The 144,179-nt window shown below is 34.4% G+C and overlaps 6 protein-coding genes across 6 annotated transcripts; 3 read left to right on the top strand and 3 right to left on the bottom strand.

Moving 5' to 3' along the window:
• The first annotated feature begins 39,052 nt into the window (after window positions 1-39,052).
• Window positions 39,053-52,804, top strand: LOC132545498 (uncharacterized). Its single transcript, XM_060209180.1, has 15 exons — window positions 39,053-39,296; window positions 40,142-40,242; window positions 40,832-40,977; window positions 42,542-42,659; window positions 43,190-43,290; window positions 43,962-44,068; window positions 44,498-44,628; window positions 48,168-48,335; window positions 48,614-48,738; window positions 49,098-49,237; window positions 49,522-49,589; window positions 49,860-49,983; window positions 51,266-51,550; window positions 51,916-52,095; window positions 52,494-52,804. The coding sequence occupies exons 1-15, from the start codon at window positions 39,053-39,055 to the stop codon at window positions 52,802-52,804; spliced, it is 2,349 nt and encodes a 782-aa protein (XP_060065163.1).
• Window positions 52,805-54,505: 1,701 nt separating this feature from the next.
• On the bottom strand, window positions 54,506-63,804 carry LOC132545497 (probable cytochrome P450 49a1). The gene is made up of 10 exons (XM_060209178.1): window positions 63,782-63,804; window positions 60,917-61,080; window positions 60,074-60,296; window positions 59,655-59,833; window positions 59,338-59,533; window positions 57,982-58,144; window positions 57,297-57,463; window positions 56,653-56,734; window positions 55,552-55,752; window positions 54,506-54,628 (listed from the first exon to the last, which is right to left on the bottom strand). Exons 1-10 carry the CDS (start codon window positions 63,802-63,804, stop codon window positions 54,506-54,508), a joined length of 1,521 nt encoding a protein of 506 aa, XP_060065161.1.
• Window positions 63,805-68,413: 4,609 nt separating this feature from the next.
• Window positions 68,414-72,003, top strand: LOC132545615 (heat shock 70 kDa protein 12B-like). Its single transcript, XM_060209311.1, has 4 exons — window positions 68,414-68,722; window positions 69,338-69,556; window positions 70,009-70,153; window positions 70,866-72,003. Exons 1-4 carry the CDS (start codon window positions 68,414-68,416, stop codon window positions 71,930-71,932), a joined length of 1,740 nt encoding a protein of 579 aa, XP_060065294.1. The 3' UTR covers window positions 71,933-72,003.
• Window positions 72,004-73,121: 1,118 nt separating this feature from the next.
• On the bottom strand, window positions 73,122-111,438 carry LOC132545646 (THO complex subunit 2-like). The gene is given in 36 exon segments (XM_060209342.1): window positions 73,122-73,651; window positions 74,101-74,192; window positions 75,233-75,336; window positions 77,071-77,134; window positions 81,926-81,982; window positions 84,848-84,886; window positions 92,080-92,129; window positions 93,436-93,965; window positions 94,201-94,360; window positions 94,729-94,867; window positions 95,110-95,182; window positions 96,287-96,402; window positions 96,764-96,832; window positions 97,457-97,585; window positions 97,869-97,997; window positions 98,262-98,419; window positions 99,007-99,148; window positions 99,926-100,052; window positions 100,439-100,533; window positions 101,243-101,305; window positions 101,526-101,690; window positions 102,221-102,400; window positions 102,751-102,868; window positions 103,343-103,439; window positions 103,901-103,981; window positions 104,962-105,055; window positions 105,252-105,336; window positions 106,033-106,134; window positions 106,498-106,658; window positions 106,921-107,122; window positions 107,854-108,026; window positions 108,290-108,433; window positions 109,366-109,449; window positions 109,744-109,908; window positions 110,248-110,381; window positions 111,414-111,438. Coding segments are annotated over 36 exon segments (4,374 nt in total). The 3' UTR covers window positions 73,122-73,623.
• Window positions 111,439-116,574: 5,136 nt separating this feature from the next.
• On the top strand, window positions 116,575-124,473 carry LOC132545559 (alkylated DNA repair protein alkB homolog 8-like). Its single transcript, XM_060209247.1, has 10 exons — window positions 116,575-116,684; window positions 118,253-118,496; window positions 118,682-118,807; window positions 119,361-119,564; window positions 120,110-120,180; window positions 120,698-120,954; window positions 121,469-121,541; window positions 121,822-121,977; window positions 122,407-122,556; window positions 123,497-124,473. Exons 1-10 carry the CDS (start codon window positions 116,577-116,579, stop codon window positions 124,205-124,207), a joined length of 2,100 nt encoding a protein of 699 aa, XP_060065230.1. The 5' UTR covers window positions 116,575-116,576; the 3' UTR covers window positions 124,208-124,473.
• Window positions 124,474-131,886: 7,413 nt separating this feature from the next.
• LOC132545617 (zinc finger and BTB domain-containing protein 24-like) lies at window positions 131,887-135,029 on the bottom strand. The gene has a single exon (XM_060209313.1). The coding sequence runs from the start codon at window positions 135,027-135,029 to the stop codon at window positions 132,111-132,113; it is 2,919 nt and encodes a 972-aa protein (XP_060065296.1). The 3' UTR covers window positions 131,887-132,110.
• Window positions 135,030-144,179: the final 9,150 nt, after the last annotated feature.

The raw sequence follows: 144,179 nt of genomic DNA, 5'->3' as shown, positions 1-144,179 counted from the left end.
GGACATATAATACTGGTGTTATAGTTGATATTAGTGCGGAGGCTTATATTATCGCAAAAGACGAACAGGTGATATAACGGATAATGTGTAACAAAGAAAGGTATTCATGAAAAAACGATAGAGGTTGCATGCGATGGGGATAGCGTAATACATTTGGTTTATCACAAGGTCTAGAGACCAAACGGCAAGGAGGAGGATTTCCATACGATAAACAATTTCAGGGGTAGATGTTTAATCTTAGTAAAGGTTATCAATGGCGTTATATCTAATTACGTTTTGAAAGTAGATGACATTCAACACATAAATAAACTTTACAGTGGAAATTTACTGACAATATGAAATAATTATTTCTATCTTATACCACGTGGGATATCATTCGTCCTTGATAAAAATCTCGTCCACACATTACACAGAAAAATGCATCATTTAAAACGTTACGCAAGTAACGAAGGATACCTAATTACAAACATTTGATGCGAAAGACAAGTAGAGGCAGTGTGTTATTATAGACGTAAATGTTCTCATAAATCGCCTATATTGCTTCTTTCTACCAAACCCTGTAATTAGAAACGTTCCAATAATCCCATCGAGATACCCGAGGTCTAGTGATGAGTGTCTATTTGTCATAACGTTGTCCGCTAGCGGTCTTCAGAACCGCACATTACTGACGTAATGATATTTTATATGGCATATTGAATGTTAGATCAATGTGATATATTAGATATCAAATCTAAAAGAACATTTCTACTTATATTTACACATGTAATATGGATTTTTGTACAGCGGTCGCGCACAGTATTAGGACATTGCTTATGAGTTGTTCTCTTCGATGACTCTTTTCCTTCATAATTCTCGTAAACTTGCTGAATACCGATTTTCCATCGCTGACGTGCTTAAATTTCGTGGAAGCATTTCGCATACGGATTCGCAAGGTTTGTTTTTTCGCTCAACACTTTTCAAGGTTGATAGCTAATACTAAGTCAGCGAGTACAGAGAATAATTACCCCGATTTATAACTTTGCATGGTTATTGATACTACTTGAGAGGAACAGTATGCAGTATTTGGCTTATTTTATTATGATGAAAATGTCCGACAGACGAATGTGAAAACTTAAAAATCAAGAGAAATCAACAGAGTACAAACAACTTTAAAATCTAATCTATTTTAATCAAAACACGAGAAAATACAAAAACAGACTATCGCATAACAGGTTTATTGTGTCACGCGCAATTTCCAACGTCTGGTATTCAATCAAGTATATGATATTTCGTAATGTTAATTGTCGCCTAGGAAGGGCAAAATATTTTTTTTCTCTCAAATCAATAACAAAGATATTAAAGATGACAAAGGAAATTATATTCAGATTCGAAAAGATTTTCACTATTCTCAAATATGTGTTGTATTCTTATAATAATAGAAACACGGTCGATGGAATTGATATTATTAACATAACAAACATCCGCTCTCGATTCCGACTCATAGCACGTTATATGCTTTCCACGAGAGAAATACACTCTTCATTCTAGTATATGCTACTCAAAGTGACACACTCCGCCATGTTCTTATCGTATTGAAATACGCTATTTCAAGTTTGCCCTGAATGAAGCACAACGTCACGAGCTACAATCGTAAAACCATCTTTCGCCTATTATCACCGAACAATTCATGCCTGCAGTGTACGTGACCTGGATGGACCATAACAGTGAAACATGTATACCGCCAAGTCTTTTAGCATTGAGTGCTTGTTGAAACCAATTTTCAATATAAAGTACATTAATGAATGTATTTGGCGACATCCAGATCCCTAGAGTGTATTACAGGCTTTCTAGAATGGAAACAAAGACGAGAATGTTCCACGTCATCCCAGTATTGTCCATTTATGTCTTTTAAGTATCAATAAGTTTAAAACATAACAACAAGAATGACCTTCATGTAAAGGTCTTGTAGATGTACATACTGATAGGGGCCAGCTGCATGTCTCTAAAACGTGGTCATTATGTAAGATTATACAAAAGACACATCCGTAAATAGTACCTTTCAATACAAATTTAGAATTAGCTACAGTAAAGCCAAATAAACTACATCAAACTGCGTCCTTTTAAGGCTCGTCGGTGACGTTAAGGACCTGAATTTTGAAACCTAGGAGGCGACTGAGGTAAAATCCACAATCGATCGAAAATCTGAATGGGAGGTGCACGAGCCCCATACAATAAATTTCATCATTTTCATACATCTAATAATTTCAAAAGAACGTAAATTACATATGTATTTTCTGAATTGTGCCACTTTTCGAATAAATTAAAACGTGGTATGATAACCTTGGTGAGTCAAAGTCTACCAGTAGTGTAAAATCACCTGCAATCTCACGTGAGTAGCACAAATTTAGAATCAGAAAGAGTCAAATAATTAATCAACTGCATCTCTGTCATCCTTCAAGGACTCGTCAGTGATAATAAGGACTTTGTAACCTAGGAGGGGACTGAGGAAAATCAATATGAATCAAAAGAATTGTCAAAACCTAGATAGGTTTCCACAGGCTTCAAACATCATTGTGACACATCTTCTAATCAACATCCCCCAGAAATAAAATAGAAAGTAAAAAAATTAAGAATGGTTATGAATACTCTTTCTTATAAAATGCTGATGAATCAAGCCATGAATAGAAAAGTCGTTTTCCCTACCTTCAAATATTAATACAGTAGGTGTATTTTACGCGCTCTATTTGATTCCTCAAAGCGTTTTAAGTAGACAACAACTCATGTTCACCGCCCATTAGAATCGTGCGTGCAAAGGATACGTTGTCATTAACGAGAGAGACGGCGAACAGATTCATTATTTAGGAAAGAATCTGCATTTTATACAGCTTATTAGGTTTTCAAATTAACCTTCTGAGGATACCATGGAATTAGATGGTGAATTGAAATGGCATAATGTTCTGATAAAATGTTACTATGAAGACGACAATAGCATGTAGAAAGTTAGTAATGACGGAGCAACGTGGAATTTGCGAAGAAAAGATGAGAGAAAGTGGAATAAAAGTGTCGCCAATTTCGTAATTGTTCCGTGCTAGATATCTCCAATTCAATGTTCTTACTAATAGAATTGTTAAAATGTTTATCGTTAATGCTTATTTATACGATGTGGACAATATCGCTGTTAAACTGATTTGAATATTTTAATCTGAAACACGCTATGGAGCATTTGAACCAATTACATAGAAATTATACAGCAGTTGAAACTCTCTTTCGAGCTTCACTGTTAAGAATTTGGCGACAGTTGTATTAAAACACTTGGCGCTTAATATAAGTTCACAGCTATCGTTATCATTATGTCCTCTGTTTGGTAGAATTATTAGCAAAGCGGAAAAAATCCCTCTAACATATTTATCGTAGAAACAAACAAACAAATAAAAAGCAAAAGATAATGACAGTAACAACAGAAAAAAGAAATTCAAAACAGTGAGTGAATGTACTTTTAGCTACCATCCAGATGTCTGTAGCTACGGAAAATGCGCCATCTTTGTTAAAATCCTGCTCTTCGTGTTCACGTGTCTTGTGTTTACAGTCTGGCAAAAGCCAAGGTCATCTTGATTATACTTGTTTGTCCGGGAGGCTCTCTCCGTTACTTTGTTTATTTTTCATTTCGTCAGTGACAGGATTGCGATGACATTCTACTGATTGTGCAATATTACCTCCACTCAGTTCATCACCGATTATGATCAGAGAGCAGCTTATAGACGGTTTTCAATTCAATCGTTATCTTTTTTTTTTTTTTTTTCTTTTTCTTTTTTATCATTTTTTGCTGTTTTACTTTTGAACTCATGTTTTCTCGTCAGTTCTTGACTGTTAAGATGTAAATTTTCTTCCCATTTCTTGCCTTGCTGTCGTTTAGAGCAACCAGAAAAAAGGCAAGAAACAAAAAAAAAAAACAAAAAAAAACTTAATCCGTAAGCCCAAAAGAAATAATGGTTGACGACTACAAGAGAGATAGCATAATTATATATATTTTCTTTATGGTACATGTTTAATATATCAGATAAAAAAACAGAATACTGATGGGGAGATAATAAAGACACAATCCTTAAAGAACATGCTGTTTACAACGAACACAAAGAGAACAAATACTAAAGGGGAGATAACATAGACCCAGATACATTCCTTAGTGGACATGCTGTATATTAAAGGGAGATAACATAGACCCAGATACATTCCTTAGTGGACATGCTGTATATTAAAGGGAGATAACATAGACCCAGATACATTCCTTAGTGGACATGCTGTATATAACAGATCATAAAGAGACAGAATATTCTAGGGAGATAACATAGACCCAGATACATTCCTTAGTGGACATGCTGTATATTAAAGGGAGATAACATAGACCCAGATACATTCCTTAGTGGACATGCTGTATATTAAAGGGAGATAACATAGACCCAGATACATTCCTTAGTGGACATGCTGTATATAACAGATCATAAAGAGACAGAATATTCTAGGGAGATAACATAGACCCAGATACATTCCTTAGTGGACATGCTGTATATTAAAGGGAGATAACATAGACCCAGATACATTCCTTAGTGGACATGCTGTATATAACAGATCATAAAGAGACAGAATATTAAAGGGAGATAACATAGGCCCAGATACATTCCTTAGTGGACATGCTGTATATAACAGATCATAAAGAGACAGAATACTAAAGGGAGATAACATACACAAAGATACATTCCTTTGTGGACATGCTGTAGATAACATATCATACAAAGAGACAGAATACTAAAGGGAGATAACATAGATCCAGATACATTCCTTAGTGGACATGCTGTATATAACAGATCATAAAGAGACAGAATACTAAAGGGGAGATAACATAGACCCAGATACATTCCTTAGTGGACATGCTGTATATAACAGATCATAAAGAGACAGAATACTAAAGGGAGATAACATAGGCCCAGATACATTCCTTAGTGGACATGCTGTATATAACAGATCATAAAGAGACAGAATATTAAAGGGAGATAACATAGGCCCAGATACATTCCTTAGTGGACATGCTGTATATAACAGATCATAAAGAGACAGAATATTAAAGGGAGATAACATAGGCCCAGATACATTCCTTAGTGGACATGCTGTATATAACAGATCATAAAGAGACAGAATACTAAAGGGGAGATAACATAGACCCAGATACATTGCTTAGTGGACATGCTGTATATAACAGATCATAAAGAGACAGAATATTAAAGGGAGATAACATAGACCCAGATACATTCCTTAGTGGACATGCTGTATATAATAGATCATAAAGAGACAGAATACTAAAGGGAGATAACATACACAAAGATACATTCCTTAGTGGACATGCTGTATATAACAGATCATAAAGAGACAGAATATTCTAGGGAGATAACATAGACCCAGATACATTCCTTAGTGGACATGCTGTATATAACAGATCATAAAGAGACAGAATACTAAAGGGAGATAACATACACAAAGATACATTCCTTAGTGGACATGCTGTAGATAACATATCATACAAAGAGAGAGAATACTAAAGGGAGATAACATAGATCCAGATGCATTCCTTAGTGGACATGCTGTATATAACAGATCATAAAGAGACAGAATACTAAAGGGGAGATAACATAGACCCAGATACATTCCTTAGTGGACATGCTGTATATAACAGATCATAAAGAGACAGAATACTAAAGGGAGATAACATAGGCCCAGATACATTCCTTAGTGGACATGCTGTATATAACAGATCATAAAGAGACAGAATATTCTAGGGAGATAACATAGACCCAGATACATTCCTTAGTGGACATGCTGTATATAACAGATCATAAAGAGACAGAATATTAAAGGGAGATAACATAGACCCAGATACATTCCTTAGTGGACATGCTGTATATAACAGATCATAAAAAGGGGAGATAACAATGACACTGATTACTATAGAGAAGATAACGTGGATACAAGCACTTTCCTTACTGGGCATGTTCTGTATACCAGAGCTAATAACATTTGTATCGGAATACTTTCTAGAAATAAAAGACATTTAAAGAGTTAGCGATGTTCAGTATTTAAATACACGGCGATCAATTGGATAGCAATTTGCGTAATACAACATGAAACAGACGGAGTGGTTATAAGCATAATTTGAATTTGGTGGGTTGACGACCGCTGTACGAGATATATTTCAAAGTTTACAATAATATACGACGGGAACATGCGGATGTAAGACTCGTTATATTCACTAGAGTGACAAGCAATCAATAGCTGAAGATTGACGTTCCGGAATATATAAAACGGAGACTGGCCTCCCTGACACGCCTGTCACCATACCGTTACCTAGACATAATTGAGTTACCGGCATAAAACGTGCTAATATGAATCAGCTAAGAGGTGCGACGAATATGTCCACAGGGGTCGAAGTTCACTATTACCAGTCTATTATCAGTAATATTCTTGTCTGGTCAAGTTAATAACTCAAACAAATGCAATTACTTCGACCGACTTCACATCATCTTTTCAACATACCGGAAAACCTAATGTCGATTGTATTATGTAAATGTCATTTACGACACGCAGTGATCGGAATACACTTTGATTTCGACACGTTCTTGCACCGAAATATATCACAATAGCAAATTATTTCGCTAAATATCTAAAAACCATTTCAATATCGACAGAATTAAGTGTGACCTATATATCTCCACCTTCCATCTTTTCCTTTAAGGTTCTAGACATTGAAAGTGTCTATTAGAGCAGTCACCAATACAAAAGCATCAACCCGCTGGATATACATTCCTTCGTTCATGGTCTAGTTTCCCCGCCAAAGACCCACGGGACCTCAGATTTGATTTCCGTTCGTGAAAACAAAGGAACGCGATAGAAGCTTTGAGGTAGAGAGCTGACGAATGATCGCTTGTCTGGCACGGTTTCACAACCCCAGCGTCAATGAAATATCGGAGCTCTTTAGATAGAGATCTTCTCGATAACTAAGTGGCACGCCTTATAGATTGTGGAGGGTTACTGTTGTTGATTAACAAGCGGGAGAAGAGATGGCTTTTAAAAAGGTCTTACAGACACCTTCTCGTTTCATTTACTGCAAGTTAGATTAATTCTTTCCCTTCTTATATCTTAAATATAACCTGTACCAATTGTGGCTGTATGGACTGGATCTCTACAATCGATGCAACATACAGCAGGCTTCACTCAGATCTACTTAGCTGCTTAAATGTTTGGTCTATATACCTGGATAGTGTTGCATTTACAATGAATCGCAATGCTCCTTAATACGTCCGATCATATATATAACAACTTGCAATGAATTAAACGAATACTTAACTAGTCAGAGATATTGAAGTATAGCAACATCTGTGTCTGTATTGTGAATCAAATCTAATTTCCCAGTGGATTTGAAAAAAAAACATCTTATGAAATATTGGATTCCTATGAATGCCAAATTAACACCTTTCATTTGTCACAGTAGTATATCCGGGGTTTTCTTGTTGTTATCGGAAATGAGAGAAGGTTAATTTAACCAGGAATCATAAAAAAACCAATAAGTATGTTGTGAAAATTTGGAATCGATTATTGGCCGCATAATAACATCAGTGCAACATTAAGCGGTAATGGTCAGATATATTTATTGTAAAATATATCTTAGCATTTGTCATTTTTTGTTTCTCATGGGTCTAAATTATTTTCAGTAAGATCAAATATAGCGTGAAATGAGGCACTCATCTTTCCACTACAACGATTTTATAATATAATAGTACCGTTTATTCGTATCTTTATTAATACAGATTTTGTTTCGATATGACTAGGAATAAGCTTGACCCAACTGGAGAAGTGTTGTGGTCCTTTCTGATTACCAATTACGTATTACAACAACGCTATCGCCTAGAAATGTCTGGCCGCGCGCTCGTGATGGATCACCTGCAATTAGTATTTAAAGGCTTATTGCTGTTACGTCAAAGGGTTTCGCGATCTCGAGAATGATGGGAGGTTTATTGCATCGAAAAGTTAAAATGGACTTTTTCATGTGCTTTCGTAATTTTGAACATTTCAGAAATCTTTGGTCTTTTAAATGTGCTTGAACTTTTTCAACAATTAACTACGTTACATAATAGCTACTTAACCATTTGAACGCTGTCGCTGCCACGGTTATTATTATTATTGCTGTTGTTGCTGCTGCTGCTGTTGTTGTTGTTAGACATCTGACAGAAACATTGGCCAGTCAAACTAGCGACGGTTCAGCCATCGCGACACATGATACAAAGACATAGTATCATCTATTGTAAACAATATGATATAGTTCAAAGAACCACCGCCCACAGTGTTGTATGGACTTTGGATAGAGGAAAAATTGCTTCAATATATTGCAATGTTTCGAGAGTTTCGAACCATGTGATACACTTTACGTCTAAATTACCTCATATTGTATGATCATGTATTCATGACATGTCTTGCGTAGTCTGGCCGGAAGTTATGCAAGGACATGATTAGTAATGAGTTATCTTCTTGGTTAGTATACCTTAACAAGGGTAATATGACTGGATTTAAATAAAACAATCTTTGAGACGTATTGTCCGGATATGGAATACAACTGCTCTAAGCAAATTTGATAAGATGCTGTGTTGCACAGCCCTGTTTTAAATGGAAATCTCCTTTATGGAGATGACTTATGCTTTACAAAACGTAAAGGGCTCGTGTAAAGCTTAAATCAATGGAATTTCCTCTTTGACATTTTTAAGAGACTGTTCTACATGTCTGTATGTAGGGTCATGCAAAATGTCACTAAATTATGTATGATATCAGAAGGTAATATCTAATGTTGTAATTCTGATATATATCCTAATATTGAAAGGTTAACCAAGATTGAATAAAAAACACCTATTAGAATTAGATACAGTAGAGCCAAACAGTAGAACCAAGCTATATTGTCTTCAAACGTAAGACATCACTGACGAGAAGCACGAAATAGATGTATGGTACAGTTTAAATCATTGTTTTGATCTACCGTTTCTAACTCTAAAGTGCTATTGACTGGTGTGTCTTTGTACAATCTCCGACTCACGTAACATGCTTCAACAATTCAAAACCTATCGGAGATTACGGTAGCTGCTAAAATCTCTATCCGTCGACATGCGCCATCATATTTATCCCCGTCTGTTGTGTTTTTATTATTCCAAATGATCTTAAAATACTGGAGCTTTTACGTTAAAAATGAAATTGTGATTAAATTTCTGACCCGACAAGACATAAAATAACATAATAAATGTCAGTAATTCATTTCATATGAAGCCATGGCAACACAGTTGAAACCATTCCAATCCCTACAACTCACTGTTATAAAACCTGTGTTCCTAACACATTTTGTATATCGAGTGTTATGTCACTGGCAAAGGTATGGTTATGACTTAATTGATAGTACAAAACACACGAAATTAAATTACGTGTTTTATAACGAAAATATTCCATATACGAAAATACAACGCATTATACAGCTAGGATCCGTTAGCGAGGCTATGGGCAAAAAGTATTAAAGGCGCCCGAGGAAAAGAAATAATAAATCTAGATGGGGGTGTACTAATCCAATCATTTCATCAATTACCTACCGAATTGGACCGATTGGATACACGAACAAATGGGCAAAAAATGGTCGTCCATGGATCATTTATCACCGGCGAAGAACCGTCCGGCGTGCCTCGAGTTATTTATCTTGTTCACAGCTTGGTTCCTATCGTGTCATTGATCTCACATCAGGTACGATGAAAAATATTAGAAAGTAGAATTGCTATTTACCTTTGACCTTTAAGACGGCAGCTTAATATAGTTGATGTGTGAGAAGGTTATGGTGAAATACACAATATTCACAGAAAGCAATGGGCAAATGCTTTCAAAATATGTGAGATAAAACCATATGACGGTCCATTCCATGTTCTGTAGGTTATTCGTCTACTTTTCATGGCCACCGACAATCTTTACCTGCTTTGATCCACAATCAATATCTTCCAACAATAATCTAAATCAGAAGAAAAACAAAGAATATGCATGCATGCCAATCGAGTTAAAACTCAAAGGCGATGAAACTTTGGGAAAATATGAACAAAGGAAAGGGAAAACTCGTACGTTGTTTCTTATATCGTTTTGTATCCGATTACAGTTTCTGAAATATATCATGAAATAATTGTTTTGTTCCAATGAAGATAGGATTCAGGTAAAGATTGTACAAAAGACAAGCAAGTGACCATCAAATTTTAATGCAAGTTTAGCATTAAACCCTTCAAGCGATAAACCATCCTGTTATTTAGGTCAAAAGAATCGGTTTTGGTACTTGTTCTTTTAGGTTATTATACAGATTGAAAATCACTTGGTTGGTACTCTAAAAAAGGCTGTGCTTAGAACGACATATTGACAATGTTCTTATGTTAATGGAATAACCTGTATTTTGTTATCACGATGTAGCGCGGATGAAATGCAAACATTCTGTAAATGTATAATTTAATCAGTAACTTAAAGCATTCGTATTATGCATTAAACACGACATCGACAAGTGACCGTTTTGTAGGGACATTAACGTCATATATACGAAGGCCAACAGGGGTATCAAATGCTAGATTCAACAGACAACTTTAAATTGAAAAACGTCTAAAAGCTGTAACAAAAGTCGTATATCCACGTATCTACATGTACCAAGGCCGTAAAATTCATCAACGGCAGCATTAAGGCATAAATTCACATTTGTTGATAGCTTTGGAACTCCCAAACTTCTCAAAAAATTCTCTTTTCATGACGTGGCAAGGACATTTCTATTCTTATTTTTTTCGTATTTTTAGAAGCTAGAAACTCTCGACTGCGTTCTTCAATTTCCTTAAAGAATTTTTGTCTGGTTTACCATTTACGTAATACTTTCAGATTTACCTTGGAAAAAACCATATGCCACACAGCTATTTCAGGTTTTAGGAACATTATATCTTTTTACGACATTTTGGAGCTAACAGAAATGGTAAGGGAATAATACTGCGACATAAAACGACGATTAAACGGAGCAGTAATTGATCATGTAGGAAAATCGTTTCTGGGGAATCGTGTCGATACAGGCTCTAGAGAGGAAATACGCTGACAGTTTAACTCAATTAGTCAGGTAGGTTTTCTAATCTATTGGTATCACAGGATTACGGCGCCAGATCAGAGAATATGTGTCACAGAGTGTTAGATTCAATTGATCGGTCTTTTAATTTTCGTCTCAAAGAAAGAAAGAAATCAACTTCAGGGCCATTTAGCTAAGCTGTAGAATTAAGCTATTTATAATCAATGATGAGTATGAACTGATTGGCTGGTTTTCAATTCTAATAAGATTTAGAAGGATTTTCGTCCCCAGAAGTCTTTTTCAGAAATGCATTACCAGCCTGTATCCGATTGTATATATTCTTTATTTATATATATTCCTCCTTTGTAATCAAATTTCCTGACTTAACTTGTTTTCGATGTTTTTCAAAGCTTTCTTAATATCATTTTTTATATCTTTACACGACTTCCTGTTGCTGTTGATTTGCTGTTAGTGTTGTTATTTTTGAAGGTTTATATATTTTACTATTTTCGCGTTTGAATTAAATCGCGAAAAAATAAGTTACAAATAAAATTGATAAAGTACACTGCCGGGTTTCCATAGCGTCAATGAAAAAAATGTATCAAAGACACACACGCTAATAGCACTTTGTAATACAAAATAAGAGTTAGATACAGCTGAGCTAAAAAGAAATGATTTAAACTGCATTATACGCTGCTTCTTCTTCCTGGAATCGTCAGTGACGCGAAGGGTCTCAATGATGAAGCCTACAAAGCGACTTTGAAAATACAAAGAGATCGCAAGAAGTGACGAATCTGGATGGAGAGTAAAACTAGCCAAATAATCTAATATAGATACATTTGGAAAAAGACATCATTTTTGCTTTATGCAACAGCGAAAAATTTAACTAAAAAGGATTCAGAGAAAATGTACAGTATTTAGTGGGGAGAGGGGGGGGAATGCTATCGTGATGTGAACCGTTGGCTTATAGGGAAAAAGCAATAAAAACCGACGTGTCAACAGAATCTTAATTCAAACTTGAATAAAATGAAACTAGGACAAACTTTGAACAAAGAAAAGATTTATATGGAAACTCCGTAAAAAGTACAAGATAAGACCAGGTGTTCAGAAAGTGGAAGCGTTTTCTGCTTCATCGGCGACACCCGCCTTGTAAATAGTGGCCAATTTCAAGTAAATAATGTTATGTTCCAAAAAAGAACAATACCAGGAAAATAGAACCATCAGGCAAACTAGCGACATTCTGAGGATCTAATGGAACTAAGAGAAAGATATTTCAGGCCCCTGTTATTGTTATCGATAGAATTTATGGAAAACCGATCTTACATGCAAATGTATTGACACATACGGAAACATAAAAAATATGCAATGTACAGTTTTTATTTCCCAGCTCTCTTCTTGAGAAATGCAACGTTTGATATTTCATCATATCCATATTCCGATGACTATTGCGACCATTTTTTTAAATATACTAGTTCACTGAATTGAATCCATGATCAAGATGACTCAAGCGAGAAAATAAAAACAGAAAAATTCATTATGAGTAGGATGATTCTTTGTTGGGAGGTTTGGTGTAGTGTGGTTTACTGTTGCCTTACTTGTTAGCAACATGCCAGGATCATCGAAAAACGTACCAGGTTCCGATGGTGGAGTACCTTCACGAGCAATGAGAGATTTAACAGTCTCATTAATTATATCCATGTAAAATCAGTATTATTCTTCTCCTGAGATCTTAAACAGTAAAACTTTAATACTTACACGAGATTCAACACATCGTATGAGGAAAAACGAGGTTTGTCAAGAGGGATTACTTTACACTGTATATATAATGTAGGTTTAATGTTTGGACAAGTCTATGAGATAAAATAAAAAGTCAGTAAGATATCTATTTAAAGGATTTGAATTATCATATATTTTGCGTAAATTTTATATAAGCTTTTTTTTATATACGTAATACGTATATGTCCCGCGTCTGTCGGTATTCCGTTTAGACAGGCATACGCACACATTAAAGTCTCATTGTTGGTATTATACATACAAAATTGCCCTGACAACAACAAAAAATATATCGCTATTTATCACCATCAAATATATAGATATTGTTCAATGCCGTACAAGAAAACATGTGAATATATACATTATAACCATCAAATCAAACAGCCACATTTATAATATAAAATACACAGTAAAGGACATGGAAATGAAATCTATTGACGCCTCATCCTGTCTACTCATTGATAAATTATATTTGATTGAAAACCATGGACAGCTTGTACTTCCTCCCACTAGGGAGGTCTAAATAACGTATATGTTGAATTCATCCACGATATTGATCTACCCCCCAATTAGATAATACCATGTCAATTGAAATAATTACAACTTTTCTTCATAGAAGTTTAGAAAAACACGCGAATTACGTCTTCCATACATTAAATAATTTATCTGTAAAAACCTAGTAACCAGCATGTGATTTAAATCATAGACATCACTTACCTTCTCCCACCTAATAGAATCAAAATCCAGATCTTCATCACTCGGAACAACTCCATAGCACGCAGATGATGGTATCCTTGGAAATATTTTTCAAACTTTGCAACTATCTGAAATCTGTCCTGTACAAGTTAATTGACACGCTCACTTCAAAGTTTATAATCCAGGTATTTTGTAGACTTACACCGAAAAAGAAAATAAATATTTTTGATTTTAAAATGCTCAATAAAACTAAGCTAACATAAAATTATTGTCAAATGGCACATTCAGTGTCTTTCGTAAACGTCCATGTACACCGATGCTGTGGAGTTGTAGATGTTAGATATATCGAACTCTTACTTATGCTTAAATGACTTCACCTGTTTTCTTTGAAGCGCTCTGTGTGACGGACGTGCTTCGGGATGCCAAGGTACTGCGAGAATCGACGCATCGCACTAGCTCACTATATACCGGGCTGGCACTGACATTTGGCCACGCGAACCCGATTGACGATGTAACGGTCTTTGCAATTGTTTTAGTGTAAAGCTATCGAAGCAGGGTCTCCAGATATGGAAATATTGTTCTTCTTTTAGTGCCCTACACTAATACATTAAGTCAGACCTAAATCACAGAACGACATATTCTGATTGATAGGAGGAGGACGAGTGGAGGGGGAGGCATGGATGATCAAATCAAATCAATATGCCACGCTACGTAGAATCCTGTTAAGCAAATCTAGAAACCATGGAGCTAAGACACTTTGTCAGAGAGCGGTATTTCGCCTGGTCAATCAAGGCAGAATTAATGGTTTTCTGCTAGATTTCAATGATCTAAAAAGCGATAGGAGCTTTTTATAACGGTCACATTCACGGCTCACGTGTAATGAGGATTCGACCGTGCACTGTTCCACTGGGCTGGTTCTGTCGTTGCCACCTAGTGTAGCCACTACTTGGGACATTTCATGACCAGCGCTTGTAAATCCTCCGCGAGTATGAGCTGTCGTTCTCGGGCTTCCTTTGTTTATAGAAGATAATTCATTTCTTTAGGGTGCGTCTGCCCTTTTATTAATATTACCATTGCTCGTACTGTGAATAAATCCGTCCACGGTAATGTACAGACGTTATGTACGTTTACAGCACGCATAGTTTCAAGCCATGATTGAAATCAAAAATGGTTTCCGAATAAAGATTGGAGTCTCCAATAGGACGTGACAGTTATAAAGTGAGTCAAATCGCTTTTAGATGACCGTGTATTTGCACGGGAAGGATGCCGGATTACACGGAGCTTGTGGGTTTTTTTTTTTTTTTTTGTTAAGTAACAACACAGGAATACAATCTGACCAGATAGATATGATAAATTGCGAAACTGTCGGAAAATAAGATTGAGTAGTTAGATAACAGGAATTTAATCATACAGATGTTTATTCACGAAATCTGTACACTATATACTTTAATTATAGCAGGTGAATCAAAGTGTGCATGTACTTTTATAATTGATGGAAACCTATGTTTTCGGTAGAACATTATCCAGACGTCGTCGGTTGTAAGTCATTTGATGCCATTTGAAGTTAGACGCAACTGAATACCTTGTTATCCCTTCTTAAATATCGACGGGGTGACAATTGGAACAGGTATCAACATACCGACGTCTCTATCACGCAATTATCTTTGCGGTATTGGATTTAAGCTGTGGTAAATTTTGATCATCAGCAATCACAGCAGCTGATGAAAACATTTAACATCACATTTAGACAACGTCACTTTTATATATTATAATGAGTGAGAACTGAAACAGAGGGAGGAAGGGAAGAAGGTTACACTCCAATTATGAAATGAATTTGGTTATTTCGCCGGTTTGAAGGTGAAGCGGAATGACGAATTGTTACAGGATATCTTGATGTTGTGACTGCATTTGTCAAATTCCGTAACATATTTTTTCTATCATAGTGGATATGTAAATGCGTTGTTTATTGTGTACTGAAAACACTGCTTCAGCGTTTCTATTGTTCTCTGAAACACTTAACCTATCCCTCCTTTCATTGTTTCACCCCTCCATGAATAGTTTGATTTGCAAGCAAATGAATAAAGGTATCTTTGTTGTAAAACAAATGCATAAAGGTCCATTGAGGTACCATCCCCATACCCTGGATTGTAGTACACAATTAATAGCTATAGGCAGCACCTCCCTGACGTTTGTGTGCTCGAATCAAATTGGGTTTTGTCATACTACTAATTATCATGTCAGAACAGGCCAACTCCCAAAATGTAATTGGGGAGTGCAAGGGTAGGATCATAGTGTAAGCGTTACTTCGATAAAATATGGGGATGTCGCTGTACAAAGCTGCTGTAGCCATGTTGAATCTGACAGATTACTAAGAGGCCTTGAAACGATGAATGCCCCCAATCAGAACACGGTAAATAATGTTAACAGTCTTTTTTTGAAAATCCGACGTGCAACAAAAATTGTTAATCGTGACATGAATTTAAACTCAACAGAAAAAAATTCTTTATAAAAATAATCCCATTTAATTTTTCTTAATTATCCTCTTATAATAATGATTTCTGTACGTGAGAGAAATAAGAAGCAGATAATATTTAATTGTGCGTCAGAAATCAGTGTCTAGAAATGACATCAATATCGGTGTGAAGTATGGGAAAACTACATAATTGATTACGACATGTTGGCTCTTAACGGTCTGTACCAGCTTAGCTTGTTAAGTGAAGGACAACCAGGACTTTGGTTAATATGGCTGTCGATCTTCATCATTACCTTGTGGTGGGCCTGCAGTAGAAATGTGCACGATCTTTAAGAAAGTGCAATCCCTGTGCATTCTGCAGTTGAGGAAATGCGGTTTACTTGGAAGCTTTTGTCCATATCACAATCTACCCCCGTTAAGCCGGTCGTACAGTTTATCAAAATGTAGGCAACATTTGTTCAGAGTTTCTTTGTTCTTTGTCCAGCGGGTCAGACTTGTATAAATCTGAAAATAAATGTATTATTCTAAAAATAGCTTTGTAAATCTAATGAATAATTGTGTTAATCTGAAAATAATTGTGTAAATATGAAAATCGCTTTTTGAATCTAATTATGTTTGTGTATAAACTAGCGTTTATTAGAAACTGCCATGTACTCAAATCAAGCAAAACATTCAGAATAAACAGAATAAACATACAGTAATATTATCTGATGATTGAAAGTATTCCTTCGGAGGGAAATACAAGATTGGTCATTCGATATAAGTAACTACATACTTACAGATAAACGAACATAATTTACACAAATTAAAAGAAAAAGGTATAACTGAATACAAAAATGTATAACTAGATACAGAAATGTATAACTAGGTACATAATGTATAACTAGATACAGAAATGTATAACTAGGTACATAATGTATAACTAGATACATAATGTATAACTAGATACAGAAATGTATAACTAGGTACATAATGTATAACTAGATACAGAAATGTATAACTAGGTACATAATGTATAACTAGATACAGAAATGTATAACTAGGTACATAATGTATAACTAGATACAGAAATGTATAACTAGGTACATAATGTATAACTAGATACATAATGTATAACTAGATACAGAAATGTATAACTAGGTACATAATGTATAACTAGATACAGAAATGTATAACTAGGTACATAATGTATAACTAGATACAGAAATGTATAACTAGATACAGAAATGTATAACTAGATACAGAAATGTATACCTAGATACATAATGTATAACTAGATACATAATGTATAACTAGATACAGAAATGTATAACCAGATACAGAAATGTATACCTAGATACAGAAATGTATAACTAGATACATAATGTATAACTAGATACAGAAATGTATACCTAGATACAGAAATGTATACCTAGATACAGAAATGTATACCTAGATACAGAAATGTATCACTAGATACAGAATGTATACCTAGATACAGAAATGTATAACTTGAAACAGACATGTATAACTAGGTACAGAAATGTATAACTAGATACAGAATGTATAACTAGATACAGAAATGTATACCTAGATACAGAAATGTATAACTAGATACATAATGTATAACTAGATACAGAATGTATAACTAGATACAGAATGTATAACTAGATACAGAATGTATAACTAGATACAGAATGTATAACTAGATACAGAAATGTATAACTAGATACAGAATGTATAACTAGATACAGAAATGTATAACTAGATACATAATGTATAACTAGATACATAATGTATAACTAGATACATAATGTATAACTAGATACAGAATGTATAACTAGATACAGAAATGTATAATACATAATGTATAACTAGATACATAATGTATAACTAGATACAGAATGTATAACTAGATACAGAAATGTATAACTAGATACATAATGTATAACTAGATACAGAATGTATAACTAGATACAGAAATGTATAACTAGATACATAATGTATAACTAGATGCATAATGTATAACTAGGTACAGAAATGTATAACTAAATACAGAAATGTATAACTAAATATATAAATGTATACCTAGATACAGAAATGTATAACTAGGTACAGAAATGTATAACTAGATATATAATGTATAACTAGATACAGAATGTATAACTAGATACAGAAATGTATAACTAGATACATAATGTATAACTAGATACAGAATGTATAACTAGATACAGAAATGTATAACTAGATACATAATGTATAACTAGATACAGAATGTATAACTAGATACAGAAATGTATAACTAGATACATAATGTATAACTAGATGCATAATGTATAACTAGGTACAGAAATGTATAACTAAATACAGAAATGTATAACTAGATATATAATGTATACCTAGATACAGAAATGTATAACTAGGTACAGAAATGTATAACTAGATATATAATGTATAACTAGATACAGAATGTATAACTAGATACAGAAATGTATAACTAGATACATAATGTATAACTAGATACAGAATGTATAACTAGATACAGAAATGTATAACTAGATACAGAATGTATAACTAGATACAGAATGTATAACTAGATACAGAATGTATAACTAGATACAGAAATGTATAACTAGATACAGAATGTATAACTAGATACAGAAATGTATAACTAGATACATAATGTATAACTAGATACATAATGTATAACTAGATACATAATGTATAACTAGATACAGAATGTATAACTAGATACAGAAATGTATAATACATAATGTATAACTAGATACATAATGTATAACTAGATACATAATGTATAACTAGATACAGAATGTATAACTAGATACAGAAATGTATAATACATAATGTATAACTAGATACATAATGTATAACTAGATACAGAATGTATAACTAGATACAGAAATGTATAACTAGATACATAATGTATAACTAGATACAGAATGTATAACTAGATACAGAAATGTATAACTAGATACATAATGTATAACTAGATGCATAATGTATAACTAGGTACAGAAATGTATAACTAAATACAGAAATGTATAACTAGATATATAATGTATACCTAGATACAGAAATGTATAACTAGGTACAGAAATGTATAACTAGATATATAATGTATAACTAGATACAGAATGTATAACTAGATACAGAAATGTATAACTAGATACATAATGTATAACTAGATACAGAATGTATAACTAGATACAGAAATGTATAACTAGATACATAATGTATAACTAGATACAGAATGTATAACTAGATACAGAAATGTATAACTAGATACATAATGTATAACTAGATGCATAATGTATAACTAGGTACAGAAATGTATAACTAAATACAGAAATGTATAACTAGATATATAATGTATACCTAGATACAGAAATGTATAACTAGGTACAGAAATGTATAACTAGATATATAATGTATAACTAGATACAGAATGTATAACTAGATACAGAAATGTATAACTAGATACATAATGTATAACTAGATACAGAATGTATAACTAGATAAAGAAATGTATAACTAGATACATAATGTATAACTAGATACATAATGTATAACTAGGTACAGAAATGTATAACTAGATATATAATGTATACCTAGATACAGAAATGTATAACTAGGTACAGAAATGTATAACTAGATACAGAAATGTATAACTAGATACAGAATGTATAACTAGATACAGAAATGTATAACTAGATACATAATGTATAACTAGATACAGAATGTATAACTAGATACAGAAATGTATACCTAGATACAGAAATGTATCACTAGATACAGAATGTATACCTAGATACAGAAATGTATAACTTGAAACAGACATGTATAACTAGGTACAGAAATGTATAACTAGATACAGAATGTATAACTAGATACAGAAATGTATACCTAGATACAGAAATGTATAACTAGATACATAATGTATACCTAGATACAGAAATGTATACCTAGATACAGAAATGTGTGCTAGATAAAGAATTGTATGCCTAGATACAGAAATGTATACCTAGATACATAATGTATAACTAGGTACAGAAATGTATAACTAAATACAGAAATGTATAACTAGATATATAATGTATACCTAGATACAGAAATGTATAACTAGGTACAGAAATGTATAACTAGATATATAATGTATAACTAGATACAGAATGTATAACTAGATACAGAAATGTATAACTAGATACATAATGTATAACTAGATACAGAATGTATAACTAGATACAGAAATGTATAACTAGATACATAATGTATAACTAGATACAGAATGTATAACTAGATACAGAAATGTATAACTAGATACATAATGTATAACTAGATGCATAATGTATAACTAGGTACAGAAATGTATAACTAAATACAGAAATGTATAACTAGATATATAATGTATACCTAGATACAGAAATGTATAACTAGGTACAGAAATGTATAACTAGATATATAATGTATAACTAGATACAGAATGTATAACTAGATACAGAAATGTATAACTAGATACATAATGTATAACTAGATACAGAATGTATAACTAGATACAGAAATGTATAACTAGATACATAATGTATAACTAGATACATAATGTATAACTAGGTACAGAAATGTATAACTAGATATATAATGTATACCTAGATACAGAAATGTATAACTAGGTACAGAAATGTATAACTAGATACAGAAATGTATAACTAGATACAGAATGTATAACTAGATACAGAAATGTATAACTAGATACATAATGTATAACTAGATACAGAATGTATAACTAGATACAGAAATGTATACCTAGATACAGAAATGTATCACTAGATACAGAATGTATACCTAGATACAGAAATGTATAACTTGAAACAGACATGTATAACTAGGTACAGAAATGTATAACTAGATACAGAATGTATAACTAGATACAGAAATGTATACCTAGATACAGAAATGTATAACTAGATACATAATGTATACCTAGATACAGAAATGTATACCTAGATACAGAAATGTGTGCTAGATAAAGAATTGTATGCCTAGATACAGAAATGTATACCTAGATACATAATGTATAACTAGATACAGAAATGTATAACTAGGTACAGAAATGTATAACTAGATACAGAAATGTGTGCTAGATAAAGAATTGTATGCCTAGATACAGAAATGTATACCTAGATACATAATGTATAACTAGATACAGAAATGTATAACTAGATACAGAAATGTATAACTAGATACAGAAATGTATACCTAGATACAGAAATGTGTGCTAGATAAAGAATTGTATGCCTAGATACATATAAATGTAGATTCAGGATTGTAGGACTAAGACACACATTAGTTTTTCATTAGAGATACATCAATGTATGACTGAATCTTTCTCTTGAGATTTTGTACTCATACATAGAAGGAAATAAAACAGATACTTGTTGTTTACGGGACTAGTTAAATAGTCAGCTTTACATAGTATGTTGTCAAACAGGACAGATGAAAGCCTAGCATTATCCGTCTCTTGATATTTCCCCGTTTCTAATGATGACAGCTGCAGATGATGCCGTGACACACCCTTGTAGGACTCTTGGAAAATGAGAACTATAGTGTAATCAAAGTTATTGACGTCAGTCAGAATTCAATACTGCTACATGGGTCCTTATGAAATTCTTATTCTTGCCCATTTTAATGTCATGTTGGCTGTCACGTCAGTGTCAAGCCATAAAACTTTACATCAGCTAAAAGTTCGGATGCCTTAAAAGTAACAGAGATTTTAAAATAATCTTTTGGAGACATTTGTTTGGTCCCAAAAGGAGCTCAATTCAAGAACGATAAAGCTAGAAAAACATAAACCTTTTCTTGTTTGACAAAAGGTTACTCAAGTTAGTGTTTTCCTTGAACTTTTCGTGAGCTGATCACAACAAATAAACATGTAAACAGACACACATACCACTACATCGTTGTTTTATACACTCCAGTCTTAACTCATGTATCTATGTCTAACATGACATACGTCCAATTAATAAAAGGCACGTGCGTTAAATAATTCCTGACGTCAAAACATGCATCGTTAAAGTTTTGGAGTCATAAATTTTGGTTTTAACACGAGACGAAGTCGACACTTGAATTTCAGTTTTAAAACGAGACGAAATCTAGAATTGAAGTTTGGTTTTAACATGAGGCGAAGTCGAGACTTGAATTTCAGTTTTAAAACTAGACGAAATCTAGAATTGAAGTTTGGTTTTAACATGAGACGAAGTCGAGACTTGAATTTCAGTTTTAAAACGAGACGAAATCTAGAATTGAAGTTTGGTTTTAACATGAGACGAAGTCGAGACTTGAATTTCAGTTTTAACACGAGACGAACTCTAGAATTGAATTTTGGTTTTAACATGAGACGAAGTTGAGTCACTGGATTTGTATTTTAACACAGGACAAAGCCGAGTGTTAAAACGACAAAACTCATGATATCATCTCCAGCATATTCATAAAAACAAGTGTACTATCCCTATTCTAAAATAATTTAAGTCTAAAAGTCTTCTTATTATCGTAATGTTAACGAATTTCCACAAAAACGGAGATCTGCACAGTTTTGTTCGAAGCTGTTCATCACACTGTCTTAGCCAATCAAAACGCTCATTTCAACCATTGATGACGTAGAAGCTCCACCTTCTTTCCAGTCAGTCGGATTCAGGATTTGGGTCAGGATGAAGGTTGATACATATAAAAAGGTAAAGTGTTTGTCAGCGGGAATAATCTGTCTAAAATGTAATTCATATAGATTTCTGGTGTAATTTGTACATCCCTGAAATTCGTCACGTGTATCTTTGTGTGATAAAGGTATTTGTCCAATAATTTACATCGATAAAACAAAGAGCATCCTAAATAGAGAGGCACCGACAAAACATCATGACGGGACACTCTGAAGTTGTCAGTAGTTTATTTCAATTTGGATTTATGTATCATTCTCTATACAATTATCCAGTTAAGGAAGCAAAACCATATTACAAAATTTTATTCAGTTATGATATTATAACTGAATCTGATCCATGAATTGTAAATGTCATCTACTGTAATGATTAGGCATAGTGTATCGTTCTTATCGTCATTACGGAAAAACTCACGTGAATCGAGCCATATCACGAAGATTATTATCATCGCACTCTCCATTTCACGTTTCGATGACTCTTATTAGAATGTCGTTGTAATTCATATATCAGATGCCAATGTCAATCATCAGCCTCGATCGGAAAGATGGCCGCCATCTTTGGACTAGCGTAAGAATTAATGAGTATATCGGGGATTTGTTCATGAAAATCATTCAATTAAAAGATGCGTTACACAACCGTTATTTTAGAATATACTCCAGTGCCAAAACATACGTCTATGTCTAATATACGGCGGTGTCAATCCAATTAAATAATGTCACGTTCCTGAATAAACAAGATAGTCAATAACAAAATTATATATAAAACATTGTCATTTTATCACCGCGGCAAAGTAGGGGGGAAACAACAGGAATTGTTTTCAGGTACATGGACCAACACAGTGGTTTTCTGTTGGGAATGGGAAGGGCAATTTTATGACAGTAATGTACTCCGTTTGCCTTTACTTGGACAGACTCCGAATTGATTGAAAATTACTTTACAGATCAGGCGCTTGAGTAACGTCTGTGTGTATACAGACGTCGGAGTGACGGCTATCGGCGGTTGACAGTGTCGCTCTATCTGTAATCGCCTTGGTATACCTACAGCATCTTCTCAGCTATTAAACGATGTAGCGTAATCGTCAGAGCGTGGGAAGGGCAAAGTCGACCACTTAATTGGTGTCGCTTCACCGTATCAAGTACTTACTTGATGGTCAGTTCTCCCTGACAACCTGATATTACGGTCGTCTGGTGTAGCACGTGTACGCTCTGTTGAACCGCCCGTAAATTGTGACATTCAAGGACAATATGACCAAAATAGTGAACACACAAATATTATACCAAGTTACAGAATGGTTCAGTGATTCGATGAACACATGTTTGCTACCTTTTACTGACTCGGATGTTTTCACCCTACTAAATGTGTAATACAAGATACCCATGTTGTCTTTATATAATTGTCATGTCGGTGATAGAGTAGAAGTTCTTATAACCAGTAGAACATCTGAATGTGGCTACACGGTCACCTTCATCAGAAAACTCAGAAGCGCATTAGTGCTGACCCAGTTCAGATCAAAACGTAGCCGAATCGACTACAGAAAATTGTTACCATGTAGTATAGTTTATTATGTACCATCTCGTCACACTATTTTCTATCATACTGTACATGGCACACTACGTACGTCATGCTGTCGAAACATCACACTCAAATCTTCTATTGACATTACCAACCTCTAAAAGAATTCCGAAATGTCTATGCTTCGATGTTTTATACATTGTTTCTCGTTCCATTAAACTTAATTCTACCTTAGGAAAGTAACATTATTTACAAAATTGTTCCAGGAACAATATTTTGATATACTGAGACCTTTGGATGACGGAATGTGTTGGAATAAGGTATATATATCTGGTAGTTTGGAAATGATTTGTACGTCAAAAGTTTCATGATCTTTACCTCAACACAGAAACATACTATCGTGGAATGGACATATCATTGACATACAAAAAACTCATAGAAATAGTCTTGTAGACCGCTGTGCTTCTGTTCCCTCTATTTGTCATAAGCTGGCCTATTATGAAGACAAACTATGACGCGGCTTGAATTGTATTTGTGTTGCTATTATCTTGGGTTTCTCTTTGAGAACATGGTATGACTTGGACTTGACAAGAATTAACTTATCTGGTGTTGTCCGTAAAGTGAACCAGTTTGAAAAACTTGATGTTGTTCTCATGGTGCTCAGTGTACTTCTATAGTTTTATTGGCTATAAGTTCGAATCAGAGTTTTGATAACATTGATATTTTCTCTTCTTTCGCATTCACAATCCACAGACAGACTGGAATTTCCCCTCACGATTCCTCTATGGCGAGTGCTGGACACGCTGTTGCCATGATACCGTGAATTATTCTGCTATTATCATGATTGAATTATCCACTATTGATGTGTTAGATACAAAAACGGTGAAATTCAATGGACTATAGATTTTACTTTAGCCGTTTGGTTTACTGTTGCTTTACGTCCTATTGATAGCCAGGATCATGGTCGTGCCAGGGTTGAGTGGTGGAGGAAAGCGGGAATTCCGGGAGAAAAACCACCTACCTCCGGCCAGTATTTGGCGACAGCCCCACGTAGGACATACACCCGTGACGTAGAGGTGGCGGACTACCGCGGCCCCTTCTATTTTAGCAGATTGGACGCCAAATTGTAGCAAATGCAAATCTGGAGGATGGCTTGTTTTCTTCAGGATACTATCTTTCGAATATCTGTCACAGATATGGTTTTAATAAAGCAGATATTTTCATGTTATAATCACCGGTTTAAGCGTGCAAAAATTGATTGTCCTATTTAATGGTACGTTTTGAACACCAATCATCAATGAGTTTGTAAAAGGGTAGCGAAATTGTCATCCTGTCTTAGATCTGCTGACTTCAAGCCCCGATATACTCGTATCAAATTATATTTCATGTCTCAACTATATTGTATCAATGTATACATAACTGTATCACAGCCCGAAACATTCAGTAAACTGGTTTTCTCAGTGTATCAAAGTAATAAAATTTAATCAAGATAATCACATTCAATTCGAAGACGAGATATAAAATTAGATAATATGATAAAAAGTATTGGGAAGCGAAACAGAAAATAAACAAAAGACACATTGCCATGATATCTGAAACACTGTAGTAAATGTGTACTGGTGACTTCCCCAGATGCCTTTATTTCTGACTGATGTAGACTCATTTGTCCAAATTAGAAAGCGAGACATGTGATGACATTAGTGACGAGTTAACACATTTGTTCTAGGCAGTGATGAAGGACGTCTGACGCCTGTGGCGGCACATTGTCAAACTAATGTCTCATTTCTCAGTCTGTAGACCTCTATCATATTTCATATTCTTTTATTTCGGTTTTAAGAGTTCTTCTTGATGCTACAAAAAATTCTTTCTGAAAAAGTACATATATTTATTCAAAGAAAAATTATTACCATAAGCTATAGAGTAAATGATAAAGGTTATCGGTACGATATGTTTATCGTTTGTAAACAGGTAAAACAGCTGTTAAATTGCATCCATTAGCAGTCCTTATGTAGTGCGTAACGACAGGCAAAATACCTTACTAGTCTAGATGACAAATTCTCTCACCTGCAATTTTTTATAACATCAAGGAATGCAGAGAGATAGACCAAGCTACTCTAGTGTAAAATAATAAGTCGTTAAAATAGTAACGACATTGTATGACCTTGTATGACATTGCTTTATTGCTATACATAATGCGAATCAAAACTCAAGGAAACGCAGGTAAAATATGATGTTAGGATGGATTTACAACCAGGCACGATTACAATATGAGGTACCGCCAGGTAGATCTAAACTACGATCCAACTTGGTTAGCGTTCTCAAAATAGGAACCGTGGCAACTTAAACGGACCACAATGCAAATCATATACAAGGATGTGTTTATTTACTGATGGTATTACGAAACATTAAAAGTATAGAGACGAATTTGAAGCCGGTTTTAAAATTGGAAAAGCTGGGGTGTTTATAATTAGAACATATATCTACATGGGCTGGATTTAGAATAGGCGGGTGGAAGGGGGGTTTACAGATTGGACGCGTAAAAAAGATAGATTACTTCTTATTGCCTCTCACTGGCCATCACTTCAACAAGTTCATGAAACAATGTCTTTGTGGACATGAAAATTAGATGGGCATGCAGATTTTAATAAAAAGAGGAGTTCCTAATAGTTACAGGTGACCTATGTAAGATTTAAAAACGACATTTAATGAAGCATTCAATATATAAAGTTAAAGCAAAATTGTATATCGTGGCTCGGGATGTAACTCCTTGATTTGTGTATCAGTCAGCTGGTTCCGAAAGGCCGATGGCGCCTCGTGTTACGAGTGTTAAGTTTGTTATCACATCCTCTGCTGAAATCCCGAGAGGCCGTAATACTGGACGTAAAACCTGTTAACTAAAAAGATAGATCACTTAAGTTAATTACTAATTCCTTTTTGTTCATGGATAACGTAGCAATTAAATAAATGTGAATGATGTGTTCCTCTGTTCACATATGATTAACGAAGACAAAGAAATTGTAGCCTAACAAAGGTAAATTGACTCCTGTGAATAATCAAGTGTGGAGGATCCTAAGCCAGTGATCATCAGTGGGAGTGGATGATCCTGGTCCAGTGATCATCAGTGGGAGTGGATGATCCTGGTCCAGTGATCATCAGTGGGAGTGGATGATCCTGGACCAGTGATCATCAGTGGAAGTGGATGATCCTGGTCCAGTGATCATCAGTGGGAGTGGATGATCCTGGTCCAGTGATCATCAGTGGAAGTGGATTATCCTGGTCCAGTGATCATCAGTGGGAGTGGATGATCCTGGACCAGTGATCATCAGTGGAAGTGGATTATCCTGGTCCAGTGATCATCAGTGGGAGTGGATGATCCTGGACCAGTGATCATCAGTGGGAGTGGATGATCCTGGACCAGTGATCATCAGTGGAAGTGGATGATCCTGGGCCAGTGATCATCAGTGGAAGTGGATGATCCTGGTAAAGTGATCATCAGTGGGAGTGGATGATCCTAGGCCAGTGATCATCAGTGGAAGTGGATTATCCTGGTCCAGTGATCATCAGTGGAAGTGGATGATCCTAAGCCAGTGATCATCAGTGGAAGTGGATGATCCTGGTCCAGTGATCATCAGTGGGAGTGGATGATCCTGGACCAGTGATCATCAGTGGAAATGGATGATCCTGGTCCAGTGATCATCAGTGGGAGTGTATTATCCTGGTCCAGTGATCATCAGTGGGAGTGGATGATCCTGGGCCAGTGATCATCAGTGGGAGTGGATGATCCTGGTCCAGTGATCATCAGTGGAAGTGGATGATCCTTGTCTAATGATCATCAGTGGGAGTGGATGATCCTAAGCCAGTGATAAAAGTGATAAGATAGAATTATAATCTAAATAATTTTGTCTTGACGGAGGTATATATATATATATATATATATATATATATATATGTGATGATATTATAGGGAATATTGAAAAACCAGATAACTGTATTCGATATGAAATGTCCCTGAAATCGCACCAGTGGGAGATACTTGTATCGTTAATGGATACGCTCGAAAATAATCTGAGCTTAAAGGAAGACTCTAGCAATCGTACTGGAGTGATGAATACATTCCTGATGTCGGTATACTGCAACACATTTTCAAAATAGCTGTACATCGAGTCATATTCGATTCCTAGGGAAAGCTATTACGTATGTAATCTCCTGTGAATGCCTCTTCGTTTTAAATTCCGTATTCTATTTGTCACGGCTGGAGATGTTTTTGAATCTCCTGTGGCTTTTCTGTTTTAAATCTAGCAACAGGTAGACGTATATTCTATTTATATATATAAATCACATGACTTTTCTTATTTTTTAAATCCGGCGTCAAACTCACCTATCTATAATACTTACACGCATTAAGTATCTTCAGTTAACATATTTCAACTCCTTGGTATTTTTTTTCTGAAAAAAATCGCAGAAAGACATTTACAGACAAAATTATTATCAGAGTTGTTAAAAAAACTGGAAAGTTCATTCCGTTCGCCGATCCTTGAAATATCGACAAATAACTACCACACTGTTAAGAAGGAGAAGTTGAGTGTGGCGAGAAACCTGTAAACCACAGACAATAAATAGGATAAATCCCGACTTGATAATACGACAAAACGATATATTTCTCTGTGTTTAAGCAAGCGGAGCTTGGTTAATGCATATTGTGGGTAAAATGTATAGAGACAGCTCTTTTAAGTCGACATTATCAAATGGGCACCGGCTATCATGTCTGCCCACTGTCATACACGCGACATTGAACATCTTATCAAACATCAGTTACATAATCTCTGGTCTACATGACACCAACACCACGGAATTTTATGATCGAGGGACCCGTAAAAATCTCTCGCATCCTAAAGCCATCAGGAATTGGACAGGTTTCTGGAGTAGATGTGGATGGTTTGACGGATGGATGGCAGGTCTAAAGGTCCTTCAACGTTGACAGTCATCAGATACGTCGTACAGGCACGTATTTGACTACAGACTGCATAATATGGTTGATAGTGCTATGATGGATGATGATCAGATGTAATACGCTAAGCCTGTATGTATCGAATTCTTGTTGTTTTAAAGATTTTTCTCGAGGAAACCCGTGTCAACCTGGTGATTTTCCACGATATGTTTGTTCCCTATATAAATGCTTCTTGACATAGTGAATCTACGATTTTTTCTGTTTCTTTTTTAGCAAATACAACATTACCAAATGTTATTTTTCCAGGTAAATACATAATTTTGATAATGTACGCCTAATTACTGTATTACCAATAGATTTTAAAACAGTTAGAAAGGAAATGTAAAATATGAAAGAAATATTTATAATACAAATACCTTAAAACTAGGAAAAATAGGTCGGCGTTTCCAACGATCAACATAATGTAAGGTATAATGCACTTTGAAATGAGTTTTAAATTCATTTAGTAACATCTCTATGCTGGTAGCGACCATTTTGTAAATATCCTTTCGGATCGATGTCGACAACCCTCATTCCAATGAAAACTACATCCGCAAGTGAAATATTCCGAATGATTATGCAAAAGTGCTAGACTCTGAAAAATAATAAGATTTATTTATTCACTTGTATATGAATGCTGTAATTCCACGCCGTTTTATTTTTGTTTATCCATTATTTGTAAAGCAAAAATCCAAATAATATCAACAGAATTATAATTCAAAGTCAAACTCGATTAAAGAAGGACACTTATCAATAGCGATTGCACAAAAGACACACAAGTGAAAAGCTCCTTTCGATACAAATAGAATTAGATACCGTAATGCCGAATAATTAATTAAACTGCATCATGAGGCTTTTTCGTCCCTCTAGGAATCGTCAGTAATTTTAGGAGCCAAAATTCTGAGAAAGAATTTATACGGAGACGTTTGGAAAAATATGATCATTTTTTGTGGAAGTACATCTACCGTCGTTGTAAAATCAGAACCAGGCTTATAACAACGAAACCACTAGGCATGCTAACGGACATCAAACACATCTTAAATAATACCTAATGGCGAATTAAACCATCGGATTTTTATTGAACCACGTAACTCTTTTCCGTGATAAGATCTGAAAACCTAGAAATGAATTTATCCTATTGGATACAAGATATTTTTGATTCCCTATATGTCTTCAACATAACTGTATAGAAGAATGACCAATGTATACAACATAGGGTTTACTTAATAAAAATGTTTCGACAACCAATTGGGTAAGAAAATAATAAATTAAGTCTGTTAACATACAATTGTCGTGTCTTAAAATGAAGAAAATTGCTATAAACATAACAGTCAAACGCAACGCTTGAAACAATGACAAAAACGGTTGGAGTGTGACTTTCGCCTCCAGACTGCCATAGCGTACGACGTAGTAGAGAAGAAATTACATTGTCTTTAAACTTCTTATACAGACTGATAAATAGATATGTAGGCAAATATGAAATGTCCTTTTGTACTGACTGTAACTGAACGATTGGTAAAGTATATTATAACTGAAGCTATTTACAACGGAAGATAGCGTCTACTTATATCGTTGATAACGACAAAGGACATGAATAATCTAAGAAAATTCAGGACAGAGGACGTGAATTATTTTTTGTTATAGACATCGTCCAAAAGCCTATCGACAAGAGAAAGGTAACAACCAAGCAATATACAGGATGATAAACCCGCATTTATATTGCTATCAGTCGCTATGACAACATCCATGTCGGGGTCCCTTGGTCGTCTGCTTAAACATTCAGCTGAATCAGCGCATTGATGACGTCCCTTTTGTAAAACCATGATTTGATGACGTGTCACGTCCTGTCGCCATCTCTAGGGCGTTAAGAATGATTATGATGAAGTACCTCCTGATGGCTGATTTGTCTGTGTAAAGACTAGGACTGTTGAGCTGTCTGACATCTGATAACAGAAAGGTCATTTTGTCCTAGCACCTGACACGCAAAAATGTGTCGTATGTTGAGTACTTGTACAATATCTAGATAAAAAAGATCAAAGCATATTGTGGTCAAAGCACATGTGTTCTGTCGGTATCAGATATATCCGAACGAAGAAGACATTGCTGGCCGCCACATAGAAACATTGATACCTTGATGAATAAATCAAAATGAAGTAATAGTTAATTATCCTAATTTACATATTCCTTAATCGTCAGCCACCAGACCTCGCACTCTTACACCACGTCAATCTAAACAACGATACCGTCTGAGTTACCTAACCTCCATATTGTTTCACCTCGTCAGTCTTAACCACGATACTGTATGAGTTATATAACCTCCATATTGTTTCACCTCGTCAGTCTTAACCACGATACTGTCTGAGTTATATAACCTCCATATTGTTTCACCTCGTCAATCTAAACCACGATTCCATTGGTGTAGTAAAATTACTTTTTAAATTTTGATTCGTTAACAGAACGTCGTCATCCCCGAAACATTTATTTCGATATAACTCATTTCAGGACCTAAGCGACATAGTATTGATTACATTTTGTTCAATTGGCTTCATCAATATTTTAAGACAAGAAAATGTGGTTTTAGTTTGTGTGTACAGTAAATAATTATTATCGTTTTACGTAATAAACCACACGATTTACTTTGAAAATAAGAACATGACTCAAAAAGGAAATATAAAGCAACGCTGTTTGATTGACGCTGGTGATCTCGTACCAATTCATTAACACTCCAGCTTTCTTAATGAAAACAAATCTTTTCACTTAATGAATCTAGTAAAAGTTTGAAACTCAAGGGAATGTTTTTTATTTTATTTCACAGAGCTTAAAATGAAATAAAATTGTTTGCGTCTATTGAGGAGGAAAAAGATTGTTCGATTTTACTCTTATGAAATTGCTTGTTCACGTAAGTAGGTTATTGGATATTTGTAACGTTCACTAATATCTCATTCATCATTTCTCCACATTCTTGATCGAAGAAACACTAGGGAGAGAATTAGCTACGTCAATGTTTCGTAAATTGTCAATTTGAGCTCCGAATTATAGCTGACATGAGGTCAAGGACAGGGTTGCAATTGAGTGACAGAACGTGTTAACAGTAGAAACGCCTACTTCTCTTTTGTAAGGTTAAGGCACGCAAACCATCGGCACCATTTAACAACCACGTTGTCAACAAGGATTGCATTCATAGAAATACGACACCGTACGAAGGTTACATCTAGTTAAAACATTCATACAATAACTTTTTTGTAAGATGCTGCATGGTGTTATAAATTCTAGGTTTTTGTATGCATTTGTAACTTGTGGTAAAAGTTACCGTCAATTTGATACGCGAACTTTATCCTAATGTAAATCGTGTGGTTTCCAGTTATATGTGATAATACTAAAAGGTTTAATCATAACTAGATACTGGCGTCGGTTTATCGACTCTTTTATAAAGTTTAAATGACAGCCTCTATATAACAAAGAAATAAAAAAGTAAATTTGAATCATAAATCTTTTCAGAATTCAAGATTTTATTTTGCTGGATTCTCATTGTAATAATTTACGTCAAATCAAAACAAATGCTTTCTCCATTGCAGATGGTTTTTCTGGAGTTGATGTTTTGGCTGCTAGCGTGTAGGAGAACTTGACGACCTTGATAGTCCCTGAAATCTGGCCTCGACGTGTCAGCAGCATGCGCACACAAATAAAACTTGTCAACGATAATGTGTTCGTATTCCTGATATTTACAGTTGGTCACGAAATAAAAAAGATTAACTTTGTTGTTTTTTGACATCAAACTGAAAATCCGCACAATAAATTACCTTACTCTGTCTCTAAAATCAATTAGGAAAATAACAAGAAGTGAACATAATCATAATTCAAACTCGAATCAATGAAACTAGTGCAAAATTAGAAAAAAAGAAAGTTTTACACGAAGACTCCTGTAAAAATAACAAGGAGAATAAGTCCATGTGTTCAGGAAATGTAAGCGTCTTCTGCTTCATCGACGACGCCTGCCATGTAAATCTTGGTCAATCAAAATTCGTAATGTCGTGTTCTCAAAATGAGAACAATGTATACCAACAGGCAATCTAACGAGTATTAAAAACGTCCAGTTTGTTATCACACAATGAAATGTGATATTTTCTAATGATATCACTGTATGTACCATAAAACATTCCTACAACTTTAACCAACATACATCTTTTGAAACCAGGTAATAAGAGGTTTTTGTCAATTGACAACATTTTGCATGTTAATTTTGATATTGGGAACAGGCCCTCGAATATCGAATCAATGTAAACACCGTAGGGTGAGGATACAGGAATGTTGCTATCCAGAATGACAATTACGATCGGGAAATCGAAATCTTATCACTTGTCAAGGCTGTTGGACAGTTAATAGAGATTAGTGGCTGATGTAGAAGAGACAATCGCGTCCTTGATTTTCAATCATTGTGAGTATATATATGACGGACGTGGTCAATAATTCTTTTTATTTTAAGACAGGACGTCGTCAATATATATGAAAGTGAAATTGAAGGGCTTTTACATTTTTTCCCCATTTTCAATAAGCTTTTCGCTAAGTTCAACCTCGTGCCAAAACAAACAAAAACAAGTTAACCAACAGAGGGACACGGTTAGTTCCTATAGGTATACCAAAAGTCTGTGGGAGGATCTTACTACCAAACGCGATGTTGTTAACAAGAAACTCGATCATTTTTATTATTTCGTCCTCCGTATATTTATTTTTGATTTGGACATATGTGTCACGAAAAACGCCTCATTATAGTTGACCACAAAATATGTTTATCAAACTACCCTGGTCCTGACTTCCGCTTTGTCGATTTCTGTGATTAGCAGAGTCAACGAGTTCGTAACATCACAATTGAAATATGAACACTGTGTTGTGTAAGGTAGTACAGACAATGATCAATAGTTATCCCGGTCTAAGACTTTACAATGCCTACTGCAATGTCGGATTATAAGAAACCATTTCACTACGTCCAGTAGCGTCATGAAAAACGACAACAGTATCTATTACATTCTATTAATTCCTTTCTGAGGTTTTGGTTTTATAGGAAATTTTAATTATTTATGTCTCTAGTCCAAGGATTATTTCGTTTATAACACTGGTGTGTAGGGTAGGAAAATCAACCAGTGACACCAGGTCTAAGTTCACGGGTTATAGTGTTGTCACAATAATGGTATAGAGTTATCTTGTATCATATATAAATTTCGCGAAAAGAATATATATATTTATATCATTATAACTTAAGAAACGCCAACAACTTAAAAATCTAATTTCAAACACCGTTTAGTAATCAGTAAAATGATTATGATACTATTCAACAAAATATCGTTGTGAAATGGATGTAATTGTAGCAAAGGACATTCGCTTTTAAATTTTCTTCCTACAAAACTTAAATATTCTAATCAGCTAGTCTTCCAGTGTCACAGATGTAAATTCATGTCATGAGTATATTAAAAACGAAAATGATTTCTTTGACAACAGTATCTGCCTTTGATTTTGATTTACAATGACTAGATATTACTCTCAGTTACAAAAGTATAGAATTAATTGGTTCTGACTACTTGATATCAATCATCATTATCATTTAGCTTCTCCCTTAATAATGTTGATTATATCAGGCATGCTGTATACTGTACATCTTATATCCTTAAATTTATTCACATATCATTGGTCTTTCTTACAGAACAGAGACATTTGTGTTGTGTTTAAATAAAAATACTCGTAAAAGCATGTATACACACCCTTATTTGTGTTCAAGACATTAACTAGACGTGAAGATGATTTAGAAACATGTAGGACTGATTTCTCCGATACACTAACAGCCAAGACGATATTGTACCGAAATAGAACGAGGGCAACAGTCAGATATAACTCCCCGCTGTATGAAAATTTTATTACCCTCATACCATTATTACAGGAAAGTTTCAGTGTAATGATTTATACTGATTGTTGTACAGATATTATGAGGTAACGACGATTTCACTTTACTCGAAATGCTACACAAAGAAGAGTCTCGCAAATATAGAATTACTTAATGCTGCACAGATGATTTTTCTGTAATGGTTTGTAAAATTAAAGGAAAAATGAAATGTTGATAAAAGGTGACTAATGCTATATCTAATGACGATTCAGTGTAACACTTTTGTATAATAAACATTTATGTGACATATACGTTTCATGTTTCGTCGATGTGTCTTGCATTTTCTGTTATAATGTGACATTTCCATCCTGCAGTTTTTCGATAATTTTTCCTTTGGATAACCATAAGCATGCTTTTACAGTACTTAAGAGTGTACAAACGACACACTAGTCAAAAGCGCATTCAATACAAACTTAACTCGATACTGTAGAGCTGTACAGTTTTTTCGTCCTTCTAGGACTTGTCAGTTGTAAAAAGGGCCTCGGAGGTTGTACAAAAGATATGGATAAATAAAAAACTATTTTTCTTCTGTATATCGCATTGCATTAGAATGAGACATCGGATGTTGACCGCTGTTATCCTATTTCAACTAGTCCGCTCACACAAAGTTACTTTGCAAAGATTCGTCAGAACTGAATCAAATTTTCTAATACTACTTATAAAAACGTCATTTTACTTTTTTTGAGTCTTCATTGGTTGCCTGACTCTACAATGCTGTAATACAGTGTCATAATCTAATATCTTATTTCAAACTTCAGATTATTCAGCTAACCTTGTATCGCAATAGCCATTGTCAGGCTTCTGGATTTCAGAATGTCACAAGGATCGTCACATTTTAAAGTAAGTAATCTGGCGGCGAAAAGTTTGTCCAATTTATGTGATGAATTTACTGAAGGTTTGATTGATCATCAACAATCAGCTGTGTCATTGTTATCAGTATTACAAAGTTATGTCTTTCATAACACAAATAAGTACAAGTGTACTTGATGCTTGCAAGCAAAATGATTTTATTTATTTACTTTTAAAAAATTAGCGACACAACAACAACAGAAGATATATTCACACGGAGACTCATGAAAAAGTACATGGAGAATAAGACTTAAACTCCAGATTTATCTTCTGTTTACGTAAGTCTATTATTTACATATTTTACAACATGTCTCGCAGGTTTATGCATAATTAAAAGTTCATTGACAAGTGCTCACATGATATTTTTATATGTAAATGACCGGCTCTCCATTGTGACCGGGAGATAAAATTTCAGAAAAAGAAATCTCGTGACTTTCTGTCGGACTGATCACATGTTCACATATACTACCATATTAAACTGCGTGATTTAAATCCATGGCTGCTACACTTTGAAGCTCGGCGATGTTTGCAATCTCCGTCCCAATGTAAGTTCATAAATTAAAGATATCTTCAATGTTGGTGTGTAATGGTAAAACAATACATTGCAATAGAGCGCATATTAATACAATTATTATTTGATAAAGATTGAGTTATTTTTTATTTATTTTGAACTAAAATTTGACCAGTTGAATTCAGTGTGATAATATTTATTTAGGACTGCAAAGTAGTTAGTTTTTAACGCATTTCTTTGTCTTGGAGTTAGCAAAATAACCAGTCTAATCACAAAGGAAAAGAGTGTGTATTGATATTTATTTTGGGCAGGATATGATATAAAATTTGCATGCCTTTTAACAGAATACTATTTCAAAAAATATTGAATACAGTGTTTTATTAAGCTGGAATTTTAATAAAATGTGTGACCAGTCGTTGTTTAATCTAACCTATACCAATATGAAATATTCCGCGTATGTAAAGTTGTTGAGATCAAAGTTCACTGGAATTTTTTTATTTGTTTATTAATTAATTAATTTTCATTGAAATTATTATTGTCGTTTATAAGTATTTTATGTTTATTTCTAAAGAATTTTTTAAGAGAAGTTTGAAAGAAAATATCAAGTGTATTTATTGATACTTAATGCGAATATCTGAACAGACGACAGGGTATAAAGTAAATCAGAGGTATCAAGTGATAGATAGATCGTAAATTAAATAAGCCCATTCCCTGAAGGCAATAAAAAGTATGTGATAGTCAAAAACATTTATGAAAAACATACTAATCTAACAATATAATAATAATCCAAACTCAAGTTCAATAAAGCTAGGGCAACGAAAGTAAGATTTACACGGAGGTCCCTCAAAAAGTACAAGGAGAAATAAACCAGGTGTTTCCGAAGTGTAATCGTCCTTTGCTTCATCGACAATACCCGCTTTGCAAATCTTGGTCCATCCAAGCAGGTAAATATCACGTTCTCAAATAAGAACAAGGCACAAAACAATGGAACCAGGAGGCAAACAACAGGCACCGAACACGCCCAGCCACATGAGATTCATTTCAGAGAAGTGTATTCTTGATTTATATAGATGTAAGGTAACACAAAGTATGTCAATGTATACTTTTATTGTATTATCTTCAAAATAGAAATACAATATTTTCCCGATATTCTAAAATGTTAAAAAATGGTATCACTTAATTATATGAACAACCTTATCATTATCAAAAAATCTAATTGAAATTAAACCGGAATATCTAGCTTTGGTTTCCACAGTTAACAGGGTTAAATATCGTTGTCAAAATTTGTTTTCTTTCGATGACGTGTGGGTGAAAAATTGCTCTTTCAGAAAAGTTGAGAACTCTGTCGGGAGTTCAGGAAAATATTTATCACTTCTTGCATGTCACATGCATGGCTATTTTCCGGAAACGCCTGCTTGAATCGCTTTTCATTAAGGTTTTTGCTATGTTATTTTCGATTCAAATGAAAACCTTTTTGTTTTAATTATCCAGAGACGTTTTGGATAGGAATTACGAACTAATCTCTGTTTTAATTCAGAATAACTTGGTAGGGTGGTGTCACTAAAATTCCTGCTCTCTGAAGCTATATTCTTATTCAAATTTATTTGGTATTAAGGCGTTGGCCAATCTCCAATCTAGTTTTATTTAATTTGAATTTGAATGACAATTATGTTGACATGTTGGTATTTTCTTGCTTTTCTTTCGTACTAATAGTCTGATATGTCTTGATTTCTCATTTCTATCATATTGACTTTATAAAGAATCTTTCAATAATTAAGTATAACATGTCAACATTTATTTTACATTGTGTAACTATCAATGTTTTTGACTTTATAGATGTTTTGATCTCATGTCTAATAATAATGTTTTGTGTGAGACATGTTTCATTTTCCTGGTTTTAGCTAGATTTTATCTCATTACTACTGATCTGCGATGATCATACTTCTTGCTGCTCTGTCTTGATTGAATACAATTTTTTTATACAAATGTTTTTCGCAAAAATAAGTCATATAAGCAATTCTTTCTTTAGGAGGATGCGGCGTCATACAAAAAAAGGTGGGGAAAAATAGACATGATACATCTGCATAATTTCGTCTGAATTAACTACGAAATTGGAGATAGGGACAGCAAACAGTAAATTGTTTTGTTTCCTGGTCAAAAAGTGTAGTTAAATAATGGAGGATGGGAAAGGGGGCGGGTCGCTAGCGCACTTCCAAAACTTGATTTTGATATTCTTTTTTGTTCTTCTTTCACTTGAATGACCATAGAGTCACTCAATGATAAGTAATCTATGTCTATGTAATGTAGTTAAATTAATCACTTGTCTCAACTGTATCTTATGCTGTATAATCTTCATCAGTTTTGAAAGGCGGAACTATAAATGTTATCAGAACGTGCACATGTATCGATATGTGAGTACTATATGGATTGGAGATCATGCAGGTTATAATAACGATTATAATGAAGAACCTTTGTTTTTTATCACAGGACAATATGATGACTCCATTCTTTACCATCTGTCTTGTGACAGCAGTCACCGGCTCGTTTTTTGAAAAGGAAGTAACCCCTAGTTGTGGACCAGACGTGAAGGTGTGCGAATTCTTCTGGACAATCGATTTTAAAGAAACCATGGTTTACTATGTAAATGAGAGTCACAGGGGTAAACCAGTGGTCATAATGAACGAAACACTTTACAGACGGGAAACATGCAACACCTTTGAACTGCTAACAGATGAAGGTATCAAATACTTTGTTCAGATAAAGTGTTTTTACTAAAAAAAAGTATGGTTATTTGGTTCCATTATCCTTAATAGGCATATTAACAAGATCAGACTCCGATTGTAATGCTTTCAACTCTGAATAAACACACATTGAAGGTTGCGGGGATGGTAATTAGTTTGATGCTCGTTCAGTTTGGGATGAGTCATTTACATACAGGGCACATATCACGAGACATTGAACAACACGTACAGGGACTGTCATTGTTAATACCATGCTCATGTGATTACATACTTCAGGTATATGTGTATCGTCTTCCACATAAATTCCCTAACACACTTTATCTAAAAAAAATCACTGAAGGTAGAGAACATGATGAGAATAACAACAAACAGGTTTTAAAGCATGAATCGTGTGACTAAATACATGAAAAGCATAGACGGGTAATTAATTTTTTTCATTTTACGGCTCATGGTTTCTCGTGTCACTTTATTGTTTTGTTTTCTCTTTTTGAGAATTAATTATTAATGTTAAAATCGCTAATTAAGGGCTTTGGTCTTAATGCAATGAACAATATATGAATCTGAACAGTCAATATTGAATGTGAACTAGTAAACACCAAATTGTTTTCTATGTCACTGCAAGGTCATGTAATCTAATATACATATTTCAAGAGATCAGTCATTCATAGTGACCCTTTGAGAATAACATTATAATCACTGATGGGGAAAAACGTATGAATGTGAAAGATATCAATTTGGATAACCTAGAAAAACAAAGAAAAAACAACATCAATGATTCTGGATAGACCTCATCGACGATACTCACCATGTAAATTATGTAAATTATATATATATATTACAGAACTACAAAATGTCACCACAGCAGACGGACGGTACAAATTAGTGTACACCATCAACCAACAGGTGCCCGGACCTTCCGTGGTGGTATACCAAGGTCAAGAGGTACATAGATGCATTGTGGGGATAGTTAATGTACAGAGAGTATATCTATGGGGACACTGTAGTTAATATATGCGTGATAAATTTATGAGATACTGCAGTGAATGTAAATATCTATCGTAAATCTGTATTAAGTATTAAAACGTAACGTACAATCATTATGGGGACACTGTAGTTAGTGTAATACGTATTTTTGGTGGGAATATTGTAGTAAGTGAAATAAGTAATAAATCCATCAGGATACTGTATTTAGTGTAAATCGTGATATATCTATTTGATGATAAAGTTAGGTTATCGTGTTTTCGTTATAGGGATACTGTATAGTTAATATTGAACGTTCTTCATTGTCGTGATATTTTCTTATCAGTATCAGTATCATTACGTTGTTCAGTTTTTACAAATTCATATGAAATATTGATAGTGTATTTCTTATCTCTTTTTCTCATACATTGATTGGTCTAAATATGTGTAAAATAAGTAACAGGCTTGATAAAGACAAAGAATAGATCTTTTTTCAGAATTTGTATCCGTCCTATTTCTTTTCGCCGAGTTGTAACTTAAAGTTTCTTTGTGATCTAATTGCTTACCATAGGTCGTAATACACGTGAAGAATAAACTTATGTCAGATGGGGTGACCATTCACTGGCATGGTTTCAACCAGCTCGGTACTCCATGGATGGACGGGGTAGGTTCTATCTCGCAGTGTCCTATAGATCCAGAGGCCACGTTCGTGTACAGGTAGGTTTAAGAACAATTGTTTTAACACGGGAAATTCCCAACAAATATGAAGTATGCTTCTTCTCAATAATCAAATGGCTTTGGAATCTGATGTTGCGCTTGCAACATGCTCAGATGAAGGGCGACCAAGTTCTCCAAGTGAATGATCTATTCCAAAGTCACAGGTTTCAAACTTGTTATTAACTATTTTTTTCTTTACAACAATCAATTGATCATTGGTCTTGGTAACTTGTGTAGTAGTTTGCTCGAGGAATAGGGAATAGTTTAAAACAAAAACAAAACAAAAACGACTTGTTCTCAATACTCAAAGAGGCCGAGATCACTGTTATTGATTCATTAATATGTTGGGGTGAAAGTTGGATCAAATGATTGACAATGACACACTTTAAAGGTCAACGACTTCTTCTCAATCAACAAAAATCCAAGTGTGTTAAAAATTCGTGTAGCATGTTGAGAGGGAGGAAATTTTTCATGTTGTATGCTTTCACTCTTCCACTTTTTTATCAACGATCTTATCACAACATGAAAAGAAAACTTTGCCAAATTCTTCACTTTCATTTCTACTATTTATTGGTAGTGATTAATAGACCATGCCCACGTATATAACCACCAGAAATAGAAAGCATTGACACGACGGCTCTTCTACATCAGTAGATTATTTAGAACTTTAACTACGATTAACAGGCACGGGATTTCACTATTCTGTAATGTCCATTTGTAGATAATAATTATTTTTGCTTTCTTAACTTAATGTGTTTATATTTCGCACTTGATTCAATATTCAGCGGCATGTTCCATACATAACAATTTCCGTGAACGAGTTGACAAAAATTCAGGTTGATGAAGACTATGGGGACATTTTATGGTCGCCATCAAGAATGCATTCTCCTGTGGGACATGACTTTAAATGTGTTCGACGATCGTTCAGAACCCTGTTTATTCCGGTATCACACACAAGGTTTCATTACTTACCTGGATTGACAAGTATTTACATGACGGAAGCCGTCGATGAAGAAACTGACCATTTCAGAACACCTGGTCGAATTCTTCTGATCCTTTTCAATGGTGTAAATCTTTCCTTTGTTTATTTGTTTACATTTTGTTCTAGTTTCATCGATTTTCAGTTTGAATTAACAATTTTACTTGTGTCGGTATTTTGTTTCTATGCTTGACGATTTTTTCAATATCATCCAATAATACATTAAACATTTATCAAATCTATTAAATTATTGAACAAATGAACCTCCTCATGTTTTGACAGTTATTCCGGTCGATCTGATTGACATGCCTCTCCTACTACTGTAACACTGAAGTCCTCCAGCATCAGTAACAAGTCCAAGATTGACGATCGACATGTAGTTTGCAGCTTGGTTCATTAATCGACATATAGTGTATATGTTACCATATTATGATGATCCTGAACAAATCCCCTAAAAAACAATAGAACTTTCCATATTTTGGTTTTTGATTATATTTTAAACTTTATTCAAATATTTCAAGGTATTCAGAGGATTGGTCGATACCATCAATATGTACGCTATTTGCAACTTTTGGATATTGTCAGATTTGTTGCGAATGAAGTTGGAACGAGATTTTACCACGCTCACCAAGGTACGCTGAGGACAGATGGAATAGCTGGTCCTTTTATAGTCCTCCCTCGGGCAAGCGGTAACACGGATAACGTAAGTACAATGGGCTTTGTACCTATAAATCCTTAATGGCATGTACCAATGATTGGACATTGAAAGGAAGGATCCACAGTAAGAGACCTATCAACTGGACATGGGAGGGACAGTGCATATTATAGTTAGAGGAAAACAGGGTGACATACTGGACATGGTAGGGACAGCGTATGGTATAGTTGACAGTACATCGTATCGTTAGAGATAAAGAGGATGATAGACTGGACGTGGGAGGTACCATTAGAGATAAAGAGGGTGACAGACTGGACATGGGAGGGAAAGTGCATGGTATCGGCAAGGTTAGAGATAAAGTGTCAGACTGTACATGGGAGGAACAGTGCATGGTAACTTTAGAGAAATAGAGGGTAACAGACTGGAACATTAAATTGGATCGTTTGACCAATAGAGGGTATAACCAGGGCATTGAGCAAAAAATAAATGTTTACTGTTCAGTGGAAACAAACATGTTTAATTAAATCATCAACAGAACAGATAAGGAACTACGAGCTTATAATCAATTTTCATTACAGGCCGCTGGAACTGTAGACAAAGATTACGTGATGTTCCTTCAAGACTGGTTCTTACGGTCGGGACCGGAAATCTGGAATTACCTCGACACTTATCTGAACCCGTGCGTAAACAGATTTTTTTTATATCAAGTACCAGTTCAATGTTCCTGAATTAATTCAATAATTTTGTGTTATAATATATACGTCGTAGATTCTGCACAATCTGATCAATGTTAATGGGTACAGTTACATGAACAAAAATACAAATGTGCATCATGTTGTGACAATGTCAGAGAAAATGTAAGAACAAACAAAATATATTCAGATTTTTTTCTATCTTTTTTTTTAATTGATGCACGTTGCTAAATTATTGAGAGAAACTGTTTGTAAATGTAAGAAAATAACGTCCAAATTGTCTTGATTTTCACAACGGGACGTAAACAACGGCCAATGTTTTCATAAAAAGATTGGTAGATAATTCATAAATGCGTTCATACTAACATAATAATTTTCACGCATTAAAAATAGTCTTGATATTTCAGCGAGCTGTGATATCTATGCTAGATAGCATTTGATTATTTCTAGTTGACATTAAGCGTTTTTTTAGACATCCAGATCCACATTATATTTCTGTGTGTCCCCCAAATCGGAGTGAAGATACTTCCTACTCAACTGAAAAAAAATAATTTGGTATAGGTCTATCTTTATTCAGATGAACATCGACTTAATATGAGGATGTTTGCATGTAGTAAATACTTCCTGATTTATATTTTTTTTTGTTTCGCATTTTGAGGTTCTTTCATGGACCTGACAAGGAAGGATGTACTACGCCTCGAACTTCCCAAGATGGGGAAATAACAGCAGACATTCCTTTCGAATCTGCTCTTATAAACGGAAAGGGTAAGTGGCATTGTGTTGAGACAATTTTATATGAAAGTACAATAGTTAATGTGATGTTATCGTTTCTTATCAAACCATTCATTTATATCCGGGTACATGTACACGGTATTACTGTCACCGCCGTCGTTTTTTTAGTATCTAGCGAAATATCCTAAGGACGTTTATTTAGAATATTCAACCCGGGCAATTCATTTTTTGGTGTAACAAAGTGTTATTTATGAGGTGTACAGAGTAAAGTAAATGTCACAAAGTCATATAATTTTATCATATTTTCCATTTGAATATCGACTCACCTGTGATAAATATGACAATGAAAGGTGAACAGGTCACGCCTTTCGATATGGACAATGCATCAACCCGAACTCTTTATGTATACCAAGAATTGGGAACAATAACACTTTAACAATTAAAAATATACATTGTATGTAGGAAGATACAACCACACCCAACCTAATGATGGTCTACTTTACGAAGTCTTCACCGTGACGACCAGTGAGGTGTACCGGTTTCGCATCATTAACGCCGCCATGGTGTATGCATTTCAGGTATCAATTGACCAGGTGAGGAGATAATGTCATAACAAGTTACAAGTTCAAGAAACAAGTTGATCTATTCCAAATGCAATACAGCATATAGGATACAAATATACATAATAAATTGTGTCAAATTCTTAAGTATGGCGGAGGACAATTCTATTCGAAGATATAATTATGTGCAGACGTTTCATTCATTACAGCATAACAGAAATACTGTAGCAAACATTCGAAAACAAACAACATAGCAATAAACATGACGTTATGAAATTTGGTAACACAAATGCAACACCACTACAGAAACTAAATTATCCAAAAATACACGAAGGGTTGATTTAAAGTATTTTTCAGTATGCAATTAACGAACATTAAAAGTCTATTACATTTAATCCCACGACAGTAATTTTTCAGAAATTATTCCAACATGATAACAATTATTGACCGAGGAGAGTTTTTCTTTTAGTTGTAGTATGCAAAAGATATTTAGCAAGTTTGTTTAAAACCTTAACACTTTTACAGGAAAATAATTATATTATTACTTTTTAATGTATCTACTTCTTAAATCAGAATATGTAGGACAAAGTAGTACAAAATGTAGTTCATCCTCGATATCATTTTGATCACAAACTGTACTTCTGGGAATGTTATTATAACGACCTGTTTCAATGTTCAGATTGTGTCCTTGCATGCGAAATTGACTCAGTAATTGTTTTAATCTAACATCAATGGACTTACTTAGGACAAAATAAATACCAAATGTATCCACAAGATGTTTGTACAGATAACATTTGGAAGATATATCAAAAGCACAGCGTAAATACGTCATGCACACGTTGTATGTACAAGAAACTATTTTATTCAATAATTTTATCTGATATTTATTTTACATGTGCCGCTTCGTGACAGGATCGCTCCTGGAATTGCAAAAAATACAAACAAGTGATTAATGACTTTAGAGATGAACCTCAGGAATGTAGTTTATGTATCATACAACTGATCTGGCCTTGTATATGGACTCTTCTGTGAAAGTAGAAATTACATATAGGAAAAATGATAAATTTTAATCACACATTTCAATCTGTTATGCCAATTTGTTTGCAGTTGGTTTTCTTTTAGTGATCATTATCTTCATTAGCATAATCAAATAATGTTATTATTTAATTCTGGGGTTGCGGCACCTTCTTACCTTTTTAAATCGTTCTTTCAATCATTTGGGTTTTCCTCTTATGCTTCAGAATTTAAGCCTATAGCATCACTTGAAGGACTTAACAGCGGTATGATGCAGTTTAAATCATTGTTCAATGCTACTCTATCTAACCACCACTCAAAATCTTTTGTCATTCACATTCATTGTACATAGTTAATTTGGAAGACATCACAAAAACAGTTATAGGTACCCATGCAGGGAGAGAGGTTTTATCATTTAAATATAGAGAGAGGGTATACTTTTAGCTCACCTGACCTTACTCTTCCAGTAGGAATGATTGGATTTTGTCCAAATTTGGTCTGAATCATGTTAAGGTGGTGATGAATCAATGTCGTATAAACAATGGGATAAAGCCCTTGGAGTGGGAGGGGCAGGGCTCAATACGGGAAACAGAGCAAAGTCTTTAACAAATCCCACTCTACCTGTAAGAATGATTGGATTCTGCCCAAATTTAGTCAGAAGCATCTTTGGGTGAATGGAAATCGATTTTGCAGAAATGGAGAGACTCAACAGGTGAAATGTGTTTAAAAATAGTTTAGATCTTCACTCCATAACCATGTATAACATTGCTTGGAATAAAGAGATAATTGCAACTGGCTCTGGGGCCTGACCTCACCCCCAGGGATTTAGTTTCCTTGTTATATTTTTGAAAAAGTTTAGATACCCACTCTTTAACCATATAAAGCAATGAGGGGCATCAAGAGATAAACACAATTATGATGTAAGAACTGGCTCTTTGGGTGGCCCAACCCTATTCACTTAATTTCTGGGTAATTTCTTTAAAACAGTTGAAATCTCACCTCATAACCATATATATGGAATTGCTAGGCATCAAGAGATAAACACATTTGTTATAAGAATTACCATTAGTTTCGGCACAACTTAATGACATTATTTCTGGGTCATATAATTGATATAGTTGAGATAACAACCCGATAATCACATACACTCTTTCTCGGAATCAAAAGAGACAGTAATGAAATAAGAATTTACCCATTGGTCTTGCCCCATCAAAGAGGTTAAGTGACTGAGCTTTAATTTGGAAATATTTAACACATCCAACCAAAGGCATGAATAACATTGTTAGGCTATAAGATCCAGGTGAGCAATACAAGCCAAACGGACCTCTTGTTTTTGTACACAGTATATAAACCTTATGATTTCTGCTACAAAATAAATGAATATTATAAAACAGAGTGACTTTTTATTTTCTTTCTGTTTTGTATCTCGAGCCAAATACTGATGAATTATGTCGAACCAAGACGTTTATATTTGTTTTCAGTAAACTGCCTGTAGTTATACCCTATAAGACTGAAAGGATTCAAGTTTTCCAGGATGATGGATCCTGACCAGTTCCATTTCTGAATAGTTATCTATCAGAGAGGAACTAACTGGTCTTTGGCCTTTTACGTAAAGTTTAAAGGAATGCACTTGCATGGCAAAGTATGGGTATTACTGAGTTCGACTTCCTAGAAAAATGGAGAACATTTCCAAGAAAAAGAAAGCACAGTATAGGATTATTATATGTTCACTCCCACCCCTTCTCCCAACCTCCCAATATTTCAGAGAATTACCCTCAAGATATTGTGATGGTCATCATAAAATGTTTTCCCTGACTATTTTCCCTAGATAATATTCTGATAGCCATTATAAATGAATCACCCTCCCCAATATATCAGATAGTTGTTCCCTATTTACAATATCTACTATACTATACTTTATACCTTCTTTCATCACTGCTATCAAGTAATGTATCTATAATCCTATATATAATCAACTTTCTCCTAGAATCACAGGATAATATTTTTCTGGTTCTGTATATCGATTCCATGAAGAACTGTCAAACAGCAAGATTTATTGATATTCTAGATCTTATAACTATTCCAACTCCAATCCCCTGTCCCTGAAACATACATGTATGTTATTGCAAGCTTTAAGTTTCAAACTAATATCATATTGCTGTAGAATTAGAAATTACCTACAGGTAAACAAACTGTCATTGGCTGCATTATTGGTTATAGACAGACAATTAAATTGTTTATATAAGCCCTGCCCCGCCTGGGTACTGCCTACAGGTATTATGTAACACCTGACCAGGTGTAATCAGTTAATTGTACCTCTGTACAGGTAACTCTGGTGTATATGGCAAACTGACTGACTTACAACCAAAGTATAAACAGCAAATGGAGGGGTAAAGTATCTAGGTACTTTTAAAATAAGGATTACAGATATAATATGACACTGGTTCAGAATATACCTATTTACTTATATGATATATGAAAAAAACGAAATTTATTAAACTATGTACAATTTATTATGGTTTATGGTAAAAGCATATCAACCCTTCTGATCACTAAAGCATCCGATGACAGTTATATCAGCTGATGGCAATGAGGTAATAGAGTTCGAAGTTGACTCCGTTGTGGTACATAGTGGTGAACGATTTGACATAATACTCCATGCAGACCAACCACCTGGTTCGTACTGGATACGCGTCGAAACCATGGACACTCCTGAAACAGGAGAGGTAGGTGGCGAGGTCATTTCTATAATAATCTCTGAACAGCAACTGGCTATGTGGGTGACAAATAGAAAAGAATGGTCAGAAATGAAATAATTACACATTTATTATTTTCTATCTGGAATCAGATTATAATATACTTTATCATACTCGCACGTGCAAATTAGTTCTGAAACAACCTATATTACAGATATTATTACTTCAAACAATGTTGCAGTTTTTTTATATTAATAAAGAATGATTCACTTATTATGCTCGTGATCCTTTTATCCCAAACGTCACAGTCATCGTCCCCCAGCTTTGGTCTGGCTGTATTGCGATATCATGATACCGAAGTTGTGTTACCAGCCTCACAGAAAACTGTCTGTGAGAGAAGCAAACCATGTCGTGTCGTCAATTGTCCCTTCCTGTGAGTATCCTATCACATCCTGACTCGAGATTACATGCAATATTACATATGTAAAAGTATGTTTGTTTAGATGTTTGAAGTACCAATTGTATAAATAAAAATCAAACTACAGAACTGATGTTTACTCACCGAAACACCAGTATTCATTTTGATCGTGAATTGCGCGTGAGTTAATATATGAATGCAAAGTTATTGTTTTGTCTCGTCTTTTTAACAGTAAGCCCGTGCTGAAATACTTTCTTAAAAACTCAAAAGGTATTCTCAGTCATGAATTTTCTTAGTACAAATGTTTTGTTTCCTTTTACCTCAGATATTTGTAAAAAGCAACCCTCCAAAGCCCTATTGTGTAACTATTGTAGGTATAATTCGGAGTATAATACCGAATGCACGTCGGTTGCGGATCTCAAGGCCACCACAGAAGAACAAACACTCCATCCAGTACCTGCTGTTAATTCCGCTGAAACGTTTCAGGAATTTTTTCTTAACTTCGTATATGCAAGTAAGTAATGAAGCCATGAAGCCATGGATTATATGTCAAACCAAATATCACATTAACACCTTAATATTCATATTTGACGATTCTTTCTTCATACTCTGTCACTCTCATCAGAGTTTGATGACTACGTTGAAAGCTTCTTTTTTGCAAGTTAAAGTAAAACCGCAGATTTTATAGCATTATATAAATAGAACTGACACAGAAGAACTTTTATATCTGTCTTTATATATATTAGTTATACACGTGATAAGTATGAGTTTCATTAAAAATAAATGCCTTGATTGTAGGGAGTAGGTCACCTATATCTGCAGCTGTTAACAACAAGGGTTTTATGAGACCTTCCGTGCCACCACAGGTGTGTCTATTCTTTGTGAAAGTTTTACTCCTAAGATTATTTTCCATTAACTTTTCAATGGTTCTCTTGTGAAAATTTATTATTTGTTCATATTTTGTCCTCGTTTCATGAATGTTTAGTTTGCATGAAGATTTCAAAGCGTCAACCAACAAAGACTTGTTTATCTGCAAACATTAAGACTCATTTTCTTAAAGAAATACTTTATTAAATGACTTCAGGACAAACAGGAAAAACATTTTACTCTGACAGTCTTTTACTTTATCTTAACAGACTTATCCCAATGATGATGAGATGTTCACAAAATGTGTGGAGCGTTGTGACGAGTATTGCACGTGCACTCACGTGATTAAACTGAATGTGGATAACACCGTACAACTAGTACTCCTCAACATAAGTAAGTGTGACGTCAATGTTGCCAAAGTCATACTCAGATGAGATTTCAAATCTTTTAATTTCTGATTTAAATTATGAGTTGACGGTCTTAGAAAAGCACACTGTTAAGTTGAACTTATTCTCAGTAAATGTAGTTGTCTTCCCTGTTGGTCTTGAAGCATCAAAAATTGTTCATGATAAAAAAAACCTCACTCATTTCGGGTTTTCAATATCTTCAAGTATAGGTAGAAACATTGCAGGAGGACATTTTACCCTTTTCTTATCGTATCGATAACGAATCTTTAACGTATAGAGCATACTGTACCTACCACTGTCGAAATTAATGTCATGATTTGTTATAACAATAAATTGACTTTGCTGAAACTATTTTTATCTAATGTATACGTAGAACGACTTTTATGCAGCCAATATAAAGAATATGTTAATAATTAATGTTATGGTAAACTTGAGTTGACCACATCTTGATAACGACGCACATTGAAGTGATCAGTCGAAGAAGTCATCTGTATAATCTTATTACAAGATCCATATCAACTAGTCTAACGTTCGATGCGGCTGGTGTCGATTCCTCAATTATTTTTCTACTTCTCCCAGAGGTGTGATTGAGACCTTGATGTATAAGTGTCTAACCAGACACTCTATTTCAGGAAGTATGATCCTGTTGTATGTGATTATCTTGCTAAAACGTTGCGGCATTTGTTAACAAAAGCCGAGGTACGGTAACGTTATAATGCATGTCCTCTCCGACCGAAGACAATTTTCTGTGTTACCATGCTAATTAATCACTTTTACGTTGCTAACACCTTCAAGCAGTGATATGACTGTTGTAGCTTTGACATCAAAATATGTTATACATTGACTTAGGCGAAAGGAAAATAAGTGATCTCATTGAGAAATATTCTTTTTCTTTCTGCGATATCAAGCTAGACGTGTTTGAAGTTCGTAAGGTTGGCTGTAGGTTCCATCGCTGTTTTCATTTGAGGACGTGACATTACTTACTTGGAATGACCAAGGTTTACAGAGTGGGTTTCGTCGATGACGTCTCCGTGTTAAACTTTATGTTGTTCATATTTTGACCTAGTTTTATTGAATTTAAGCTTGGATGATTTTGGTAATCTTTAATTGTTCACAAGCATGTTGATCTTTGCTTTAAGTGTGTTATGGATGTCATATTCAATGTAAATTGTTTTGAAAGAACATGATAAAAGACAAAAAGAAATTCTTATAAATAATTATTAACTGACGTGTTCATATAAATAGAACTTTATCTATTTTTTTCACAGACGACAATTCTGTCGGCCTAGCACATCCCGTCCATGTTCATGGTCATCATCCACACGTTATAAAGATGGCATATCCGGAATACGATAGACGTAACGGCAGGATATCAGGGCCCAACAAAGACATTCGGTGTGACACGCCCATCTGTGACAACGCTACCTGGAGTGACTCTTCCTGGCGGCTTGGAAAAATCCCAGGTGTGAACCTGAACAATCCTCCCCGGAAGGACACAATCATCGTACCTAGACAGGGATACGTTGTCCTGCGTATGACTGCTGACAATCCAGGTAGGTTTATGAAATCATAAGACGACTGCTATAACGGTAGGAGACTTAAACATAATTTTACGTATGATTCAAAGGTATGTTAAGGATCACAAACATATGTAAGATATGATGGACCGTGGTGGCAAAGTGGTTAAAAGCGTCTGACCGTCTGTACCACTAGCCCTCCATCTCTAGGTCACAGGTTTGACAGGTTTTGATCGGGGTTTTTCTCTGGAAACTTCGACTGTCTATCAATCACTCAATCCTTGCACGTCCTTAAATGACTGTTGATAGGACGTAAAACAACAATTAAACTCCACAAGTTCAAGTAATGAAACGTTTCTGTCAAGAAAACGTTGTTTCAGGTTTTTTGTGTTTTCCTACAGGATACTGGTTCTTGCATTGTCATATTGAGGTTCATCAGATAGCTGGAATGAGTCTGATGGTACAAGAGGGTGAAGTTAGCGACATGCCAGCACTGCCCAAAGGATTTCCCACCTGTGGAAATTTTGGACTGGACAGGGAGACCAAGACATTCAGTAATGGTAGTCTGTGGGCGCTTTTAGGTATACCTCAGTATTTCTGGTGGCCAAGTTTTTGTATCAAAATTGACATCTCCCTATGTTTTAATGCGTTTAACCTAATCACAGATTGACAACACGTATTTTTTAAAAAATGAAACAGACGTCATTTGTTTGTTCTAAACCGAATTTAAGTTAGGTATATACTGACGAAGCCCTGAGAGGTGTCGAGTAATAGTAAGAAGTTACTGGTTTGGTGTATTATAAACTAACTGTGTGTCAATATGTCAAGAAAATACCAAGTATTCCCAACATAGTGATATGTGTTTATGGTGACTGATATGTGCCATTCGAATTGGTACAGATCAGGCTATCACAGAAGCGTCTTCAAATAGAAGGGACGATTTCGTTTCCATTTCACTGACTATCGCTATTTTGATCAGGTGGTGTACCCGCGGTATCAGAGACAGACAATGAGGGAAGTACTTGTGTTACCTTGAACGAGCCTAACCAAGCCAGTTGGGTAGTCCAAAATACCGGTTATGTACTCCCGTTATGCTTCCTAGTGATCTCCAACGTCGTCACACTTGCTGTCACGTTTATAGTGAAACAAAGACGAAGGAACATTAACTTTCTTCTTGATGTACCATGTCACAAACGACCAACGGAGACCAATGGTAAACCGGAACCGGAAGTGTTCTACTCTAAAAGTGTGGATCTAAGCGGTTCAAAAGAAAAACTATTGCTTACATAACACTTCAAATCACAACAATATGCGAATGAAATATAAGCTTGTATTGCTGTTGAAGTAATGTCATCCTAGTATCCGATCATGCTAAACGTATGCGATTTCCTTTTTATACGTAAAACAGTAAAGTATCGTGTTAGGATTTCTTTGGCTAGACTGCATTGTAAAATGACCACATCATTAGTGGAAATTGGTTGACACCAATATCATTACATCTCGTTTTGTTTTAACATATTGATACAAAACTATTGCAATTTACATGTAGATGTTTATAAAAATATGTTTTGTTTCGATTTTTTCGAGTTTTAGAAAGTATTTAATTTTGTTTTTGTTTTTGTTTTTTTGTTTGTTTTTGTTTTTGTTTTTAAAATGATCTTGTTTTTTAAGGCAAGAAAAAACAAGAAACAAAATAGAAAAGAAGAACTATCATCTAACATGTCTTTCATATTGATCGGTATGTTAATAGCTGCGATTTAAACGATTTCAGATTTCTCTTTTGTGGTGCTTTAGCGGTTTCTGATTGTGGAATCGTGTTGCTTTATGACAATGAAGTAGCAATGTACCAAATTTAATCCAAAGTTATGTTTTATATCACAGCCATGAACCAATACTGTATAAATCAGACTTGTAAATATCTGACGTATCATTTTATGCATGCTTGAACGTGCTATTGCATCCTTTGTGAACCTTTCTGAAGAATAAGCTACTCATGAAACAAGACAGAATTGAATTACACTTTTAAGCTTCATATGCCTTATTTGAACTGATATCATTAGTATTGAGAGCGCTCGATATAATAATACATATTAAAATAAAGCAGGGTCTGTTTTGTAAAAATAATGATACAATCAGGTGTAATTAAATCCATTATTTTAATGTATTTGTTGGCAATTATGACCCACATCCCTGGACCCACATGTTTGAGCGTTTTTATCTCGATTCACGAGGTTGTTGGATGGATAGAGAGCTTGTATTGATGACATCATCATTGTTTACTCGGTTGGAATGAGAAAGCAATGGTGGTATCGTATGTTGTGATGGAGTGGCATCGGAGCAAAACGTTATATCATGTAATTGTGATACGTTATTCTTTAGCATCGTAGTTATAGGTATAGTGTACCGATGGTAAGGGAACCACTCCATCCGCTATAGATTAATCAAGTTGTCAATATTGTGAATAACATTTCAGGGGAGACAACTCTGACAATATTTGATCTTGAAACATTCTCCGTGTATCTTCCACATTATTATAACATATAATCTTCCTCGTAGAGGGAAGAAACAACTCTATTTGCTTTTTGTTTCTTAGTATTTTGTATTTTGTATGTATAATCTACAGATATGCTTAGTCAGCTGGATAAAATCATGATTATATACACTTTGTGACCTTTTTATTTAACAATGACATGACTTTGAACAGAAGCCCATACTGCTAGTGACACAATCAGAGCATATTGTTAATTATCTGACGATTAAAAGCAAACGATAGAAGACAAGAAAATTCTGGATATGGGTACATACATATGATTGATGAAATATACAAATTCCCTTTAAACGGGTCAAGCCGAAACTCTTTCTTGGTAAGTGTGATTCCGTCTAGGTAGTGATAACATATCGATACACTACATACATTTGCCACTGTTGAGATTAACGAAGCAATATATTCGATGTGTGTTTATTCTTTACTTCACCACACATTGTGTCTCCTCATCCTGTCGATCGGGGCAGGAGATGCAGTGAGAAAGGTTTCTCTGGGATCGCAAACATCTGATATATATATGGTACCTCAGTGACGTCCTTCGGTAGGATGATTTTGTAGTTTCTCACAATCTACAAAACAGAATCAGTAATTTCATTTCTTTTCTGCTTAAATTTGTCGGATTATGTGGTGGTATATAGAGACTTTAGATTTTCAAACAGAAATTCTGTATCCGGTCATTTTTCGGGGTGAATTTATATAGATTAGTCAACTCGGATTGACAAGTAACGACACAATAAATACAGGATAACGAAGCTGCAATTTGTCAAAAGAAGAACAACGTATGAAAGAGTTGTTTTGACTGTAATTCTTTTCACGAATAGTTCAAAATAGAATAGATTGTAGAATAATTTGTTATATATAAATAGTGTCAAAAGTAAATGTATTACTTCTTAGCTCTTTTACTTGTGTACTATCAATGATGTCATGAAAAAGCACATCTTCACAAGTTACAGACGCCAAATGATATTAGAAAACAGATATAAGTGTCCTGGCCCCAGCTTCACGAAATTCCCTTAGATTAAGGTAATCTCAACTTTCATAGAAAAAGCTTTACGTACGCTGATTTTCTATGAAATTTAGGATTTCACTTTTTTTAAGGAAGAAACCTTGAAACCGGTTCCAGATCTTTATCATCTATTAAGATTTATGACGTCTTTAAAAGATGGAATTTTCTGTTAAGAAAAACATAATCCTCTTAATTTGCTGATTTCTTGTTTACTAAAGAAAAGTCACAAAGAAATTCCTATATTTTGTAAGGAGATGAATTTGGTAAATGTTCGTTTTTGCAGAATTATATAGAAATAAATTATATCGAGTTGAAAAGTTTTATAACCTGAAATGATACAACATCAAACACGGGTAAAATGTTCATCTGTAACGTTTGTTGCTCATGCGTTGTTGGACCTGGAGTGCGAGTCTTAAATTTTTCGTCTCGCTTGTTATAATCATGACATTGTATATATTGTATTGTGATTGGAAAAAAAGATGATACCTTTGATACGCATATGTAAACTTCAATTTCTGCGAAGCGTTTACCAATACAGTCCCGAGGACCAAATCCGAACGGCAGTTGTGCAAAAGCGTGTATATGCGTTGGTCCCGAACGCAGCCAGCGCTCAGGTAAAAACATTTCCGGGTCGTTAAAGTATTCCTTGTCCCTCCCTATTACACTGTTACCTCCGGCGATAACGCACTAAAATAAAGGTACGTGTTACATTAGCACTCTTACACACTCTATACAATGTGGAAAAATACAGGCAAGCTTCGCCATTGATGATTGAAAAAATGTTTTTGTTCCGTAATGTATGATCTATGTATACGAAAACATAATTTCAGCAAATCATTTTGCTGTTTTACTCGAATCTTGTTAGAATTCACATATACATATAACCGGATGGTTAAGTCCCTAGTTACATAAAATATAAATCAATTTCAATCACCGTGTTGATGAGTATGTTTTTGTTGATAATTGACCCGTATATAACACCAATTATAAAAAAGGAAACATTAACAGAGTAAAATGCGAATATCTATCAAGTCGGAGCATATATGATGTATCATCCGCGTAACCCAAACAGATGACATATGTCTATTCATTATCTAAACCTTACCCGTTAAAAAAAACAACAGTCAACATTATCATAGTTCAAACTCAAATCAAATAAAACTAGGACAATATATGAGCAAACGAAAGATTTACACAAAGACTCCTGAAAAAGTACAAGGAGAATAGGACCAGGTTTCCGGAAGAGTAAGCGTTTTCTGCTCCATCGACGACAGTAAGTAATGATTTGTTAATAAATAAAAGAAATAAATTCTAGTGCATGATTAACAAGATTGTACAAACTACAAAATTAATAGTACTTTAATATAGTACAGCCAAATAATGCATCATACGAATGTTTCGTCCTTGTAGGACTAGTCAGTGATGCTAACAGCCTAGAAGGTTACTGAGAAATTTTCAAAGTGACAAAAAAAATCATCAAAAGACAGATGGGAATATGTACTGGCCCCATTATGCCATAGATTTCCTTATTCTTATAAGTCGGACACAGTACCAATAATTAAAAGAATTAAAACGTGGCATGCTTACTCCCTTGGGAATATGGTATCCTAGTAATTGGATATCTTTTTGTAGTACCCTTGAACTTCCGATTGATACAGGAAACACTAGCCTGTAACATGAAGAAAGATAGACTCTTCAAAGGTTATATATAGTTAGGTGAGGCGCCTACATGTAATAAGAAACGTCATGATATATAAAAGAATCAAAATTTGCTTTATCGCGGCGTGTTTAATCACTCCAAATAAACTAATGATTTTAGAGTGGTTGAAAGAGTTGATATTGATAAAAGTCATGATACCATAAAAATTATGATAAATTAGAACAATGATATGTATACAAATCTTTCACACATCATTACCAATGCAAGTAATTTCAGAGACTATGTGAACTCTCTAAATCCGTTATGAAGACAGCTGATTGGTATCATATTTCAAATAAACAAGACAGATAAGTGAACCGACTGAACAAATTATAGACGATATAAACTGTATTCTGTCGTCCAGAGATAACAAAGTCAACAGTAAGGAAAAATATATTACTGTTTGGGTCCCAGTAAATAGAAAAAGTGTTTTTATATTTATTGATTACTAAAATACCAACGATTAGCAGTTAACTTCAGTTCAGATGTTCAGATGACAACAATGCATGTTCAGGGGCGACCATTTACTTACCTGAATGACTCCTTAAGACAGGCCTTAAGGTATGGAAGGTGTAACAATGCATCCTCACTGATAGGGCCAGACGGAGGGATGTGATCTCGGATCTCCTCGAACAGCTTTTCTTGTTTGTCTGGATTCCGTGCCAGTTGATAAAAGAGAAAAGTAATCGCCATGGCCGTCTACAAGTAGAAATGAATTTCATACGTAGTGTCATATCACAGTCTGAAATTATTTGTGAAATTTTGTTCCATATATAGCCTGTAAAATCCAAAAAAAATCTATTGCATTTATATTGAGCAGTAATACAATAATTGCATTTATTATAATGTTGAAATCAAGTTATCCAAAGGTAACATTCAGGTAGGACGTTGATTTGTTTGAATATATTTGGCCAAGGGACACAAATAATTTAATCACAATTAGGAAATATTGAACTGTCCCTGAACGATCTGGTCATGCACATGTACTTCAAGTGATATTGTAAAGAAGTTATGATTGGAAATTCGCAATGATTTAAATAGGATTTAGGATAAGATTTTTTCAGCATCATTTGCATTCTTTCGGTTTTACTAAAATTTTAAGCACTGCACATGAAACCAAAATTGAAACGTAAACAGATCATTCAGTAATTACACAAATTATGCTATAAACTCGTTCAAGCTGTTTAAGCTGTTAATCAGGATATATTTCTACCTACCGAATCCAATCCAGCTATAAAAAGGTCCACCAGGTTGTTGGAGATCATTTCTGAAGTCATACCTGGAGTGTTTATCATATCCAACATTAGGTTAGCCTTTTCATCACCAGTCGTTCTGTTGTTCAGTTCATGTTTCGCCCTTTGCAAATGTCCATCGGCCATTCTGAATATTTTCATTTTTAGATATAAAACATGTAAATATTTTCGTCTTAGGGTATAGGGATACAAAACATGCTGAATGTTTTCGTCATTGGGTATAGGGATACAAAACATGCTAAATATTTTCGTCTTTGGGTATAGGGATATAAAACATGCTAAATATTTTCGTCTATGGGTATAGGGATACAAAACATGCTAAATATTTTCGTCTATGGGTATAGGGATATAAAACATGCTAAATATTTTCGTCTATGGGTATAGGGATATAACACATGCTTAATATTTTCGTCTATGGGTATAGGGATACAAAACATGCTAAATATTTTCGTCTTTGGGTATAGGGATACAAAACATGCTAAATATTTTCGTCTATGGGTATAGGGATATAAAACATGCTTAATATTTTCGTCTATGGGTATAGGGATATAAAACATGCTTAATATTTTCGTCTATGGGTATAGGGATACAAAACATGCTGAATGTTTTCGTCTTTGGGTATAGGGATACAAAACATGCTGAATGTTTCGTCTATGGGTATAGGGATACAAAACATGCTGAATGTTTTCGTCTATGGGTATAGGGATACAAAACATGCTGAATGTTTTCGTCTATGGGTATAGGGATACAAAACATGCTGAATGTTTCGTCTATGGGTATAGGGATACAAAACATGCTGAATGTTTTCGTCTATGGGTATAGGGATACAAAACATGCTGAATGTTTCGTCTTTGGGTATAGGGATACAAAACATGCTGAATGTTTTCGTCTTTAGATATATAAGTATGCTGAATATTTTTATTTTTAATTATAAAGAGAAAAACGTGCTGATTTTTTTCATCTTAAAACATAAATATAAAACATGCTGGACATTTTCGTATTAGATATTCAGATATGAAATCGAACAACAAATCTACGAAACATCTCAAATGCATTCATTTTCTTGATTTTGTAAATGAGCAAGTCATAAGTCCTGCTATAACGCAAATAATTCTTTGTAATCTTTGAGCTTTGATAAAGCTCTGAACCCCCGAGAGAGATTATACTTAAGTAAATGCTGATGAATTCGCATCACATGTATGGAAGCCAAAGAGGACAAATGCCAAACGAAAATAAATCTCCTATATCTAGCAAGAGTTTTTATTTGCACTTGATCACCGTTCCTCTGCCTTGTTGAATTCATCAACAGTGCTGACCCACCTTCTCAAGAAAGCGATGTGTTCCACAAATTGTCTGTAGGAGGATGTTTCATACAACAAGAACCAAGGCAGTGAGTACATCGATTCTCCAATGGCGCCAAAAACACCTCGCACATGTTTCAATATGGTGGTCGCGTCGTTTCCACTTGTCTTATTCAGGCAGCCGAGTCGCAGACCAAAACATAATGTACCTGCCCCTGTTAATAATGACACCAGTGATTTCACAAGAAGAATGGTGCAGATGGAACGAAGAATGTTGGTATCAAGAACTCGGAAGGGTGTTTCTCTATACAATGTTTATAATTTTAATCACAATACCTTCTGTGGTAAAGTCTAGGCAAGGCAACGGTAGATCCTCCATTATATGGTTGTTTCTGAATTTCTCCACAAAGTCATCAGCAACCTCACTCAATTGGGGTATAAACTTTGAGAGGTTCTTCGGCTTTTTTAATGTCATTTGAGGTGGTCGTCTCATTTCAAACCATTCTTTCCCTTGTCTGTAAAGGATCATTTATACGCTCATAATATCTTTTTGATACGAAAATATATGCCTTTCGCACCACTGCTTGTATTGAACTAAGTGCACCTTTATTGGTCAAGAACATTAGTTAAGGTAACATAATGTTTGTAAAAACATGTTCCTAGTCTTTTTTTATTTCCAACAAAGAACAATGATACAAATAAATATAAATATTATCATAGGAATAATGACTTAGATTGTGCGAGGTTTTACTTACAAAATAGATATTGACGGACATGCTTGACCCTTGTAGAAATGTTCCAGAATCATTATAGACGGTCGCTGTGGATAGCGTCCTTCCGTACGGAAGGCTTTCTCAATAACTGAAGGCTCAAACAGGAACACCATCCACCGTTTGCCCATGCGTGCTTTACAGATAGGACCATAACGCCGTTTGTAGTCCATCATCAGTTGATCGAGGCGAGTGATTTTAAACTCGGCTTCAGATAAAGCATGTCATATTATCTTCCTATGTTACCGATCACAAACAAATAATACAATCAAATGATTTGCCTTGAATGATATTTTATTACCAAAATGTGTATATAGAGGACACCAACTTGTTCAAGAATTATCAAAAATATATCTAGATAAATTACATTATTGAATATTTTCTACATTGGTAAATTTTCATCCCGTATGCTTCAAATGATCGCTAAACCTTATACCCCAATTTAAATGACGTCAGTATTGAAAACCGTTAGAACTTCCATGCTCGCCTTGCACTTGTGTAACTCCTCGAACCTTTATATAACACAGTGTGCGCATGCTAGGTTAGAACAAACTTGGTATTACAGCGATCCTAAAGTGATTTCACACAGAAAGGTGTATCACGATGAAGTATCCAGTTAAATTGAACTTCTCCAATATTGGGAACTGTTAAAGAATACGAGAAGAGGGAAATTTCCAAATTAGGTATATGCTGATCCGGAGGATAGGGAAAATATGTCTTCCGATAAAACATGTTGGCTCTGTTTTCATACTCTCTTGCATTCTTTCCGTACCCTGAATATCTTGACCCATCACTTATTCTAAGAGCCAGATACACTGAAACACTTACTGAATGGTTTCAGCTGCAGCCGGAGACCAATGAATGGCCACTGATAGATTCCGGATGGTCCAGGGATGTCTTGGAAACTTCTGGCAATGTTGGCATCAGTGGGGTCAGCACTGGTCATATTACTCCGTTGCCAGTTGCCAACTACGCATGTATTCACCATACGTCTTCAACAAGTAAGTTTTATAGGCTTAATCTTCATAGCACATTTAATAGTACTTTCTTAATTGTGGTGGGAAATTATTCATTTTATAAAAACACTATCACAGAATATGACCAGAAGAATGTTTTACATGGAAACTCCCAGGAAAATTCAAGGAGAATCATTCCGGGTGTTCCAGAAGGAACGCGTCTAACGCTTTATCGGCGAAACCCGCCAGGAAATTTTGTCTGTCTTAGTAAATATTGTACGCTTCCCAAATGAGAACAAGGTAAACAATATGGTAACCACCAGGACCATATTATAAATGAGATGTGAATGACGAACGCATTTCCCCCCCAAAATACGCCTTAAAAAGCAACAGAATAAGAAACTCACCATCGTCGTCGATTACTATACTAGCTAAATAAGCAACCATAAGAAGCGTCTATGAAAATCATACAAAGGATGCATGAGTGAAGAGCACCTTTTGATACAAAGAGTTAGATACAGTAGAGCCAAACAATTAAACTGTATCATACAGCTGTTTCGTTCTACAAGGACTGGTCAGGGATGCTAAGGGCCCGAATCTTAAGCCAAGGAGGCGACTGAGAAAATCCAAAGTGATCGAAATAAATTTCTAAAACTAGATGGGGAGGTGCCCATTAGCCCATCAACTCAGTAAATGTACATCTGATAATTTTAGAAGAATGCGAATGGATATATTCTGTATAAACCACATTATCGCAAACCAAAAAAATAAAACCATGAAAAAGATATTGATACTGAATTCGATTAAGATTCATATACTTATGAAACATAAAGGAAGTTCCATTTGGTATTTTTAAATGTCTTTCTAACTACTTGTCACGTAAACACTTGTAATTAAAATTACAATGCATACATGTAATGAAGTATGAAATAACACTGAAAAAAGTCTAATGTTTTTTTTAAGTCAAATTAGTATCTATTTATAGAGCAATGCTAATCAAATATGAAACCAAAATATATCAGGTACCTTATGAAGAATATGCATTGAAGAAACCTCTATTGAAATAATGTTCAAAATTGAAATATTATTTCAATAGTGAAAAACATTATTGCAATAGTGGTCGCAGATTCAATTGAAATACGACTACAACAATAGTTGCACCAATACAACGATATCGCATGCAGCGTTCACAATTGAAATAATATTTCAATACAGCTGACATTATTACAATAGTAGCCATGATTGAATTGAATCTGCGACCACAATTGAAGTAATTTTTTTTCACCATTGCAATAATTTTTCATAGTGAACATTATTCCAATAGGGGCATCTACAATGCATATGTGTTTACCTACATAGAAGGAGCTGAGCCCTTATTACTAAAAGATAACAAAGCGAAAAGACGAAAACTCGCAAAAACAAAAAAGACGAAAAGACGCCACAGCAAAGTAACAAAGACGTCGTTTTATCTTCACGCTTTCAGGCCTTTTTTCCAAGGTTTGGTGTCTTGTCGTTTCACTTTGGTCACTCATTCGGAACATTTTTTATTCACTTCAAAATATTTTGATTAGATGATATAGCAGAAAATGGGCAAGAGGCTCTATCTATGCAAGGCCTTCCCTTAGGGATACATACATTTCAAACAATAATAAAATTTTAATTCAGTCATTAAGATATTAGCACGTGGAATATTAAGCGGTACTTTTTCCAGTAAATATTCATAGATAGGAAAGACGGGTGCTAAAAATGCACACTAATATATGTTTATTCAGGTAAATAGATACACATTTATAATCAGTATGATTTTTTCAATATCAACATTTAACAACTATATAATAACAACACTTGGATTACTTTACAGCAGACCAATAGAAGATATTGTTAATATAAGTTGATTATATTATAAGACTGACTAAGTCCTCATGTCACCACTACCACCCCAGATTATAACCCTGCAGCTCTAAAATGTCCATAACACTAAAGACGCAAAGTCATACACCAGATGGTACTGGTTCGATAAAGGTATCTGCCAAAACTAGAGGCTAAAAATATTTTATTGTGTTTTATAGATATAAAATATAAATGATATAATGCAATGAATATCTAAAACATTATCAAATTGAATATTGAAAATTGAATAAAAGAATATATATATCACGAAAAAAGCAGAAGTATTATAAATATCTATTTAAACAAGATTTCCATGATGAGTCTTAAAATAACTAAACAAGCTGTGTGATGTAGTTTCACTTGTCTCCATTTTAATTTCAATTGTAAATTTGTATTGAAAGATCCTATTAAGTTGTGTACAATCTTTTGATATTGAATCCGGGATCATAATCATGTATTTTTATAATATGTAAAGAATCAGGTACTTCGAACATATCTTAGGAAGCATGTACTTCTAAAATATCTTAAGTAGCATGACACAGCACAAAATGTTTTATCATGGCGTGCTTACATAATCCATGGTTATGCATGTGAAATATTTAACTGTGTTCATGTAGTAAGAAAATAATTAAAATTCACAGATTTTAAAGTGATTTAAATACGTTTCTGATTAACATTTAATTTGTTATAAAATATTAAATAGTGAAAAAATTAGTTGAAATAAGTTAAAGACACTGTGAAACATCCAACATCATGATCTCAAATCTTTCATCCATCTCCATATTGCAAATTGAAACAAACCTTAAAATAATCTATGCACTAAATAATAATTCACTAATAATCTTACCTTCGTAATAAACGTTTCAACATCTCGGTGAGGTTGTAGTTATGATGAAAATATATTTCAAACCTCCAAAGCTCACAAAACGAGAGGACCAACTGATAAAATATGGTAAATGAAGATAAGCGACAGTGGCTACACTCAAATAAAGGAAGAACTCAGATAACGCTAAAGTGGTCAACAGTCAACCCCTGACACCCAGAGTACACAGAGATAACGGCTGGTGCCTTATATTTTCATCTGTTTATCCTATATTGTCACTGAATACAACAATTTAAGACCGGCCTTATCATCCCATCCAGTCTACTTACGATCTTTGGAGTGCTTATTTAAATAAACGTTGACAGCTATATTTAGGTATGCACAGCTTGCAATCATATCAAAATATCGGTTACATGATAAAATATGCGAATGTCTAGCTGAGAATATATACAGGAATTTAGTATTTTCAAACTAGTGTGAGGTAGAGATGACTTCCGATATTACTTGATATTAATTATTTAACAAAAACTTTTAGTCGTCTGGCAGATGAAATTCCTGGCAAATTATCAGCCAATGGTGTTTCGAAAATTTCGGTTAAAATTAGAAAGAAACCAAAATAATACAAAGATACAGGATTTATTCCGCAGCTGCAGCAATATCTAAAAGAGTTCTTTAATGCTAAATTAATTGTACATCACATTTCAATCTTTATCACTAACATTTATATTTGGCGATACAGCACTTCAAACTTTATGATCATGCTTACGATAATATCCCATAACATTCAGCTACAAAACTTATACAACCTGACATCCGCACTAGATGCTAAACATCTCGCACATTAACTCAACATAAATAAAGTGGAACCAAATATCAATATCTGAACGAAGGGAAAACTTGATCAAGAGCACTTACTTAAAAATAAATATCTCTACCATGTATCAAAAAAATGTAAAATGATTAGGCGTTGTTATTGACATTAATAATAATAGATCGAAGGTTTTTACCGGTAACATGTACGATATATTAAGCTTCTAATTTTCTTCGTCATGAAGATAGCGAGTGGAGTTACTTCGGCCTTCCTTTTTATTAAGTTTATACCTTACTATAGGTTCACACAAAAATCTCTGTTGTTAGTAATTTTAATAGGGATATGTTAGTTTGAACTTTTAAAGAACAGATATTCAAGTTTCAAGTCTTCCCCAATTGTTTTCCACCCAACTTGGAAAATACAAACGAATCGCCAAAGTGGGTGGAAATCGGGACATATTTAGCCTACCGCAAGTCGTTTCTATAAGAATACGTGAAATCAATCATAAATAAAACATCAGAAAACTTTTTCGAGCGCAATTACAGATTGTGCGTTTAGGTTTTTATTCCCTCATTAAAATAACAACAAGACTGGTTTGCCTGTCGTAGTTTTCTTTCTACTCTCCAAGATATATATATATATATATATATATATATATATATATAGAGAGAGAGAGAGAGAGAGAGAGAGAGAGAGAGAGAGAGAGAGAGAGAGAGAGAGAGAGAGAGAGAGAGATTATATATTTCATAAAGATCCTATTCAAAAGATTACACCACCATATTTGCTTTTTATCAAGACCAGGCATGACCAGTTTCAGACATATTATCCTTCCTCCTAGAATACTATGCAAAAATTCATTGGAGCTATATAAACTCATATAAAGGAGGCACCTTGCATCTTAACCTGATGAGTTTTCCAGTCAAGCTCAAGTGAAGTATGAGAACAACTGGCTCAAATATACATGATGTAGTACCACTGATAGCCTTCTAGAAATTATAACTAATACGCATTGCTTTGGTATCCACAATACACCAAAGCTCATCCAAAAGAGCACCAAATGTTCATGAAATCTCATGCTTCAACAAATCTTCAGGCCTCTCGTTGGATTATAATGATATGCCAACCAAATTTAAAAATAGAGGAACAGAGGAAATTTACAAGGGGACATCTCTCCAACTTTCATACGAAGTGGTTGTATCATTGTTGGTCAGTTGCTATTGTTTTGGAGCCCGTAATACAGATATATTAGAGAGCTGCAAATCAGCAGTGTGGTGAAACTTTATGAAGTGGAGAGTTTACATAAACCCTAAACTACGAAATGACACTCAAAACCACTTGGGTAGAATGAGTACAAAAATTAAGAAACGTGTATTTTATCGATGATATGTACCCGATCAATTTGTTACATACATGACGGCGACCGAACTTGTATCATAGGTTCGTAGCACACTTTAATTCAACTATAAATTCTAGCATATTTACTTTCTGCTATAATAGATTTTTTATCAAAAACTTGCTAAACACCTACGGCTGTATCCGGTGAGACAAGAAATGGAACTATTGACGAACGATAAACCATATTTATGAACACATACTTCCAACATGTCACTATTTAGTAATATCTGGCTCACAAAATACAAATTGTTTCTAAAAATATCGCCCTCAATTCAAATTCACTTGACGCAGGACGTGACCACGTGATCGAATTCGCGGAATCAGGTATCCCGGAGTACAGAACTAGGTAGGTATGACTTCATTTACTTAGAATAAGAAACGAGTTATTTATCAAGCACTTTTCACATGTCTAGATAAAAACAATTACATTACGCACTGGTCATAATGATACTCACTTTCGTTTTGATACAAGTGAAGAAACGTTAGCCATAATGTGTGTAGCATGTACAGTTTTATACCAGGGAATACCCAGTAATGCTCGACAAGACTGGAAGTTAAAAAAAATAACATGCAATACATATGTCTTATTGAAATCGTATGATGTTTATTTGTAAAATGCCTCAATTTAGAGAAATAGCTGACAGTATGTAATGCTTTCTTGAAGGATTGTTCCTACTATCGTTTTACATTACTTTATAATTGCGCCATTAGATTGACTTCCTGGTTGTACAAATTGAGAATCAAACATACAAACAATCAATCTTACAAGGGGGGTCTTTGTCCGCAAAAATGTATTTAATTTTCATTAATGAATTATTAAATGAAATTGAAGTATGTGGTAAAGGAGCTGTAATTCTTGACTTAAAAGTAAATATACCTACTCAGGCGGATGACATGTGCCTTGTAAGTACGATTTTTCATAGTTTACAAGAAATGGTCAACAGATGTGAAAACTACAGTAAGAAATGGCGTTTTACATTTTCCTCTACCAAAAGTAAAATTGTATTATTTTCTGATAAACGTACTTTACACAATATACAAAACATTTACCTTTACAAATGTGTTTTACCGGTAGTTGAAGAAATTAAACATGTTGGCATTTTATTAAATTGTAAAAGAAATTCATTTGAAAGAACTAATAGAGCATGTTGTAACTTAAAAACTGGTATTATGTCTCTCCTGTAATATCTGACAGTATGTAATGTTTTACTGAAGGATTGTTCCTACTTTCGTTTTACATTACTTTATAATTGCGCCGTTAGATTGACTTCCTGGTTGTACAAATTGAGAATCAAACATAAAAACCATTGTACTAAAACAGAAATGAGTTTAAATCGTTTTTGATATTTTGTCTTGAAATATATATACGGGATATGAATTTTTTTTTAAATCTCTATATCCTCCCATCATATCAGCATAAACTAACCTGCTAACATATATTTATGACCTCCCGACCATGATCAGATAGTGTTAGAGTTGTCATCGTTTACATTAATATTATGAATTATGATAGGCTTAAACTTGCTGAAAAAAAAGGATTTGATAAACTCTATAAATCACCCTGATGTTTATACTAACCTCGGTCTACTTCCCAACATTTTACATTCATACAGGCAACGACTGACAACTTCATATGTTGATATATTTCTAATATTGAATACAGACTATACGGTCAAATTCTAAAACCTTCAACAAACGAAATTACACCATTACATATTATAATCTAATATTATGTTCTTCTGTTTTAAACTTGGAGTTCATATCATTCGGCTGATCTAAATTTGGAAACATGGAGTCCATTTGTTTCTAAATTTAGAAAGGTATATAGTTTATATATCGACATACGCCAGATCTCTTATCCAATCAGAAGAATATAAAATCTTGACGTAAGTATTTGGCCTGCCTTCATTCAGTAATAAGGAATCTTTTTATTTCGTATGTGGTTGGGAAACAAACTTCAACTTTTCTGTAAAATTCATAACAACATGGCCTCTTCTTACCTAAAGGATATTCTCCCACCTCTTGTATCTAGTTCAACTGCATATAATTTAAGAAACTCTGAGAACTATTCAATTCCAATTTTTTTCATTTAAAGTCTTCACTGAACTTATTTATCCCTTCCACTATAAAGTTATGAATTGCACTTGACCTTAATAACAAAACAGCACCTTCCTTCCTGATTTTTAAAGATTCCCTTAAAAACTCTAAAAGAGTTTTTTTTTAAGTATCGAGTTATTACTTAGCCGGTGACCACTCCGTCATGACTGCGTCACTGTAAATGATGATCGTTTTGATATTAATCCCTAATTAACTTTCCAAATAATTCATGTAAAACAGGAACACAAAACATGATATGCGTATCATTTAAAGAAATTTGATATTTCGTTCGTTAAGTATCGGTTAGAATCATAAGGTACTGTGATAATTATGTATTGTTTGTTAAAGAGAGAATGGCCGCTGGTACCAGTCATCTGCTGTCTGCTGCCATCGACTTTGGAACAACATTCTCTGGATATGCATTCTCCACCAAGAACGACTTCTTGTCCAATCCCCAAAACGTGTCATCATTCACGTGGTCGGCTGGTTCTGGATGCCTCCAATCCCTAAAGACATCAACGTGTGTACTATTTGACCCTAAAGGCAATTTCCATTCCTTTGGTTTCGAAGCGGAGGACAAATACTGCGATTTAGCATATGACAATCTCCACAAAGACTGGTATTATTTCAGGAGGTTCAAGATGGTTCTGTACCACCAAAAGGTAAGTTTCATAAAATCTTCAGGTCAGTTCTCATTTTGATGTTGTGTTTTTTTTCAAAATCTACCTTTTACAAAAATACCCGCCGGATAAGCAGCTTATATATAGTGCTTTTATCATCCAAGGATTCCTCAGAACAAATTGGGACATAAGCCAGACATTCCTACAGAATATGGGTATTAAAAAGTTTTTGCTCTATTTTTCCATAGGGGTCCACTTCTCCTGCCCCTGGGGGCTAAGATATAACATTTATACAAAAATTATTCCTATTCATCTAAGAATGCATCAGACCAAATATGGAGAAAGATTTTAATTTTTAAAAAGTTTGCTCTATTTCTTCTTTAACCCCTACCGCTCAGGCCTCAGGTTGGTGATTTTTCAGACCCACCATTCACACAAAATTGAGTCTTATTTCCCAAAGGATGCTTCTGAGTTAATTTTGTCAATGTCCGCTCCTCGGTCGTTCATGGGTTCAAACAAATTATAAAATTATTGATGGTTGGTGATTTTGAGACGTTTACAAGAAAAACGTGATTGACTGTTTTAGATTTCTCTACAAACGTACTTTTATTGAATCTTCTGCGAGCATAACGAAGTATCTGAATAATTCTCTTTCAGGAACTAAACAGAAAGTTCCATATAAAGTCCCTTGATGGCAAGACGATGCCTGCAATGAAGGTATTTTCATCGGCTATTTGCTACCTAAAAAAACATCTCTTAAACACAAGTCAGATGCGTGGGGCAGACGTGCAGATGTCCGACATTGCATGGGTGTTGACTGTACCGGCGATATGGAGCGATCCCGCAAAGCAGTTTATGAGAGAGGCAGCAGTGGAGGTAAGTGTTTTGTCAAGGAATTGGAGATGCATACTGTTATCGGTTTTTTGGTGTCAGATAACTGGAAAATGAGTCAACTGAAAGGTTGTAAACATTGAAGAAACTAGATATCCATGCTGTGCTTAATTATATCTAAGTACTTAAAAATTACCATTGTAAAACATTCTACAAATTATTTGTAGTCACTCGATATTAAAAAATCGAACTCTCATGTGACAATGCTTATCATAGGATTCGTACAAACTTGTATATTAAGAATGGCGATGAGTGATATAAATGATTTTACGATGGCACTGTCAAATATTATGTTTCATCTCGGGTCATATTGGCCGTTTTGAAATTATTCCAACAAAACTTCATTTTTAATTCAAATATAAGTTTATTCGTGAACTCGTCTATCGTGTAAATCAATCGTCGGGCTTCGGAAACTGTATATTAATTTTCATTCAAAGGCAGGCATACCAAACAACCAGTTACAGTTATCCCTGGAGCCTGAAGCAGCCTCTTTATACTGTAAACATCTCCAAGTGCTATTGTCGGGTGACAATTTGACAGTGTTCAGGAATGGATCCAAATATATGGTTTTGGATGCTGGAGGTAGTGTATTTACAGTCATTTTTCTTGACTGGTATTTAGCTTGCCTATGTTGCGATAAAAAATGGTTGTTATTTACATAGCAACTCAAAGTTATAACAGATGTTTCCTCCCTTCATTGCCTCTATCCCATATTTATCGAATTATTTAACAAAATGTTATCTAATAGCGTAGCACATGGCGTCGTTGTTTGTCATGTAAACATTAAATTAATTATTTTCAACGTTGTAAATCACAAAAGATCAACAGTGTTGTTAATGAACCGTGTTTTATTTTAAAAACAATGTTACTTTCTGTTCATTACGTATAACAAAACGCTTAAAACTAATCTTCAATTTGCGTCATTATACACTAACTATGAGGAGGCTGTCAGTAACATTTTCCTAATTTTCACGTGGGATAAATATCTCACACGTATATAATATTGATGATATTGTCTGAAAAAGTTACATTTGACAAATTTTAAAGCCAAAATGTGGGGGATAAATTCAAATGGAAGCATGTGTTGTGCAACTTTGAAATCCTGACTTTACGTCATTGTGCAAATTATGACCTAACAATCGATTTCTGACTGACACAGCCAATGAAAAACAATCTAGGGTGTATTAAACCAGTGAAATACACTCAAAAATATTACATCGGCGCATTCATCTGTTAACAGGCCGGAATAATCATTTATTATGTGGATTGCTTTCATAAACAATCTCTATTACAGGAGGCACTATCGACATTACTGTCCATGAAGTGAAGCCAGGAGGAACACTTCGGGAATTATACAAAGCCAATGGTGGAGACTGGGGAGGAACGAAAGTGGACGAGGAATTTGAACGTCTGCTTAGTGATATTTTAGGACAAAAAACGTTCGATGCCTTCCAAAAGGAATGTGTACCAGATCTGCTAGAAATGCATCGAAGTTTTGAAGTAAAAAAGAGATCCATTAAGGCCACAGGTGACGACAAAGTTACTTTCTCTGTTCCTGTAAACCTGCTGGAGACATTTAAACGATTCAATCCAGGAGTTGTAATAAGCAACGTGATTGCTAATAATTCCAAATATTCGGGCGACGTGACATGGTCAGGAGACAAACTCCGTATATCTGCCAACCTAGCACGACGTCTCTTTAAATCCTCTCTCGACAGTATTTGTGGTCAGGTACAGATGCTCCTTGGGCTTCCCGAGCTGTCCGGCGTGACAGCCATCTTAATGTTAGGAGGGTATTCGGAGTGTCCCCTACTACAAAATGCCATCAAAATTACATGTCCAAATTTGCGATTGATTGTTCCAAGAGATGCTGGTCTAGTTGTCCTTAATGGTGCTGTGATCAACGGTCATACTCCATCTACCATATCAGAACGTGTTTGCAAGTTTACTTATGGGGCTAGATGCAGAAGAAAGTTCATAGAGGGGTTTCACAAAGAGGAGTACAAGACCACTAGCATTAGAGGAGTAAGATGCAATAACGTATTTGAAGTGCATGCCAGAATGGGAGATTCCATTCATATAGGGCAAGCATGCAAGCCATCTAAACATGTAGTCGTTAGTGAAAATCAAAAACGTATGCAAATAGGAATCTATGCCTCGAATAAAAGCGAGCCGCTTTACGTCACCGATCCGGGGTGCCAAAAACTTGGAGACATCGTCATTGACATGCCTGACACAACTAACGGAATTAAAAGAGGAAACAACGTCAGCATGACATTTGGTGGTACAGAAATAGAGGTGAATGCGGTAGATATTGATACCGGCAAGAAACATCGAGCATTCTTCAACTTCTTGGGATAAGTGACCAAAATGCACAGCCTACAATACAACTGAGCATTGCAAGGCTAACAAGGACAGTTGGTGCCTTCTTTCGAAAAGGGACATCACAAAGTTGTATCTCAACTTCAATATGCAAATAGTTTTTAATCGTATGTGTTCGTGTGAAATAAACTAAGCCTACGACTAAAATAGCTGCATTCATGCAAGTGTGTGTGTGTGTGTGTGTGTGTGTGTGGTGTGAAGATTTGATAAGAAAGCGTTTATGTTATTCTTTTGTTTTCAATAGCCATTATATATATATATATATATATATATAAAGGGTTATCATTTTACAATTATTTTGGATTTTTTTGGGTTACCATTGTAAAAGGGTTTTCATTTTAGAATTATGTTGATTGTTGTGGTTACCACAGTAAAAGGGTTATCATTTTACAATTATTATGGATTTTTGTGGTTATATTCATCCATTATTTGCATTACAAGATATATATGCAGAGAATAATTTGCACAGTAAAGAATTTAGCAGTTGCTTAAGATTTTATTCCAATGTGTTTATACCAAGCTAGTACTAATATAGGTATTATTGTAATATTTTCTTACAAATATGATTTAGCATACATGAATGTTGTCCATCAATGTAAACTTGAAATTCTCGATACTGAATTATCTGATATTTTTGTGTAATAGAAGCTGATCTTTCACTTAACATAGCAGTAATTCTAACTACATGTGCTGAATAGATTCATAGAGGTGACCATAGTTCTGGTTCTGGGGAGGTGCCATTATCCATAGCAACAAGAGGCCATAGGGCTTGTATCAGTCATCCAGTTTAGTTTGCTGAAACTGCTTCATAAAAACTAAAGGAAAAGTATTTGAAAGGCTTGTATCTATTTACCCTATAAGGCCCCTACTCTCTGCCCCAAGGAGGTCAAGATGCAGCTTATACAAAACAAACACTCTTTCCCCAAGGATGCTTCAGACCAAACATGGTCAAAAACCAACCATACATACCAGGTAAGTACCCACCATTTGAACAAAATTGACTCCTCCTACTGGAGGAGTTGGATTTTAAAGAATTTGCTCTGTTTCCCTAATTGGGCCCAGCCCCTTGAATGACGTCAATGTATCAAACCTGTTCTGGCTTTTTCAAAGGATTTCTTCCTTTATCAACAAATATTGAATGAATATTTAAATACAGAAAACTAAAACCTTTTTTCATGTTTAACATATTTACTTTGTTTCAGTTTCATGATAATAAAATATTTAGACGTTTGGTTTTGTTCCATGATTCCACTTGCACTGATCTTGTCATCAGACATACAGTTTGACAGTCGCTCACAGTAAAACATTTAAGGAACTGTTAGTCCATCCTGTGTACTTCACTCACACCACTTATACTATCACTAACAAAATCAACAAGTTTCCAACTTGAATGAAAGACTTAACAAATGACGAACTGATATCACTGTCCTTTCACACCCCTCATACAGCAGATGCAGCATGTTTCCCATCCAGGAAAATATTCTTGTTTTCTTTCGGACCAAAACGCTTTCACCCCCCATTCATGTGTTTAGCACTGTCAGAAATCGAGCAATCTTCATGATTTCTATATATACAATGACCATTAAACAGTCAAAAATAATAATTTATCAGTATATCTTGGCAATTTTCTACAAAGTATCAATGAATGTTGATTTTAAGAACACTTGTCATCATTTTTTGCTCTTCTTTGAACTGGACCTGAAATTTCAGTTAAAGAAAATGTAGTTCATAAAGAAACTTCACAATTATTTACTGGTTGAATGTTAAGATCCTAACTAAGATTAATAACAAACCATTTAATCCTAATTCTGATGTAATGTGTCTGTAGACATCTTCCTTTTCTCATGATTGTAGTATTTAGAGGGTATAGTGTCTTAAACAGTAGAACATGTATCATTTAATTTTCTTGTATTCACTAAACAAGATTGAAAATTTCATGTCATACAGCACAAGAAATTATACCAATCTTTCAATGTTTAAAGTGTACAGCAAACTACCAAATGACCTTGGTAACATTAGAACTAAGACTTATGCAACGACCAAATACAATACAAAACAGGTGTTTTGTAGATGGAATTATAATTCTAGTAAAAATAGTTCAGAGACTATACTGACTGTTAAATGCATTTTTGTGAGCATAAGGATACGATTTGTCTTTACTCTTTTCCTTGTCACTACGGTCACTTTTCTTGGACTTTTCCTTGTCTTTTTTTGTTCTCTGTGGCGATGCCTCCTCCTCCTGTAAACACAAACCATTAACATTACCTTATTGGCTGTATACGTTGTCACACATTAATAATGTTATCTCTTGAACTGTAAACTAACTGTATCAATGCTCCAATAATAAATCAATTTCTATTTTTCATATTTGTGTATCAAATGAATTTAATTTGAATATGCTACACCCATCAATTTGTTTTGTTATGAAGGATCAGCTTTTCTGAGGATTAAACTGTTCTACAACTGAACAAATACATTTTAATATTTCTGAGAAGAACCTACCTTCTACAACTAAACAAGGATTAGGTGTAGTAAGTTTTTCCTATGGTATTTTTTAAACAAACTGAAAAATATTCAAAAATCTGTCCTTCATCTAAGTAAATGAAATTTTCACTTAAAAGATGTATGTAATCATGTTTCTGCAAACAATTTATAAATTATTTCATTTTCAAATTTCACTAAAATATGACATTTTCTCTCCCTAAAAAGATCCCTCTTCCTGAGGAATGAGAAGAAAACTCACTGATAATTCAAAATACAAGTTTCAATATGACTATAAACTGAATCTGATGTGAACAGACTTCTAAATATTTTACTTTTTGACCTAAAAAGACACATAAAGAAAATCTTTGAACAATGAATTTGGTAGGTCAATATCACTACATTCCAAGTTTGACTAAACGGTCAATTTTAGTGTTATTAAGAAGGACCTACTTGTTACATTGCCAAATCCAATTATAATGGTCTTAAAAAGGACCTATAACTGTTACACTGCTGGAACAATCAATTTTAATGTTTCCAAGGAGGACCTACCTGTTACACTGTTGAACCAATCAATTTTAATGTTTCCAAGGAGGACCTACCTGTTACACTGTTAAACCAATCAATTTTAATGTTTCCAAGGAGGACCTACCTGTTACACTGTTGAACCAATCAATTTTAATGTTTCCAAGGAGGACCTACCTGTTACACTGTTGAACCAATCAATTTTAATGTTTCCAAGGAGGACCTACCTGCAACTGATTCAAACCAATTGTTATTTTCCTGAGAAGTACTGACCTGAAATACTGCCGAACTCATCAATTTGTCATGTTTCTGAGATTTTTCTGTAGATTTGCTGACATGTCTTTCTGCATCTCCATTCACTTTTGAACTTGATTTACCTGAAACAACCAACAATACAACCGATGACCAACTGAAATCTTTCAGTGATAACAGGACTGAATCTTCACAATCGCTAGATAAACAAATCATCAGTCAAATCAAATCTGTTAGGTATTTAAAACACATCACTTCTTCCTAATATCTGTATATCTGGTAAGATAACTTGTAACAATATCTCTGGTGTGACAAAATTTTGCTGTACATTCTGGTGTCAAGACATAATGTCAGACTTGAAACTTGGACAACACACAGCTAGTTCTGAATCCACAATCACTGCATACATTATCATATTGCAAGTATTGCATGTTTGTAGGTCATCAAAAAGGAAGTATGAATATGTATACACAGCCTCTGAAAAATAAAGATATTGGTGTACCAAAATAGTCAATTTTAATTCATTCAAGATAAACACAGAATTTGAACAGTGAATATTTTTTTCCTTTTGACAGTGCTACAATGATGCATATTAACTGCTGATCTCTTATTTACATATAAGGAGCACTAATGATTTCATTTATAATGTCAATTAATATCAATAATTAAATGTCTGCCTGGAGTATAAGATAAAATGCTACATCACTTTGAATATTACTGATGTTTTTCAACATTGGCTGGGTGACACACAAAATGTACAGCACATTTCCCACTTTTGTAAGCCTATAACTTCCTAATTTACAGTAATATTCCATACCCTCATTTTAAGCATTTATTCTTCATCAGCAATATAAAGTTGAATTTTTATCATGCATTTTCATACAGAAACAGCTCATATTTTTCATGCAGAACTGAAAACATTTACTTCTGAAATAATGTGTTCATTATTAGCTAAGAATGAGAATCTTTTGACCATCTGACTGCAGAACTTGGTTGAATTTTTTTGTTTTGATTACATGTGTAGATGATGAAGATACATATAATGAATCACCTGTGTTCATCATTAGATTACAATGGTATAAAAGCACGGACAAATTTTTTTTTTCATTTTCTATATGATATTTATAATTCAACCTTTTGCTATTTTTTCATTGAACTGGTTGATAAGAGTATTTATCATATATGGTCAAAAGATGTATCTACATAAACAATATATCATGGATGATATGAATACCCTCGGGCCCAAAAGTTTTAACAAAATGCTAGGTGTAAAGGGACATGTAGAGTGATTAAACCTCTTTCACGTGCCAGTCTTTGTCTGGAAGGTTTAAATTATTACCTCATATCATCAAAGACAATATTGAAACTTTCAGTAACACTGACTTACAAAATTATGTTGATATCTTCTACTTTCAGTATTCGCTATTTATAGTAATGGTGACCTATTTCTTCTCCATACAAGGTTGAAATGAGAACTTGTACAAGTGTTGATCATGATAATCAGAAAAGAAAAGTTGCCTGTAGAGTAATGATGTTAAAAATACTGTTTCTGTATATAGTAACAGTGACCTATTTTTTTTACTGAAGAAGCTTGAAATGTCAACTTGTACAAGAGGTGATAATTGTTAATATGCGTGTGAAGTACTGTGACAATTGGATAAGAAATTCAGCCTGTAGAGTGGTGACACCATTTCAGACATGTACTTATGTATGTATGCACAGATATAGCCCTACGACTTTCCTTGTGAGGCTATATTCACGAGGTGCCTCTATTGCTGGGAAAATGTTTTTATCTTTATTCATCAGTGTTTGGGATATAGTTATTGTCTATTTTACAATATTCACAACACAGTACTTACTACTGGACGGCTCAAGACTTTTCTTCCTCTTTGTCTCCACCTCACCTCGATCATCTAGACTTTCCTGTAAGTAATCAGAGAAATCATATTATTATCATAAGTTTTACATCAGTTACATATATACACATCACATGTACTGTTTTCCTGACAGTAATTCTCAAAAAGATTCACATTGGTGTGTAAATGCAGTTCTTGGGGATACCAACCCAATGCTTTATCATGATCCCCAAATGTATACTAGCATACTTGCTTCAAAAGCTAATACTTATAAATAAATTATTGGTAAATATAACAAATAATTAATATCTCCAAAATGAGATTACATTATCAATACCAGAACAACTTTTACACATGTCATGTCAGTGCATATTCAGTAAATACACATGTATTTTTTTTATTACATTCTTGAAGGAGAAATGTGTTAGCTGGTCTCTGTCTGAATATAGTGTATGTTACTCTTTGTACATCTTATTTGGTTGGTTATTTCAAAACAAGATAAAGTTACAGTACATTGATTTTGTGTACACATATTTCATTGTACACTTAGTCAATGGGTGTTTATCTTTTAAAATTAAATCTTAAGCAATGATAAAGATATATTTTCTATTATTTTTTTTATGAAATTTATGGTTATCAAGTGTAAACATATGGCTTGTTAAACTCTTCAACGATTTCGTAATACATCTTACCAATCGTTTCTATTTTTCACATAAATGTGATAAACAACATAAACTAGAGGCGTTATCATAGTGGTAATGTTGTTCCCCTTCCATTCCTTTAACTGTAAGTGAATGCTTAAGCAAAGTAATATACATGGAATACATTGACCTGATATGTGAGTTAACCTTTTACCCTGAACTCTCACCTTAGTATTTAGTATAGTTACAAACTATGCTCCATGGAATAAACCTGGCTGACCTTGACCTGTAACCTTGACAGGATTCCTGTGTAACTGTCAAGTAATGACACTATATGCAAGTATCGTATAGACAACTTGATCAAGTTGTGCAACTTTTGACCTTGACATAACCCATTCCATAATGGAATTTCTGTATTTGAGTCTGTAGTTCCATGTAATACATCTTCATTTTAAATCTATCAAAACTAGATATCTCAGTCCTGACTAGTTAAAATCACTGTTTTATTTTTTGATATTTAGATGTCAGTTTTTTCAGATATTAATTGACCTAAGCTGACAACCAACATAAGTTAATTATTCGCCAAGTGAAAACAATGCAACTAGGTGTCTAATGTTGATTTTATATCCCAATCCAGCTCATGAAAGAAAAGTGTGATTGTAAAAGGTCCTTGAAATTTTACCAGTTCAAGTGTTAAAACTTGAGGAAAAGTTGATCAGAATCAGATAATAAAAGAGATGTTGACCTGCATCATCTAACACAAAGCTAGCATCCATCGTTCCATTGCATCACTACATAAATAATTTAGTTCAGAAAAGGGGGCGAGGAGCCAACACCTTGCTTCTTTGTGGTGGTGTATCAAGTCTGTTGTCTTGGTTTAATACCTTTCAGTATGCAGAGTGATTGCATGTGACTTGAGCATATGAACAAGGAGGTGCAACCACAACACAACCAGACTTACTCTGTTGACAGTGCTTTATTCATACCTAAACAATATATGTGTGCCTATCAGTTTCCCGTGAGGAATTTATCTGAGCAATTACAATAATTTTGACATTTCCTAAGGTAATAATGTCAATACCATTGTTATTGCATTTGCAGGAAGTAATTAAAGAATACAGTTACAAATTTATATTACAAAATTATCCCATGAATCCTGCCATCGTATGATGCCAAATGTTGTCTCTTTTTTCCAAGAATAAAGGTGGCCATGTTATAGTTTCAATGTACAAGTGTCAAACTGCTCATTTTTCAGACACTATCCTGTCAGAGGAGCTGAAATGTACTTGCTGTATTGCCCTTCAAATTCTTGCTAAAAAACAATTAGAGCTTTGATGGCTCAAAGTTATAACTGATTAGCTCTTTAACTGAACACCTATCTAGATACTCAGGCACAAGCTTCTACAAGGTGTCCACACTTCAAATCCCCCTGGATGTTGATGGGGACGATACAACATCCATGTTGATAACATTGTTTCAACTGAACATTCTTAATATGGCATTTATAGACTAAATGAATGACACAGGTCAATTAAGGAGCTATTTTGAAAGGTGAACTGATGCCATTAAACTGGATTTTGTTACAAAATCCATGGCATTTACAGTCTGAACAATGCCATTGATGTGTTGTATTCAATTTTATAGGTAAAAGCACCGTAAACATGAAAACATGTTATTTCAGATAACAGAATATATATTTGGAGTACTTTGTTTTCCTCTAATTTTATGTTTAAAACTGATTAACATATTCACCTATGCCTTACTATAGATCAGGCCCCACTTGTATAAAACATCTCAACTTGAGATTTCCTCAAGTCGAGATTTTCCTCAGCTGATATCTCCTCAAAAACGGCTTGTATAAAATTTTCTCAAGGAACAGGAGGAAGTCATTGGCTAGGATGTCCTGAAATTCCTTGAGGAATTTTCATACAAGATATTTTCAAGGAGATATCAGCTGAGGAAAATCTCGACTTGAGGAAATCAAAAGTTGAGATGTTTTATACAAGTGGGGCCAGAGCAGTTAAATATATATGTAATGGTGCAAGTGATGTTTAACAGTGTACTATTTGGCTATAGAGCTTCACATTGTCATTACTTTTATAACAAGAGATCCTAGAGGGATCTTGGTGCCCACCATCCTTAAATCTTTATTTGGATCTTTTCTCATCATTCCTTTGATTTTGCTCTTGATTATTTGAAAATGTGCTCATGAATTTCAACTGCCAAATCCAAGATGGTCACGTCTGCTATTTTTTGCTCCATGATCAGTCCCAAAATCAAAAAGGTACAACTAGGGACATACGAGAACCTACATATGCTATTTGTGAAAGCTCCATCCAGTTTTCTCGAGAAGTGGAACTACACTTTCTTAGTTAAAAATGATTACATCTTGTACTTCAAGAAATGGCTTTAATAACCTTCCTTGTCAAAATCCAAAATGGCCATTTATCAGCAGCCATTTTGTTTTTGTGATCTGGTTGAGTCCCAAAATCAAAAAGATACCACTAAGGACAACTCACCTAAATATGAAATTTGAGAAATATCTATCCAACACTTCTCAAGAAATAGCAACAACCTTTCTTCTTGTTTATCCAATCGGTGCCAAAATGAAACATGCCTAACAACGAACTCAGAGAAACCTAGTTGTGAAATCTGAGAAAGTTCCATCCACATTTCTCCAGAAATAGTGATCATAATCTCAGGTTGACCGACGACCATCTTGTTTTTTTTATCAGTCCAAAAATGCAAAGTTAGGGAACAAGGGAAACCCTCATATGTAGTTATAAAGTTTGAGAATTATCCGTCCAATGCTTCTTCAAAAGTGATAAGTTATGACGGTCAAAATCCAAGATGGCAGCCTGTTTGGCATCCTATTTTTCTGAATAGTCCCAAAATGGAACATACATAACTAGAGACTAAGGCGAACCTACAGCTAAGTTTTAAGAATGATCCATCCAACATTTCTCAAGCACCAGTATTAACAAAACTGCCCAGTATGACTGTCAGAAACCAAAATGCCTGTCTATTGGCCTTCTTTATCTTTAAATTTTTTGCAATCACTTACAATATGGGATATGAATAACCAGGGACTAAGGTGAACCATTCAATTCCTTTCCAGTAATAGCGATAACAAATTATGACTGTCAAAAATCAAGATGGCCACCTGTCTGCCATCTTGTTTTTTAAGATAGGTCCCAAAAATGGACTATACACAACTTGAAACTAAGGCAAACCTATGTATGAAATCTAAGAATGGTCCATTTCGTGCTTCTCCAGATAACAAGAATGGTTCGAGGACAAATGGACATCGGACAAAGGCAATTAATTTAGCTCATCATCAAGATGATGGTGGACTTTAAACCAGACACCAGGCATGAGAAGCATCCTTAAATAGGTGCGCAGTGTTAAGTGTGGGAAATATAAATTTATTTACCTTGACTTTATAACATACTTCTTTCCCCTTTGGAAAAAAATTGTTAAACATGTTAAAAGAAGTGAAATCTTTCAGACCAAATTCTCGACTTTTTTATGCAGAAATGAACCCAAAGAGACCAGAATTATTCATCAATCAGTCATTATATCATCAAGGTCAAAAAAAAGCTCTAAGGCAACTTCTTTGGAATTTTTCAGGGAATATATAACACCTGGAAAGTATTTGGTAATCAGTATCTCTTTATATCAACTAGAATGGGTGAAATTTGCGTTTTTAAAAGGGATAATATCATTAAACTTTCTTTTACCATAATAAAGACAAGTCATACAAGTCTAGATAAAAGGTATCTTCCTAACAAAGTCTTACTAACCAAAACCATTCAGTGAATATCGGATTTTTGAGATAGGTTATAAATCTACAGTGACTAAAAATTGTTGATAATGTCATCTACATTTGGAGACAATCTTCTCTCGTACCCATTATGAAGCACATACTGTACAAGGTTTGAGGTTGATGGGTCAAGGGGAGCTTATTTTTTTTCTTTTTTATTAAACTTCTGTTGAAGCAGAATCTGAAGACTGAACAACAATATGACAAAGTAATACCTGTGATCATTTCAGGCAACAGAAAAGATATCCATTCAACCAACCTTACTTTAATTATTGGTAGGCTCATCTGGTACTTGGCCATTCTTACTAAAATATTCATCTTTTCGTTTTTTTTATTGTTTATTTATTTTTTTTTTGTGATATGTGTCATTCATGTAACAGTGAGGTTCACTTACCCTTTTTCGTTCCCTCCTATCTCTGTCTCGCTCCTTCTCCCTCTCATATGATGGACTCTGTCAATGCAAACTAGCTTTAGACAAACATTTATTCTCTATTAAATCCAGTCCTCCATGCAAGTGTCTTCAAAGACGTTTTTTGTGTGTTCCTTATACAGTATTTTTGGGAACAAACTTGAGCATGAAATAATACGGTTGTTGAAATATATATACAAATTACTCGAATGTTGGTCACATAACACATTCTTAATGAAAATGAAAATCAGGGTTTAACATCAAGAACTATCAGACATGAAATGATGAAATGGTATTAAACAACGAAAATATATCTAAAGTGGAACAGAGTTCCACTTCCTGATATATGATATTGAAATAAAATTGGAAGGGACTTTCAAATACCATACAGATTTAAAATTTGACTTCGATAACTGTTATCACTTATAGATGTTCAAATGTTGTCTCAAAAATATAGTTACAGACTTTCTCATAATTGTATGTGAATTAAATTTGTGAGCATCTCACTGAAGTTGACTGCATCAACAGTATTTACATTTGACATCAAATGTTTTTTTATTAAAGTTCTCTCCTTTCATACATAAGTTATGTCATGTCTGTATAAAAACCATGAACACCTCTGCTCCCAAGCATAATTGACAGCTTCCTATAAACATTACTGGTATGTCACTTTGACCTATTAACCTTGGAAGTATAAAAGTCTGTACAATTCCTTTCAAATGAATTGGTTGATTTTCAATCAACACAGATAATGACCTTGACTTTGAAAACTTGAAATCTGTTTTTAAAATTTTCATATGTCCAGAGTTACACCTTAAAACTGCAGATCAGTGGATATATATGAATGTTCATTGTTTATTTTAAAGTTTGTCTGATTCATCAAAACACATCAAATGAACTGGTGGTGAAACAACATATTTCGCCTACAAAGGTTAAAAATACAAGACATATTCCTCGCAGCATCATCTTTGAAAACCACTTTCCGCACTCTTTATTATCATATCTACACTCTTTAGAATATGTCCCGACAAAATCAATTTGTTTGCGTTTGATTAACTAGAAACTGTTATGGAATACTAAACACATAAAATAAAAAATAAAACTGTTAGTTTACTCAATGTAACTTCAATGCAACTTAATCTTTGAAGAAAAAAAACCTGGGGATTGGTTAGTTTTCATGTTTGAAACCAATCAAACGACTACATAACTATGGAAAGATGACCATTCAAATGACCATATCACAAACTGATGACTGATCAAATGGCCGTAACTATGAACCAATGACCAATTCAGAGACTATAATGTCAACCCATTACCAATCAAACAGACTAAAACTATGGATTGACGGCCATCAAAAGGCAATAAATATGAATTTATAACCAGTCAAGAGGCAATTACTATGAACCTATGATTTTGTTAAGACATATTCAAAAGGTACAGATAAGCTTTATCTCAGAGAGCAAATTCTTGTTAAAAAAATATAATGTTTGGTGTGTGCATGATTATCACCCAGTTTGTGCACTATCATTTTCAAGGAAAATCAAGTTAACCTGATAGATAATGTGCTTACTTGAGGCAAATTGGTTATAATGTTTCTTGAGCAAGGAAAACTTGTATATAAACTACTGCATACATAAAATTATGTAGTATCAATCCCCGAGATGGAAGCATACAAAAAATTGAGAAAAAGTTTCAGATAATCTAGAATTAGTGCTGGTATTTCCATTAGATATGTAGGATTCAAACAGGATCCCAAAAATTACACTGAATGTATGAGGACAAACGTAGTTCAGCAAGACCATCTGCTTAGCATATGTTATATATTTTGAAGCTTACAGGAAAACCTGAAGTAATTAAGTACCAAATACAGCCCCATATGTATGAAGTTAGTGACCATGATCAAGGTATTGAAATATGGGCAGGATGGGACAGATTTCCCCTCAAGATTTAAGTAATCAGCGTTATTTCCTTTGATGAATTTTCTCCATGTCATAAAATGCTTTACCAGATCCAAAACAAAAAAACTTGACATTAACAGTAGAAGATTTAAGTAAAAGATAGCTGCTGGCCTCTTGTTGACTTCCTAATATTGATTCTTAATGTCATAACATAATTGTCGGTATGGAAAGAGATTTGACCACTGAGCCAAGTTCATATGATCCAAGCTTTTGGTTTTAAGAGGATAAAGAATTTGACACTGACTTTTGACCTGATATTCATAGGTTATTCCATAATATTGTGAGAAAATATTGGATTGACACCAAAAAAACCTACTTTTTATTAGACAAAACACTGTAATGTATCAGAAAAGTTAGCATTCTCTATTCAGAGAAATCTCTGTGTATGAAAGTTTTGACAGAGAGGCAATCTGTTTCCTATGATCGTCATCTTGACGAAGGGCCTAAGATTTAAATTTTTTTGTAATTCTGCGACATTGTAGTCTTATATGAAAGGAACAATTCATAGTATCAGTACATTATTTCCAATACTAAGCAACAGATAGAAACTTCAAAACTTATGGATACTTCGTAAGTGGAACGCAGACAAGGTTTGATAACACCAGAAGACTTCTAACATAAAAAGGCCAAGACTACCAAAGAATGTCAAGTTTGGACATGTAAATTTGCACTTAATTGACATGAAGGTTAGTGCCCCATTTATAATATATATATCTAACAAACCGGAAAACAACTGAAGAACCAGGTCTAATATAAATTTTCTGTAGTATTTCCTTTTGAAGGGGTGATAATATTATATTGCATTTGTTTGTGTGAATATAGTAATGGTATATGTCATAAACCCTTGAAGTTGCAAAATGTGCCCCCCGAGCAAGTGTACACATGCACAGCTGCTGTGTAAATCCTGGCCCTGTGGACAGTGTGGTTAGTGCTGCGTAAAGATACCTACCCGCTTGTGTCTTTCTCGTGATTCGCTCCGAACACTTTCCTGTAGCAACGATAAAAGTTCACATGGACATTAAACATAAAACGCCTTGCTACATAGTCTCCACCACAGTAGGCTGAGGTTGAACCTTTGTATACAATACAATCACACACCACACACGGCATGACTGTCTTATACATTAACACAAACTATAACAAAGTAACAACTCCATCAACAGTAAACACATAAATAACATTAAGTTAGAGTTCACTCCAGGAGAACTGTATATTAGCATTCAAGCAAATTGTTTATAATAATTCTTGCTTGTAGTTAGATATTCAATGGCACTTTGTTCTGAGAATAATCTCACTGTAAAACTTGTAAAAATCCAGGAATGATCTCCATATCTTATATTTATCATAAACAAGTACTTATAAAACAGTGTGCATGATATAAAAACAATTCATCAGATACCTGGTCTTGTTGAGCCATGTTGTACATTTTGAAAAATATTATTACGGGGTAAGATAAAATCAACAAATTAAAAAAAGTAAACAACACTATTATTTAAATTTTGCTAATGATTAAAATACTTTAACAGAACAGTATAATAATGAAAAAAATATGGAATTCATTTGTTCTTTTATCACCTGAGTTTTATGATGGTAAATAAAGAGTAAAATACTAATGCTGATATAAAGTCTTGCTGCCATATCACGATAAAATAAGATATTTATAGGACAGCGCTTATAACATGACAAATCAAACACTTATAAACGTCAACAAAAGCACCTTGAGTGACTTAAAAAAAATATATTGTTCAGTATCACAAGTCTTTGAAATATGTGCAACAAAAAAAGTATTAAATAAACAATAATTCACATGTCCAACTCAGCAAAAATTAAAGGCCAAGTTTTTATGAATATAATTTAAATCACTTTAAAAAATCACTCTAATCACTTCCATAATCATTTGACGCCTTTCATTTATCAAACACAATATCCTGCTTATTTCAAAAGGGCCAAGATTAAACAATTATCGTACAACAACATACACACCATTTATGTGATACTTGTACAAGGCTGTTCTGATGTCTTTTACGTAGCACCATACATAAGTTACTCCAATTCTCAAAGGCACTCTCTCCACAATATTGTCTATATTACTATGGCAACCATTCTAGTATGAGTATGCATTGATAAACAAGGTCTCTGTATCTTCAATATAGAATTTGGAATTCAGCTAAAAGAAATTTGAACCAGGATATATCTGAGACATGAATGGCCTCACTACATGGTAAAATGGGTGGATTCTGATAAAATATGTTAATCCCAGTTTTTTTTAGCATCTTTCACAAAACAAGATTGAACTACAATATAATTCACTTGCCATCATCCCCATCTTAAAAAAATTGAGATGATCATTTTTATACACAAAGATCAAAAGTTTGACTGACGACATGGATTATGGACAGGATGTGTAAACCTAACGAAATGAATAAGGAATAATTTGCTTCTGTCCCGATGTAATGCTGTATTTGATGTGTAGAATGAAACAGGTCTCCACATTTTGAAAGTCAAACAACATCATCACAGATTGTTCCTTGTTCAGTATGGTTTCAGCTGGGTCCTTATCATTATCACATCTTTTTCTTCATACACTTGTTCTGTCGTCGTCAACTTGTTTCCTCGTTTTGATTACAGTCATTACACATTATAACATGAACAGTTTATGTATCACACTCAATAAACAACAAAACAAGAATCTGGACACATACATCCAAATTCAATACTATATGTAAGCTGCCAGGGATTAAAAAGTACTTAAACATTTAAGATAACATATTATGTGACTGTGTTACCAAAACGTTCATGTACAATAAACAATGCTTGCAAAGAGTTGCAAAATAATCAGTATATTTTAGAATGGAGTTTCATGCCCTGAATTTCAAAGACATGTCCTCACAATTTACATTTGAATTTTCGTAGGATACTTATCTCATGTAATTACCACTGATAATAAAGATAACATCAGGCTTATTTAATGTTCATAAGACAAATCTGCACATCATAAAAGAAATCAACCAGCTATTTGAACTATTATCTAATTCCTATTGTTTTTCCAATTTAAATTTAGATTTATCTATCAACTATTGGTTCTAATGTCTGTTTGGTTATATACTGACCTTTATCAGATTTTGAAAAATTAACATGAATTAAAAGATCAACACTTGTTAAATAGAGTCAGAAAGTTATCCATTGTATTTGATAATCATCATTCTAGATACATTTGCTTATATGTCAGGTAAGCCTATGGTATTGAGACTTAACAAAGACGCTTTAAACTACCAATTAAAATTGTAAAAATATTCACATCAATACTTCTGAAGAATACTGCTTGTGTAAAAGAATGTCTGAGCTGCTTTCATTCGTGTGGAAAATCTGATAAATCAACATTTGTACATGTACATTTTAGGTAAATTGAGGTGAAACTGCACATATTACTACAGGTCTTCATAGCAATCAGATCAGCTGGTCCATCCTCATTTCATAAACAAACAACCCTGATCCAATTGATAAAACCAACACATGAAAGCAGCTCTGGACTATTTTAAAAGTACAATATATCAAAAGATGAATCAAAGTGGCCCTGGACTATTTCTGGTAAATGGGCAATGTATAGAAAGTATCATGGTCCAGAAATGAAGGAAAAATAATTATTTATATTAACACAATTACAGAATGGAGACTTGCATATAACTTTACACTTTTTTCTATGATTTTTTTGGGGTTGGGGGACTTTGAGGTCAAGGCGCCACTAAAAATATACAGGTGAAGAAGTTAACTTTCGTATAGCATATACAACAAAAACAATTAGAGTTAGTAGAGAGTCAAAGAAATATGTTATCCCTCCTATATAACTACTGAAACAGTCAGTGAGAAAATATGAAAGACAATATACAAATGTAACTTCTTACATAATTACAACCAATTTCTTATCTAGCACACTAGAGATACTTAACTAAACTAATTAGCATAACACACATGACACTATCTTGAAATCTTAAATCAGTTTTATTACTCCTAGTAAAACAATAACAAATATTGAACAACAGAAGGCACATAGGAACAAAACTACTTTGACTTTCTTAAAATCAGGATTTTCAATTCAAAACTATTTACATTTCACGTGAAGCTATAAAATGGTGCAAGTACTTAATATGAACATTAAACTGACTAGCCATCATGATTTATAGAAAACAAATTTTAAAGTATGGTTAATATTAAATGTGTTAAATGCATTCATTATTTGGCCCCTATATATCATCAACTCCTAACAACTTTTATCTTGAACATCTTCAGAGCAACTTGTACTGTGTATGAACTAACACACCTGTCTTTTCAACACAAAACACAGTAGGAAGTCTGAAGATTAGTATTAAGATAAGACAGTTTTAAAAAAATACGCAACCCCATAGGACTATCAAAACAAAGGCAGAAACTGAATTCACTTGACAAGAAATTTATACACACATAATCCTGTCCATCTCAACTTAACATCCTCCATTTGGGAAATATTCACATCACTGAATACTTTTAAAATGTATCACCACTTCTATACTAACACATTATCCATCAAGATCTTTGAACCACTGAATAAAAAGGACAATTCCCGTCCCATTTGACGCTTCCATGGCAGTGCATACAATATCCAATGGTGTGACTTCCAATACCACACAATGTTTTCAACTGATAATTGAGATTTTCAACTGTCATACTTGTGAAAGCACTGAATATATGCACATTCCCACTACTCAGAAAGAACTAATTTGGCACGGATCTATCCTTATATACTTGTAAATTGTCAAAGTGTAGAATTTCATGTACATCCATACGCGTACGAATAATAAGATTACTTTCAAATGGCACAATCATAACACGCCAATCTTACTGCAGGATTATTCTGATGCTACATATACTCCTGGTATATCAAAAATGTTATTGCACAATCCACGGAATATTCACGGTCAAAGAACACCATCAAAACCGATCCCTTCCAGGAAATTTGGCCAGGCACTTCATCGAACCAGCTCCAAAACTGGTTTATGGTGTAGGTAAAACTTGATAAATATGTTTTCACTATCAATTACATAACTTTATTAAATGATTTTTTTCTGGACAGGTACCATCATCTTACATTAATTTTTCTAACCTCCTCCAGGACTATGAGATACTTTACTGAAACAACTTCCAAATCCATGAATTATAAACAACTATGGTTTACTTTTGAAAATTACATGATCAAACATTTAACTATTTAGCAACTCTCTTTTTTCATTTCTTCAGTTGTGATATTTACAAGCACGGAATTTCCTCTTTTAATCCAAAGCTCTCCTTATGATTGAATGAACATGATGTTGTTCTTCCAAAAGCCATGATGAGTTCAACATTGACATTGGCCTTCACTGAGTGATGTACTATCCTCCATTAAGGTATAGAAAATAATACTTGTCTCGCTCCAGTACATCTTGTGTGATAATTTTCTTCTTAGGTGAAGATACAACAACAATATATTTTCAATTCCATAACTTTTGACTTGGTGTGTTGAGGCAAAACCATTCCTAGACAATGGATTTAGACAATTAAACAGTTTTTTTTCAAAATTAGATTTCTTTCTTTTCCCATTATTTCAGCAATGGAACATCAACAAATGGCAAAGAAGGATACATTTCGAAATTGGCTGTTTAAACTGTATAAGTGGTGGCTGGACCATTGTTGAAGCAGCAACTTTGGTAGATGGACTAAATCTGACTATTTGTCTGAATTTTGAAACTGCCTTTTCCTGAGTTGGACCTTCTCTGGTGTGCTTTTTTCACAAGGTTGTAGATGCAGTGACTTGTTGGACCATTCCTGGATACTTTTTGTTTACATCACTGAAGTAGAAGCTTCTGAAGCTGGGCCCTCTCTGGACACTTTGTTTTAAATGTTGAGGCAGTGATTCTGGAAGCTGGGCCCTCTATGGACACTTTGTTTTAAATGCTGAAGCAGCGATTCTGGAAGCTGGGCCCTCTCTGGACACTTTGTTTTAAATGCTGAAGTAGCGATTCTGGAAGCTGGGCCCTCTCTGGACACTTTGTTTTAAATGCTGAAGTAGCAATTCCGGAAGCTGGGCCCTCTCTGGACACTTTGTTTTAAATGCTGAAGCAGCGATTCTGGAAGCTGGGCCCTCTCTGGACACTTTGTTTTAAATGCTGAAGTAGCAATTCCGGAAGCTGGGCCCTCTCTGGACACTTTGTTTTAAATGCTGAAGCAGCGATTCTGGAAGCTGGGCCCTCTCTGGACACTTTGTTTTAAATGCTGAAGTAGCAATTCCGGAAGCTGGGCCCTCTCTGGACACTTTGTTTTAAATGCTGAAGCAGCGATTCTGGAAGCTGGGCCCTCTCTGGACACTTTGTCTTAAATGCTGAAGTAGCGATTCTGGAAGCTGGGCCCTCTCTGGACACTTTGTTTTAAATGCTGAAGTAGCGATTATGGAAGCTGGGCCCTCTCTGGACACTTTGTTTTAAATGCTGAAGTAGCGATTATGGAAGCTGGGCCCTCTCTGGACACTTTGTTTTAAATGCTGAAGTAGCTATTCCGGAAGCTGGGCCCTCTCTGGACACTTTGTTTTAAATGCAGAAGCAGCAATTCTGGAAGCTGGGCCCTCTTTTGACACTTTGTTTTAAATGCAGAAGCAGCGATTCTAGAAGTTGGGCCCTCTCTGGACATATTTTGTATACATTTTTGGTAAGACCTTCTCTGGATAAATTTCATTTACTTTGTTGAAGCAGGGACTTTGAAAGCCGAGACCTTCCCTGGATATTTACGGTTGGAGCAGTGGCTTTGAAAATTGGACCTCTTGTGGATGTGATGTGTTGAAGCAGCGACTTGGATATTTGTTTCAATTATCAACCTCAGAAGTTGGGTCTTTTCTGGATATTTGTTTAAATTGTTGAAGCAGTGACTTTGGAAGTTGAAACTCCTCTGGGTATGTCGTGTTTGAATAGTGGAAGTAGCAACTTTGGTAGTTAGATGCCTGGAATTGCTGTAACTAGACTTCTGGATATGTGTTTCAAATGTCGAAGCAGTGACCTGGTAGCTAGATTTCTGGGTATGTGTTTCAATTGTTGAAGCAGTGACTTAGCAATTGAACATTTTCTGGATATTTGCTCCTACCGTTTTAGCAGGAAGTTGTGAAGTTGGACCCTCTCTTGATATATTGTATTTACATTGTCGAAGCAGTAACTTCGGAAGCTGAATCTCCACTGGACAGATGATTATTGAATATCAATCAGCATCAAGATATTGCAACTGGATCATCTGCAACTTCTGAATTTGGTAGACAACTCAACTCTGGACATTTGATATTAGATGTTGGTAGCAATGACATAGCTGTAGACTGGTTAACTGAAGCTGCTGAAGTAGTAATTTGGCAGAATATTCCTGGATACTTGTTGTTTGAAGATATTGAATAGGTTAAATCCTAGGATATCAATTGCAGTTGATGCAGAATCTTAGTGGCAGTAACATCGTGGTTATTGGCAGGAATTATAAATTGGCATTTACTCAAGATTGAATTTAGTAAAGCAGCGCATCTCTTGGTAAACATCTCGGAGAAACTGGTTGAAGTAGGAAATCCAACCACTGAAGATTAGAATTTCTTCATCCAAATATTACTGCACACAACTGCCTATAACCAAACAACTTTCAAACCAAATTGAAACATATTTCTTAGACAAAGTTTGTGACAAAACTATCATCATGGTTCCTTGCATCCATTCTGCCTTTCCATTTAGGGATGACATTTTGCTTTTAAATATTATCATGATGAAGTATCACACTAATGGAAGGAATCATGCTGACTCAGGGTACACAACTTCCCCACTTCATCTCAACATTGCAAACTTTATGAATTCCAAGCTGGATAAAACTAAAACCCTTAAACTTATATGACTTCTAAACCATATCTCTTTACATCCGAACATTCTTCGAATCCCTTGCCTCTTTCTGAAAATGGATCTTTGCATAGACAACTTGAAAACCAAGATTCTCTGAAAACCAACATGGATTAGACATTAAATCATTCCTTCCATCTCTGGGCCCAGAGTAGGTACAGGTTGCCTAGGTGATGCCAGCAAGGTGCCTGCGACCTCTGTATTTGACCTCACATTGACACAGTGTCGACCGACATCAGGAGCAGACCTCCATCATACTAACCTTGGAACTTGAAGGTGTGGCAGAGGTGTCCAGGCGACGTCGTTTTCCATCTGTGGACACAAAAACTTCCAGTTAGGGCTCTTTTTTGTGGGTGGTTGGAACAAAATTAAAATGTATTTTATGTGTGATTGGTGCCACTACAAATTGAATCGTATAGGTGATGGGTTAAACAGGAGCCCCAAAAAATGTAAACAGAATATCAGATTTTGTAGGACAAAATAATTCAGTTATTTTTACTTTTACACAAATCACAAAATCAAAACATCAATTTATGCTTCCAAATGCATGTTTATTTTGATTCCAAAAGTTCAAGGGTGATAACTCATCTTGGTTTCAAATCTCTCATGGGATGTGAAAACTAACGCAACTTTGAAAAAATGGTGATGGATAGATTATAACTGCAGTATACACGAGGTGGCCACATGACTTAGCCAAAATGGCCTCGAATCCTTAATGGAGCCATTCATTTGTTTGCATTTTTGTTGGTTTTAGTCAAGTTGATGACTTGCGGCATGTTCGTAATAAAAATCACATCAATATATTGTAGTGGACTAGCCATAAGCATGTTTCGTCTTTGCCTGGATTTAACATGACCAGAATATAATGACAAAATGTTAAATAAATGAAGTGAAAAACAAGATATAATTAGTACTTCTATCCCCTTCATGTGAAATCTGAGAAAGATACATCCAGTACTTCTCAAAATGGACCATGGATGCAGGATGATTTTACAGCCAACCATCTGATGATGGTAGACTGAATATGTTATGAACAAGAGAATTGTTTCATTTCAACATCAATTGCAAGAATTCAATTTAAAACAATGAACTGGTCACAGTCACAATCAAAATTGCTGCAGTGCAACTTACTACGGAAACAACTTACCATTGAAATCAAAAACATATGTCTAGTTATGAGTTTCGACTACACTAAAAAAGACAATTAATTATGATATTGGATATAAAATAAACACGTTTTTGCAAAGAAGTGTTTTCATGCAATTTGTATTATGACTGGATATATTAAATCTTTAAATAAAAGTTGATCTTAAACTGATGACATGGGGTTTTTATCCTGTAAATTCCAATGTCTTTACTTTAAAAATGCACACTTTGAGTGGCATTTGGAATGGTTTTTGACTTTGTTCCTTGTTTTCTTATATTACCTAAATTTAGAAGTTGCAACCTTAGGAAACCAGGAGTGTCTGCAAACAAATGGAACTATAGTTCTGTAGTCTAGTCTGTAAACTTTGTGAGATACTGCTAGTGATTTTTGTTACAGAGTCTAATCATTCCAAAGTTTACAAAATCTTAAGGTCAATGAATTGCTACAGAAAACAGAATAAACTTAACTAACCTCGTTCATCTGCATATTGAGGCGACTTGTCTGGGCTACGACGAATGTTGGCGGATCCATGGCTACCACTGGAACCTACACTGGAAGCTCTCTCAGGATGTTCCTCTCCTCGTCTCTCTCGATGGCCTTCCCGCTCCTTGGGTGACTCCCGATACTCCCTCACCATGTCCCTGCCTGTATCTCTCACCTCTCTGCTGTCCCTCGTTTCAGTGTCATACATTCTTTTCAGTTTCACCTTCTCATGTTTGTCTTCACGTTTCACTGTTTTTTCTGCTTTTATTTCGATTTTCCTTTCTCTGGGTTCCTCTTTAATACGGACTTTCTCCTCTTTAATCCTATTTGACTCTTTTGAGGAGTGGCCTCGATCTTCTTTGGCTACCCACTCTGTGTCCTCATCCTTGACATGTTTAACTTCTTTGCTACTATGACCTCTCTCTTTCGTTGACCTTTCCTCCACATGAGACTTATCTTTATCTTTAGATGACTTCTCCTCTTTGTCTTTATAGCTGTTTTCTTTCTCTTTTTTAGAGCTACAACAAATTAAGGCTACAATGTAATGTAAATGTGAAAATTTCATCTACAGAGATGAACATACAAAAACAAACTTTTGATGGTTGTTGTTATAGGTGTTTGAAAAATATGTGCGTCATCAGAAAAATCACTAAAATGCAGAAATGTTTGTGAATGTGTGCTAGTGAGTGTTGTAACTATAAAAGAACTGAACAATCACTGTATGAATTCTGGGATTTTTTATATAACAGTTACCTTGATGTTACTTCTCTCCTCTCTTCAACATTTCCAGGGTACTTCTCAGAAGATATTTTGGATTTAGAATCTGATTTTTCTTTCTTCTCCACAGGTTCACGTGATTTCTTCTCTTTGACTTCCTTACTTTCCTTTGGTTCCTTTGACTTTGAACTTAAAACTACAAGCATAGAGTAACATTTAAAATTAGCCGAAGTTAAAGTCGATACCATCTGGTTTATCACACTAATGCACCAGATGAGAGTCTTAGTTCTCAAATTCCTCAGTACCAAAACTGCTGTCATTTTGATAACAGAATAAAACAAACAGCAACCATTTCTTCAAGTTTGATTAAATCTGATGTTTCCAAATCAGTGACAAATATACAGATAATCACAAGTCCTTTTTTCAGATTAGTATAGATGTTCATCTTAACAGATTTAGCTTTTTCTATTACAGTATATTAAAAATAAAATCTGGAAAAAAAAATAAGTGACATACGTTTCTTGATATATATAACAATTAAATAATGTAACAATCAGCATTTACCTTCACCATTTTCTGTCCTCTTTGATTGAGATTTCACCTCCCCATTGGTCTTTTTGGACCCATTCTCTGCGACACCATTGGTGGGCTGAGCACTGGCTGGCTGGGATGTAGCACTAGGGGTCTTTACAGTGCTTTTCACCTGTAAAAAACATAAGCATACATATACATACACTAGTAATGCGCCAAAATTATCATTTCTAAACAGTTAAACCAATTAGCTTAACTCAAATGTAGACCATAATTTAACACAATTCTCCACATACCTGCCCCAAACTTGGAGGATATTTGAATATGCATTCATCTACTGATATATTAAAGATATCTGACAACTTTCCCACAGGAATATAAAATCAACCTTTACTTGAAGCCATCTGTTTTTACCTCTTTGTCTTTCAAGTGGAATTCTGCTTCTTGAACCCAGGAAGATTTTTTGCTTTTAAGCTGTCCTGAATATCTGTGTAAAAATAAAACATAATATCATACAAGAACTATGCACAATTACCAGTCTCACCTGCCCACTTTGTTAGTAAGGTCATTTTAAAGCAAAATACACTAAAGTTTGTCTTCCCCTCCTAGATATTAAATCTCCATTTTAATTGATAATATGTAAACATTATAGCTATGTTTTGGTCATGTTTAAGTATTGAGTAATGGTATGAAATAAAGGTTGGTAAATTCAACTCTTAAAATTCATTACAAAAGGCCTTTTTACCAAAGAGACATCACTCTTTCCGAGAAAAGAGAGAAAAATCCATCTGATATTTAACAGTACATGTATTCGTGTCAATATGACTATCAACTTAATCTGATGTGAATAGAACAAGTCATAAAGACTTTGTAGTCACTTCTCAAAATCTTAAGACTTTGTCACAAAAAAACTGATTGAAGAATATCTTTTAATCTATTATATATTGATACTACAAAACAATATTCAATGTTTTATCGGAATAGAACTTGCACTTTTTTAGAAACTGAGATGAAAGCAAAAATTTTGAAGTCCACTATCTTTGCATCCCTAATTTTCTGAGCTGCTGGACAGTGAAATTATTTTGTAAATGATGGATGTGTTAAAGTGTCCACTATATGATCTATCTGTATACCAAGTTTGATTCAAGTTAGACTTTTACATTTTCAGCTATGGATCTAGACTTTGACTTTACGGTGAAATGTTGATATTGCCACTGGAAGAAAAGTCAAACCTAGACTTCTCGTCACACGGGAGACAATAAAAATAAGATCTGTAAAAGTTTTAGTTCATAAAACAGAGTGAGCACAAATCCTTTCTTTGCAAAGTGGTCCAGGTTGACCTTTGACCAGGTGGGGATATAAAATACAAACAATAAAAATAATTTAAGGCCTACTCCTTGTCATCTTTCTTCAATAAAAAAATGTTCACTAATTGTTTTCCTCCACAAAATTATCTATTTTCATTCACAAACATATTCTCTTTCAGAAAATATCAAAATTAATTTGGCAATCAAATTTCTTTCACTGCTGATCATACCACTACCTATGGTAAAATAATAGATTGGCTTTCAGATGTAAAATCAGTACATACCCCATAGCAAGGGCATATATGTCTGGTCGTTTTTCTTTCTCTTCTTGTCTCAGTCTGTCCACACGTCGTTCCAGTGCCTGGCCAAACTGTGTGATGCGTGGATAGTGCTGCAGGATCTAAAAACACAATATCAATATAATATTATGATTCAAAATAAATCATTACTGTAGAATTCATCTTGCAATTTGAGAAGAGTGTGTGATCTTCATAACATACATTCTGTTTTCAATGAAAGAAGGAACTAAGACAAATTTTTTTTTTTAAAGTAGTGTCTTGAAAAGTTAAATATCGTCCAAACATTGAATTATCATCATCAAAATATGGAAAAAGGATTCCTCTCCTCACTTAATTTTTCTTTGTTTGTTTTTATTTTTTCCCTAATGAGAGGAAATACCTTATTTCATAAATGAAAATTTTACAATAGAATTTTGTTATTAAATTTTTGATTATACATTTAATCATTTTCATATAACCAACCTTTGTGAGCACAATGAGAGCATTGCGAATCTGTATGAACTTTCCAGACTCGAGACAAGACACCATTGCCTGAAAACATCAAAATATCAAGTTAAACAATTTTTTTCCCCCTTCACTCTGTGATATTTTCTGATGAACAAGAGGTTTTAAGCCACTACTGTCATCAGAATCGTCACACAAATATCCAAATGCAATACACTATTTAAACATGCATGACTTACTAGTTTTTCTAGGTCCTCCGAATATATGTAAGCTGATGGTATTCCATTCAAACTAAATCAATCTGTTAATTTATCTCATGGAATGCTCATACCAATTAAATCGAGAAATACTTAATCTCTATGTACATCCTGAATGGCATGTGACTTTTCTTTGATCTAGCTATATAGCAAATATGGTTTAGAAAGTAAAATATATTTGAGTTGAATGTAAATTTAAATACTGAAGTGTCAACACCATTTTACTCTCCAATCTGTTCCATCACTCAGAAGAGTAAAATATGGAAGTGATTGAGTCTAAACCAAATTAAATTGTGGTTAATTGGGCTACAGAAAAGTTCCAATATCCCTCCCCTACAAGTATTTCATTTTCTACTGTGACAAGAATCAACCTGCTCTTAATTGCTTTTCTTTTTGTTTCAACAGAATTCAAGAATTTTTCAAAAAGACAAAAACAACTCATTTCAATATTCACCTTTGTAATCCTGAACTGCCACTTGTGACATACATGACGATAATTCTCGTAGTCTAGCTGATCAGCTTTGTTGTTACTATCTGTACCTTTACGGAACACTGTTACAAACCCTGGGTAACTGGCACACTCCTGTAATAAACGATGTTGTTTCCATATATTTTTTAATGATCAAGAAAGACCATAATCTTTCTTTTAATATAACAATGAATCAGCAAATTTCAAGAAAATTGTTACTGCAATGACAGCCAACCACTAACTGTTACAAAATCACTATTTTCACTTTTCTAGAATGTTTGATCAAATTTTCAAGTCATCTCACAACAATGAAATGTGAACAGCCACTAATACTATAAGCTTACCAAATTTTTACAAATATATAAATCACATTATATTGCAAACTTGATATCCATACCTTTTCATAGATACCCTTGTTGCTATGCCATCTCATAATGGTATCAAGTGCTGCACACAGAAATCGACCATAACGATGAGCTTCGTTCTCAGTACAACATGTCACAGTGTAGGTAATATCACAGAATATCTACAACAGATATTACATACATAACAATTCACTTTAAAAACTACATAGGTGCATGATTCATTGCGCATGTCTTTCTTGGGCCAATATGTGTTTGTGCTCTTACTAAAATTAGAAGCAACTATCTAACGTTTAAGACCTCTGTTAAGTTCCCATGATGCTGGAATTTAAGATTTAATAAAAAACATAAATTACTATTAAACTGTCTACTGTGATACTTGGGCGAGATACTTGAAAAGATATCATCAGAACAATTGTTTTCCTTACCCTGTCGTAACAGATGAGAGTAGAAAAGTTGGGAGTCTTCAAGTCGTGAAGTATGTGTATAAACTTTGAACAGTACAAGGCATCAATGGCTGTAAAACAGCACCTGGGGAATATACACAGCTGAAGAAACTGCGTGATCGTCTCATTCTTTGTTGATCCTATGTATCAAAACAGAATGTATCCTTAGTTTTGTGAATATAAATCTCTTAATCAAATTCTGAACCTTAACTAGAACATTCTATGACTATTAACATAATTTGACAAAAACTGGATTGAATAAGTCAAGAGGTCTTCCTGTGGGAGAAGATGGGGAAGCCAATGAGGTCACACAGGTGACTGGATACCTTAACATATCTAAACGGGGAAAACCTGGTAACTTATGTGATAGGAGAATGTGCATCTCTCAATTAAACCGTAAAATTACTAATTATCAGTCATGAAAACAAATTTGCTCTTCTTCCCTTAATTCTCCTCATAAAATTTGTCAAGGTATGTACTGCTTGTGGTAATAGTTGCTACCTGGTTGAAACCATGAAGTACCATATAAAAAGGACTGATAAGTAGTAAATGCATATTCTCTTCTCAAATGTATACTCTCATAGATACAGGAAACCAAACATATTTCTATAATGAACCTAGATGTCAGACAATGTTATAATTTTCGCTACCATTTTGCAAGTCTCTTAGTCAAATTTTGCTTCTTGACAAAAGACAGCCCTGTATGATTTATGATAATGACACATACTGGAGATGAACCACTGTTCCTTTTGATTCTTGAGTCTATTGAGGACACGTGCCACATGTTCGCCCTGTTTCTTCTCTTCATCTTTCAGTTTGTCTATCAGTGTGTTACATCTTTCTTTTTCTTTCTTCTTCTTACTCTGAGGCTAGGATATAAATGATATTAACATTCATTAACACACAATGCACCTAATAACTACATATAAATCCCTACCTTCAAATCAATCATAAATGCTTCAGGAATTCTAGGGGGGGGAAGTAACAACAGTAGAAACTTACATGTAAAGTTGTGATCATAATCATCAAGATAGCATACTACAATGCATTTACAGATCCAGGTAATTTCATAAATATTAAATTTAAAGATAGCTACAGTGAAGACATCACATTGAAATCTGCACGTAAATGATTATACCAACTGAAACTTTATAATAATTTTAACATACATTAAAAGTGTAATGATAGGTCATCTATAATTTAAGTGATAATCACTCACAACTGTTAAATGTATGTAAAGAGATAAAGCATTACGTAATGGAAATCATTATCTCATTTCATCTTCTTAAATAATAACTAAACACTACTTGAACTAGCCATCTTTAACCCAGATGTTGAAATGTTTGGATTAAAAAACTTGATTGCTAGGCAACCTGATTAGAGGTGGCTAGGTAACCAGATTAGAGATCACTAGGTAATCAGATTAGAGGTGACTAGGTAACCTGATTAGAGATCACTAGGTAACCAGATTAGAGATCACTAGGTAACAAGATTAGAGGTGACTAGGTAACCTGATTAGAGTTGGCTAAGTAACCAGATTAGAGATCACTAGGTAACCTGATTAGAGGTGGCTAGGTAACCTGATTAGTGGTGACTAGGTAACCAGATTAAAAGTAACATGTAGTTTGACATTTGTCTGTTCTTACCATGTCTTTATTTTCCTCAATAGCATTGATTTGTGCATTCAGCTGCTGGTTCTGTTTGTCATACACATTGGAGGGTACTGCAAGGTCATACATTTGCAGGGACCAAAAAGTCACGAAGAAAGGGGCACTGTGAAAGAAATGAAAAAAAATTAGAAATTCAAGTAAGGGTAGAGAAGAAACTTCTGGTGAATAAACAATATGTGGGTGGGTGTGTAAAAAGTTTAGATTTCAGATTCTGAATATGAATTTACTTTACTTCAGTGTTGAATATGAAGTCCTTTAAAGACTCTAATTATACAGAAAAATTGAAGCTCAACATTATTCAACTAGAATAAGTTGCCGACCACATAGTAACAAGACTATCTCCTTTTTAAGGTCTTAGTTTTGTTATTGCACTTTATTCTTTCTCTCAATTATTTAGCCTGTCCAGTCGACTCAAACATTATCAAACTATGTAGATGACTTAGTCTGTTCATAAAAAGATTTGTTGCAATAAATGAGTAAGATACATACCTGAGATCTTCCCACACTTTGGGAGTGTACAGTGGCCGCACCAACTCTATCACAGGACCATTGACAAACTCTGATGCCTCTATATATCTCAGCATCTAAAGAAAAAACCATGTTTAAAACAGAATTAATTTTTATTACATTTACTGTACAAGTTACCGATGACATTTTCTCTTACCATTTCATTTTCTTACATAAGGAACCGTTGATGGTGTTAAATACAACTTTCTGTCAAACATTAAATGATAACAGACATCTTTTATAATTTTTTCTTTTTAGTATGACATTTGTTTTCAAAATATATTGAGTATTTACCTTCAAACTGAATAAGAAATATAAAACTTAAGACAACTAAAGAAGAATGAACAATGAAATAATTCTAATACCACTATTAGCAATATTCCAATCAGAGCTGTTGGATCTCGTGAAATGTACACTCTACCAAATTGTGTACCAGATATTTCACTAGATAACTTTAATGTCCCATTCTTAGCGACCAGCTGACCAAGAATGTATCAAGTGGTTATTAAAGAATGGCAATACACTTAAAATGTATTCTCAAAGTCCTACTCTAAAATCATTTCTTTCACAGGGGGGGGGGGGGGGGGGGGGGGGGGGGCTCTAATTTCCAAGATTTTCAAAAGATAAGTATTTCATGGATGCTTATTTTTTTTATAAATATAGCTCAATAAGTCTTCTTATACTTAATTCTAACAGTTGGTGGACATAATTTGTAGATTAGCCAAGAAATCAATGAAAAAGAATGATTTCATAATATTGAAAATCATAAAGATATGCTCTACATACTTTCTGTTGACTGGAGTTGTGTTTACTGCTTTTGTCGATTTTCCTGAGTTCATCAAACTTTGACTGTAAATCAAAATTCAATTAAATTAAAATTAAAAGACCCAGAGTTAATTGATTTAGTTAATTATTTTCCACTGCATGAAAATTAGAAAAGCACTGATTATCATATTGTTGCTTTCTTGCAGTTGTAAACAATACCTTAACTAAGAAATCTCAACAGATGTTCTTTATTTTGGGATAATCATTACCACAATACATGATTCAGTATAAAGATGGAACTTACATTAATTGCATATGTAAATGCAGGCCTACAAAGAAAGAAGGCTGCATCTGGGGGTATATGATATGTTGTAATGAGAGTGTCTACATCTGGTAAACGTTTAACAAACTCCTCAGAGCTCAGCTGCATGGACAGAAAACTCCCGAACTGAACCAGCGTGTCCTGGCACTGAAATACACACAATTAACAAATATTAAGTCTATAAACCTTGCAAAACCTGAAGATATTAAGATTTTAATGGTGATGTATTCAAAATTTCACAAATTAATTGAAAATTGATTAAATAAAAAATACAGCAAGAGAAGATAACAAAAAAGGGAAACCATGCAATACTTTAAATGCTGTATACTGATTTATATATCAAAGATACATAGGACTTCATTCACCCAATAAAACACCATTTTTAAGCATTAACAGAGTAAACTTCCCTCAACACTGCTGTCGTCAACTTTAACATGCATTGTAGACATGGCAAAGCATTGGTCAGATTTTAAAAGATAAAAGATCAGGGTGCCATTGTGATAGATATGAATAATTTTCAACTTCTGTCCATTTTAAAATGTATTTCTGTTGAATATACATAATCTGCAAGAGTAATATACTTTTATCACATTAACTATCTTTAAAGAGAATCACTAGGTTGTCAGTGAGACAAGAGTCAGACATGCGGGTTTATCTGTCATTACATCATGCCTTACCTGATCATAAAGCTTTCCAATAAGTTTGAGATGTGTATCAGCACCTTCTTGAAATACAACCCCATCTCTATGTTGTGCTATCAGCAGACATAGGGAAAGAGCCAAGTCATGTTCCAGTAGAGTATCCTTCAGACGAGTTGATGATTTTTTGGTATTTCTCACTTGGGAAAAGTAGCCACCCTGAAAAATGATTACTTTTCTTTTTTACTGTTCTTTGGAAACTATTTGATTTTAACCAACAATGTAAAAGTAAGCAGAAGGCTATCCCCTACCTCCCCAGCAGGAAATGGTATCTTTATATATATGAAACACCTTTAAAATGTTATAACTGGCTCAACGTGACCTTTGACCTGTTAACTTTGACATATGAATATCAAAATCTAATTGAGTGTAAAACTTGATGTTATATACTGTGAATAGGAGCTAAATCTGTGTAAGGGTTCAGTAGATATATTATACACATTTTCCTCCCTTTCCCTTCAAAAGAAATACTCAGATCTGCTTCAAACTGCTTACAAAAAAGTACCCACCTCTTGACGAAGCAGCTCTCCTCCCGACATGGCATCCAGCTGGTCCCCAGTAATTTCTTCAGAAACTTCTATGCCTGCCATCTTTTGGACAACTTCACGCAGGAGCAGCAAATCAAAGCTAAAAATGGATTCATATTTTCAACACTTGTACTCCCCTTTTGCAGACACTATTCCTGTATTTTTATTTTTATCATATTTCACCAATCTTTACCTTTTCTGATCTGATACCTACTCCATAATAACTTACTCCAAACTTAAGTTTTCAGGTTTTTAAAATATCATATAGAAACAACTGATTCAAGGACTGTATAAAAATTGTGATAATTGTGAGTGCTCAAATGAATGTTTGAATGTTTTGGGTTGTGAATGCAATATCTCTGATGACTTTTGAGAAGCCGAAATGTTACCTCAAACAAACCTAGACCTTGCCTCCTACCTGTCTCAAATTAATCTCAAACAAGCTTTCATTATGCTTTCCACTGGCCTAGGCATTAATCTATACCAGCTTTGACCTTCCTTTGTAGTAGACTTAACCTTACTTCATACCAGTACTGACCATTGCTTTCACTGGACAGAACATTGCTTTACTTACCTTTTGCCAGCCTTGAGCTGATTGGCCACATACTGCATCACCCCAGCCAACTCTATGTTGTACTTCCGACAGATAGACCCAGTGAAATTTGCCAAACCTGGATAGATACAAGAAGACAGCAAAAACTTAATATCTTTAGTTTGGTCAGAGAAATAAAGAATATGCTCTGATGGAAGTTTTCATTGCTGCAGTCATGATTTAGGAGAAAAATATTGTTAAATAAATGAAAATGAACTCAATTTTATGTACATCAATCAATGTCACATCAACAAAAAAAATGAATATGTTTTAGTAATGTACTTTATCAACCCTGAAATTAGCAATGGGGACTAACAAATTAAGGTGAACTCAAAAAAAGAGTCGGGATTATTACATGACAATGATATATGAAAATGGTTTTTTGTTAGCATCTAAAAAAGAAATATATGTTGGTGGGCTGATTACCAGACTTTGTGCATTGTCAAATACTCAATCCATGTCACATTATTCTAGTACTAGAGTATAAAGACTTTGTTTTGTCTAAAATCAAAGACTTCTATGAAAAGGCATATGACTTACTCTGCAGCCACAAGGAGATATTTGTGTCATCATACTTCATTCGGTCCTTCTCTGGATTTGCCACTGCTTCAATTATGCAAACTTAATACCATTAAGGAATATAGAATACAACTAGCAGGAAATCTTTTCATTCATAATTAGAAGTCTAATATTGTATTTTATAAGCTATTTCACTCAACATATTCTGTTCATCTTTAGAAAAAATATTTCAAGATATAGAGTTTTCGATACTGGCACATGAACTCCAACAAAAAGCAAATCTAAAAGACATTCCTCACCCAACAAAATTGCTTAAGTAGAACACAACTTGCTGTAGAAAATTTTCCTTTATCACATAGAGCACAAGACATTTTACAACATCCCTGTAGTTTCTTTTCTATCTGATTAAGAATGTGTCAAGCAGTTACTAATAAATGGCCTTTACTTTTCTACATGGTTCTGAAGCTTGTTTTCTTCTCATAACATATTTGATAGAGCCTGACCTTAACTAAAATACCTATTCAAATATACATTTGATTACTTAAAGGAACCTTTTTCGTCAGACCTCTAATACAAATAGTATCATTCCTAGAGAGATTAATTTTCATCTGTGTTTTTCTTCAACATATTTCTAACAATTATTGTTGGACTTCCTGAAATGTACACTTAACTGTATCAGAAAGAGTACAAGATATTTCATAAAATCCTTTTACTGTTCCATTCTTTGCGACCACCAGAACAAGAATGTATCAAGTGGTTATTAATAAATGGTCCTTTCTCCATTTCCTTTAAACTGCAATCCTATGTAAAACAATCGACCAAAATGGGGTCAAAGTTTGGAACTAATGCCGAGGTGCAATGAAGTCCAGCTAAGGTCCCTAGCTGTCGGTGTGGATACCTCTAGGTATGCAGGGCAGTTGTATAGGCGACAAGTGGAAATTGTTCAGGGTTCCGATGAAGCATCACCTATGATGCGAAACTGGTCAACCGTAAAAATGTGGCAAATAAAACAAAGAAACTGCCGAGGTGTGTTGTGGTTGTGTTTCATTACTTCCAATTGACTAAAGTATAACAAAGGATACAAGCCAACACATCATAAGATAGTGAAGTGAGATATTTGAGAGAATCCACTACAGGTCCAATGAAGTTGTCATATCTCTGGATCTGAGACAGTACCTGTAATGATACAAGAAAACCATTTTTATCCAGCTAATTGACAATACAAATAAAAAATTACAAGTCAAATACTTCAAAGACAGCTTTTTCATTTTCTTTTATCATTAATTAAGTTAAAAGGTGTTGTCCATTTCATAGCCTCCTTATACTGTAAACCATCAAAATACAACCAGATTGTTTTTTCCTTCATACTTACATATTCAAACACAACCCCTGGGTTACTGTGACTAAGTTTTCCAAGCTGACGTCCAGATGGCTTCACATTCTCCTTTGCTAGACGTCTGAAAAGAAAATATGAGTAATGCAGACACATCATTTTTGCCAACGCTTATTCTGTTGGTCATGATATACTAGCTACACACAAAAACATTGTCAAAGTATCACAGAACACCAACTAATTAAAAATGTACTTGCTGTGTATTTCACTTCATCTCTTACAGCATATACATTACAAAGGTATATTTAAACATTCAGTAATTATTCTGTAGGTTACTGATTCCATAAGTAAAGCATTCCCTTTCACTAATACTGCTATACAGGTGACACAGTACCAATACCTTAACTAAAGTGTCTGTTTATAACTGCCATAAAACTTGTACAAATACATGTAATACACAGCTTTTTTTTCAGTCTGTATGCTCAGCACCAATTTATCCAAAAATGAAAATGCATGTCAGTAATTAACATGCATATTATACATTGTGAAAACTGTCAGTCAACCTAGACATGTATTGCAGCTTGACCACAGCACACTGCTAGGATAAATAATTAATTTCGCACTTGAATGAGACATTAATACCACCAAATGGTAGGAATGACACTTTAAGGTGCTTTGTATCTTAGATTCTCATTAATTAGAATCAATTTATTTATTCTCCCTTCCTTCAGGTTTAGATAAAAAGAGTCGACCCGTCCTACTTACACCCAACAAATATAAGTTTCTTGAAAGAAATTTACAAGAAGATCTAACCACTTACTTCATTATGTACTTGGCCCTCTCCATACAATCAGCTCGAGCTCGAATCAGCTTCGCATGATGACTATAAGTATCATTCTTCCAGTTTCCATACAAACGATATCTGCACAACGAGATATTAACAAGAGACAATAAAAAAAAAAAACAGAGACATTTAGCAAACAGATTTATATCAAAGTGTGAATCAACATCAATTTTCCAAGTCAGATATAGTTTATGCAAGACAACAACATATAATAACAAATCATCTTCAGAAAACTTAGGATTAAATATCCCTAAGATAAATGTCACAAAAATCATAAAGAAACACAGATTTTAAAAATGACTGTATGCTTGATCAGCCAAAGCAGACAAAGCAACCATAGCAAACACAAAGTAATCCCTAGATATCAAATGACACACCTATCAAGCCAATACATTTCTAGAAGTCTCTTACTGGAAGTACTGATATAACAATATGACCTACCTTAGCATGTATGGGAAGAGTTTGATAAAGCCCCACAGCTCCTCCGAGATGCAACAGTTACAGGGTAAAAGCACCATGCCAGGTAACAATGCTTCGTCCAACATGTTGAGGAAGCCGTAGTAAGCAACTTCGTCATCAGGACTGATACCACCACTATGTCTCTGTAACAATAGCACAACCTTCAATGTAACATTAGAACCAAAGAAGGCTTAATTAATGCACTTATTAGAAGAAATTTATCAAAGCAAACATGAACAGAATTATTACAACAGCACAATGCCTGTGTAAATTTTTTCCATGGCAAAAAATTGGCAGGACATGCATGCCATGATAAATGGCTGATATATGTCAGAGATATTAAAAAACTGATACTATTATTCAATATTGGTTAAAAACATTCTTATAAGCTACTTTTTTGTTCACCTTTCCCATGAAATTCTTGCCCATTCTGATTATTTTGACCATGAGAATCGGGTCACAGGAAGTATATGGTCCAATATATCTCATGATTGGCAGCACCATCTGATGTAGGTCTCGGAATGTATGTGCCTGTGCCACCTTGCTGCCGAATCTTCCACCATCAGGCACCTTGCTCTTCAGGATCTTACTTGGCAGTCCTGAGTTCCTATACAAACAACACCACATAGAGTTACAACTGATACTCTACAGTGTGTACCGTTAAAAAAATGCCAAACATTCTAAATATCACATTTTCAACCCTGCAGTGTTGTATTTTCAGCATATTCTTAATTACAATTTCTATTATTTTTCAAAGGCACTAGAAACTGTCATTATTTCATTATGTGTACATTTTTTTCATGTATTACTCATCTACAAAACATGTTTTCTCACATCAAGAAATATATTAAAACTAGAATAACATTGAATCATATGTATGCTTTTGATTTAAGCAACAAATGCCTGGTTTCATTAAATCTGATCAATGCTGGTTTGAAATGCAATGGTATTAAATATTGAATACGGTTTGACAGACTTCTTTCTGACACGTACCCCTATCCCAGTGATGTTAATAGGCAAGAACATGTAATTGATCCTGCTTTGACCTATAAATTCATTGTGGAGAATGTATTTATGCTTGTTTTTATTATTACTTCTTCAATAAGTTTTCTCAGTGACATCCTGAAACAAATTCTAGAGCCTTGAGGAGGGATGGATACTTTACTGAAATTTACTAAATTTACTAAATTACATCTTTCCTCAAACTGTTCATGGTATTACTTATTATTATTGTTACAATCTTAACGGCCCGTCAACACAAAAATGGTCATTACGGCCATCAACCGGTGACTACATGTCACAATCTAAAATACTACAATGCACTCCAGTACTACTTACATCCTGTAAACAGGGTCCATCATGTAATGCACCAGAGAACACAAAGCTACTGCGATGGGCTTATGTGTGGTGGCAAAGAATTCAGGCAGCCGATCAAGAATCTGTTTGGCATTGCTCCAAGCTCCCAGTCCCAATAAGGCCTCAATTAATCCCAACTTCTGGTTGGTCACATGCTGCAAAAAAGGCAAGGTTTACAAAGCAATAATTTATTGATTTTCATAACTGACAACATGAGAGTCTGCATAAACAACTGTTGTTAGATCAATGCAACATTATGTTAAGTCATTATCAGAAAGAAGGGTGTTTTAGATGTTAAAGACAAGGTATCTGACAGGTAACTGGAGTTTTCAATTTTGGCAACTAACGTGATGCCTCAAGGACACTGCACTCACTTTGATGTCACAGTAAAATATCAAACATCTTCGTCATTACATACCACATCAACTTTGACTGTATCATCATCCTTTTTGTCCTCTGAACGTTCAGACAGAATTACAACACTTAGTTTCCTGGCATAGGCCTTGGCATCATCTATATCCTTTTGATGGTGTTCCCGAATCTTTGCATCTGGGGGCGATAGCTAGAACCACAAAATCAACATTATATACCATAAAAGTTTCAGTTGTGAATACTACCAACCAAAATTATCCCGACAATGAAGGTCATTAAATAAACGAATAAATAAATATTCTGAAGTTTCATTGGCATCATTTGAACAATACTAAAGCACAAAACATCTTCAGAACTGGTTTTGTGAAAAATTGAGATTAAAAAAATATCCAAATGTATAACAACTACAATCATAAACAATATTTCTCCATTTTGTACTTAAATCAAATTCGATTTTTTTTCTTAATCTTGTTGATGTTACTTTCTCAAAAAATTGCCTGAGCTTAACCCAGTGAATTGAGCAATGTCTTATTAATCACATCATTACTCCCAGATGGTTTGTCTAGAAAGAAAAAATGAATTTTTGAAATATACAAAAGCATGCCTTCAATTTGGAACAAGCAGCATTAAAACTTAACGGCATTAAATCTTATGACCATCTCCAAACAATTTAGTACCATTAGTTAAGATATCTCTTTATCAAGAACTATTATAAAAGCGGTTTGTCAAGATAGACAAAATATAAATTTTTGAAATCTACAATAACATGCCTTCAATTTGAACAAGCTGCATTAAAACTTAACTGCCTTAAAACTTAGGACCATCTCGAAACAATTTAGTACCACTAGTTCAGATAGCTTTTTATCAGGAACTTTTTTAAAAGTGAGTTTCGATTACAAAAGTTAAATCTGTAGACAAGCCTTGACTTGCATTGAAGCAAAACAACAATACTATGCCAAGGAGAGTCATTAATATTGCACTTGAATGAGACACCAATACTTAGAAGGATAAGGATGCCACTTTAAAAGTGCAAAATGATAAATTCAGAAACTGCTCCTCCTAAAAATGTAATGTTATTACTGTCACATCAGCAACATATTAGTCATCCCAAAAAATTCTTACATGGGGATAGAGGGAGTCCAAGTCAATCAGTCCGTTCTGCAGTAAATGGGCCGCGAGTGTGTACAGACTGGCTGGGGTTTCCTCCTCCTGTAACAGAAAGTCAGTATATAACTCAATGCTAGCCTATCACTAGTTGAAGTCACACGTGTCAGTAGTTTAGACCATTAAATCTATAGATTATCAAGTTTATGATATGTATACTGAAGACACTTCACACAGAGTAAAGAAAAGAGAGTTTAAGTGATCATTCGCCAAACAAAAGTTATCATATTAACATTAAGCTACACTATTAAAACAGCTGCAGTCATCAATATTTGTCTCTTTATCTTAACACATCATTAAAAACTGATGATATATCAGGAATAGAAAGTAGTTCACATGCCTTGAAGAAATGGAATTTGAAACCAAGGATGTGACACAGTGTCTTTTGCTCTGTGACATATTCTTTGAAGAGTGGCACATAGAAATCATCAAGTTCTGGACGACGCTCAAATGATTCTAACAAGATGTCCAACACACGGTTAGGATCCAAGTCAAAGCACCCTACAACGAAAATTGCCAGAACATAGTTCCATGAACCATATAAGACATTTTTGAAAGGTAAGGACTGATCAAACCTTCTAAAATTACAATATCATAATTCTTCAGTTTATTTTTATTCATCCCACCAAAGAAAATATAAAAGTTAAAGGTTTCTTCAAAAACCGATAGTAGTGTTGACTGAATTGTCATTTTTCTTTATCACAGTATGAAAGTTTTTTTTTTTTAATTTTTAAATTGTTGGAGAAGTTTAATCTCATAGGCACTTTTATGAACTGAACTGTAAAGATAACATTTCTATTCAAAGATATACATATACTGCTATGAAAAGACTGATCTTACCTATAAGCGATTTAAGATTCTCTAACACCTGTGTGTAAGTTGTCTTGTCTGTGATCTCTTGATTAAGTTCAGTGACAAGCTTTGCATATCCTTCACTTTCTTCACGCAGTAGGTTGAACTTTTGTTGTTTGTAGCTAAAAAAGCAAATACAGGGCGTCAGAATAAGGGTAAACTTGTATCTGAAAATGATTATCTGCTAAATTGTTTCATCAAAAAAAGCCATTGCTCAACCTATTGAATAGATAGATCCATGTTGTGTCTTTACACCATAATTAGTTCCCAACTTCTGTAACAACACAAAATATTAGGCAAATTTTTTTTCATTATATTTTTGATTTTGGGTCGGTTTTAACAAAACAAGATGAGACAGGTAAGTTATCTTTATAGTCAAACTTCTCCAAACTGAGGATGCATGGGACATGAATATTTGTCTGGTATAGGGAGGGTTCAGTTTGTAGAAGTGAAGCAAGTTGTCCACACTGATGTAATTGAACCAAGTTGGTTCTGCACATTACATTAACCAATCTATGTCACATATGTTTTGACCCTTAATATTTGTAATTTGACTTCTGAAATTGCTAAATGTTAAGGGCCAGTTGAATGCCACAGTTTTATGGTAATAAAAAGAATATTCCTGTAGAAAGGATAAATAGCTTGTAACGCTAAATTTCAGAATTTTTGTTTTTATTCATCTAGGAAAAACATTAGTAACAAGACTTTTGTTTTTAGCTTCAAAACAGATGACAGAAAGCAAATGAACTAAGAAATTAATATTTCTGCCATTTTGTTCTTTTTTTCAAAATATGCAATTTCATTCTTCAATTTGAACATTATTCAACATTCAAATTTAACTGAGTTAAACCTAAGGACAGTTCTTGCTGCAATCCAATTGCCAACGAAAAATATTTATAGATTTTAGATTTGTATTGTTCATATTGATTTGATGCTTTTATCGGAGACCACTTCAAAAGGGACTAAAAACTTACAATAGTAAAATCTGTAGACATGCCTTGACAAGCAAGGTAATATGACAATACTGTGCCAAGGAGAGTCATTAATATTGCACTAGAATGAGACACCAATACTTTGAAACATAAGGATGCCACTTTAAAAGTGCTAATCACTAAAACCAAGAACTGAAATTGTTTAACCATATAAAAACTTACTATAACTTTGTTTTAGTCTTGACATATTTTTGTTGAAATTGTAGTTTCGATGTAATGAGCCCACAACTTTCTAATAATTCTTGGTCAAGTCTTTCCTTCAGCACTGCAGGCGGTACAATTATCTACAATAGATCAATAACAAATCTTGATATACAATCAATGCTGATCAATACTTTCCGAGAGTAATTTATACTTCATTAACAGATTTTTATATCATCACATTTGCTTTGAATCATCCCAATGTAATAAAATGTATAAAGAAGTAATATTCATTGTTAAGACTTTAAAAGCATTTGATCATGTAGTCATTTTTGTGACATTATTGAGCTCAACTTGCACTGGTGACGACAATGAGTTTGCTGATTCAAGAATTCACAAATTGATGTTAGGGAAGCAAAGCAAATTCAGCTTAATTGAAAAAATATCCAATGCCAGTATAAATAATCTTTTTACAAGTAGTATTATGGTCCAAGGACATACATTTCTATTTTTGACAAACTAATTATGTTAACAAAAACTGTTAAAATGCAATTTTGTAGTTAATAATCAATGGAAAGTTCTGTGTCAACTTTAAATTGTATAATGTGAGAATGTTTCTTAGCAAAAACTTACATCACAAGATGATACTAGAGATATAAATCTTTCTCTCTGGACTTTGTCCTCTGTGGCTGATGATTCAACATCTAGAAAATTAAAACAGATTAAAGAGCCTTCCCACATGAAACACAAAATTGAAGACAAATATGAGCCACAAATACCTGTATGCAAAAGACTAAACATGGTGCAATCATATTTTTCTTCAACCCAACCATTACAAAAGGAGGATCTAGGTATCTTCCAATAATTTAGTATTTATCATTGTCACAACTTTTATGGGAAAAACTTAACTGGAGCCTTTATATACACTGTTATTACATGTATACTTAAGTACTTAAAACACTCCTCAATAATCACCTGGAATGACTTTTTAACATCTTATTTTTTTTCTAGCAAGAACTTACCAACAATTCCAAATACATCAGCCAAAACACTGGGAATTCCATTGTGTGCATCCTATAATGGCAACCAAATAATGTAAATATGGAGTAACAAATCTTAATATATGTCTCTTATTAAGAGGTATTCCTGTCGTAAACTTTTGACATAACTAATAGGAATTACTTCTTAGAGATTCCTAAATCTATTCCTATGCTTCGACTTTGAAATTAGGAAGGATTAAAATTGCCATATATGTACCATATTTCCAGGTTATAAACCGCATAGGTTTGTAAGATGCAGAGTCAAATTTAAACAATTTTTTGCTATTTGATCAACATATTAGCTGCATGAGAATATAAGTTGCACCTTTCTTACGACATGTTATGTTGACCAAAGTTTGTTGATATAGCATACAACAGAAGGCAATTTATCAAGATTGTCAATGAAACATTTGCAAATTTTATTGTTTCAAAATGTAAAATAGCAATTATCAAACTCCTCTCGCTTGGTAGCCTTTCAAGATTGTCTACACACATGTATAGGGCCTGACGTTACGTATGGTTTTCTTATTAATATCTGCATCAGTGTCTGTACTGTTAAATATTAGCAAAAGCAGTTATATGCTGACAAAATTCTTATAGTCATATAATTTCTTGTAAGTCATGGCAAATTCAGCTTCACGCCTGACCGCAAAGGAAAAAAGCTGCAGCTTATAACTTGGAAAATATGGTAAATGAATGGTCAATGTTTTGAATATTCAATCGTGTCTCATACCTTTTTGTTTTACTTTCAAAGATTTGTAAATTTAATATTTCTTACCAAGAATTGATACAATAAATACTGACTTACCGATGCTTCACCTAAGGCAGAAAGTGCTTGTTCTGGTTTTAATTGGCCCTTGATCACTTGCCAGCACAGGTCATACAAAGTGCGAGACAGAGACTTGGGCCCTTGACTCCATAAACCATTGTTTTCTGCTGAATTTTTACACAACTTCAAACTAAAATGAAAATATGTAAACCCTTATTTGTTAGTTTGTTACAGTAAACAACTCCTGGTATAATCTAGTACTAGTGGTAGACATTGCTCTTTAACTTTAAATGTGCCTACTACCCTTGTTTACTTGAGAATGCAGAATGGTAATGTGCTTTCTGATACTACTAAGCTGAAGTATGTTTTAATCTTTTCTTTGCATAAATATCCAGTGGTAGTTTTATCAATTTCCTGATGTCATGGCAATTTGAAGGTTCTGTGTACAATACCTTGCGGACAAGACTAAAAGACTAAGATGATTCTTTGATATAAAACAAACAAATATTGAGATCGCATAACAGTATATTGTAATGGCTTTGAAGTTGGATGTCGCTCCTTTGTAATCTTCAAAAGGAATGTATCAGCTTGTGATTTGTCAGTTTTTTTTCCCTCTGGAACCAATCAAATTACTTCACTTGTACCTTCAATTTTGCCATGACATGTTCCAGGGTTGCAAAGAGAGAAAGTGAAATGATTGTTATGGTCATATTTGCTCTATTTCAGGCAATATTTTTTTTATAATAACATTGCTACATTATTATGTAAAGATTCTTTATACACAACCAGGAATTTTAATATGTGACGTTTCGGTGACAAGTACGATCCGTACGCTGTCACCTTCCTCAGACAAATGACCAGTAAAGCATGTACACAAAGGTGTGATATGTGTACAAGTTGTCGTGGAATAGCGTCGATTTCGGACATGCTGACAAGTGCCGAAAGGACTGTTAGCGAATAGTAAAACCATTCGGCTACGCTTATTTTATTACTTGGTCATAGATGTGCGAGAGTCTATGAGCCCCCTCATCTCGGTTCAGAACTGCCCCGCTGCGGCGTATCCAGATGGCTTCTTTGATCTGTCGCTTCAGAAGATGGTTCTCCCTATCGAGCACCTTTGAGTTTTCCCAGTCAATCACATGGTTTTTCTGCATGGCATGATCAGTGATTGCCGATTTGTTTATCTGGGACTCCGACTGCTTCCTCTCTGATCGGGTGAACTTCTTTTCCTCTTGTCTTTCGGTGTCTTTCTGGTGCTCCCCAAGGCGAACCCCGAATCGCCTTCCAGTCTCTCCAATATATGACGCGTCACAGTTTTTGCACCCGATCTTGTATATGCATTCTGCGACATTCTCTTTGGTTATCTTATCCTTAGGGTGGACTAGGATATTTCGAAGCGTCTTGTGGGGCTTCATGGCTGTTGCTATGCCATGGTTGCGGTATATCCTTTGGATGGTTTCAGATATACCCTTTATATATGGGATGACCACCTGGATTTTTGTTTTGTTTTGATCTTTCATAGGTCTTTTTCTGTTTTTTCCTTTATTTTGACACTGTTTTTGTACCCGTTTAAGGGCCCATTCCGGATATTCACAATTTTTCATTGCTTTCATGATGTGGCTCTGCTCTTGAATTTTGTCCTGTTGTTCTGTGACTATGGTCTCACATCGATTGAGCAACGTGCGTACGACCCCTAACTTCTGATGTAAAGGGTGGTGGGATTTAAAGTTGAGGTATTGGTCTGTGTGGGTCTTTTTCCTGTAGACCAATAATTTCACTGTTCCGTCTTCTCTTCTGGCTATAAGTGTGTCTAGGAAGGGCATTCCGCAATTGGTTTCTTCCTCACATGTAAACTTGATGTTGTTAGTGGTGTCAATAGTGTTTATGTGGTTAGTTAGATCTTTCTGTGATCCCTTTTTGATTATTTCTAAAATGTCGTCGACATATCGTTTGGCTCATAGACTCTCGCACATCTATGACCAAGTAATAAAATAAGCGTAGCCGAATGGTTTTACTATTCGCTAACAGTCATTTCGGCACTTGTCAGCATGTCCGAAATCGACGCTATTCCACGACAACTCGTACACATCTTTGTGTACATGCTTTACTGGTCATTTGTCTGAGGAAGGTGACAGCGTACGGATCGTACTGGTCACCGAAACGTCACATATTAAAATTCCTGGTTGTGTATAAAGAATCTTTACATAATCCTTACTTTCCAACCTGACGAAAATGTTCAGTATTAACATTGCTACATATTTTCAGTCTCCACATACTCTAGCTATTTATTAAGTAACTATCAATTAATATGAATTGTGCGATGGAAACAAGTTTAGTTTAAGAATGAATTAAGGAAACTTCATGTCTCACCATTGCAACATGTGGATAAAGGGATGCAAGTGTCAAAAACAGCAACAATGAAATTCAACCAACTAACCAGAGATGGTGTGCTTTGACAAAAATCATTGGTTTAAACAACTCAGTAGATTTGTCGACTATTTTTCATTGTGCTCACCATGATCGCAACCTGGTTTGGCTCAGCTGTGTACGTTTATCTTAATATATATAGTCAAGTTTGAATGTAAAGTTAAATCTACCTTGTAGTTAGATTTGGCGGTATTCAGTTACCTGTAAAACACTGAATGCCGACCCTTGCAGGGGTCGCAAGTATCTGACTATCGTCCGGGACCAAGACAAAATAAAATCGCAGATAGATTTAGCCCTTCGGACTATTCTAGACATTGTGTTGTTTTTGGAGCACATGACCTGGTGAACCTCAGCATCATAATTGGAAGTTTCGGGCATGCACGTGACCTATTTTGAAATATTGCAAAATGCATCAGACGTTCAAGATGACAACTAGTTTCTGGCAACATGGACGAGTAGTAAACTACCAAACTTCAGTTTTCTTAATTTCTTAAGATTTTCATTGGAAATCTCGGTATGAAAGGACAAGATAGTAAAATGCTGAAACATAGTGTAATACTCCTGGGTTTCGGTATAATTTGCACCACACGTCTTTTTATATATCCACTTTAAATGAAAATGTAAAATCCGGTGTTAATTACGACACTTACAACTCAGTTCTCCCCGATTTTTCCCATGTTTTGCAGTGTAGAGCTACCGCCATTTTCCTTCGGACACACTTGCTTCAATGACGTCACATACAAATAATCTATAAGCAAGATTATCCTTTTGAAAGAAATACTGTGTCACCTTTTTAGATACAATTTTACCTGAACTTAAATAGATAACTAATAATGTTCTAGAAAAAAGTATACAGATTCTGATACATAAACAGACTGAACAAAGTTACGAAAAGTATATTTAGAGACTATCAAGATGGCAGCCTCCATGGCAGAGGAAGGCCAAAACATGATGAAATTATCAAAATCGGAGAGAAAGTTGCGGAAAAAGCAAGCTAAGTCTCAGCACACGTTGTTGAAGCATGATGGAATAAAAGCTTCCGACATTCCTACGAAAGTAAGCGTCTAAAAAGTGAAATTGTTGACTGTCACAGGATTATCAACAATTAATACATATTCTAATCAATAACACATTGAGATCAAGTCGGAGAGCTCGCCAGTATTTCAATGGCATCGGTTACAGTGCCACCGAGATCGTTTGTGAAAGCCTGTCTCCGCCATAGAAATGTGACAGGACAGGGGAAGTACTCATCAATGGCTCTACCATGCAACTGAGCCAAAGAAGCATCTTCGTCACGATCAGATTTGACGGAGACTGTATTCAACATTTTGTATAAAAGCCACACCGACCCGCTCCTTTTACACAATAATAAACTGTTTGTAATAAATCAGTTGAATTGTACATGCTAAATATTGCAAAGGAGTAATGAGAAACACCATATTCACTTCCAGAGTCAATTTAATAAGTGAAAATGCTCTACAACTACAGTAAAGTATTTCATGACAACTCTTACAGCTAAGTTTTATTTCATATCTGATTTCTCAGTGTCAGGTACTGGTCTATCTGTCCACTTCATAATAGGTAATAGCCTCGTCTGTCAATACACTCATACTAATTTGACTTGGTATATGAATGTATTGACAGGTGAGACCAGTAACGGTGTCTCAATGTACATGTGCTGTAAAAGTTATTTTCACATTGCTATAATTTTTGAAATTTTTGCAGTGGTATTTCAATGTGAAATATAGTTCCAGTGAAAATTTAGTCTAATTTAGATAACATATATATCATATTAACAAATTTCTTGTTCTGTCTATGAATTGATTCTGGGAGCTGTCCAAGTGAAGTAAGGATTTAAAAAAGTGTACATGTTTAATTAGAATCTGCCAACATAACTAAAGAAACATGATTTCACTAACCTGTAGAGACAGGAATTCACCAGACAATGTAGACCTGTATAGCTTAATCTGTAGTATTTCATATGTGTTTACATGTAACAGAGGTCATTTTTCATCTCAATGCCTCCGCTAGGAATCGAACCCGGGACCCCTGGCTTACTAGTCTGACGCTCAACCAATTGAGCTAAAGAGAAGTTCTCTCTAGCCGAGTGGTATATTGCGGCTAGTATTTTACCAGGGTTACATACTCCCCCTCCAGGAAATAACTCGTCCTCGAGTTTCCAGGGGTTACAGTGATGCGGATGGGGCATGGCTAAGTACTAATCCCGGGTCCCTACATGGGCGCCAATGTAACAGAGGTCATTTTTCATCTCAATGCCTCCGTTAGGAATCAAACCCGGGACCCCTGGCTTACTAGTCTGACGCTGAACCAATCAAGCTAAAGAGAAGTTCTCTCTAGCGGAGTGGTATATTGCGGCTAGTATTTTACCAGGGTTACATGCACATCAATATTGCAAAAACTCAATCCTGTGAAATTTTCAATCTTACTTAAACATTGAAAATTTAGTCAAGTGAAAAAACACTTTCACAGTGGGTGTTGCAAGATCAGGTTTTTAACCAAAGTATAACCTTTTTAAATCTTCAATAAAAAAAATTTTTCTGTAAAGTTCATATAAGGATTTGACTGTGTGAGTTCATTGATATGTATTTTGCTTCTATTTCCAGATTCTTTGTGTCAACAATGCAGGGCTTGATAGTGGTGTTTCTAGGGATGAAGTTCAAGAGTTATTTGAAGTATATGGCGGAGTTGAGGATGTGATAATGATGCCTCAGAAACCTTATGCTTTTGTGTGTTATCAGACTGAGGAAGAAGCAGAGAAAGCATATGAAAACTTAAATGGAAAAACATTGGTAGAAAATGATGATAGAAAGTGGCCTGTGAAGTTATACATCTCTTATGTCAGTCAAGGTAACAGAATGTTTTGAAAGTTTTAATAATTAATAAGTAAATTGAAATTATATAAATGAACATGACTCTCTGTAATATATGGAAAAGCTACTTGATGGGAATGTTTATTGATAGAATTCTGTACATAATTTCTTTTTTTTCATACATTTTACCTGATAAATGTTGATGTCTATTTTTTTCCAAAGTTCCCTCGAGTCTGTCGCCATCAGATGATCTCCCTCCTGGCCTCATCCTTTTAGAGAACTTCATCACACAGGAATATGCGGAGAAAATGTTGGAATCTATTGATTGGCATGAAGAGGCATCACATGGTAACTTCCTTCTGTTGTTTAGTATCAGCAAATATCCCGGTATTGCAATGAAAGATGTACTTTCAGATATACACGTTTAAGTATTTTATTCGACAGCTGTTAACCTAGTACTGTCTTAAACCCATATTGAAAGTCAAGATTGTATCAATATTATCAAAATTATTTAAATTTAATGGGGCAATGTTCAGATGTAATCAATTATCTAATGGTTTAATCTCATCTGTGATTTTTCATAATCAATTATCAGTGCCCTAATATTTTCTTGTATTTAAGCAAAAAAGATTCATTCATGCATAATAAAGATGTTAATTGCCAGTAGTATTCATTCTAATGCAAATTCTAGGTAAGTGAGGTATTTTAGCTTAAAGTTACAAAGAAAGGCAATATCACTACACCTTCTGTGAATATAGAAAGCACAGTCAGCTGATTTAGTAATCAATTAACTACATTGAAAACCCTATCCAATTTTAGCAGATAAGTCAATAATAGATTTCAACCAATTTCCCATCACTACTTTATACAGTCCAAAAATACATTAAACAGTACTTTTCAGGTATGCAAAGAGAACTCAAACACAGGGAAGTCAAACATTATGGCTATGAATTCAAATATGGAATCAATGATGTAGATGTTGATGATCCTCTGCCACAGGGAGTTCCAGCCATGTGTCGGGAGCTTTTGGATACAGCCTTAAAAACAGGCCATATAAAATATCTGCCTGACCAAGTCACAGTGAATAAGTATTTGCCAGGACAAGGTATTTACACTTGTACATAAACTGATAATTATTACTTCGTAAGCAATTTTCTTTGTAAAAGAGATAAACAAATACAAATGTGAATTCCTGGTGAATAAAAAGTGGTTGTGATTAGCTGGACAAGTGATGTAGATTATATTAAATTCCTCCTTGTTGTGTCTTTGAGGGAATAAAAGAATCAGCTTCTATGGACATAAGTATTTAATGCTGAGTTTGTCTAGTGCCATCCTCACTCTACCTCTCACAATAGTCACCTGTTTCAGGATTTTGCATATCAACCTGGAGAAGATATGCGTTGCATGTGATGTCTTATTAACTTTGTGAATCTGATAACTTAAGAAGGACCTTTATCACCAACTTTTGTGTTTTGATAAATTCAAACAAGATCGTTAATGTTAAACCAGAATCAAAACATTTCTAAGTTAAAAATTTTCTTTGACGTTGTTCCCAACAAATCGGTTTTGAAAATGGAAAGCAGAAATAATGCTGTCCTTTTGATTGTCCTTATTACCAAGTGAGAAAGTATCGTTTCTTTTATGTTATAGGTATACCTCCTCATGTAGATACTCCTGCTGCTTTTGAGGATGGAATTATGTCTCTCAGTCTTGGTTCACAGGTACATGCATATATAAAATTTTAATTCTTGACAGTGAAAAAAACTCACATAAGTGTATGAAAAATGTTCTCACCTTGCTTTGTGAAATATATTCTACATTTGTGTTTTCACATTCAACTTTTTATACCCTCCATCTCTTTTTTCCTGAACAACTTTGTATTACCTATACTTGTAATAAGACGGTTAAGTATCATATTGATATTTATTCAAGGTCACAAAGGTTGAAACTGTTACTTGTAATTTGAGTAAACAAATGTAAATTTTTGTAAAATTTGAAAGTCTCCTGAGTAAAAACAAAAATGTTAAAAACCATTTAATAAAGAGTATTAACATTTAATTTGATCTTTTCAAAAGTCACAGGTATAAGATGTGTGTGTTAAAATTATAGAATACATTCATGGGGCCAACTGATTATTATAACATGGCTACCACTGATATCAGGCACTGATCCTATAAAATTGTTATGACTGCTAAATCAATGGTATCCTTATATCAGATTAATGTTTTTCTCTCTAAGGTGTTAATGGATTTCCGTCATCCTAATGGTAAGCACCTGTCAGTATTGTTGCCACCTTGTAGCCTGCTGATAATGACAGGGGAATCACGTTACCTTTGGTCGCATGGAATCACGCCACGCAAATCAGATATTATTCCAACACCTGATGGCAGACTAACCATTGTACATAGGGGTACCCGTACCTCATACACTTTCAGGAAAATCATCCCACCAAAAGACAGAATAAATCGTCACATACCATTCGTTACAGAGAGCAGGTAATATCTATTTATAACAGCTATTCTCTAACCATTCCATATTTTCTATATCAAGTGTTCTTAATGGATCAATTTTTAGGTCTTCTGACCCTAGTGTCAGGATAACCTATAGCCATCAGTCCATTGTTTTGCACTGTCCACCATCTGCTGTGCGTAAATTTTCCATTCAAATGATTTTTCTAAATAACCAAAAGGCCCAGGTTGCTGATTTTGTGCCTGTAGCATGATGGAATGAAGGGCTACCAGGTTTGTAAAAATGAATGACCTTGACCAGCTTTCAAGGTCACAGAGGCTACATGTGTTGAAATCTTTGAACAACTTCTTCTGAATAACTAAAAGGCCAAGGGTGCTGATATTGGGCCTATAGTATGTTGGCATGAAGGGCTACCAAGTTTGTTTATATTGTTGACTTTGAAGTCAAGGTAAATTGAAAAATGAGTCTCATTTCAAAATTATCATTGTATTATTTCGTTTTTCTTGCAGAAGTTTTAAGTTTGGCTATCATATTTTTCAGACAACACAACCCGACGATACTCCCACAGTCAGCTTCAGATGCTGCATCCCTTGAGGAGACACATGTTCATAAGGTAGATAAAAATAAACGTTGAAGAGACACATGTTCATGTACCAGGACAGTGTATCCATTTGTAGGCTTAAATATTTTGATTAAGAAGCTATCAGACAGAGGTTGTTTTTATTGGTTTTACATGTATGCAGTTGCAGAGCAAGATACATCTAACTATATCGTGAACTAAGAATGTTCAAATTTTCAATCGAAGGTAAAGAAGCTTTCCCATCAGGTACTTTGATCTAGTATCATTGTGAAGCATAATCTATTTATCTACAAACGCAAAGCACTTTTTTAAGGTTTATGAAGAAATAGCTGACCACTTCAGTGGCACTCGCCATAGTCCCTGGCCTCGGATTGCAGATTTTATCCGGACACAACCAGTTGGGTCCATTCTGGTAGATATTGGCTGTGGCAATGGCAAATACCTTGGTATCAACAAGGATATATATGAGGTGAAGCTTGCATTTTTCATTAACTTTTTTATAGGTATTAATCTTTGTTTTGTTATTTAAACTTAACAGTGTATTTAATGGTTGTGCTCTGACATTTCCCAGGATAGATCATTTTTCAAAAAAAATCTACAAAAATTTTTTCCTTTAAAGGTTAAAACATAGAAATATTCACACCTGAATGCATTTGAGACATTTTCTGTTTGTTTTGTCATGATTATTCTAAAAGAAATTGATGAGGATGCATTAGTATTAGTGGATAATATGTATAGATATATATATGAAACATGTTACTACGGTACAGTTCAAAGTGGTGATTCATCAGTACGTAAGAGCTGGAGATCATATTGAAACCTCTTGTGTTGTTTCCTTATTCAGTTCTGTGATGGATGATTTCCTTAATGTCTTGACATAATTTTGATGTGTGTTTAGGTTGGGTCTGATAGGAGTTTTAATCTAGCCAAGATCTGCAGAAGTCGAGACTTCCCGGTGTTCGTCAGCGATGTCATGTCTATACCTATCAGATCTGGAGTCTGTGATGTTTGTATCTGTATTGCTGTGCTACATCATCTCTCTACAGAGGTAAACCCTGAACTATCAAATAAATACTGTTATAGACAGTTGGAAGAAGCTTACCAATAGTTTCAGTCAAATGTGATAGTCTCTTGGTAATTTTTTTGTTTACTGTTGTTGTGACAGTATAATCAAACTTGGTAAGAATCATGTGCGGAAGTATTCCAAACAAAGGTCAAGGTCTGTCGAGATCAAAGGTCAAATTCAAATTTTGATGTATTGTCTTTATGAAATTGTGAAACGCATCAAGCAGAATCAAATAAGAATGAAACCATAGTAACCCAGTCGAAGGTCAAGGTCAGTTGGTTTATTTCTGTACATTCCACATTAGTGTGGGGAGACACAATGATCCTCTGCTATCCATCTGTTAATTTCAGCTTCCTTAAAATAGTTCTGTGCTTCAGGTAAAAGGTCATGTGACCTTTTGCTTAAATCAGAACTAATTTCTTGCATTGTTACACAGAGATTACTCACCTGATTTTGATGAAACTTTACATAAGTATTGGTGTGCGTCTGCAGATATGAAGAATTTGTTTTTCAAAATAAAAGTATTTTACGTTGGAGAGATATTGCAGACAATCACAATATCTAAATAGCTTATTTTAATTAAACGACTGACCAGGGCATCACATTAGTTGAAATGTCTGCCCCTCATCCTTACTTTTAAAGTTACTTGTGTGTTCATATTGCCTATATAAGCCAAAACTGTATCAGTTCTTGTAATTGATTTCCATGATTTGTGTGTTTATAAATAAATACAACATGATGTCTCGGACTGTTGCTTATTGAAATAGAAATAACCTAGATATGTTGCTAACATATTGTTTCCACTTGTGAATACATTGTGGTATATGTGTTAATGTATTCATTCTTATGCATCAAATGTGTTTAATTGCTTAAGAAACATAGACTATATCTTCTAATGAAGAGATTTTACCTCTGTTACCAGGAGAGAAGACTGCATGGAATATCAGAACTGCTGCGTATCCTACGTCCTGGAGGTAAAGCTCTCATATATGTATGGGCGATGGAGCAAGAACTACATAAAGTAAAATCGAAATATTTAAAAGAGGTGAAGGTCACAGGATCTCTGAATGGTAATGTCAAGGACACTGATACAGAAACTGAGAAAGTCAAGGTGACAGATTCAACTGCAGACCTGTTAGAAAAAGATACAGTGAAACAAATTGATAATAAATCCTTGCCAAAAGGAGATGCAGAAAAGGAGAACATAATTTCTGTTAAAAAGAGTAGTGAGACAGAGTGTGATGATAGACAAGAGGTTCAACTTTCATCGCCTTCTTTTGATAGACATGAAACACCAGAATATGAAGTGACTAAAAAACGTGGGGTTTGTGGACAAGCTTCAGACAAGGCACAAAATCAATGTAGTTCTAGCATGATACAGAGCAGTAGTAACATGTTAGAAATACACAAAAATCGGACCAATTTTAAACAGCAGGACATGCTAGTGCCCTGGCAGTTAAAGAACAAGGCAGAGGCCAGTGTAAAGGACAGAGGTGACTCTGTGTTCCATCGATACTACCACGTGTTCCGACAGGGAGAACTCGAGGCTCTGTGTCAGAGACTAGAAAATTGTCAGGTGCGGGAGAGTTACTATGACCAGGGAAATTGGGCCGTTATACTACAAAAGTTATAGCATAAATATCAACTGTTAGGTGAAGGAGAATCCTGTCATAAATTAATGTTGTTGAAGGAAATAAGAGGCAACAAAATGACTGAAGAAATATTTACATCACTTAAACTTCAATAGAAATCAATTATATTGTGCAAAAACCTGCACAACATTGTTATAGTTTTATCTTGGCTTTTAAAACTATCTGTATGTCTTTTGTAAGCTGAAAGAAATCTCCACCACAATGGAAAACATGCTGGCAGCTGAGTCCATAAACATAATGTACACTGCATGCTATCTGTGTTTTTATTTCACAAAACTGGTAAAATTGAAAATCTAGAATTTGACTTATAGATCATCAAGTGTGCTCTTTCTTTAGTTCTTTAAAATATTAAACCATAGAAGAGATGAATTCTTTCAGGTTTTGTAAAAATAAAGTTGTGGATTTGTTTATATATGCTAGTGTCACTCAGAAATTGTGACGGTTCATACTTGTTTTCACCAGTCATCTTTCGCACTTGAAAACCTTTTTGTTGCAACGATTTCTCTTCTCATATCAACTCATCACTCTCAAATATTTGGTAGGCTTTACAACTGTGATATGAAAGTGTTTTTCTTGACAGCAGTATTTGGAGGAGTTATTACCCTTGTTTTTTCAGGATTTTAAACCTATTTCTTTGAAATTTTGATGGTTTTAAAACCATAACAGGACTTTGTATTTTCCTATAAAGAATGCTTTCTCAGAGACACTGAACATATACTCTTCAGCCCCAGTCACTCTTGTTTCTTTGATTAATTTCAGCTTTCTGCACACTCTTGGCTTTTTCGCTTAGTTGATCAAAATAAGATATCAGCAAATATACTTCTGAGATTTATTTCCATAAGAAGTGGGTTTTTCCCCAAAGATGTGTTACACATCCCTTCCTTTCCGTTCTGAATTTGCTCAATGAATTATTGCTTTACTGTAAAGCCCTATGCGACCATACATCTTCCTCTGTGTTACTACACTTGATATATGGTTAGAAACAAACCATTGTAGCAAGGAGTAAAATGTATTTCATTGAATGAAAAATATGATCACTTACAAATACCCAAGAAACTGATATTTGTTAGTGTAAACCTGGTATAATACTAGCCGTAATATAGTGCTCATATAGAGAGAACTTCACTTTCGCTGGAACAGTTGAGAAAAGGATTAAACCATGGGGTCCCATGTTCGAATCCTGGCAGAGGCATTGAAATAAATATTGACATCTGTTACATTGATTTTTTCTCAACACATTCAGAATATCATGAAATGTGTTTCTTAAGATTATACATGGTTATATGAAGCAGTTATGTAAATGCCAACATAAAACAAGTTTTGCATAAAATTTTGATTTGACTGAACAAATTGTAATCACAATATTTATATGCAGATTATTTTATTTAAGGCTATACACAAGCTGTGCATAATTACAGGTGGAAGATGCTAGCCAAGTATAAATAGATTCTATTTACAGGTGTGTGATCATTAGACATTTACAGGTAAACAGAAATATACAGGTACAATCCAAAAATCTCACTTCATTTAGGACATTTTTTTCATTAACAGTACATATCATTATACACAGATGAACTTTAGGTTATGTATATCAATACATTACAGAAAATTGTAAATTTGTCTGTTGTTTGTATAATGTCTAAAAATAAGGATTTCGGGAGGTTTTCTAAATAAAGAATGACACACTCATTATTATGAAAATACGTAAGACTGTAAGATAGGCTGTTAAAACAGAATTGTATGGTGATCATTATATTAACTACAAAAACATAAAATCTGTTCTAGACACTAGCAATTGTGTCAATGAAAATACCTGTGTTTTCTGAGGCATACAAGATATATAAAAAAAAAAACAAGATTTGACTTTAAATTCAAAGAAATACCAAATCATTTTAAAATACTTTCACTTTATTCCAAAACTATTGTTTCGTGTGCTTAAACTCTGTATCCTATAACAAGCCCAGATGTCAAGACAAGAACTTTGACCTGATGTAGATTAGGCTACTGCAGGACAATGTATTACATGAGGAGTCATATTTATATAAAAGGCACTGAATGTAAATGATTTGGTGGGACTCGCAATGAGCAACTTAGGCTGGTGGCTTAATATTTATTGCTTGTCAACAACACTGGTGAAATTTACCATAAACAGGCGGGACTGGTGGCTTCAGGTAAAAATTAGCTCAGAGTCACAAAGAACAACCCTGGAATGGAATATGTACACTCATGTCAAATACTACCTCACAAATTTTAATACTGTGCACAAAAAAATAATAACCTATATTTCATGTTTGACTGCATCATATATATATATATAAGACATTCTTTTTCCAATAAGTATTAGAGAATATTCAATACATGGAAAAAATTCATAATAAGCTGGGTATCAATATCTTCCAAGTCGGTTCCGATGTGGTGTTTATTAGTGTTTCAACTGCTCTGCAATGGACATGAGTGGGCTTATTATCGGATACATAGAGTCTCACATTGACCAGGTGTTGGAGCTATTGATCTGTACTAAATTTCCTTTTTTTTCTATTTCTATAATATATTTAAAGATATAATGTATTACTGTAAGCCTTCTTATATAACCATACTTTTATGAAAAAAAAATTACATGCTCACAAGCTTCTTCACATCAGACTAAGATAAAGAGGGTGGGATCAGCTTTCGAAGTCATCAGTGTGAAAAGAGAGATGGGATACCACACACCACAAACATTATCATATCATTTACAGCTAAGATATGTCATTATGATAAATAGTGGCTTAAACTCTCTACTTTGTAACACATCTCACCATAACAAGTGGTATATATAAATTAAAAGAATCCTTTAATTGAAATTGATTCTCATGACATGCTATATAGAATTTTGGCATTTTTATGTCCCTGCCATTTTATGGGTGAGGGAGCATGGGGGGCATTTAACCTTGCCCATGTCTTCCCAAATCAACCCTGTGGTATTGTTTGGAGGAAATCATTCAAAATTTTAGTATTGTATGCACCATAGGGAACTTTCCAAGCAAACTAACGAAAGGGGAAGAGAGATTTATTCATCAAAACAAAACTTGGTTAACACAAAGTCAAGTATTCTTCCACAATCTAAATGGTTTTCTACAAGACTTTTGTCGAATAATAACATATATGAATCTGGTTGTTCATGCTTTGACCTCTAATGATTACCAAGCCATTAGATAAATATCCAAAGAGAGGAAATTCTGTAGAGCAGTTCCCCCGCCACAAACCCTTAGGGAACATTGTTTACAAAATAAGAAGCCAATTTTTTAATGTTTATTTGAAAAGTCCTTCCACATTTTTTCTCTCTTACAACAAAATGATGTCTTGATACTCTAAATGTGCATGCTATAATCTTTCTGTAAACAAAATACAGACCCTTTGGTATTGTACTGCCAGCACTTAAATCCAAGAAATCAAGCTAAAAACTTCTAAAAGATGATGGCAAAATATTCGGGATGTACACGTAGAAAAATTATAATGAAAAATAGAAGAACCTTACATGATTTCAAATCCACCGAAACAACATTTTTTATACTGAATAATTTGAAAAAAGGAAAAGTAATAATGAGACATTTCTGTTCTCTAACTATGAAATTGTTCACACAGTGTGATCTACCAGTAATTGTGTAGTCCTACCAAATATTATGACCTTTAGCTTACAAGGCAACATATAGTATAGCAAATGCCATAGATATAACAAAAGTCTGACATCTAAGGATTTCACAATGGTCATACTCAACTACTGTTGATGGAAGTCATACTCAACTACTGTTGATGGAAGTCATACCCAATTACTGTTGATTGAAGTCATACCAAGTTACTGTTAATGGAAGTCATACCCAATTACTGTTGATGGAAGTCATACCCAATTACTGTTGATGAAGTCATACCAAGTTACTAATGATGAAGTCATACCCAATTACTGTTGATGGAAGTCATACCCAATTACTGTTGATTGAAGTCATACCAAGTTATTGTTAATGGAAGTCATACCCAATTACTGTTGATGGAAGTCATACCCAATTACTGTTGATGGAAGTCATACCAAGTTACTAATGATGAAGTCATACCCAATTACTGTTGATGGAAGTCATACCCAATTTCTGTTGATGGAAGTCATACCCAGTTACTGATGATGGAGTCCTACCCAGTTACTGTTGATGGAAGTCATACCCAATTACTGTTGATGGAGTCATACCCAATTACTGTTGATGAAGTCATACCCAATTACTGTTGATGGAGTCATAACCCAATTACTGTTGATGGAGTCATACCCAATTACTGTTGATGAAGTCATACCCAATTACTGAGGATGGAGTCATACCCAATTACTGATGATGGAGTCATACCCAATAACTGTTGATGAATTCATACCAAGTTACTGTTGATGGAAGTCATACCCAACTACTGTTGATGGCAGTCATACCAAGTTACTGTTGATGGAAGTCATACCAAGTTACTGTTGATGAAATCATACCCAATTACTGTTGATGAAATCATACCCAATTACTGTTGATGGAGTCATACCAAGTTACTGTTGATGGAGTCATACCCAATTACTGTTGATGGAGTCATACCCAATTACTGTTGATGAATTCATACCCAATTACTGTTGATGAATTCATACCCAATTACTGTTGATGGAGTCATACCAAGTTACTGTTGATGAAATCATACCCAATTACTGTTGATGGAGTCATACCAAGTTACTGTTGATGGAAGTCATACCAAGTTACTGTTGATGAAATCATACCCAATTACTGTTGATGGAGTCATACCAAGTTACTGTTGATGGAGTCATACCCAATTACTGTTGATGGAGTCATACCCAATTACTGTTGATGAATTCATACCCAATTACTGTTGATGAATTCATACCCAATTACTGTTGATGGAGTCATACCAAGTTACTGTTGATGAAATCATACCCAATTACTGTTGATGGAGTCATACCAAGTTACTGATGATGGAAGTCATACCAAGTTACTGTTGATGAAATCATACCCAATTACTGTTGATGGAGTCATACCAAGTTACTGTTGATGGAGTCATACCCAATTACTGTTGATGGAGTCAGACCAAGTTACTGTTGATGGAGTCATACCCAATTACTGTTGATGGAGTCATACCCAATTACTGTTGATGAATTCATACCCAATTACTGTTGATGGAGTCATACCAAGTTACTGTTGATGGAAGTCATACCAAGTTACTGTTGATGAAATCATACCCAATTACTGTTGATGGAGTCATACCAAGTTACTGTTGATGGAGTCATACCCAATTACTGTTGATGGAGTCATACCAAGTTACTGTTGATGAAGTCATACCCAATTTCTGTTGATGGAAGTCATACCCAGTTACTGATGATGGAGTCCTACCCAGTTACTGTTGATGGAAGTCATACCCAGTTACTGATGATGGAAGTCATACCCAGTTACTGTTGATGGAAGTCATACCAAGTTACTAATGATGAAGTCATACCCAATTACTGTTGATGGAAGTCATACCCAATTACTGTTGATGGAAGTCATACCCAATTACTATTGATGGAGTCCTACCCAATTTCTGTTGATGGAAGTCATACCCAATTTCTGTTGATGGAAGTCATACCAAGTTACTAATGATGAAGTCATACCCAATTACTGTTGATGGAAGTCATACCCAATTTCTGTTGATGGAAGTCATACCCAGTTACTGATGATGGAGTCCTACCCAATTACTGTTGATCAAAGTCATACCCAGTTACTGATGATGGAGTCCTACCCAATTACTGTTGATCAAAGTCAGACCCAGTTACTGATGATGAAGTTAGAAATTTAACATTAGCATTGGTACATCCTCACAGCCTCATCTATTCTAGATTTGACATCCCTTTAACTACACTTGCAATTTGTAAAATATAAAATCATCATTTGTTGAAATTGGATTTCAGACTTTACTATAAAATGGTTTCATAAAAATCATAGCATTAAATTAAAGCAAAATATTTCTGGGTTTTTTCTGATTTTTTTAGGCTTAAGCATACTTTCTATGGCAGTTTCACAATCCATGATTACATATCTTTAAAATCAAAAAGTAATCTTCAAATACAAGGAATAACTACACATAATAAAACAAAAAAACAAAAAGAAACCCCACAATATACACATTTCATATCACATAATCACCTTTCATAAATACTAAGGGATTTTAAAGTTTTCAGGGATAAATGAAAAACTACTTTAAATACATGTGAAACTTAAAAAAAAACGCTTCTGTTTCACTGGACATCTGCTGATCTCAATTTCTAGTTATTATTTATCGAAACCTTTGTTATTGAAATTCCAGGTAATGCTTCATACTCCTCAGAAATTCAACATTGGATTTTATATATTCAATAATACTTGTTTTCAGTTTTAGAATCTTTGACCACAGTATCAGATTGACATTCTAGATACACACTATGTCATTGCACATCTAAACAACAAAACATGCACACACAGAAGTACACGCACATTGTACATTTCACCTCCACACTTCAAGAAATGATCACTGGGTAATAGTAGAAATTATTGAAGTGCACAAATGAACAGCACCAATTTATCATTTATGATCATATACATGTAGACGTTTTGGCAGGTTTTGTCAATAACCAATGTACATATGACTGGCATATCTGATCGAAAAAGTTTCAATTAATATTGTAGTTATCACAAAACTTTCTTGGATCTTGGATCACAGAATTTCTTGAATCTTGGATCGCAGAATTTCTTCTTGATCATTAATAATGAAGTTTATTTATGAGTATGACACATACAAAAGTTGAAAATTATTCCATATTTTTATGTGGGACAAAGAAATAGTTATTGCACTAGTGAATGATACATCAAGAATAGTTTTAATATATTCAATTATTCAAACGAAGGTACATATATAGTAGAATTTTCTACCGTAAAGCAAGTATAGATTTGGATTTAAGCACATGCAGAATTTTTCTATTGCTGAGGCGGTCACCATTTTTTTTCTTTGTTTTTTTTTTCTTCATATACATGCCCATGTAATTACATAATCACTAATGTAAATTAAATAGCAAAACAATATTTCTCAAAAACTCAAAATGTTTGCATATTGAATAAATAAGTAGCATAATATTTAGAATTTAAACAGTATGAAAATGGCAAAACAGTTCCAATGTCACAATGCTTTAAATGGCACACCAAAGGACATTTCTAGAAGTCAATACAGATTCTGTATTTTGTCCGACCATTTCTCATCAAATGTAGCAAAAGACAAGTATTCTTGGTACATATGAATGATATCGTTTGTTAGCTTTTTGCTCCATGTTTGCAATTGCCGACAATGATCTGATTCCCAACTGATGCATTTTTATCTCTAACAAGGATGATAATCCCAAAACCAATGAAAAACTGCAAATATGACTGAACTATTGACTCTCCCCACCTCCATCCTCCTTCAAGTGTATTACACTTTCCTTAAAAAATCTATGAAAACGACACCAGTTCATACCCAAAATGAAAATTAAAACATTCTGAATTATGTATTTTAAGCAATATTAATTTATAATTAAGGCAACTGGCACAATGTTGCAAAGAGAATTTTCCACATGACAATTTCATTATTATGATTTTTGTATTATATATTTCTAGTACCAGTATGATTAAAATGTTATTTAGAATTAAAGTTCTCCAAATTTTCATTATAAAATATTAGAAAAATTCCTAAAGTTAAAGATACAGTTAATGATTACTTAAAGTTTGTTACTTGAAGACCAGAGAGGATGTTAGATATCATTATATCTTATCAATTTTGACTTCAAAGCTACTGACCATAAATTTAGTAAGTATCCAATATCTTGATTTATCATCATTGGTTTTGGTTTTGGTATTGAAGCGGATTATAGTTCTGGTGCATGTACAGATAGGGAAATGGAGGAACAGTCCATTGCCCTGGGGTTTTATTGTCGTATTGTCTTTGATTGGAGTCGTGAACTTGTTGCTGCATGTCTGTGAAAGTGTGGTCAGAATTCTGACCATCACGACTGTCTTTTCTCCGAAGGTCCGAGTAGCTGTCAGGGCCAACACCGGACATATAAGCTGCAGACTGATGTGGCAAATGCGTCACCTGATCAATGGCAGCTGTAGAAGGATCTACAGTATAGGGAAGGTGGGGTAGGTGCATTGTTGTATGACTTTGACCTTGAGATTGTCCTTGATTTTGAGCCTGAACTTGTTCCTGATGATGCATGGTACTCACTGCTTGGAGAAGAGCTTGTTTACGTAGATACTCGGCAGTTGCAGCTGCCATTTGTTCATCCTGGGGCGAAAGGCCATGGGCTGAAGCAGCGGTCACATGATCTAGTGTCCTTGACAGAGGTCGTACTGTTGTCACAGGTGGTAATGGCTGCTGTTGCTGTTGATCTTGATGAGACATGTAATTGTCAACTGGTTCCGATGTTGAATCAACACTCTCTAAATGGTGATCTAATTTCTCTGAACTTTGTCCAGTTAGATGTTCACCAGAAGCACCAATTATCCGTTCCACTATATTACTGAACACTGCTCTATTTTCTGCCTCGGGGCTGGACATTATCTCTGGTGTCTGGCTTTCTGTATTGTTGGAAACTTCCTGTTCATTAGACAGGCCCTTTTCCTGGTTTTCTGATTCAGTCTGTAAATCTGACCCACCAGTTGTAATAGGTCTACCACCTCGCCTAACTGTACCATCAAAACTCTCAATAAAATAGCCTTCCTTTCCCTTCAGGTCTGATATAACACCTTCTCTCCATCTCTTGGGATCTTTCTTATGGACCAAGATCATATGACGCCTAATGATGGAAGTGTCACTAAATTTTCTTGCACAAAGACCACAAGAAAAAGGTTTATCACCATTGTGAATTCTTTCGTGTCTGTACAGAGCCTGTTTTTGTGTGAAACCTTTTCCACAAACACCACAGAGATGATCCTTCCCTCCCTTGTGCACTTTCATGTGAATAGCAAGGGCAGAAGATTGTCGGAATAGTTTGTCACATACCTCACATTTGAATCGTTTCACCTCATCATGGGTGTATTTGTGTTCTTTTAAAGACTTTTCGTACGCAAATGACTTGTTGCACACCTTACAGATATGTGGTCTTAGACCCATATGTACATTTGCATGTTGAATGTAAGAGTTTTTCTGAGTGAAACTTTTGCCACATGTCGGACACAAAAAACTCTTTCTGATGCCCATATGTTCAGCTTTGATATGATAATTTAATACATATTTAGTACTGAATCTTTTATCACATTGATCACATGGGTATTCAGGCTTTTCATAATCATCTTCATGAACTTTCTTATGTTTGATGAATGTTCGAAGAGATTTATACATCTTACCACAGGTGTCACAACAATGTTGAGGTTCAACATGTGTCAACACATGTCGCTTCAGGTCTTTATGAATACCAAATGTTCTATCACAATGCTCACACTTCCATTTTTTCATTCTGTGGTTTCTTCTATAATGTTCACCAAGCTGACTTCTTTTCTTTGCTACATAAGAACAGGAAGGGCATGGATAATCACATGCTTTCACAACATTTTGAGATCTTTTCGCTCTGGATTTCTTTATCTGTCCTGTTCTCGTTTTCCTTGCTTGCCTCCTGCCAGCTTTCCTTTCAAATTTTATTTTCAAGCCATCAGCTTTATCATTAAAGGTTTTATCAGGAAGCCATTCTTGATCATTGGCATCTTGCTTTTCCTGGTAATTTTCATCATCATCATCTATATCATCAAATTCTGGCTCCTGAACATCATCTGCTTCATCCACCCCTTCTGATATTTCTACGGTCTCCTTTGGACCATCATCTCCTTCCTCTTGCTTTATTTCAACAGATGGTGCACACATGTTTTCAATGTAATCTTTTTTAGGAGTTGTCTTTTGTAGTTTCACTGGAACACCTTTCCTTTTGTGTTTCTTTTTTGGTGGTGATATTTTACTAATCTTCTTAGCAATATTATCAACACGAAGTGTTTGTTTAGTTTTTGTTCTTGTTACAGTATGTTCAGGTTTACTAAACTCATGCTTGATATCTTTGTTTCTATTGACAACTTCACGATTTGCTTGTTGTTTCTTATGCACATAATTTATTGCAGTGTCTTCCTCATCAAAGTCAAGGTTGATATTGTTTTTATCGTCATCCTCACTACTATTCACGACGTTTTCTGGAGGTGACGCATTTTCTTCTTCTTCATCCTCGTCTTCTGTCTCTCCGTCATACATTGGATCTGTATCAGATACTTTCTCTGTTTCAGTATTTCGCTGATCAGCCATGAAATCTTTGGATGAAAATGTTAACACAATTGGATCAGGAATCTTACTCTTCCCTGCATTTGGTTTCGGTGTTTGTTCTGTTCGTGTATTCTGTTGCATACCATGGTATATAGTTGCTGGCTGTTTTACAGAGCTGTTTGTGTAAATATTTTCTGGAGTGTGATTAGAGAATGTAGGCTGAATACCGTCATCGTAATCCAATGAGGTGGATACCGGTGGAATACCATAAACGGAATTGAGAAGTTCAATCAAGAGCTTATATGCCGACATCATTGAGTTCCAATCCCCTGCCATGCTAAATTTGCCACCATCTTCATATAGGTCAACGCCTGCTTCCCGACTGATTTCTGTAAGCTGAACATTTGACAATGGTGTAGAAACATCCTCAAAATTCTTCAAGAAATCTGACGAAAGTTCCGCAGATGTATGCGCAAACACTTTCTTCATAACTCTGTGCATCGACATATCCATCTTGATTTATATATGCATCACTGGATTACCTCGGGAAGTTGTATTTTCACAATATTTTCCAAGGTAGTTTCGTCCATATTGCCAACCGGAAGTTGATACCTATGATGCGCTGAAGAGAGTACCACATGAAGGGAGTTAACTAGGTAACTGTTCACATAATTTCTCAGTAATTGTCGAGACGTAACAAAGTGTTTTTATACGTCTCTGGTAGCGAAGAAGAAATTGAAATAAAACACGCCTGTGAAACAATTTGCTACAGTATTTGAAATATAATGATAACACAATTGGAAGTGTGTGTTTGAAAATTTATCAAAAAAAAAAAAGAGAGAGAGAGAGGCATGGTTTGGCTGTTGTTGCAACCCACTTGGTTGTTGTCAGTTGTTGTTCAGTAATGGATTAATTATATTTATCCTTTCGGAACATCTGGCCTAGTCTTCGTGTGATTCATTTTGCTCCATGAATTTTAGAAAGTATTGTTTTGTCTGCTCATGTCGCCGGTATTCTAACCCTAGCTTCAACTTTTCGGACCTACAATGCAATACTATTGTGTAACTATATATGGCAATTGTGATTTGCTATCAATTAAGTCTACATTCACCGGAGTCCGACTACATTCCAAACAGGAATTGATGAGCTAGAAATGACATGGAGAGATTAAACTTGGTCTACTGACTCTTTTTCTTTGAAAGTTACTCGCATGTCTTTTTATGCCCTAGCGTTATGATACATATGTAGCTCTGAAATAACCTCATTAAGATTAATTATTATATTGATATTGTAGCTCTTGAAGACTTTTAACAGTCCTTAATACCTAACAAACAATAGCAGCCTTGGAATGGACATAAATATCCATCTACCTCTTGTAAATGTTCGGCGAAGGGACTCCAGCAAGCTGGCCCAATTATGTTTGAGTTATAAAGTGTAACATGAGATTTTGATATATGGTTAAATAGCAATGAAATAAGAAGTAACAGATAAGAAAGTGAGGTACACAATTTCATTTGACGTATTGAACGGCCAAGCAAAAGAATCGTAACTCTGGATGTAGCTATTGTGGACATACTGCTAGGTGTCTGCACAAATTTCTCTGTGCAGATTTTTTATCCATACTTTGATCAATTACGCTTAAAGTTACTTTAAATGGAAGTAATACTAAAATTAAGAATGGCGTCATCGGAAAAGACGAAGAAAAATACGTAAAATCAGAACAATATTGAAGCGATTTCATTCGCTTTATTACCAATAATTATTAATAATAATAATTTTGTTATTCGCGGAATGATTTTTTTTTAATTCTTCAAAAAAATTATGATAATAACAGAAAAGATTACCATAAATGTCATTGTCAGAGAGCCTGGACTTACCAATATCGAAAGAAACCAGTAGAAAACTGGAGAAAAGGGAGATAGAAAAGAGTTGCAAAAAGAACAAAGGGCAATAACTCTCCAAAAGTTTCTTCGGGTGACTTTGTCACAGAGGAAAATGGTTGTAACATTGCAAAGTCGTTAATGCAAATAAATTGGTTAAAACTCCGAGAAAAAGAAATTGTCATTGTGTGATGTATTGCTCCTTTGTTATACAACTATATTGATATTTCGACGGTGATTCAAAATATTGACAATCTGTTTATATTCCCTCAGTGAAAATCTGAAATATGGCTCAACGGATGTAGAGAAAATTCAAGAGGACTTTTCTTTTTTAAGTTTATGAAGAATTCTATTTGAAGAAAATAGATTGCAGTCAGTGACTCAAAGAAATTTGAGCTGGAGATATCTTGTTTTGAAAGTACAAACATGCATATGTTATAGAAATAAAACAATAATTTAATTCATACCAAAGTTTTATCGAACTCTCCGCACAGTATCAATATATAATGAATTTGAACGTCATGCATTACATGCTACTTAACAGTTTTAAAAACGAAGCAAAATACAGTTTGCGTTGAGATATTATTCAGTCACCTAGTTTTCATCAAAATCGGCAACAGGACAAGGACTTAGAGAAGGGTGTTGGAATAGGGAGAAATCAATAATAAAGATATATTTATGAAACATTATGCCCACGATTGCAGCAAATTTCTGAAGTGGGACATTAAAACTGCACTGTGTAAGGCATGTGATTATTGCATGCACAATTTTTCAAATGTAGGTCAAAGGTCATGGTCAAGGTCACATATTGGTACCACCGGAAAGGTCTTGAACTAACTCTTACGGTACAATATTTATGGGCAAAGTTAAAGATAACAACAGACGGACAAACAGACAGCACAAAAACAATATATCCCCGATGTTTCGATCCGGGAGAATAAAAACAAAGAAGTGTTTATGAATTTGAGATATAGTTTGCAGCATGGATACGCTCGAGCTGTTTATGCTGAATGCCGAGCTGACCATGATTTGTTCGACCTCTGGGTATTCAGACATCCTATAAAACACAATAATTTGCTTGCAATTTAAACAAGAACTTGTTGCATATCTGGCGTGGTGCACGATATTTATGATATGCTGGAATCAAATGTTCTTCTTTGATCCATCAGTATGTTAGATATTTGATAGGCAGCTATATGTTTTATTTATAAATTCCATCTGAAATATACCATTGTTATCCTTCTCGGTTATAAGTTTCTTGACAAAAGCACTCTGGGTTTGCATTTCACATATAATGTACAGTTCATGCTTGGTAACAGAAGTCTTCATTGCGACATAAACTACTGTAAGTAATTGTAATGTAATGCAGTAATCAGTCGAGATAGGGCCTAAAAAAGATACATTTAATACCAGTGTACACATATATAATGTAACAATGACACGGAAGAAACATTTAAAACATGTTTATTCTAAACACATCATCACTCAACCATATTAGATTTAAAAGGTAACACTTAAAATTAATAAATTTTCTCAGCTTCATATGTCTAAACAAGCAAGAATAAAATTAGAGTAACCGTTATATAATGATTTTAATGCTTGAAAAACATTCATTTTGTCTTTTGTGTAGCATAAAATAGATGTATTGTTTTTAAATATACAACTTCTGCATAATACTGCCGTTTCGGCAGATGTACATCTGTACTTGATATGTAAAAATATTTTCAAAATAAACTGAGTTACGTTTCAATAGATATCTGTATTGAGAAAATGTCTTGGGCTGACTTAAACTGATTTCTTTTGCTTTAAATATGTATTATGTTACCAGTATAAGGTGATTATGTAACTTGTCTACGTATATGTCACGTGTAAATAATGTGTCACGAGATGCATGTATACACGTGCACATCTCATAAGAAGCGGGAAATAATGTCCAAATGTGTTCATGTTTGCTAAAACTGTACATGTAGGTCATAAACTGTATACTTGTAGGTTAAAACTGTGTGCATAAACAGTAAAGCTCATAATTTGAGCATTTGAATGTCATAACTATGTACCTTTAGGTCACAATACGTGCACGTAAATATCATAACTGACTATATACAGGTCATAAGATGTCTACATGCATGTCATAGCAGCTTATATGTAGGTCATAAGATGTGTATTTATATGTCATAGCTGTTAATAGGTAGGTCATAGATGTGTATTTGTATGTCATAGCTGTTAATAGGTAGGTCATAATATGTGTATTTGTATGTCATAGCTGTTAATAGGTAGGTCACAGATGTGTATTTGTATGTCATAGCTGTTAATAGGTAGGTCATAAGATGTGTATTTGTATGTCATAGATGTTGATAGGTTTGTCCTAAGATGTGTATTTGTATGTCATAATTGTATATATGTGGATCATAAGATGTGTATATGTAGGACATAGTTGTTTATAGGTAGGTCATAAGGTGTGTATTTGTATGTCATAGCTGTGTTTATGTAGCTCACAAGATGTCTGCATGCAGGTCATAGCAGTTTATATGTAGGTCATAAAATGTATTTGTACAAAATAGCTATGTAAATGTAGGTCACAATATATGCGCTTGAATGTCATAACTGTCTATATGTAGGTCATAAGATGTGTATTTGTAGGTAATAAGGTGTTTATTTGTATGTTATAACTGTGTATATGTAGGTTATAAGATGTCTACATGCATGTCATAGCTATTTATATGTAGGTCATAAGATGTGTATTTATATGTCATAGCTGTGTATATGTTGGTCATAAAATGTGTACATGCATGTCATAAAGGGTGTACATGCAGATCATAAGGTGCTTCTACGCCTATCAAAACATGAGGCATGCATGCCATGAAATATATGTGTGAATGTGTACCAGTAATATTTATCCCATTTCAAGGTTTGCATTCTTTAAGTGCATGATATAAAGTGTTGCCTTTCCCACCAAGGGACAACTGTTAGTTACATAATAGAATAAATCATATTCATATTTATAGTACTTCATCAAATTTTGAAACTGAATCCGTTCTTTAATGATTACATCTTCAGATAAATATACTGCATCTTTGCTGATGAGGAAATATCCAAACAAATGAATATGACATTTAGTAGAAATATTCCCTTGCCAAGCTTCTGTAAAATGATCATGCTAAACACTTTGATGTATCAGGTGATGTGTGTACAAATCAACAGTAACAATCCGTATATGAAGAACTAAATTAAAGTATCCTTCTACATAACATATTTCATGAATAAACCAATTTTCTGTATTGTAACATAAATCTTTTGATTATTAATTGTTCAAAAATAACTTAAGATAATCGCATATTGATTGTCCAAAACAAGAAATCTACCTAATCAGATTGGTAGTTAAGAAAACAGAGAATACGATGAAAATGTCAAGCTCTTTGTAACATACAATAAGAAGTACATATGTATGTATGGTCTATCTAAATGTATAATCTTAATGTTAAATAAAAGTGATAAGTAGTAATAAATAACCTGATAAATAACATGCAATATATTATACACACAGACATGGTCTATCCCACAGGATTTCATAATTTTGGACCATGGCAATAAATAGAGTCTGTCATAATTTAAAATTACCTCTGCATCAAAAAAATGTAGGTAAGATCGCATCACTGATACAAGGAAATATTTGCTGAAATCTTACCTTATGTGATTTTTGCATATAGGTACAATTACATTTTTATACAATTTGAATGGAGTGACTACAACACAAAGATGTTTGGCAAGAACCGATATCCAGTCATTTGTAAGTTTGAACTCGAAATTGTTCTGAGATCATCTTGAAATATAGACTTTATATATATACAGATTTCGGACATGGGTTTTTAATCAAATAAATATCAAATAATGTTTATGACTTCAGTTTAAAACTGATATGAATATATATAATGATAAAAGGTAACCATAGCTTTATAAAATAACATCTGTGGGGCAATGAAAACAATGCTTCAGTCCTTCATTAGTTATGAAAGGCAACACATATATAGTCTGCTAATGTATCATGTCATTTAAAAGTATGATGGTACAATAACATTAAAATCTAAATTTCGTATAATTATAAAAATAACAATCAAATGATTTGCTCAAATAAAAGATGACAATCTTAAGATACTGGTGATACAATCTGCTGCCATTTTGCATAGATTACATATTCAGATGAAACTATTACTATTTTATAGTTCTCTTTTGACAAGAGTATGCTACTATGATTAAAAGTGATGAAGTTTCAATTTTTCAAAAATAGAAAACAAGGTTGAAAAAACAACACACTATATGTTTTTTAAAAAGGATTAAAATATATGTATAATTTATACAGTCAACTTGCAATTGCTTATCAAACTTGACTTGGAGTTTGTGAAAAGAGTAAAATTCTGTTTTATCTTTAATCAAACTGCAGGTCAAGATACTGTTTCATGACTGAGGGGACGGGCAGATCGGATATAGCCACAGGACTTTTGATACTCTCCCTGATTGTCAAGCGACAGAGATGTTGCAAATTCCGAACACCTGAGAATTTCTCGATGTCAATCATGACTGCGAGACGTGGATGCAGATTATACATCTTGTTTTTTTCTTCTTGCTTATCTTCCACTTGTGTTTCAAAATGTTTATTTTGAGAAAATGGAATGTTTTTGACAGCCCTGAAAATCAGTTGTAGACAGTGCAGGCCTTTGGTTTCCTCTGCCTTTAGTGCTGCTCGTGTATCTTCATCTACAGAGCTGTTTTTAAACAAGAACACGCTGTTCAGACCGGAGATCAGACTGTTAATTGGGTCGACGGGGGAATCCTCGTCACTGGAGGCACAAAAAGGGTCAGCGCCATATCTCAGTAGCAAAAGTATGAGGGAGGGATCTCTCCTCATACATGCAGCAATGAGAGGCGTAAAATTGTCACAGTTGTCGAATTCTGTGTCAATTATACGTTTGCCAGTTTCCGTCGGATAATTCAACTCACAAATTTTGTGTAGATAAAATTCGAATGCCTGAGTCGCTTGTGTGTGAAGATTTTTCGTCGAAAACCGTGGATACAACGTGTGAATGTTGATGTTTACGTTTGACTTCATCACGTGACCAGGAAGAAGAATGCTAAAAATAGGTTGAAGACTGCCCTCACAATGCAGGATTTCGTATAGTAAGTCACTTGCGGTGCACTGAAGAGCGTATCTGTTTTCAAAACAAAGGCGAAGGGCAGAATAAAGGCAATGGTGCTCGATGCACAAATGTTCTCGCTCTCGTTTTGTTTTGTGGGTCCGAATAACTTCATTGATTGACGAGTCGAGCCGGAACAAGGCCTTTTGTGATCGGATAGGTTTTCCCGGTTTGCATCGTAAAATATATTTCTCGGCTGCTATTTCAGAGGTTGATTTGTGACTGGACCTTCGAGATACCAAATCCACAAGACCCATTTTACAATGTCAATTCAAATTTTAGTTAATTAGAAATGGTTTCACAAAGAAGAAAACGAAGTCCTGGCGTCCTTGATGCTAAATATGAAAACAACTACCTAGATGTCTTTAAGGTTACCGTCTGCTATCTATTTTTTTCCATTCTGAAAACTGCATCGACTGTCCATTTTGTTCAGTATCTGCTATAAGGTGTCTACCCTGTACTCACTTGTGATATTTTTCTATCTCTCTGGTGGATAACTTTTGATGTAATGTTGTTTGGAAGTGGAACACTCTTCTGTCAAGTGACGTTTGTTTTGATACGTTACACGTTCAAGCTTGTTGACTGCGCATGCTTGCTTACAAGGGGAATCCCGAGATAAGCTGGAAACAAACAGTTTCGACGCTCAGTTGTCACCAAAATAAAAAAAAAAATCTTCCTTTTTCAAATTTATTTTTACACAGCATAGTTTGTACATATACCCTTAATACGTTTCTAATACGTTGTCTTTTTAAAACTATTTTCTATAAAAAAAAATCTTCACCCGACCTCTGTTCATCAAAGGGTCCAGGTGAAAATTGTGTAGTATTAACACCACTGCTATTGTATTAGCGATAGCCGGATACGATCTTATTTATAAAAAGCAATTATCAACACATACCGTGGACAATCACTCGGGGTTAGAAAATTCACAATCGACATATATATATCACAGATTGGGTTTCGGATTCACATGGATCTATTTTAGTTATAATTACTTACTTATTTGCGTGTGCGTTAACTATGTCCGTTATATATATATATGAATTTAAAGTTCAAAACTCGCAGTCAACTCGGCTTCCTTTTCATTCACTCATACAATCACACTCGTAATGCTGACAAAATGACATTCTAATCAGTTTGGGGGTAGGTTTGTATTTAGTTTGGAGTTCGGGGATTAAGTGTTTATGTTTAGATTGGGGCTAGTGTTAAATGTTTATGTTTAGTTTGCAGTTAGGGTTAAATGTTTATGTTTAGTTTAGGGCTAGTGTATAATGTTTATGTTTAGTTTGGAGCCAGGGTTAAATGTTTATGTTCAGTTTGGAACTAGTGTTAAATGTTTATGTTTAGTTTGGAGCCAGGGTTAAATGTTTTTGTTTAGTTTGGGGCTAGTGTTAAATGTTTATGTTTAGTTTGGAGCCAGGGTTAAATGTTTATGTTTAGTTTGGAGCCAGGGTTAAATGTTTATGTTTAGTTTGGAGCCAGGGTTAAATGTTTTTGTTTAGTTTGGGGCTAGTGTTAAATGTTTATGTGTAGTTTGGAGCTAGTGTTAAATGTTTATGTGTAGTTTGGGGCTAGTGTTAAATGTTTATGTTTAGTTTGGAGCCAGGGTTAAATGTTTTTGTTTAGTTTGGAGCCAGGGTTAAATGTTTATGTTTAGTTTGGAGCTAGTGTTAAATGTTTATGTGTAGTTTGGGGCTAGTGTTAAATGTTTATGTTTAGTTTGGAGCCAGGGTTAAATGTTTATGTTTAGTTTGGAGCCAGGGTTAAATGTTTATGTTTAGTTTGGAGCCAGGGTTAAATGTTTATGTTTAGTTTGGAGCCAGGGTTAAATGTTTATGTGTAGTTTGGGGCTAGTGTTAAATGTTTATGTTTAGTTTGGAGCCAGGGTTAAATGTTTATGTTTAGTTTGGAGCCAGGGTTAAATGTTTATGTTTAGTTTGGAGCCAGGGTTAAATGTTTATGTTTAGTTTGGGGCTAGTGTTAAATGTTTATGTGTAGTCTGGAGCTAGTGTTAAATGTTTATGTTCAGTTTGGGGCTAGTGTATAATGTTTATGTGTAGTTTGGGGCTAGTGTTAAATGTTTATGTGTAGTTTGGAGCTAGTGTTAAATGTTTATGTTCAGTTTGGAGCTAGTGTTAAATGTTTATGTTTAGTTTGGGGCTAGTGTATAATGTTTATGTGTAGTTTGGAGCTAGTGTTAAATGTTTATGTGTAGTTTGGAGCTAGTGTTAAATGTTTATGTTCAGTTTGGGGCTAGTGTATAATGTTTATGTTTAGTTTGGGGCTAGTGTTAAATGTTTATGTTTAGTTTGGGGCTAGTGTTAAATGTTTATGTGTAGTTTGGAGCTAGTGTTAAATGTTTGTTTAGTTTGGGGCTAGTGTTAAATGTTTATGTTCAGTTTGGAGCCAGGGTTAAATGTTTATGTTTAGTTTGGAGCCAGGGTTAAATTTTTATGTTTAGTTTGGAGCTAGGGTTAAATGTTTATGTTTAGTTTGGAGCTAGTGTTAAATGTTTATGTTCAGTTTGGGGCTAGTGTTAAATGTTTATGTTTAGTTTGGGGCTAGTGTTTAATGTTAATATTTTGTTTGGTGCT

Source organism: Ylistrum balloti, unplaced genomic scaffold (genome assembly GCF_031769215.1).
Source record: "Ylistrum balloti isolate Yb309-2 unplaced genomic scaffold, AGI_CSIRO_Ybal_v1 Utg369850, whole genome shotgun sequence".
NCBI classification, from domain to species: Eukaryota; Metazoa; Mollusca; class Bivalvia; order Pectinida; family Pectinidae; genus Ylistrum; species Ylistrum balloti.
This window is presented reverse-complemented; position numbering and strand designations above follow the sequence as displayed.

Excerpts from the sequence above, each read along its gene's own strand:
- LOC132545497 (XM_060209178.1), bottom strand. The coding sequence starts at position 63,804 with ATGTTGAAACGTTTATTACGAAG. Across the intron at positions 57,464-57,981 it reads TTATAGCTGGATTGGATTCG|ACGGCCATGGCGATTACTTT; the intron begins GTAGGTAGAAAT and ends TTCTACTTGTAG. Across the intron at positions 56,735-57,296 it reads TGTCTTAAGGAGTCATTCAG|GCTAGTGTTTCCTGTATCAA; the intron begins GTAAGTAAATGG and ends TTCATGTTACAG.
- LOC132545498 (XM_060209180.1), top strand. The coding sequence starts at position 39,053 with ATGATGACTCCATTCTTTACCATCTGTCTTGTGACAGCAGTCACCGGC. Across the intron at positions 43,291-43,961 it reads CTCGACACTTATCTGAACCC|GTTCTTTCATGGACCTGACA; the intron begins GTGCGTAAACAG and ends TCGCATTTTGAG. Across the intron at positions 52,096-52,493 it reads TAGTCTGTGGGCGCTTTTAG|GTGGTGTACCCGCGGTATCA; the intron begins GTATACCTCAGT and ends TATTTTGATCAG.
- LOC132545617 (XM_060209313.1), bottom strand. The coding sequence starts at position 135,029 with ATGGATATGTCGATGCACAGAGTTATGAAGAAAGTGTTTGCGCATACA.
- LOC132545615 (XM_060209311.1), top strand. The coding sequence starts at position 68,414 with ATGGCCGCTGGTACCAGTCATCTGCTGTCTGCTGCCATCGACTTTGGA. Across the intron at positions 69,557-70,008 it reads TGAGAGAGGCAGCAGTGGAG|GCAGGCATACCAAACAACCA; the intron begins GTAAGTGTTTTG and ends TTTCATTCAAAG. Across the intron at positions 70,154-70,865 it reads TATGGTTTTGGATGCTGGAG|GAGGCACTATCGACATTACT; the intron begins GTAGTGTATTTA and ends TCTCTATTACAG.
- LOC132545559 (XM_060209247.1), top strand. The coding sequence starts at position 116,577 with ATGATGAAATTATCAAAATCGGAGAGAAAGTTGCGGAAAAAGCAAGCT. Across the intron at positions 118,808-119,360 it reads GCATGAAGAGGCATCACATG|GTATGCAAAGAGAACTCAAA; the intron begins GTAACTTCCTTC and ends AGTACTTTTCAG. Across the intron at positions 121,978-122,406 it reads TCAACAAGGATATATATGAG|GTTGGGTCTGATAGGAGTTT; the intron begins GTGAAGCTTGCA and ends ATGTGTGTTTAG.